The following is a 143,163-nucleotide window of genomic DNA, read 5'->3' as shown; positions in this document are numbered from 1 at the left end:
GAAATCTGAATCGTTTGATCAAGATTGGTCGGCTCAAACTTAAAATTTATAATTACTGTTTGATCCTGATGAAATATATAATAAACTGAGCAAAGCTTAATCATATAACTAAGATTGCCTAATTGCATCAATGCAGAGTATCCCTAACAGCATGAAACCGGGATAGAGTAAGAAAATGATGGGTAAGATGAAGAATTTGTGAGGAGGGGTGGGGTGGGGGGAGACTAGACTAGTGCTATTGTAGCAAAGTCAAACACCCACAAAGAAACCATTTCTAGTGTCCACCCAAATGTCAATATGGCCCTCATATTCCGGACACTGTTGAGAGAGCAATGTAATTAACATTCAAGTTAGTGGAAGCAAGGTGGCTGAATGCTGGGCACAAAGCATGTGACACTCCCTTATTATGTTCTGAATCATTATTTTTAGTAGTGAAAATGAGCATATATAATAATCTAATTAATGCTTAGTTGATGTTGTATATTTTGTCACTTGCAGAGTTCAATCAATAATTGAGTGGTATATACTGTCCTAATCGCTGAAGATGTGTGAGCATCATCAATTCAAGATTTGAATCTAAATTATTGGTTTATCATGTACCATGCTCTAAGCAACTCCAGCCCACATTTCCTTATTTGGTTTTTTAAAACACTATTTGACATTATTCTGCACTATTCATGTGAGCCCGTACTGGCACATCAGACTTAAGGAACTCTTAAGGAACTGAAGTAGATTTTCCTCCAACCCATGATTTCTTAAATTACTATTTGAAGGGTCTCACCGTGTCCCACCATACAACATAAATTAATAATATTTATTTTCACCCAATTTAGATTTAAAATCTAATACTAAATCAATACTTCAACTTCAAAATAATTTAATTATTATTTATACGAATTTAATTTAAATTAAATTTTACTAAATATTTAAAATAATTAAATTTAAAACAAAAACCGGTCTAACCGGTTAAACCACCCCCAAACGGACAGAAACCGGCTATAACCGGTCAATAACGGTGGGCTGACCTGCTAAGCAGGTCACCCACTATATAAACCTTCTTTTCCTCCTCACTCTCCATAACCCTAGCCACACCCTCTTATTCTTCCTCTCTTCTTTTTCCTCTTTTCTCCCTTTCTCAATCTGGAATCCTCAACCTTTCTCCCTTCACGCTTCCTCTTCTCTCCCTTTCTTCCTCCTTTCTACTCCCCTTTTCTTCTTCTTCCTCTCCTCGATCTTCTCTTCTTCTGTCTTCCTCCAGCTCCTCCTTTTGTCTGCAACCTCACCGCCACCAAACCCACCTCACCGCCACCGAAACCCAACTCACCGCAACCAAAGCCCACCTCACCGCCATCGAAACCCACCTCACCGCAACCAAAGCCTACCCCAGCCGCCACCAAAGCTTCAATATGGACCCAGATCGCCCCTCAAGCACTTGGATCGGAGACATGCAAGCTTTCCTCAAGCGCCACGCTCCGCCACCGCCACCAGATCGCCCCCCAAGCTTGATCGGTGGTCTCATCTCTCTTTGCAGATCAGAGCTTCTCAGTCAAGATCAACATTATGTTTTTATTTTATTTTTTTTCATGTAAAAAAACCTCTGGTGTTCTATTCTGTAAATTTCATGTTCTGTAATATTCAAAAAAATTATGTTCATCTTGATTCTGTTCATGTTGTTCTGTTGTTCATCTTCCATCATCTTCCATTTTTTTTCATTCTGTTAAGCTTCCCTCTGAAATCCGTTGAAGCATGTGAGAGAAAATATCATTTTTTTAATCTAAGAAACTAAAAAGCAGAGTTCCTTGTGGAAGGAACTCTGCACTGTTGCTAAGGAACCAAAACTGCCAAGTAGGCAAACTCCAATGCAGCCCCAAAATAAGAAATGTTCCTTAGCAACTCCAGCTAGGTTAAGAAATTAGCGTTGGAGTTGCTCTAAGTTGCTGGATTTGCGTTTTTTACACAACACAGCTTTTCAAACCTAAGAGTCAAGTGCACCACACTTCCATTCATAGCCAATAAAAACAAACAACTTGGCACATTTTGGGAGAGAAATATTGCGAGTAATGATATATACACACCTCATTTTTCAAACACTCAATTTCCACCTTTTTTTTATTTCTATCTCTCTCATCTCATTATATATCACATCTCATATTTTCTCTCTCTTACGTTTTCTTTTCTTCCTATCTCTCTCACAATTCCACCTCTCCACCTCAAAAGAGAGGTGTGTATATATCATTACTCAAATATTTCCCTTCACAATAATGAGTTAATGACGGTGAAATACACAAATTTGGATTTACTGTATTTAAATTTTCTTAAATTTAGTGCAGTTCGAACATTCGAATGCGGGCATTGATGAACACAATTATTAATGAATGCAAACCAAGATAGTTGACAGAGTGATTCAGCACTTCATCCCTTAAATAAGTGGTTAGCAGTTTGAATTGAACTTTTGTAAACGGAAAAACTCATTGACAAGTCATCACTTCTTAGTGCACTGACCGTGAGACAGTAGATAGATTAGTCTTAAGACAAAAATATATCACTACGACTTAAATTTAGAGACTAGTTATATATTTTAAATATACTCTTAATTTTAAATCGTCTGATCTTGATCATATAGTTGTGAATTTAAGAAAATGTGACGGCCACAAAGTCAGATCTAAAGTATCCACCTAGTAACTCTTCTAAACAACCATTTCATTTATCACATTAACTATGAGTTATGTATATTCTCAAAGGATTGAGTTTAAATTATCATTAATCATATTTGAATCATCATACCACTAATAATGTATTCTCACTTTTGATGAAAACTTTACCGTTACCCTACATCATTCTCATGGAATTTCAGTGCATAAAGTCAACACTCTTATGGGTGTGTGCTCATTTATCTCCAACTAATAATCAAATATGATTAGCTCCTCACTGACAGATATATCATCAATTATCATCATTATGATCTATATTTCCTACATATCTGAAAACACAATAATTAGGTTCATCAGGGAAAAGATAGAAAAATTACCATAATCATGATATTATCTATAGGTACACCAACGTTCCACTATAGTCATGTAACTACGGAGTCTTAAATCACATCATTGCAGATGTTATATATCTTCCCAAAGCTCAAGTTTTTATCTATATAAAATCTTAGCCACTAAGAAAATTACTTTGTTTCCCAGAGCCAGAGGTTAGAAGCTTTTTAAGTTTACAATTTGTTTTTTTAATGGAAATAAGGATTATTCACAGGGGTGAAAATCGTAACCCTTTTCGTTTTTTTGGTCAGGCATATGATTCATTTCTTGAGCCTGATATTTCTTCTCATTAGTAAATTTGAGCTTGAGATTTGAACAACTATTACTGTCAATGCTAATTAAATGAGACCATGTATATAATTATGCATATAAAAGTACAAAATTGTTCAATGCATTATTTTTTATTCTAATCTGACCATTAACAGTGGTAAAGAATCCATTATTTTCTTTCTTAGGATATTATGCAACATCAATTTCTAGTGGAAGACAACTATCCAGTATTTACAGTTTTTGCCAATTCGATTTTTCTGAAAACTATTGTCATGGTTACTATATTGAGCCCCTAATTATTATGAGCAAGATGACGTGTTATGATTCTCCAATCATGTGATATATTCTGTTGGGGTGTCTAGGGTGCAATATCAATTGAGTCTTGTACCAGTGCAATAGCATTTAGAGCCGTTGGATCTAAGTAAGACAGTGAGATAGGCAATTAAAAACCCTTACATTCTGTTAATTAGTTTTTGAAATTTATTTCAATTTTATTTTGTTTTTGACAACAAAACCCCTCTAATCCTCTATTGTGTTACTAGGAGGTAGTCTCCCTCACCTTTCTTGGTGCCTCCGCCACCCGACATCTCTCTTCAAGCTCTGACCACCGATCAGACACCATAGATGGGTAAAATACACAAACCTCTTTCCCCACTAAGCAACTGTTCGATATAGTTGGCAAGATTGAGTTCCTCGAGCCGTTGATCACAGAGGATCTTCTTTCTCACCTTCTCCTCTTGTGCCTCCCTTCGAGCTTCGACCACTAATCAGAAACCACCACCTGAGTTTAAAATAGGCTCAAGAGCATTGACGCCAACTCCTTCAACCTCTAAAAGCTCAGTTCGATTTTCTTAAACCTTCTACCTTTCTTAAATCATATCCAAAACATTAGGGAAGAAAAGAAGACGACCGGTAGAAAGATCCATCTCTAATGGGCTTCTATTATTGATTCATTACCAGCTGAAAATATTGGGCCAAATATTTCTATTACCCTTTATTTTAGTCTTATATTCTAGTTATTATTTCCTGCATGTTGTTAGCTCAAGTTCTAGAACCTAAGGTTTTACTATATCTTGTACAATTTCATGATGCATAGAAGAAGCAGAAAATTGGCGATGACCACATTTTATTTCTTTATTTTGTTTCGATTGCTTTCTTTACATTAGTCCATAGCTGCTCTTCCATGGTAGAAATTTCTTCCTATCAATGACTTTGCGTCATTTAGATCCAGGTTCAGATTTTACGATTAAAGAAGAATTAGATCCCGTGAAGAAGAACTAAATTTCGTGATTTCACTTCAGCACAAGGATATCGTTCTCATGGAACTCACTCAAACACAAAACAATCACTACCCTCCACCAACCCACCGCCTATTTGGTACTTGCAAATGGTGATGGATTTGATGAGAGTCTCATCTAACCCACATGATAAAAAAAAGATGAGCCACATCATCGTCATTCTTGTGTTTTGTTTGTGAAAATGCATCATTGGGGTTCCTGTGTTCCTTGAGATAATGGAATAATATGTGACCAAGATGAAAGTGCTTGCAAGGTTTTAACTGGTGATAACTACATAAGGAGAGAATTCAATAAGTGACAAGATGAGAGTGCATGCAAGATTTTAAGTGACGAAAACTACAAAAGAGAGAATTCGAATCCTGATGATGAATCTCCATTTAGATCCCCATCTCCAAGTGCGGAAGGGCTTTTTGGGTTGCCATCGTCTCCAAAGTTCCTGACCATTTACCTCAAGTATTACTAATTCTCTACCCGGTAACGTTCATTCCAACCTCACCCGAAGCAAGTTTCAATTTTTAGCTCAAGTTTTATATTGTTTTGCAAGTGGGAGTCCTAAACTTTCTTCCTTACTCCGCACAACTAAGCATGGCAAAACCCAGATCTTTAGCAACCCAAAGAGAGAGGGAGGAGAGAGCATATGAGGGTTTTTTTTGTAATATATTTTTTCTTAGCAGGTCATTGCTACCCGTTATTGAAATTCTAGTTCTCGTATAACAAATGTCCTACGCGATGCTTAGGCAATTGCTTTAACAATCGAATAAAGTGAACAATAAATGCATAAAATAAACAAAGCACAACACCAAAGTTGTTAATCCAGTTCGGTGAAACTTCACCTACGTCTGGAGGGTTTGCACCCAAAGAAAGGAAATCCACTATCTCAAGATTCAGGAACTGCAGACGCTCATGAACCCACAACTCATAGTTCTCTTCCTAATCAACCCAGTGTATTTCTACTTAGTATATCGACCTAAGTATGAGAGCCCCTCTCATTTTCTCTCAACCACTGCCACAGTGATTGGTAAGAACAACAACAATTATAGTTTTAACACTCAAGGACACAGAACTCAACCTTGCCTTACAGAATCAATGAGCAAGATTAGTTCACAACGAACACAAGGACTAGCACAAATAACAACCCTAAAACACTTGATCTATTTCTCTTAATAGCTTTAGTCGTATTCACGTATTAGGTCTTCACATATATAAGTTTCAACAACCACACTAGGATTTTCCAAGGCTGAAGCAGTAGTCCAACAACAACAAATAAAAAAGAAATCTTCCATAAATGTTGATTGCGTTCACATGCATGTCAATCACCATTAACACAATAGAAACAAATCTTCAATCGGAGATTGTTCCAACAAATAAACCAACCCTCATTAAACAACCATAATACACCTACTTAAACCGTAAGTAACCACAATAAAATCTTCACCAGATTTCCAGGGCACACATAAGCACTCCAAGTCATGGACTGATGTCCTATGCTACGCATAGGCAGATGTCACAACATCTGCTTCGACATCAGGTTGTTTTGGAAAAAATGCAAGACAACCAAAAGTAACAACAGTTATAACAGGTCAAATTTGGTCTTGCATGCTGGAAGCCCCAAGGTGCACTTGCGCTCTAGAAGCCACCATATCTCTTTCTTCGCTGAAGTTGATCAAGAGTAGAACAAGAAGGAGGGGGGGGGGGTTGAATTGTGCCATCCTAAAACTTGAATTTCCAAACGATTGAAAGATTTATCATCTTCGTTGGGATTGTTTGGTGCAACGGAAATGTAAGAGCAGGGAAGGATTCAATGAACACCAACATTTTTATCCTGGTTCATCCCCTGAGCGATAGAGCTACATCCAGTCCTTGGCTATACCAAGATTTCACTAAGCACAAGTATGAATGACTTCTCCTTACCAGTATTCTTGTACATTCCACTTCAGACATAGCGAGTATTATTTCACCCATGCCTCTCCACAAAAAATAAGTATTATTTTGCCATTGCCTCTTCAGGCACAACAAGTATTCATAGGACTTCTCCTTACTAAGTATTATCAGGGATCCTCCTTACAAAGTGTTATCTAAGACTTCTCCTTAAGAAATCTTTCTCAAGATTGTTTACTTCTCTTCTTCTAAGAGTAATTGTAGAGTCTATTAAGCTTAGGAACTATAAAGTATTTTGTGAGGTTTGACTCTAGACATAAACTTTATGTTCTATTACATGAGAGATTTAGTGAGGGATTTGACTCTTAAGAAAATATTCTCTTCATGTTGAAGCAAACGATGATGAATGTCTATTCTGTAGAGTGTGTCATCGACTTCCGAAGTTTTGAGCTAAAAGCTTCTTTTCTGTTTGAGAACATAACTTATTTTCTTGTTGAGCGCTAAGATTCTTCTTAATGAGCACCAAGGCTTCTTCTCTTTGTGAGCCCGAACAACTCCTTTTTCTGTTGAGTGCAAAGATTGCTTCTTGGTGAGCATTAAAGGTAATTCTTCCAATCTTCAGATTTTCCCTTTATACTTCTGAATCTTTTGTGAGGAAAAGATATCCATTGGAGCATGTTCTTCATAGATAGCTTCTAGCCGTTGGATCAAACGGTACATTGTGTCCTTGAGTCAGATGCATAGTACACTTTGATTGAGACCTTTTGCCGAAAAAATGTATTCTATCAGCTAGTAGGTAGCATAGGTCAGAGCTTCTATCTGTTGGTGTATAATTGTGGTAATTTGGTAGTGACACCAATGTACTTTTCATTTTTCATTATACTTTGTCAGAACATGTGATCTTGACTTGCAAGACTTCTTCAAGAAGTTTTTCTAAGCTCTTTTCGAATTTCATTTAAACGGTCATTCTTCAGACTCTGTAGCTTTCATCATATGATAGACTTTGTTTCAATCAGACGATCTGCTTTCATTGCTTTTCTCCTTCTGTCGTCTTCCTTTCTTTAGACGATCATTATGCTTCATTCATTCTTCCTATTGGTCATTTAAAACTTGGACGATAGCCTTTGACCAATCACTTGCAGCTTATTCTTAGGGGATGAATTGTCTTGATAGTGTGTTTCCTGAATAAGATAGATGCAAGTAGGCATAGACAATAAGCTTTGTTCCATTTCTTCATTCCTTGTAAGAGAGGGAAAGAGGAAACCTTGCTAGTAACATCGTTGTACTTGCTTCCTTGATCAACGTGCTTTGTGAAGTATCACATGATTCCATGCACTTAACTTTATCCTCTAGCTTGTCAGAGATAAATTTTAAATGAAGTTTGCGCTCATTCTCTGGACGTTGCTTCCACTTGTTCAGTCTTTGAGATAGACGTTGAATGTGAACGTTGAGTGCAGTCTTCTCAGACTATCTGATTGCTTTGGTTGTTCTTGAATGCGTTGACTTGAAGCTTTGAATTTTATTCTAAAGACGGTCTTGATGCTTTGACTTTACTTGTGTAGACTGTCTTGTATCTTGATCATTCTTATCTTCTCTTGCTCAGACGATGTAGCATATTTGACTTTTTCTTGCTTGTACCATTTGCCTTGTAGCTTTGACCCTTCTTCATTGAGATGAAACGTCTTCTTGTATAATCTTGTACTTTGAATATCAGACGATGAGAGATGTGAGTCAAGAGTGTTGTTTTCCTGAAAAGTAACTCATGTGAAACTTTAAGCCTTACATTTATGCTCTAGAAAATTGTTATCATTCAAAAGATGATAAACGATGTGTTCAGCTTTGGAACTTAACATTCACTATAGTGTAATATATACTCATAAGAAAATTTTAAATAATATACTTGTATTGAGTTTATAATATCAATTAAATACCATAAGAATTAGTAATAATATAAACATTTATAATGTTGGCGAATAGTAAAATAATTTATATCTTATGATTAATTAATGAATTGATCTCAAGTTTTACAGATCATTTACTGAATATAATCTTGTTCGAGTTAAAAATATTCATATTTTAATGTAGTTTAGCTTTTTCAACAAAACCTTTTTCATACAAAAGTTTTGGAGTCTCAAATGATGATGTCTAATAAGAGTCACTCAAAAAAAGTGTGCCACAATATACTAGTGAATATTTGAGAGTAGAATTGAGATTTCACTAATATTTAATTTTTTTTTAAATTGCAAACAAGTCCATTTTCTTAAGATGGTATCTAAAAACTCTCCACCACCTCCCCCAACATGTGCACCATCACCACCACCCCTTTGGCTACACCATATTTGAGCCCTGATAGAATCCTACGCTAGTCTTGGTCATCAACCCGCAACCTGATCACCAAACTAAACCTCCCCAAAGAATCTCGGTCATCCTCTTTCTTTGCAAAGAGGTTATGCCACTTCGGCCACCCACAAACCCCTACCGATTTGGACTCGAACAAATTAGACCATAAGTGGATGGTGTTTGTCCCTATCTTTTACCTCCCTCCTTATAATTCTCGAAGGTTCTTGGGAAATATCGGCATTAGTCCAGGTATGGTATGGTGGTCATGACAAAAATAGGGCACGCTCTAAGAGATGGAGGTTGCGGTCCGAAGAGGCTAGGGGCGGTGAGATTTATTGGCGTTGGTTGTGGGAATTATAGACATGTGAGATGGTAGGTGAATATTGTGGTGCATGTAGTTCTGTGTGTCATTAAGGTGGCATTCACAATGGCAACTCGTGGTGGTGTATGGTTGATGGTGGACTGGTGGTTGAGAGAGTGTTCCCCGAAGAAGGAGACCTCGACTTGTGGCTTTATTTGCGGTGGGGAAGTTGTTATCGTGGAGCCCTCTTTGAGGTTGAGGTGTCGCGGGTGCGGACGAACTTGAGGGAGAAACACGATAGAGAGGAGCACTCTAGAGATAATCTATGTGAGATCTAGTTTGGTAGCTAGCTCAAAGGTTGCACAGCTGTACCACGAGATTTTCGAGTTGCGGTATTGAAGGTCCCAACGGAGGTTGGGGCTTCAATGTCGTTGCGGGTGGGGTTTTCTAGTGGTGGTCGGTGGTGTAGTGGTTGTAGATGTGGTTCTAGTGAATTAAAAGGATACGACTTGTTTGAAATTTTTAGAACTTTATGTTACCAAGATAATCCTCCAATTTGCATATTGTTCAATAGTATATTGTGATACTTTTTTTAAGTGACTCATATGAAACTCCACTAAATATGAGCTTATATTTAAAATAAATTAAACATATAGTACTTGAATCAACCTCATAGATCATTGATACTTTAGGTCTCTTTAGGTGCCTACTAGGGTGGTCTATTTATATTTTGGTCTACCGGTGCACCCAGGGGCATTTTTGACCATTTAAGTCAAGGGAATTGTTATTCAGGCCCCCCATAGCTATTAAGACCCCCAAAAATCTGGTAAATGTCAAAAATACCCTTAATGAAAAGAGAAATTTTGAAAAATACCCATCCCTCCATTCTCACCTTCTTCCCAATGCTTTGTTCAAACCCCCCTCCCTTCTCACCCCCCTCTCACCACATTCTCTTTCTTCTTCAACTTCCAAACCCACTCTCAACTTCCATACCCACTCTCAACTTCCACAACCACATTGTTGCCGGCCACCGCCTCCACCACCCACGCCACCGTCGCCGTCGTCCTCACCCAACACCATCACCAACGCCGCCGCCACCGTCGTCGTCCTCACCCGACTTCTCCTTCCTCGTTGTCGTTGTCGTCTGTGAAGGTACTGCACTAATCCCGATCTAGATTTATCGCACTTTTAATAAGCGTTAGCACCGTACTCTTTGTGCGCGTTCAGGCCGTTCTCTGAAAGTGCGACAGAGAGGCACACTAAGAGTGCGTTTTTCTGTTATTATTATCCCGACGCATTGTTAAACCGCGTCTCTGTCGCACTTATAAAGTGCGTTTGTGACGCGCTTTCAAAGTGCGATTTATACAGTTCTGGCCTGTAACAGAAACAGTAAACAATTTGCAATTTTCGTTTTGCATTTCAGAATGAGTCTCCCTAAGTCATATGAAGTGGACATGCCACAAGAAAGGGTGGAAGAAAGGCAATCCCAAAGTCAATTAGCCAATGTGGAAGATCGACATGATGTGCCAATTGCAGCGGACTACACAGAACAATTTACCACAGACAAGGTATTTTCATAACCAATGAGTGAGTTTATGTCAAATAAGTTGAATTTATATGTGATGCGTATATGTGTTAATATTCTGTAGGTTTTTGCTACTCGGGATGAGCTTTTAGATTGGGCTAAGAATGTAGGAAAGCAACTAGCCTTTGTGATCATTATTAGAAGATCTGATTGTGTTAAAGTTTCTGTTTCTGTTGGAGTTTCTGTTTGTTTCTGTCAAGTTTCTGCAAAATCTCACCCTTTAAAACTGCGTGACCAATGCACTTTCAGTGTGCGATGGTAACGCCTTTATAAAGAGCGACGCATATTACGCACTTTGTAACGGCGCGACTAACGCAGTTCACTAAGTGCGTATATTTGTCTTTCCTATGTATAGTCAAACACTGTGACATCAACTCTGTCACTACTTAATCGCACCTTGAACGTGCGCTCGCAACGCATGTTCAAGGTACGTCTACGTCGCTCCATGGGTATGTGCGATAGACACGCACTACAAGGGTGCGTTCGAAAGGAGCATTTTCGAATTTTCGGTTTTTCATTGGGTCTGAATAGCTGTGGGGGGGTCTGAATAACAATTCCCTTAAGTCAATGTGTTCTTCTCTCCCACTACCCTCTCCCTCCCACCCATTCCAACCAACCACTGGTCCACCGGTGTCACCGCCATCTCGTTTCCTCCCTTCCTTCTCCAATTCAACTAGATCTACATAAAAAATCGAGGTTTAAGCTTTGGGTGCAAATTGAGTCAGATCCATTCTTGGTTGAGGCCAAAATTACTGCCGCTAACAGATATGTTAAAGTCTCACATTGGCTAGAGATATGACCATTCAAGTGCTTATAAATGGTAGTGCAAACCTCAACTCTTGAGCTAGATTTTGGGTTGCAGTTAGACTTGCGTTTGGGTTGAGTTAGGTCTCCCTAATTCTAATAAGATCTACATCACCCAACTTTCATCCATCCTTAGTTATTGCAGATTTAATAGGGTTTTTATTCAATTTTTCAGGTCCATTCTTGGTTGAGGTCGAAATTACTAGTTCATTTTCAAGTTTGAAGTTTTTTTGTTTCAATATCTTGTTTTAGATCTGCTCTTGGTTTAGGTCTCAATTTCTTGTTTCAAATTTATTGTTTGGGTCATTCAAATGAAATCTTCGTCAAGATCATATCAGAGATTGTGCATCGCGATTCAAGTTCTCCTTCTCAGTTACCCATGTGTTTGCGATTATGGTTTTCTTCCTAAACCACACCTCGGTACCTTGGGTCGCAACCTTGTTGAGATTTGACGGGTTGATGGAGGAAATGGAAGGACGATTATGGGAGGAGATTAATCGTCTCTCTATGCAGCGTTGACGGTGGGGAGGGAAGTGAGGAGATGGTGTCCCCGCTATGCCAAAACTCTACTACCCACTATTTTCTCCCTTTATGATTTTATAAGCGAAGACGGGTCATAGTGGGAGTTTGAGGGTGTAGGGATGTCATATGTCATGTCCGGAGTAACGCACCAACGTCTATTAAACAAGAGCCTCCTATTGTTGGGACCCACACCACCACCAGATCAAGATCTAAACTAAATCAGGGCCAACAACAACACGGCCACCGCCAAATCTAGACCAAAACAGAGGGAGAGGTCTAGACCAAAACACATAGGAAGAGAGGGATGATGGAGTTGGTGGTCGGTGGAGGCGGTTCAAATAATTATTGCATAAGCAAAAGAAGGTATGGTGGTAGGGTGGAGAGTTGCAGAAGCAAAAGAAGATGTGGTGGTAGGGTGGAGAGAGGAATTAAGTTTATTTACCTTTGTACCATTTTATTACTCTTTCTATCTTATCCTAAATACAAAGAATATTCCTAGAATCTTAAATCAAACGATTTTTAACTATTAGTTCTCCGGTGAACCAAAATATAAATGATCCACTATAATCAGGGAACTCTTATAGGGTGTAATGAATTCTTTCGGTTTGTTAAAAAAAAGGTGTAATGAATGTAAATGGTTGACCATTAAGGAAAGTAATTACCTGCACCGAAACCCTATGATATCCTTCCTTTGTTATCTTAATTAATTGATCATCTTCTTTTTTCTCTAGCTAACATTAATTAATCCTTATCTACTCTTTTCCTTTTCCATATAGTTTCTTTCTTGCATCCCGTCAATCATAGGCATACCCTTTTCGGTTCACTATAATATGCATGTACGCGTTTATGAATTATGATCACAATTCAGAAGATGTAGATCTGTTGAATATGATAACAAGAGATCCACATGTTTAGAAATAATGAAAAATTGACTTATTTTTTAAAATAATGACAGATAGGTGATGCACCACAGAGTGCAGGTGCTCAGTCTTCACACATGCTATATATATATATATGTATACATAATTAAAACTACATGGTATGGAGAGACCCAATTAGTTTTTTCTAGTGCAGATCAGGTTGATATATGTCTCTGATAGTGATAGATGATGCATGATTGTTTCTCATGCGTGTATTATTATCTGTAGGACATTTCACATGATTTTTATTTGGTTGACTTTTTGGTTAATTATGATTAAGTTTTCTATCTTGGCAATTCATTATTTCGATTAATTTAATATGCTGAATAATCTGATTGCCTACAGAGGTTGACCTTTCTTACCTAGATAGGTTAATGAATTTTTTCCTCTAACACCCTTTGATGCTCAACCTCAAAGATTGAGCTCTATTATTAACTTAAATAAATAAAGATAACACAAGACTAAGGGTTAAATTGTGTTTATTATATTCTTTTTCTAAATTAAGAATTTAACCCTGTATATATGAAAATGCTTTGTAGGCGTAAATCGTTAGAATATGTTTTTTTTAAGTAAATCGTTAGAATATGTTAGAAGCACGTTATGTTGATTAGCACTTACTAATAAGGATTAACACCCGAGTGCAACCTTAGATGTTTTTTTTTTAACTTCTTAAACTTAGTGATATTTTTATGTTCTTATTTGAATTTCCTTGGTTAGTTAAAACTAAAATGAAAGAGTTGATGGATAGAAGATCACACAATACAACATATATTTATACTAAAGGCTATTTGGCACGACGTGACAACTCGTGCACTACGCACGAGGTATTTTTTGGCGGTTTAAAACCGTAAAAAACTGTAGGTGTTCTGTTTTTTCGGACATTTGTATTTTTGTGGGGGTTCAAAACCGTTTCTAAATGATTCTCATTCACCTCGTACCTGCCCTATCAGGCCACGTAACAGTGGTGTTATAATGCTACGTAAAACATACAAATATATGATATCGTCTCCCCAAACTTACAAAGTAATTTTTTAGTAGTCTCTCCAAACTATCTGAACTATCAAATAAAAATAAAAATATATAACACATAATTTCATTTTATCCTAATCTATATACTTTAGAAAAGAGGAAGGCTGTGAGCCCCACCTCCATGACTTGGCACTCCAAGACCCACTCTCAACCACCCCCCTCTTTATATAACAAGTGTCACCTCCTAATTATTTTGGACCTCAATTATAAAAGCCCAATAACGTATTTCAGTTTTTAGCCCATTAATCAAAGAATGGGGTTTTTCATTTTATGGTGTAATGACTCTTAATTTGTTTCCGCTTCTGATGCAAAAACAATAAAAACGTAATAATTTTCACCTGTGCGTTTTAAATCAAATTGAATGCAAATTCTGTAAATGCATTGACCAAAACTTAATCAAAATAATAATTAAATGGTGTTGATTTGAACTATTCATTAGGCGGTGTAAAAGTGATATATAGTAGTAGAAATTGAAGGAATATTGAGTAAATCAGTAAATGCATTGACCAATCTAAGAATTTGCAAATGACATTGAAATCATTCCTTATTTACAATTTCGGCTTAATCCTCAAATTAGTCCCTGTCTTTGTCTCGTCGTCTGATTTAAGTCCCTCACCGAAAAAATTTGTGCAAAAGGACCTCATCAATGCAAAACGTATGGAGCGAGTCCTCGCCGGAGCCCGGAGCTCCGGCGAGCTTGCTGAGTGGCAAATGAATGCTGATTTGGCTTTATCCACGTCATTTTTAATTAATTTTAAATGATACATATTTAACTAAATTAAAACTATTAATTAAAGAGTAAAGTACACTCACCCCCCTCAAGTTTTGTTAGAATAACACTCCACCCCATTCTTATCTAAAATCTACACCCCACCCCATTTTATATAGAGGCAAATTTAGTGACGAAAAATATTCTTCATTAATAATTAGTTATTATTTAAATTGTTAATCAATAATTTCAAAAAATATTTTCAATATAATCCAATAAATATAAAAATGAAAACATCACAGTCCTCCTCATTCTCTCAATCGCGTTCTTCCTCCGTAAATTCACAATGCAAATTCTGCAATAGCACACATGACCGGTTGACAAACCAAATCTCGAACATAGTGAAACATGCTTGTGTTTTCATATTTGGTAATAATTCAATTTTAATCAAAATAATCTATTTATACCTCCAATTTTTAAAATTGGATTGTATCCGGATAACGCTTGCATCCTCTGTCTTACTGCGGCTCCTGGCACAGAGTTAGTCGATGCTTATTCCCCGGATACCGTCATTGCTTCTTCTCCTGGAAAAGAAGTTCACGACCCGTAGGCCCTCTACCTCCACGCGACATTGTTCCGTCAGGCTTTCGCCCATTGCGGAAAATTTTCCACTGCTGCCTCCCGTTCCAAAAAGCAACACAAATGGGTGGTGAAGAAAATAAAGAAACAAAATTAAGAAATATGAAGTGGATCGGAGGTTATTAGAACCCAACGATGCGGTGGAGCACCGTTTTTAACAAAATCCAACAACATCTTAAACCAACAAAGTGTTCGCTCACAACTTAAAGGGGTGAAGTTCACAACAAGTAGTTGAACAAGTGGCTTTGGGGATGTGCGATTCATGTTATGGGGTTCAGGTCGCAACAAAACTTTGAGGCATGGTGGTGCCATGGGGTTTCACATTCTGGGATGGTTGTCGTCGTGTTAAAGTGAGCAAAGGTTTGGTGGTGACCGTTTGTGGTGAGAAATATGATTTGGAGATAGATGAGACGTGGACTTAACAGGCAGAGTGGATGATTTTTTTAAATTTAATTCAGTAAAATTATTTTCATAAATTAATGTATGATAGTGTATATGCATTTAATTTATTTAAATTTTAACTAATTAGTAATTATTTTTTATTAGTGACAAATTTGTTTTCGTCACTAAATTTTGCCTTTATAAAAAATGGGGTGGAGTGTAGATTTTAGAAAACAATGGGGTGGAGTGTCATTCTTGCAAACCTTAAGGGGGGTGAGTGTATTTTACTCTTAATTAAAAAATCCTTAATTTCTAATTTCAGAATTATTAATCCTAAATAAACAAAACAAAAAAGATTCATGAGGATCATCAATATTCTTCCCTTCATGATCTCCAACCCAGAAAAAAATCTTCCTCAACCAACACTCTCTTACCCAGTAACCTTTCTGAATCTCACCCCAAACCCAACTTCTTCATGTCTCCAAACCAAACTCCAGAAACAAACCCATAAACCCCATCCGTAGCCAATGAGCCAAAAGCAAGAACCTCAAATCATAATTTCTCTTGATGAAAAGAATCTTGAATTGAACCCTCATTAAAATGAATCAAAATTGAAACTAGATGTGAAACCAAATCTGTAAACCAAAAGAACACATTTACAGAACTGAAATCAAAACCATAATTCATTCCAAAGCCAAATTTCATTTCAAAACCATATCTAAATACAAAAAAAAAACTTTATAGAACTCAATCTGACCCAGAAATGGGAAAATGTGAAATGGAAACACAGTCACATCTAGGAGAAGAAGGTCCCATCTAAAAAAATCAATCTTTGCTTGGATATTTTGTGCTGCCTCTGTTCTTCCTCACCCTCTTCTCCTTCTCCTTCTCCCATGAACTCGAACTCAGATCCGCACCCAGAACGACCTCTTGAACCCATGTCAACAACAAACAAGCCACAACAACCACCCAAGCCCAAACCGAAGCGAACCAAGTCGTACCAGAACCCAAAACCAGCCAGATCGAGCCAGATCGGTTGTAGATGGTGGTGGCGTTGGGGTTTCAGTTGCAGGTTTTCATGGGGTTTTGGTTGGGGGTGGGGGTTGCAGGTGTTGGTGGGGTTTTCATGGGTCCTTTGATGATAATGAAGAAGAAGAGTAAGAAGATGAAGGAGGAGGAGATGAATTTATGGAATTGAGAAATTAGGTTTTGAGAAGAAGAAAGGAGGAGAACGGCTGGAGGAGGAGATGAACTTTCATGTTTTCCATCTACCTAATTATTTGGGAAATTAGGTTAAATAATAATTTTGGGTTTTTAATTAATTTACTTTTCAAATGTGTAATTTTTTATTTTTTTTAAGTCCACGTAGGACTCATTAATACAGTCATCATGCCATTTCATCACTCGCCGGAGCTCCGGGCTCCGGGCTCCGGCGAGGACTGACTCCATACGTTTTGCATTGATGAGGACCTTTTGCACAAATTTTTCCGGTGAGGGACTTAGATCAGACGACGAGACAAAGACAGGGACTAATTTGAGGATTAAGCCTACAATTTCCGTCAATTCAGCGTTTCAAAAATGGTTGAATTAATTCAGGTTGCTATATTTCCTTCAAACTTTTACACCGCCTACTACTATAATAATTAAATGGTTTTCATTTTATGTTATATAATTGAAGGCATTGACCAAATCATATTTATTGTTTTACGGCCATTGATTCCAGATGTGAACCAAAAATTTCATCAAGGTGGAAAATAATGGCTGAATTCATTCTTCTTTTCTGATCTTCAAATGAAAATTCAGATGGAACTGAATCAACCCCATAGGACCAAAATTTTGATTATGTGAATTTGCAAGAATCAGTTAATATCCCAAAATTAGCTTCGATTCAATTTCAAATCAAGGTCCCAAAACCGAATGAAGCTAGATTTGAAATCTCAGAAAGACAGAAACCATTATTGAATAGTTGTATTAGTATATCCACGCGCTTGAATTTCAATTCATTTGATGCAAACTGATCATACATTGATTTGGTGCAGTAATGTACAAAATAAAGGATTTGATGATCATCTATCTATATACTTTAGAAAAGAGGAAGGTTGTGAGCCCCACCTCCATGACTTGGCACTCCAAAAATTATTCTAAACCACCCCCCTCTTTGCCGGACAAGTGTCACCTTCTGATTTATTTGGACCAAAATAGTATAAGCCCATATTAATTTCAGTTTTTTTTTATGGAGGCCCATTAATCAAAGTCATTTGAATGATAATTTAGTTTTAATTGTTTTATAACCCCTAATTAATTTCATTCAAAAAAATTCAAATTATTGGTTGTCATGGATAAGGAAATTTAGTTTTTGAAAATATAATAATTAGTTTTGGAAAATATTAATCAACAGTGTTAATAAATGACTCCATTCTGCAAATTTCTTTTTGCATTCAAACCATTATACTCATCGATCAATTTTCAAAAAAGTCAAGCAATTTTATGTGTGAAAATTCTCATGAGCAATTCACGGACAGGGTCAGCAATACTAGAGGGGAAGTAATGTAAATAATGTGATTAATACTTGAAAGAAATTAATATGATAACACAATTAATGGTTTGAATCAGATTTTCCTTTAATAGCTCATCAGAATGAGCGTGTTTCTTATTAACATTGATTACGCGCTGTATAGTCAACAACTGGACTATTACAAAAAGAATCAGAATTCGCTGCTAGACAAATACCATCCGTGCGTTGCCTTTTTTTTTTTTTCCTTTTTTAAGATGAATATACCAGTAACCCTAATTCTCCAATTCCTATATAAATCACCTCATTATATTCTTAAACTTCATCCTTTTCTCCCACCAACTATTAGCTTTGAAATATACTTTGTTCGAATGGCAATCAACGATCTTGCCACCATTGATGCCTCTAAAGAAAATTGGTCTATCGTAGCTAAGGTAAACCATTTGTGGCTTAGCCCTAGCTTATATTGATCCAAGCTTCCATTTTCCATGGACATAATCCTTATGGATGAAAAGGTAAATCACTTTTCACATAAACATCATGTTTTACGTCCTTTTTTGCTTAAACTATAAATCGCTTATGTTCTCATTTTAATGAATTTCAAGGTTGTAAGATTCATGCGATCGTTAGGAAGACTCTGATATACCGATTCCAATCTTTGCTAAGTGAGGGTCGTGTATATCAGATTTCGTTCTTTGGCGTTGGTGAAAGCGGACGTGATTTCCGACCAACCGGGCATCCATTCAAGATCAACTTTGATATTCATACATCTGTGCGCTTGGTTCCCAACAAGGCCATCGATTTAAGCCCGTACAATTTTGTGCCGATATCTGATATAATGTTCAAGAATCTTGATACGTCTTTTCTTATAGGTATATACTCTTTTTCGGCCTTTTGATTTTTAAATTACTATTCAGAGATTTGGATTAATGATGCTATGATTTTGCAGATGTCATTGGAATTCTCACTGGTGCAAGTGCTGAACAAGAATTCGAAAGAGATGGTGGGAAGCAGAAAAGAATTACTATTGAACTTGACCAAGACGGGTACACCCAAATTTCATACCTTATTTCAAATTTTGTACATCTTTAATTTTTAAGTTTTTATGGTTTTATAATTTCTCATTCGTCTTAATAGGGCTCGGGTTGAATGCGCCTTTTTTGGAAAGTATGTTGATAAGGTCGTTGGTTACCTTGGATCTGCTGATGCAACCAATGTCGTTGTTGTTTTGAGTTGTGTCAAAGTAAAGCCCTTCAAAGGTATTTTAAAGTTGCATCTGGTGTCAAATAATTAAAGTGCAGTGACAAATTTTTTGAAAACATTCATAATTTTTATTTTACAGGTAAGACAAGTCTCCAAAATGTTTATGAAGCTACAAAGGTTCTTTTTAATCCTCTCATAGAAGAAGCTGCTCCCCTCCGAACTCGGTGAGTTCAGTTCTGTTGTTTAAATTACTCTCATTTTTTTATTGATATCAAATTATTTAATCGTCTATCTTCTAGGTTTTTGGAATCACATGATAATACGGTGCATGTCATTAGTCCTCTGCAAGATTCTGCAAAGAAATCTACCCCGAAGATGATTTTCTAAAGCAGAATGATGGAAAAACCATTGAGCAACTAAAAGATCTTGCAGAGGTATGTATATGGGTTCATATGTTTTTATTTTTAGACTTAATTTTTCCATGGAATCAATTCCTGCAATAACCACCCACTGTATTTTCAGAGGGTTCATGAAATTTTAGAATTTCAAAATCTTTACCGATTAAAAAATTATTAAGTCTTAAGGTATATCACTTTAAATTTATAACCTGTATTTGACTTCAGAAAATAAATCATGAACTGCATTAAAAACGAATCACTGATGCCAACTGCAGAAAATAAACCACGTTAAAGTTTATGAGATTTAGGGTCTAATAAAACCAATCATTGATACTTTCTTTGCTATGAACCAAAAAACTAATCTATATATGACTTTTACGTCATTAAAAATGTTTGTAAAGTGGTAGTCATTTTATTGAGTAAGCCCCTTTAGAATTCATGATTGATTGAATTATTTCAGGCATTTTAAATGGTGTTAATGTGATTCAGAGTTCAAATTTGAATACATATACCATGTGTATGAATTGAAATTCATACAATCAATTTCTTTAGCCTGCCTACACTATTTAAATGCAACATATATCACACATTCTAAAATTATTGATTTTAATTTTTCAGAAGTCCTATTGTGTTGTTCTTGGTACTGTTAAGTATATTGCAGAGGGTATGGATTGGTACTACCCTGCGTGCAAGTGTAGCAAGAAGGTATATCCTGCCGACGGTATGTATTTCTGTGAGCCATGTAATCGTCACGTTGTTTCTCCGGCTCACAAATTCAGACTACAACTTCGGGTGATGGATTCAAAAGACACTGCTACCTTTGTCATTTTTTATCAGGAGGCTACTGCGCTGCTAAACAAATCATGCTCAGATCTGCTTGAAACTACTGTATGAATTAACCCAATATCGTATCATCAATTTTATCATTTATATATAACTTATTAACCATATTTATATGTTTTTTTCCCACAATTGCAGGGTTCTGATCCTTTAACAATCCTGACCAAAATTTTGAATTTGATCAACAAAACCTTTTTATTCAAGATTGAAGTTGGAAATAGTTTACCATCAAAGTTTGAGAAATCGTACCGTGTCAAGAAACTATGTGTTGATCAAAAAATTATTAATCAATTTAGAGCGGCAATGACCTTCCTGCCTGTAAAAGAGTTTGCAGATTGGTTGCTTCAAGTGGGAGATGGTACAGTTAAAACGATTGATGAGGAAGAAACACTTATTGAGATTCCTCCAGATCTTCTTATTGAACAGTGTAAGGAACCGTTGCTTGAATTAGTTAATTTTGCATATCCAAAACTTGCACATAATTTGCAAAAAAATTCATTCTTTCAAGAAAGAGCGATCCTTGCACCAACCCTTGAATGTGTAGAGAAAATCAACAACTTTATGTTAGCAATGATTCCTGGTGATGAAATAGAATATTTGAGTTGTGATACTCCGTGCAAGTCAGACGAAGATTCGGGTGTCAATGCATAATGGTTTACATCTGAATTCTTAAATGATTTCAAATGCTCTGGAATTCCAAACCATGCAATTAAACTAAAAGCTGGTGTCCCTATCATGCTCATTCAAAACATAGACCAAGCTGCAGGGTTGTGTAATGGCACTCGAATGATAGTCAATGCTTTGACTAAATATATAATTGTTGCTACTGTTTTGAATGGAAACAATATGGGTGAAACAACATTTATTCCAAGGATGAGCTTAACTCCATCTAATTCTGACATTCCATTCAAATTCCAGCGCAGACAATTCCCTGTTGCTCTATGTTTTGCAATGACTATAAACAAAAGTTAGGGACAATCTTTATCTCATGTTGGACTGTATTTGCCAAGGTCTGTCTTTACTCACGGGCAGTTATATGTTGCACTTTCTAGAGTTAAATCTAGAAAAGGGTTGAAGATGCTCATCATAGATGACGAAGGAGTTGTAACTAACACTACACGCAACGTAGTGTATCAAGAAGTCTTTGATAATATTTGACATGTAAGTGTTTATTTATCAAGGTTTTTTTCAATTTAAATGGTAGAAATAGAAAAACTGATATAGTTATTCTCTTTATTGTTTTACAGCATAAAAAGATATCAAGCAAATTATTGGTCATCTAATTTGAAGGTGTAATGACGTTTCTATAAGGTTAGCTTACAATTTCAAATTATACATATTTTATATTTGTATTAGTTACTGATTATTACACTAATAATTTTTCCTTCCTTTCTAGGTTCAATAGGACAAATATGTTTGATTGACAACAAGCTCGGTTATGAAGTTTTTCATGTTGCTGTCATTGTTATTTTTATCTTATTTCAATTTCCATGTAATGTATTACTTAAAAACGTGGTTGTTATTACTATTCAAGTATAGTCCATGTGAGGTATCTACAACCTCATCAAATAAATATATTTACTGTGGTCAATTCATCTACATGTTTGTAAAATATGTTCTGTTCCATATCTTTTATATATACTTACTGAAAAGAGTCTAAACTAAGATAAAAACACGTTACTACTGATTTATCTTTATAATAAAATTAATCGCCGTGCAACGCACGGGTAAAGAACACTAATTAATATGTATAAAATTTCATTCACACTTAAGTGGAAATAGCGTGGCCGTGGTACAAGAAGAAGAGAAAGATATGATGGTGATATGATTAAATGAGACAGGAGAGATATAGAAAATGGATGTGAAAATAGAGTGAAAAAAAAATATGATGGTGATATGCTTTGAATGACACAACACTAGCTAAACCAAAATGGTATTGAAGCTGTATCAGGCCCAATACCAACCGCTCTCAAGTAGTTTTTGTACACTAAAAAAGGTTGAGCTTGCTCCGGCTTAATGGGCCTCTCAGCCCAATATTCTTGGGTGCGAAAACAATTTAGGAAAAGAAATAAATGAAGCAAGAAACTTGTCATAGCAATTATTGGTGAATATTTGACATCCAACAATACAGTTTGAAGTGGTAAAAAACCGCCACAAAATTCCAAATTGAAGGTATTGGGTGTTTGATACTATTTATATGTTCACCGATCATTTTCAAACTCGTTAATTGAGTGTGATTGAGTGAGAAGGCAAATGAAAATGGAGAGAAATAGAAAGAAAAAACTATTTTTAAATGAAAAATGGTTTTATTCATAAGTGGTTTTCATACATATTTGTCAGTTACGTATTCAAACATATACATGTACTCAAGTCTTATGAATGACTTTCAAAAAACAAGTTTTATGAATGTAATTTTTTTTTTCTATTGAGAGCCCAACCAAGATATCGATATTGCCGGCTCAAACAAAGTTGTCTCTTATGGATGACATCTATCTAAAAAAAATAAAAAAATAGCGTATGTACCTCATACCTCAAAAATATCCGGCTCAGAAAAACGAAGTAGCCATGCTTTAGAAGATACAGCTAAGAATAATCATAATATAGTCACGGAGTCACCCATTCTTCTTCCATACTTTGGAATGTATGTGAACACAGTAAGGAAATCAAGAGTAGCTTTCACACTATATAACTATTTGCACTATTTAATATAATGATCTTGCAAGATCTCTGACACGTACTTAAAGTCAACCCATACACAGTCATTCCACAGCCACTCCTTGTGAAAATCTTTGAATTAATGCATGTGAATGCTGACAAAATAAAGGGTATGGGAAGGTTACAGCTACAATTCACTCCATATGCCTTTAAAATCCAACAAAATATTCGCCAAATGGTGAACTTTAGGCACTGCTACATACATGCCGTTTGATGTTCTCTTCCTCTTTTGTCCTCCTATAGTGAATGTTTTCACATTCTGCATTTCTTATAACCATTTTTTTTCTGATTGCAATCAGTTGCATCATTTGCATGTGTACATATAATTTGTTTGATTAGTAATTAGAAATGATGAACACAAATGCAAGAGAAGAGCTTAATCCACCCTTGTCGATTCTTCAGAGATTGGATCGCCTCGAACGTGTGGTAAATTAAGATTTTCTTCAGATTTTCACTTTTGTCTATGTTTCCAATTGATACATTGATCATTCCTGATAATACAGCTTCTGTTTCTGGAAGAGAAAAACTGTTCCATAGCAGGGCATTCTGCTGTACATGTTGCTGTTGACAAATGTTCAGAACCCGATGAACAATGCAAGAGCTTGTCCTATTCACTTGAAGAGGCTCAACACAAAGGCACTTGCTGGATCGTATAGCACTGCTAGAAAATAGAGTAATTAAGGTAAAAGTAAAATAGTATGGTGTTTTAAATTATGATCAATTCAGTTACATTTACATTATGATCCTTAAGAATGTGAAAAATTAGGAAACAAAATGTAGTTGTAGTTGAATTTTTCTCAAGCACCAAAAATTGCAGCCACATTTGTGATTGTTGATTATAATTTAACATTACCCCCCCCCCCCCCAATATACTTTTTGGTTACATAGGTCTTAGTTTTATAAGCAGAAACTGCACTAAAACTATAAAAAGTTTTTGCTTTTAATGGTTCAGCTGAACATACACATGGACTTGGGAAACACCTCGAGGTCTAGTTCTTCCACTTCTTTAGTAGCTGAAAAGCTAGGATCTTGCCCTTCAAGAGAGAATCAGGATCCTCTTATGACACAGGTAATTTTAGTGGTCCACAAAAATTAAGTGCATGTTTAGATACACGGTGAAAAACTGAGTCAAAATTACGGTGGAATGGATCGACTTTCCATGTGCTTAATTTCCACGGTGGTTTTACTCAATGTATCCAGACATGGATGCACTATCACACATTGGTTTTTCTTTCTGTATGTGTATGTAGACACATTTCCACTCCACCTTATTGCATTTTAATGTTCAGCTTTGTGGTGTTGCAGGATAGCAGTGTTAATGTGGAGGCTTGTTCATTAAACTCACCATTAAACTCACCATCTTGCAGAAGACGAGTCAAAGCCATGTCAAGAACGGGTTATAATAGGAAGTGGCTCAAATGGTTAAAATTGGGATGTTGATGATGGTACATGTTTAGGATTTTGTATCCTCAATAAGTGGAAAGGAGTGGAGAAGAAACTATATTTACTTCACTTCAATGATCAACAAATAGCTAGAAATAGATACTGCAAGCCTGTGTCTATTAATTTTCCTTTGTACCTGTTTTGATTTCCATGGCATGAAACAGGTTATAAATTTCAAAACTAGAAAAAAAGTACACCCTTTAGAAGAAGACAATGGAATCGAATCGTCCCCTGTAAAATTGGCCCTATTCCTCTGAAAAATCTTTGCAATTGGTTTTTTTTATTAAAGGTATGTTTGGCTGTCAAAATAAGGAGGATTAGATATGAGAAGTTGTTAATCATTAGTTTATTGAGCCAATAGGGTGGCTTATCAGTTATCACTTCCAATAAAACATGGGGTGGGAGGAGTATCTCACTTGGTTGAGCTAAGTGTAGAAACATATATTAGAGATGGAGGTCTAGGGTTCGAATCTTGAGGATGAGCATTTGTAGTTACTAACATCTAACCACTAACATTTGCATATCATAAAAATAAAAATAAAAATCCAATAAATCATCAAAGAGAGAAGAGCATTGATGTCTTGGGCCATTCTTAACTGTCATAACCACTCTACTCTACATTTTCTTTTCGAACAACCAAAAGGTTTTATTTAATAAATTATCTCATTTTTTTGGTAATAAAAGTTTAAGGTAATAAGTCGTTGGTGTGTCAGTTTAAAATAGAAAACAATATGCTTAATTCCAGTTTGGGTCCCTGATGTTTTATAAATGTGCGGTCTGCACCCCTTGTGGTTAAAATGTGCGGTCAACATCCCTCCTTATTCCAGAATGATCTATTGAGGCCCTTCCATTAAGTTCCATCAGTTGACTAAACGAAACTCGTTAACAGTGCATTTTTTTAAAACACAATTATTAAATTCATTAATTCTGAAAAAGAAAATTTAGTGACGGAAATAATTCGTCACAAACACATGCCTCTTCCAACCAGATCCAGAAATACAACCTCCTTCAACACAATACAGAAACCAATAATTATTTGTTCACACCTCAAAATGAGATGGAAAGAGATGGAGGATTATAGAGATAGGAAAAAAAGAAAAAGTAAGAGAGAGAGAAAATATAAGATGTGATAGATGATAAGAGAAGAGAGATAAAAATAAAAATATGTGGAAATGAAGTGTATAAATAAGGAGGTGTGTATATATCATTACTGATAAAGAAACACAAACGTGGAATCAAAAATAAAATCCAGAAACACAAACTTCTTCAACAAAATTCCAGAAACACAACTTCTTTCAACACAAAATCTAGAACCAACAACCCCCGCACCACAACACCATCACCGCAACCCATTTTTCCACACTCATTTTCACCTTTAGAAAACTCTTCATCCTTCAGTCTGAAAATCCTGAAGGAGGTTGAGAAATCTTACATTTTTCCTCATAGAAAACCAATCTTCACACTGATTGAACCATTTTTTTGTACTCCTAAAAAAAAAACCCATAGAATCAATAAGAAAACTCACTTTTACAGTCCAAATCCTATACAACCAAGGATTAGAATGAATAAGATGAAGATATAATTTTCCATGATAAACAGAGAAAAGTGCTCAAAGAGAAAGTGTCGTGACCTCCTCCAAATTAGTCAAAGTCATCCCCTTTCCCCCGGTCTCCAAATCACCACCACATGTACCTTCCTTCAACAGCCCCAAGAACTCACCTCCATCCCAGCCAAACTCAACAACCTGAAAACCCCGATGCCGAGACACCATGAAATCCTCTTTTCTGTTTTGCCTTCCACTGCCGTTGAACCACACCCGTTTCATTCCTCTCGCCTCGTCGTTGAGCTCGCCGGAGAGACTTCCACCACGACGACACCACCGAATCGCGCCTCCAAAGTGTGACACTAAGTTCTGTGCTTCAATTCTTCGATCCTTGGGGTGTCGGTTTGTGCCCTCTTCCATTCCACCACCACCACCACTGACCCCATCACTACGAAACTGATAACCAGCAAGCTAAGCCACCACCCAAACAACCTCACCCTCACCCTCACCCCATCCCCAGATAACTTCTTCCTCTCTTTTTTTCCCAACAACCCCACCCCAGCAAACTGAGCTGCAACCACCCATAACCTGCCCTTGATTTTCAGAATGATGCTCGCCGGTAGGGATGGCAATGGGTCGGGTAGGGTGCGGGTTTTGCCAAACCCAAACCCAAACCCGAAATCAAAAACCCACACCCGCACCCGCACCCGAACCCGAAATGGGTGGTGAACTTAAACCCACACCCGAACCCATTGGGTTTCGGGTTCACCCGACCCGTGCCCACACCCGCACACAACCACAAACAAACAGCTGAACCCGGAAACCCGACCCGAAAAAGAACCTGAATTATAAAACCTGACAAAAGAAATAATGGGGAAACTACTTGAAGAACATCCAGCAGCAGCCAGTCAGCTACTTGTAATGAGTTTGTAGCTGAAGCAAACCCTAAACTAAATAGAGCAGGACTGGAAGAGGAGAACGGTAGCAGTGAAGAAGAAAGCTGTGAACTGAAACTCTGAAAGTGGAACCTCAAACCCTAATTTTATTCTAATAACATATATATACCTAAGGATATATCTGGAATTTCACTTATACAGAGTCGGGTTCGGGTTCGGGTAGGGTTCGGGTGCGGGTTTGGCCAAACCCAAACCCGAACCCGAAAACAGTTACAGTAATCGGGTAAAACCCGAACCCGAACCCGAACCCATTTAACTCGGGTTTTCACCCTAAAAAATCGGGTCGGGTCGGGTGCCCACGGGTTCGGGCTGCTCTGCCATCCCTACTCGCCGGAGACGGCGCCGACGGCGGTCGTAGGAGTGACGACGACCGATCATCAAATTGGTTAAGGGGTTTTGAAGCTAGCTTCAATGGGAGTCTAACCGTGGTGTTGATTTTGCCATTGGAGGTTAGACGACGTCAAAATCGGGACGAGAAGGTGGCAGTGGCTAGGGTTTCATCTCCTCTGTTTTGTGTCGATTTTCTTCGAATCGGGAGGTGCTGTTGGAGCGCCGGTGTTCGCTGGGACATGGGGAGGAGCACGCGATTGACAGGTGGTGGTTGCGGCTCGGTGGTGGTCGTTGGACCATTTGCAGGGGCAGAGCTTCATGGTTGTGGCCAACTGTGGTTGTTGTGTGCGTGGAGGTGGTGGTTCAGCCAAGGAAGGAAGGAGAAGTAGTATGATGAGGGTGATGAATAAAGGAGAAGGATGCTGCCATGGTGTGTTGGGTTGAAGAGGAAAGGGTAGAGAAAAATGAAGAAGATGATGTAGTGAGGGAGAGGAGAAAAACACGAGAGTGAGAGATGTGAGTGAACGGGTGAGAAAGTGAGAGTGAGAGCGTGAGGTGTTGGCTGAAGGGTTTTGTGACGGATTATTTCCGTCACCAATTAGTAGCCTATATTTTATGAATTAAATAAGTGACACGTCAGCATTTCCGTTTGGTCAACAGACGGAACCTAGCGGAAGTTAACGGAAGGGTATCTTTATCACGTTTTAGATAGATGAGGGACCTTTACCGCATGTTTTAAACACAGGGGGTGCAGATCGCACATTTGTGAAACATCAGGGACCAAAATTGAAATTAAGCCAAAAAACTATCATGTTAAAAAAATACTTATAAAAAACTTACATTTATCTCACATTAAATAAATCAGCGGTTTAACATTTCAAATTAAATCGAAATCATCTTGAGAAGATTTCCTAAAAATAAAAGTACAAAGATAGGCATCCAAGATGTACTAGAAAATTATTTAAACACCCGCCCAAGATAACAGCCCACCCAGCCGCAACTTGAGGAGATGCAAAAAGAGTCGGACACACGTGCTAGAGTGATAGGTGCCAAGGAGGAGTCTATTGCTGGTAAGGATAAGGAACTGGCGTCCCTACGCAGTGACTTGGCGTCAATGGACGAGGCTGTCGCGGCGACTATGGCTCAGGTTGAGGTTAGAAACCAGGTTGTGGCGGACCTGAAAGCCCAAGCATCCTCCGATGCCAAGGCACTCAAGGAAAAGTTGAAGGATGAAGCTGTTGCTGCCACTGCTGAAGAACATGGTCGTGGCTTCTTTCTCGCCAAGGCCCAAGCTCGACACCTTCATGACCACCTGGACCTTCGTCCAATGGGGGCTTTCAAGAAAGTTACTCCAGCTGGTTTGGTCGGTCCAGATGATCCACCGGGCTTTGACAAGGAGCGTTTCCTGGCTGTTGAAGATGAAGAAGGGGAGAATGTTAATGAGACTTTTTGAAAAATGATTGCAACTGGGCTTTGATAAGGAGCGTTTCGACTTCATTTTTTTTGACGTTCTTCCTGCTTTCTCGTCGTGTTCGATGTTGCCATTTTGTGTGTTTTTAACTTAAATCAGAATTATATTTTTAACGACATTGAAAGTGTGTAAGGTTTAACTAGTACTTTTGCTTGGTTTGTTTGAACCAAGGTTTTGCTCACACGCTTTTTCCGTAAGATCAGGTGTGACATCTCCAACTCTACTCGGCGAGGGCTTACAGTGGCTCGGGTCCCAATGGCCATTTGGGTTGCCCAAGGCTTTGTAAGACCCGAAATTTAATAGAACGTTTATTTATTTAATCTCCTTAATCATGACAACGCGTATTATTTATTAATTAATTTCAATATTTTTATTTTATAGAGTTTTATTTAAATACAAGAATAAAATTATAATTATTTTTGTGTGTGTTATTTCATTTTAATCTTAATAATTTCTATTGGTTAATTATCCCTTTCTTTATAAAGATGACCTGCTCTATCAGGTTACCTTCTCATAATTATCTATGTTAGCCTATCACCAAAGAATATTCTTTATTCTTTTCCCTCAACCACTCAATTAATTCATTCTCATCTTCCCACACCATCCAATCTCTTCCCAACCACTTATTCAAAAATTCAAATTCCCAATAACTTTTTATCTCTCCTTCACGTGGTCCCCACTTCCCTAATAAGCATTGATCTTTCTCTCTCCCTCCACTCACTCTCTCAACCGTCCCCACTCTTTCTCCCTCTTTAGTCATTAAATTAATTTTCTTCCTCCTCACCTTTCCTTGCACGTGAGCCACCCCCATCAGATGAAACCATTTTCTTTTTTTTTTTTTTTTTGATAATAAAGGGGGCGAAAGCCCAAAGAAACAAGATTACACCAGAAGTCTGGGTAAAGCTACCCCAATTACATCATCCCTTAAAAGGGGATATAAAGAGCTAGGAACATGGGCAGAGTCAAAGTCCTCTCCAGGGGGGGAGTGGCCCAGTCGCGCCAGATGATCCGCGCAACGATTTGCTTCTCGATAAATATGATGAAAGGAGACAGTCCAATTCAAGGAAGCTAAGTATTGGATGTCCTTAACCAGGTCTATGCAAGGGTGAGAGTGGGAGCAACGGATAGTGATGAGATCATGAGCAGTTTTTGAATCCATTTCAACCACTACCTCATTCAATCGATAAGAAGATGCTAACCGGAGACCTTTGAGGATACCCCAGAGTTCAGCTCTAACAGAGGAGCATATGCCAAGAGAGGAGAAGAAACCTGCAAGCGGTTTACCGGAGTGGTCGCGAATTAGCCCACCACAAGCAGCTCTAGAATCAGATTGGAAAACAGAGCCGTCAGTGTTAAGCTTCCAAGAATCACATTTAGGGGGCCACCAGCGAATTAAGTGTTCAGCCTTTGGAGGCTTGAGAGGTTTGTCCAATTGGACTAGAGAATTTGCTACTTGAGAGGCAGCACTAATAGCCATGACTGCAAAAGAATCTGGGATATTGGAGCGGTTGTTAAAGACCAGATTGCACCTATCTTTCCACAGAAGCCAGACAATGACACCAAATAAAAGGGGCCAGCTAATACCTCGATTATGGATGTAATTCTTGCTGAGGTTGGTGAGCATCCAACTCGATAAGCCTTGACTAAAGAAACAGCTCCAGTTTGCCTTCTCCACGAAGACATCCCAGACCTGTTTGATGCACTCACAGTCCCTGATGGCGTGCATAATGGATTCCTCTTGCTCATTGCATCTTGGGCAAAGTCCCTCATTTGTCATTTGCCTTTTAACACGCTCTTCGTTGGTGAGAAGCTTGTTGTGGGCAATTTTCCAAAGCAAAGCCTGGGCTTTAGGGGGACCACGAAAATTCCAGACTGATTCAAAAAGAGCATCAGGTTCCAATCTGAGGGATGGAAAGAGATGAAGGTATGAAAAACGGTAGAAAGGGGGGGTTTGAATAACGTTTTCAGTATAAAGCTTCCACCTTAAAGATTCAGACAAATCTTTCGAGAACTTAAGTGCTAAAGATAAGAGATAGAAAAGCACACAAGGATTTTATCCTGGTTCACTTGATAAATCACTCAAGCTACTCTAGTCCACCCGTTAAGGTGATTTCTTCCTTCTTAGAATGAAGGCAATCCACTAATCAGGTAAGAGTTACAACTGCACTTGAAACCTACAAGTGACTAACAATTACACTGACTTAGCTCACACTAAGATTCACTCTCTTAGTCTTCTCTAGGATCCGATCAACCTTGATCTCCTAAAGGAACTAAACAAACTGTTTATCAGAGAATTGTTTACAAGAGATTTGCTTCTAAAAAGCTAATAGTAAACTCAATGAGTTTCAGATGAAAGAAAGCTTAGAAGAATTTCAAATTGTCTTGTGCGTATGTGAATGCTTCTAGCCGCTTCTTTCAGTCTTCAGCCTCTTTATATACTCCAAGGATTAGGGTTGAGCGTTGCATGGAAAATGCTACCGTTGGAGGGCAGTTCTGGAAAATCCAGCTTCTGCTATGTCTGAGACTGTTAGGTAGGTCGTCAGGAAGGTACAGTTGCTTTTGTACTTGGATAGCGACTTGACCTTTAAACCTAGGAGACTTCTGATCAGGGGAATGCTTCATATTGGAACTTGTGAAGCCGGTTGATCAGAGTCAGAGGGAAAGCCCAGATCCTCTGACCATTGTTTCTTCTGATTCTGAACTCAGAGGGAAGTACATGGTCTTCAGAGTATCTTGCTTCTGGACATCAGAACTTCACTAATCAGCTTCTGGATCTTCAGAGTCTTCTACACCATCAGAATATCTGAGCCTTCAGTGTTTCTTGGTTATCAGACTTTCTGGATCTTCAGAACTTCTAGTGACTGAGTCCACATCAGAGTTTGTATAACTTCAGAACTTCTGAAGCTTTTCCACTGTTCATACTGAACATGGTGAATGCGAAAACGTTGCTTGGGTCGCTCTTTAACACAGTGCTTCTGATTTGTGTGAGATTGAGTTGAGGTCAGAGCCTGTAAATAGCACACTCAGAAAAACACGTTAGAGTACCACAATTGTTCATATCAAAAGGTTAACTTGTAATCATCAAAACATAGAGTTGTACTACTAGATCAAAACTTGATCTTACAATCTCCCCCTTTTTGATGATGACAAAACTAAGATTTTTGATGAACAATTCTTAAACATTAAACTGAATTCACTCAGAGTTTAGAGATATAGAATAGTTTATCTTGCTCATTCTGAATTCAAGTCACTGCTTGATTCTGAGCTTAGCTCCCCCTGAATCTAATACTTGATGAAAACGTTAGTAAAGTCTAGATTATGAGCTAAATGATATAAGAATTCAGAGTGAAAAACTTATGACATAGATGAAAATAGAGTAATCAGAGCGCATAAGTAATCAGAGTCACGGACAAGGTATCAGAGTCTTGGGTATCAGAGTCAAATTAGAATCACTTCAGAAGAAGTGAAATGTATTCCTTGTATTAGCCCAGTGACACATCTATGGTCATAAAGGTGGAACTCTTAAATTCTCCAAAAGAAAAATAAATCACACTAACACATCTTACACATCAAAAACTGGGTTTACTCCCCCTTTTTGTCATAAGCAAAAAGCCTGGGGTGTGAAAAACTTAGCTTGAAGTACAAGGTACTCCCCCTTAGAGAAGGTCTAAGTTTAAAGAAAATGAAAACGATGCAAGAATCAGAGTTAGGCGAAATAAATAGAAGAGTTAATGCAAGATAAAAACGTTTACCACCGGCCAAGGGAGTAAAGAGGAGGGTCAGTTACCAAGAACTTAACCTCGAGAACTGTAGGAGCATTAACTTTCAGAGAGAAAGTGAAGCCTATATAAAGCGTTGGAGAGAAAAGTAAGCTTCACAACTCGAACAATTTTCAGTAAAGAAAAAAAATGGCATCATACATCGTAGCACTAGAGGAGCTGAGAAGGAAGGCCTTTGAGGAGGACTTGTTCCTGAACATCAGGCATCCAGAGGGTACTAGGACCATCTCAGAGCTAACACGGACACTGCTGGAAGAGGACCTGCGTCCAGAGTTGAAGAGAGACCTGAGAGAATTTCTTGCCTTCGTGGAGGAGTGCAAGAACTCAGCCGGCTTGAACTCAAGCTGCTGGAAGAAAAAGAGAGGATTGAAGAGAAGCTCAAGACTGCAGAAGAGATTCTGGAGAGGGATGAGCTAAAAGACAGGCTCAACAACATCCAGTATGCACTGGATCGTCTGGAGAAGGATAGGTCAGAGCAGCGCCAGGAGTGCAGAAGAATGAGGAGGGATCCTCCATTCTAGACTTTAGGAAAAGAATGTATGATGTAAACATAAAGAAATTATGAATAAAAAGATTTTTGCAAGCATATGTGACAGAAATATATATAGATATGCATAGATAATCACAAACGAACAAAGTAGAATAAATATATAAAAAGAAACAGAAGTTAACAAAATAAAACAAAGTTAAAAAAAGAAAAGAGAAGAGATCCTAAAACTAGGGTTTATCAGATCGACGCATAAGTTCCATCATCATGTGCTTCATTTCAATTAGCATGGATTCATGAGTGTCAAGACGCTGTTCCATGATGTCGAGTCTGGACGAGCTTGACTGAGTAGAACTGGAAGGAACATTCTGAGCAGCTTGAGGAGCTGGAATGGAAGCAGAAGCAGCAGGAGTAAACACTACTGGTGCAAGTGCTTGGCATCTAAGGGCTTCAGCCTCAGCTTCAAGTCGTTCTGCCTCTAATCTGGCTTGTTCAGCTTGAGCTGCTGCTTGACGTGCAGCTTCTTCTGCTTGTTCTTTCTTTCTTTTGGCTTCTTCAATAGCTTCAAGTAGCTTATGTCTCTGTTCTTGTTCATGAAGAGCCACCCTTCTAGCAAACCTTTGCTTTGCAGCCTCAATCCTCTGACTTCCTTCTGCATGCAGGAGCTGCATCATAACTGGAACTTGAGCCACTAGCCAAGTGCCCAGATTGTTCCACTCTTCAGCCACATGTTCAGCATTCTCGCTTAGGTCAGTCTGACCTTGCACATTGCGTAGCATCAAAGAGGCTTCATGATAGAAAATATTGATGCACTCAGAGAGAGATGTGGGTCGAAGGTGAGTGTAAGGAATTATGGAGAGGTTGGTTTCAGGAGAGGCTGGGTGATTGCTGCTGTGAGCTTCAGAGGCACCTTGTGGAGAGCCAATGTTAAACATTTGAGCATTTGGTTCAGAGGTTCCAAGGTGAGGTTCTGAAGTTTCAACCAGAGGATGAGGTGATCTAACTGATGATTGGTTAGACACAGATTGTTCTGGTTCAGGTTCTGGTTGAATAGGCTCTTGTTGGTCAGGGGCAGGGTGAGCTTGTGGAGCCAAAGGGTCTGCCTCATGTAAAGGATTGGCCAAGATAGGTTCATCTGGGTCAACTAAACGTTCAGGTCTAGGGCCAGGATATCTCCTAGGGCTTGGACAAGTGAGATAGTATTCTTCTAAGGTAGACACCTTTTCTTTTCTGACCTCCATGAATTTTCTAATGGATTCAGAGTTATTGGAGGGAGAAGAGTCAGCAACATTGGTTGGGAAGGATACAGGTGTAAGTGCTGTGGAAGAGTCTGTATCCGTGGTTCTGAGAGCCAGACGTTCTGATGCTCTTGGGACAGAGTGATCAGAGGTTCTGGGTCCAGGTTCTGTTCGGGTAGGCTCTGGTTGCTCATGAATGATGGGTTCAGAAGTTAATGGGTTGTACGGGATGGTAATGGGAGAGGTTGGTTCTTCTGGCCTAGAGGGTTGGTTCTGGAGCAAATTCCAGAGAGGTGCTTCAGTAGGGGAAGGTTGAAAGAATGAAGACCTTGGGGAATGTGGTGGAGAGGTGGTTTGTGCAGCTGGTTGGGACTCAGGAATAGGAGTGAGGGGATTTGAAGAGTGTTTGAGCATGGCAGATATGGGGAGTGCATCAAATAAATTCAAATCATCATCAGAAGCAACTGCAGACTTACTTGAATGTGCTGATGATCTTGTCACTCTGGCAGGAGGTTCAATCCTTCTGATCACTTCAGCAGCTGGTTCCACCCGAGTAGGCTTCACCACAATTCTGACCTGCTTCTTCTTCTTCTTAGGAGGACCATCCTCATTATCACCATCATCACCATCATCACCATCATCAGGCTTGCTGGTTTCATCATGCTTTCTCTTGGATTGACCGGCCATCTTCTTTTTGATCAGAGGGACATCTGATTCCTCAGAAGATTCTTCTAGGATCATCTTCCTCTGAGCTTTCTTCTTGATAGGAGAAGGAAACTCTGGAGCTGGCGGCAATCGGCTGAAAAATTCATCGAGATCAATTTCAAAGCCTTGAGCCCTTAGGTCTTCAACATAGCACCTAATGGCTTCAAGATTGTCAGCCTGTGTCCACAGAGGATAGTCATTCAGAGGCACCCTTCTACTTCTGATCTCAGAAGATGTGTCTTCATGGGCAGGAGCAATCTTCTTCTTAACTAGGCCCATTTTCTTCAGAGAATTTGCAGTGAAGACGTCACTGACAATGGTGGTCAGATCCTCTGTGCATCCAGCATTTATCAGATCTTGAATGAGGCCACTCTCAATGAAGAGATCAGACAACAGTCTCCCGAAGGGAATATACTTGATTGCTGACTTGATGGAGGCAGTGGTACGAGACTTCCGGATACACTCCTTCAAGTAGGAGAACAGGAAGTAGGGAAGACAAATCTTCTTCTTGTCTTGGATGAAGAACAACATCGCCTTCTGGTTGAAGTTGATGTAGTCTGGGGAACTGCCCTTTGGTCTCTGGTTTATGCAGTGGAGCAAAATCTTGTGCCAGATCTTGAGCTTGGGATGAAGGTCCATCACATTGTAATTCGTCTTGCCCGGTTTGTAATTGGTGTATAGGGCCTTGTTGGTCTCATCCTTCGTCTTGGGTTTCAGCTTTGATTCAGTGAACTGGAAACGATACCCAAAAGCAGTTTCTGCACCCAGCAGATTCACGAAAGACTTCTCTGTGATGATGATCTTTCTTCCAAGGATGTGAGATACCACCTGAGTATCATCGCAGTCGGCGTGCTTCCAGAATTCCTTGATCAGTTTATCATACACCGGTCCTCGAAGCCTGTTGAAGTAATTTCCCCAACCTTGAACTTGGACTTCAGGACGAAGATCATACCCATTTGTAGCAAGGTTGTCGAGGTCGAATCTCCATTCTGCCAGGACTTGAAGTTCCTCAGGAGCATAAACGCAGTGAACGGCACAGCCCCGTTCTGCAATTGGAATAATTTGCTCTTGAGCTTGACCTTGATCTTGAGTTGGATTCTCAGGGCCCCTTTGACCCGTTGCTAGACCAACTACCATATGAGGGAACTGGGTTGCATCTGCAGTAGCTCTTCTGGTTTGACTCACCATTTTTGAAGCGGTTGAAGGTTTAGGTAGAAGATGAAGGTTGAAAGATGAAGAGAGATCGAGAGAGAAATCGAGGATAAGCGGTTTTGAAATAGCAAGAGAGAGAGTAAAAACCGAAAGTGAAGGAGATCGTGTGTGTATAGTGGGTTTTGACAAATAACCGTTGTTGATTCAAAAAGCAATTTAAGATCAACGGTTGAAAATTAAAGATAGATATTAACAGTAAATACACCTATCACACACAGGAGAGAAGCACATCTACACGCAATCATGACAAACTGTCACACGGGCACAAGGAACTATGCATCAGAAATACTGATACACGTGTTGCTGTCTCAGCTTCAGAGTCAGTACCAATGGGTACACACACTCTGATTGAGTTACCTTCTGGACTAGACATCTTCTGATCAAGAAGTATCATAGTCAGAGGTTCTGATTCATCTTCACTCTGGACAAAAATCCATGTTCAGATTTTTCAGAATAAAATTAAATCTATCTTCTGCTAAGGGCTTTGTAAAGATATCTGCCCATTGATGGTCAGTATCAACAAACTTCAGAAGAAGTACGCCCTTCTGTACATAATCTCTAATAAAATGATACTTTACCTCAATGTGCTTTGCCCTTGAATGCAAGATAGGATTCTTACTCAATGAGATTGCAGCAGTGTTATCACAATAGATTGGGATATTGCTCTCAAGGATCTGATAATCCTCCAGCTGATGTTTCATCCAGAGCATCTGAGTGCTGCATATTGCTGCTGAGATATATTCTGCCTCTGCAGTTGATAGTGCAATGGTTGATTGCCTCTTGCTTGCCCATGAGACTAGATTGCTTCCCAGAAATTGACAATTTCCAGAAGTACTTTTTCTCTCTGTTCTATCTCCAGCATAATCAGCATCACAATAACCTGAAAGCTTATACTCTGATGTTTTCTTATACATCAAGCCAAGGTTAGTGGTGCCTTTCAGATACCTTAGGATCCTCTTAACAGCAGTTAAGTGGGTTTCCCTTGGATCTGATTGGAAACGAGCACATAAATGAACACTAAATAGTATGTCTGGCCTAGATGCAGTTAAGTATAGAAGTGAACCTATCATTTCACGATAGAGCTTCTGACATACTTTACCACTTTTATCTTCTTTCTCCAGAATGCATGTAGGATGCATTGGAGTCTTGGCCACTGTAGATTCCAGCATATTGAACTTCTTCAGAAGTTCTTTAGTGTACTTGCTCTGATGGATATATGTTCCTTCTAGTGTTTGATCAACTTGTATTCCCAGAAAGTACTTTAATTCTCCCATCATACTCATCTCAAATTCAGCCTGCATCATCTCAGAAAATTCTTTGCAAAGAGATTGATTAGCAGAACCAAATATAATATCATCAACATAAATTTGCACAATTAAGATATCATCTTTATAAGTCTTGCAAAAAAGAGTTGTATCTACTTTACCCCTTACAAACTCATTCTCCAGAAGGAATGAGCTGAGTCTCTCATACCATGCTCTGGGAGCTTGCTTCAGACCATAGAGTGATTTCTTCAATTTGAACACATGGTCTGGCTTCTTCTCATCTTCAAAACCTGGGGGTTGATGAACATAGACTTCCTCTGAAATATAACCATTTAGGAAGGCACTCTTCACGTCCATCTGATGTTGAACTATGTTGTGATTCACTGAAAAGGAGATCAACAGTCTGATTGCCTCCAGTCTTGCTACTGGAGCAAATGTTTCAGTGTAGTCTATTCCTTCCTGCTGGCTGTAGCCTTGAGCAACTAGCCTTGCCTTGTTTCTGACTACATCTCCTTTCTCATTCAGCTTGTTTCTGAATACCCATCTTGTTCCAATTACATGGACACTCTCAGGCTTCTTCACTAAGCTCTAAACATCGTTCTTGGAGAATTGATTCAATTCTTCTTCCATAGCCAGAATCCAATCCTTGTCCTGAAGAGCTTCATCTATGGACTTGGGTTCAATTAAGGACACCAATCCTTTCAGACTGAGCAAGGTCTCTTCAGAGGGTCTGAAGGCTGATCTGGTTCTGACTGGTTCGTCTTTATTGCCCAGAATCAATTCCTTAGGGTGAGCTGCAGTGATTCTGCTCTTCTTCAGAGTTTGTGAGTTAGAGGGACCAGCTTCTTCCTCTGGTTCATCTTCCTCTGGCTCAGCTTCCTCTGGAGCTTTGCCTTTGTCAGAAACATTAATGCTTAAATCTGCAAACTTCTCAACTAGCTTTGACTGGTCAGAGTCAAGCTTATCGTCAAATCTAACATGAATAGATTCTTCAATAGTCTTAGCATCAGTATTATAAAATCTAAAACCTTTAGATCTCTCAGAATAACCAAGTAATAGACACTTAGAAGAGTTAGCATCAAATTTATGCAATCTATCCTTAGTATTGAGAACATAACAAACACAGCCAAAAGGATGAAAATAAGAAATGTTTGGTTTTATGTTCTTCCACAATTCATAAGGAGTCTTATTCAGAATTGGTCTCACAGAGATTCTGTTCTGAATGTAACATGCTGTATTTACTGCCTCTGCCCAAAAGTGCTTAGCCATGCCAGTTTCTTGGAGCATGGTTCTAGCCATCTCCTGAAGAGTTCTGTTCTTCCTCTCAACAACACCATTTTGTTGAGGAGTTCTGGGACAAGAGAAATCATGTGCAATTCCATAGGAATCAAACAGACTCTCAAACTTGTCATTCTCAAACTCTCCACCATGGTCACTTCTGACACGCACAATCCTACAAGCCTTCTCGTTTTGCACTTGAGCAATGAAGGTAGAGAACATAGCATGAGACTCATCCTTGCGGGTTAGAAACTTTACCCATGTCCAGCGGCTATAGTCATCAACGATAACCATCCCATATCTCTTGCCACCTATAGACTCAGTTTTCACTGGTCCAAAAAGGTCGATATGCAGAAGTTCCAACGGCATTGAGGTTGAGACAACATTCTTTGCCTTGAAAGGGACTTTTGTGAATTTGCCTTTCTGACATGCTTCACAAAGAGCGTCTGAAGCGAACTTCAGATTGGGTAAGCCCCTGACAAGGTTTAGCTTGCTCAGCTGAGAAATCTTTCTCATACTGGCATGCCCTAACCGTCTATGCCATACCCACTGCTCTTCATTAACAGACAGAAGGCACTTCACATTCTGAGCCTCCAACTCAGATAATCTGATCTTATAAATGTTGTTCTTCCTCTTGCTGTTAAACAGAACAGAGCCATCGATTTGACTTACAGCCCGGCAGGACTTTTGATTGAATATAACATCATAACCCTTGTCAGCTAATTGACTTATAGACAATAAGTTATGTGTTAAGCCGTCTACCAATAACACATTATCAATGCATGGACTACTATCTACACAAATAGTACCAGTACCAACAATTTTACCCTTTTCATTTCCTCCAAAGCCAACTTCGCCTCCAGGCTTAAGTTTCAGCTCTCGGAACATACGCCTTTCTCCCGTCATGTGACGCGAGCATCCACTGTCCAGATACCATGATTGGTGTTTCAGTGGAGCTATCAAGGATATCTGCAACATAGATAATCTTGTCCTTAGGTACCCACTTTCTGGGTCCTCTCTTGTTAGTTACCCTAGAGGTTCTGATCACCTTGGGTGTCTCAACATGATATTTTAACGGAATATTTGCATGATATTTAGTCATATAGAAGGATCCCTTTTTAAGAGGGTTTTTAGCAACTTTAGCAGGTAAAGGATCAGGCAATATGGTACCAGAGGGAACAAAGCATTCATACAAGGATTTAGCTTTAGACACAGAGGGCTCATTTCTAATTGGTTTAGAATAGCCAATGCCATGCATACCATTTCTGCTTACGCCATAGATCATTGAAGCCATTAAGCTTCTATCCACGCTTTTAGCTAGGAATCTTTGAAAAGACTTTTCATACTTAGACTCATTTCTACAATCAGAGGCATCACAGGCAACAATTTCTTCTAACTTAGCAATCTGGTTCTTAAGCACAGAGTTAGAATTGAACAAAGCATGATTATCATTTTTCAAATCAGAAATAATTTTCTCATGTTCATAAGGAGTCTTGGAAACAGCAGATAAGTCCTTTTTCAGCTTCTTATGCTTAGACAATAAGGAGTTATATTTATCCATGATATCAGACAAAGCATGTTTCAGTTCAGAGGTAGAGAAAGAAGCGAATACCTCATTTTCATCGTCTGAGTTAGGATCTCCTTCTGATTCTGAGTCAGAGTCAACAGCTCCCTTTGACTCTGCTTCCTTGTCTTTGACAATAGCCATGAGTCCTTGGACTTCACCATCAGAGTCAACATCCTCTGACTCTGATTCATCAAATGTCACCATCAGACTCTTCTTTGTCTTGAAGTGCTTCTTTGGCTTCTTGTCCTTCTTCAACTTTGGACAGTCACTTTTGTAGTGCCCTGATTCTTTGCACTCAAAGCATGTGACTTCCTTAAGTGAGGACTTCTTCTGACCTGAGGATTCAGACTTTCCTTTTGCCTTTCTAGAGCCTTTGTATTTTCTCTCCCTGTGCTTCCAGATGCGATTGAGTCTCTTGGAGATCAGAGTCAGCTCATCTTCATCAGAATCTTCTGATGCTTCTTCAGATTCCTCTTCTTCAGCTTGAAGAGCTTTTGACTTCTCAGCCTTAGCCTTTTCAGATTTAGATTTCAAGGCTATGGACTTTTTCCTCAGATCTTGCATCTCTGAGCGCTTCAGCTCATGGCATTTCAAAATGCTGATGAGTTCTTCTAAACTCATATTCTCAACATCTCTCGTGAGCTCTATTGAAGTCACTAAAGGCATCCAACTTTCAGGAAGACACCTGATGACCCTTATGACATGATCTTTTGTTGTGTAGCTCTTGTTGAGAGGTCGTATGCCAGCTACAAGCAACTGAAATCTGGAGAACATTTCTTCAATGGACTCATTTGGCTCCATGATGAAGGATTCATACTTTTGGATCAAAGACAATGCCTTTGATTCTTTGACTTTCTTGTTTCCTTCATGAGACATCTTCAGAGATTCGAAAATGCCTTTCGCAAACTCACGATCTGTAATCTTCTGGTACTCTTCATAGGAAATAGCACTTAGAAGAATTGCTCTTGCTTTGTGATGTTGTGAGTACAGCTTCTTTTGATCTGCAGTCATCTCTGACCTTGGGATCTTCTTGCCATCTGCATCAACTGGACGCTCGTAGCCATCCACAATAATATCCCAGAGATCTGCATCGAAACCCAGAAAGAAACTTTCCAGTCTATCTTTCCAATATTCGAACCTTTGACCGTCGAACATAGGAGGCTTTGCATTGTAACCATCTCTTTGAGTTTCACTGGTGGTGGCAGCCATTGTTTTTCACACCGGCCCGGATCACTGAACACTGTTAGGTGTGGTAATCAGAACTTGCGCTCTGATACCAATTGAAGGTATGAAAAACGGTAGAAAGGGGGGGTTTGAATAACGTTTTCAGTATAAAGCTTCCACCTTAAAGATTCAGACAAATCTTTCGAGAACTTAAGTGCTAAAGATAAGACATAGAAAAGCACACAAGGATTTTATCCTGGTTCACTTGATAAATCACTCAAGCTACTCCAGTCCACCCGTTAAGGTGATTTCTTCCTTCTTAGAATGAAGGCAATCCACTAATCAGGTAAGAGTTACAACTGCACTTGAAACCTACAAGTGACTAACAATTACACTGACTTAGCTCACACTAAGATTCACTCTCTTAGTCTTCACTAGGATCCGATCAACCTTGATCTCCTAAAGGAACTAAACAAACTGTTTATCAGTGAATTGTTTACAAGAGATTTGCTTCTAAAAAGCTAATAGTAAACTCAATGAGTTTCAGATGAAAGAAAGCTTAGAAGAATTTCAAATTGTCTTGTGCGTATGTGAATGCTTCTAGCCGCTTCTTTCAGTCTTCAGCCTCTTTATATACTCCAAGGATTAGGGTTGAGCGTTGCATGGAAAATGCTACCGTTGGAGGGCAGTTCTGGAAAATCCAGCTTCTGCTATGTCTGAGACTGTTAGGTAGGTCGTCAGGAAGGTACAGTTGCTTTTGTACTTGGATAGCGACTTGACCTTTAAACCTAGGAGACTTCTGATCAGGGGAATGCTTCATATTGGAACTTGTGAAGCCGGTTGATCAGAGTCAGAGGGAAAGCCCAGATCCTCTGACCATTGTTTCTTCTGATTCTGAACTCAGAGGGAAGTACATGGTCTTCAGAGTATCTTGCTTCTGCACATCAGAACTTCACTAATCAGCTTCTGGATCTTCAGAGTCTTCTACACCATCAGAATATCTGAGCCTTCAGTGTTTCTTGGTTATCAGACTTTCTGGATCTTCAGAACTTCTAGTGACTGAGTCCACATCAGAGTTTGTATAACTTCAGAACTTCTGAAGCTTTTCCACTGTTCATACTGAACATGGTGAATGCGAAAGCGTTGCTTGGGTCGCTCTTTAACACAGTGCTTCTGATTTGTGTGAGATTGAGTTGAGGTCAGAGCCTGTAAATAGCACACTCAGAAAAACACGTTAGAGTACCACAATTGTTCATATCAAAAGGTTAACTTGTAATCATCAAAACATAGAGTTGTACTACTAGATCAAAACTTGATCTTACAAGAGAATGGAGGAAACAGAGCTAATAGAAAAAAGGCCATCTTGGCTAAGACCCCAATAAGGATTATCATCTCCTCTAGCCAGCGAGGGAGGGTTGACAGCTCTAATTTTATTGCAGATTACCTCGGGAAGTAAAGGACTAAGAAGAGCCCAGTTCCAATCTCCATTTACCACAAAACCAGCAACAGGCATATTAGCCTCCCAATCAGTAGAAAGGCCATCAGGGATGAAATCAGAAAGTGGTCCTGAGTTGGGGATCCAAGAGTCTTTCCAAAAGCGAACTTTCATTCCATTCCCAATAACCCATTTAGTGCCCTCGTCAAGGATGGGCCACACTTTGCAAATACCCTTCCAAGTCGGGGAGTCAGGACTCTTGGGCTTTGGAGGAGTTCTCAAGGAGCAGTTAAGTTTGTATTTTGCTCTAAAGACTTGGGCCCATAAGGAATCATCTGAGGAAAAAACACCCCAAGCAAGCTTTGTCATATAAGCTTGGTTAAGGGTATAGAGGTTTCGGAAGCCAAGGCCCCCTTGGTTCTTGGGCATGCAAACAGTTTCCCAGTTGACTAAATGACATCTCCTCTTGTCCGCAGTGGAGCCCCAGATGAAATTCCGGCAAAGTCTTTCAATTTCCTCACAAATCCCCTTAGGAATGGGAGTGGTTTGCATAACATAAGCGGGGAGACTGAGGATGCAACTCTGAGCTAAGGACACTCTACCAGCGAAGGACAAGGTTTTGACCTTCCAGCCGGAGAGTTTCTTTTTAACTTTGTCAATAAGGAATCCAAAATTCTCCTTTGTCATCCTTGAGTGGAGAAGTGGAACTCCTAAATACAACCCCAGATTGGAAGTTCTTTGAATATTCAGGGCCTCCACCACTTGGTCAACCACTCCATTAGCCACATTCTTAGAGAAAAAAACTCTTGATTTGGGAGAGCTGATTTTTTGACCTGAAGCTATACAGAATCTGTTGAGAGTATCTTCAATCAACATGGCTTGATCAACTGTTGCTTCCGCAAACAGAACCACATCATCAGCAAACAGAAGGTGGGAAAGAGAGGGTTCTGATCTACCTATTTTGAGAGGTTTCCACTTCCCTTCAGAGCAAGCATCTTGAATAGCTAGGGCAAGTCTTTCTATACACAGCACAAATAGGTAAGGCGATATCGGATCACCTTGCCTAATGCCTCTAGCAGGTTTGAAAGATTCAGAATAATCCCCTCTCCAAGCTATAGCCATAGTGGAGGAAGAAATACACCATTCTATCATGTTGATAAAGCTGGCTTCAAACCCAAAGAATTTGAGGGTATTAACAATAAAAGGCCACCTTAACCTGTCATAAGCTTTTTCCAAGTCAAGTTTGATAGCCATAAATCCTTGCTTCCCTTTCATTGATTTCATAGAATGAATTACCTCTTGGAAGACAAGGATGTTGTCAGTCGTACTCCTGCCTTTAATGAAACTTGATTGATTATATGAGATCAAGGAGGGAAGGGATAAAGACATTCTGCTGGCCAGAATTTTAGTAACCACTTTGTACATTGTGTTACAAAGGGAAATGGGTCTGAATTGGGTCACCCGTTCCGGAGAGGGAACCTTGGGAATTAGAGCTATCACAGTCTGATTCAGGTCCTCTATGGTTCTATGCTGATTGAAAGCAGTCATTACAAGCCTTTCCACACTGTCCTTAAGAGTATCCCAGTGTTTTTTAAAAAAGATAGCATGGTAGCCATCAGGACCCGGAGATTTGAGGTTACCAATACTAAAGAGAGCACCTTTGATTTCTGATGAGGAGGGAGGTTTCCCCATAAGGTTGCTGATTTCAGTACTCAAGGAAGGATGATTGCCCGAGGAAAGAAAAAACTGATCAGCAGAGGAATCATCAGCATACAGCTCTTTATAATAGGAGACAAACATCTCACGGAGGTTGCTTTCATCATAGACCCAGTTGCTCTCATTATCGAGAAGAGCTACAACTTGATTTTTCTGTTGCTTGCATATGGCGCTTTGGTGGTAAAATTTGGTGTTTCGATCACCCAGTTTCAGCCACTTAGACTTGGCTTGTTGGGCCCAGAACACCTCCTCTCTATTAAGAATTATCACATATTCATCCCACAACATCTTCCTCCTATGGACAAGAGAGGGATTGAAAACTTGAGCTAGCTTGCGCTGTATACCATCAATTCTGGTCAAGAGTCTTCTTTTTGTTTTAAAAATGTCCCCAAAAACTGATTTGTTCCACAACTGAAGTTGCTGAGTACTACGAGTAAGATTTGCTTTCCAAGAATCTGAGGAGCGCCAAGAGTTTTTGATCTGATTTGGGAAAGAGGGATGATCCAACCACGCAGCTTGGAATTTAAACGGTTTGGGGAGGGACCTACCATTTAAATTTAGCCGCAGCCAAAGACCAGCATGATCAGACATGGGGAGAGTCACATTAGTGACAGAGGCAGCAGGGAAAAGAGCTCTCCAAGTGGGGTTGGCCACCACTCGGTCAAGTCTTTCCAATAGCTCACCTCGTTGCCAAGTGAAGGGGCAACCATTAGCTCCTAAGTCTGCAAGTTCACAAAAATCCAAGCATTCCTTGAATCTATTTGCAGCTGCTCTATTTACTGGTCCTCCACCTTGCTTTTCAGCTTCACAAAGTACTGTGTTGAAGTCACCTGCTGCACACCAGGGACCTGAGAGTTGGGCTTTGTAGCTCAAAAGGTGTTCCCAGAGATCAAGTCGAGGCCTCTCTTGAGGATGAGCATAGATAACAGATAAAAACCAACCCCCTTGATTGAGAGGATCAACCTGCAAGTGAATACAGTGAAGGTTAGTCTCAATTACTCTAATCGAGATAATGGAAGACTTCCAACATCACCAGATGCCACCAGAGTAGCCTACTGGGTCAGCTTTAACAAAACAGTCAAAACCCAACTGCTTAATTATTTTTTCAGCCCTGGCTCCTCCAATTCTAGGTTCTAAAATAGCAATAAAACCTAAATTATAAAGCTTACTACAATCTTTAACAAAAGAAGGGAAATTCTTCTTCCCGGCACCTCTACAATTCCATATTAACCAATTCATCATAACAATTGGGGGTTTGGAAAGAGGGGCAGAAAAACAGATCATCATGAAGAGGTGATAATAGGATCGTCTCCCATGGAGACATCCTGCAAAGGCATAGTGCCATCATCAGTGTTCTGTGGAAGAGAATCCATCCCTGCACAATTTACATCAGTTTGTCCCATGGGGAAAGAATTAGCCACCCCTTTCTTACGAAGAAGAGACTGGATAAATTGTAATTCCTCATCAGTAGGAACTACAGCACTGGCCTCCAGCCAATCACTAGTACCTTTGCCTTCCTTGAATTGTTCCCATAACTTGTTCTGTTGTTTCCTCATTTCTCCAAAAATTGCATTTTCTCTGGGGTCCAGCTTAGGAGTGTCCTTAGATGACAAAGGTACAGAGTTCTGGGGAGCAGGAGCTCTAGCTTTGTTGTGATTCACTTGACTAGAAGCCTTGAGGTTGCTCTGCTTACTGGGGTTGTTCCCATTCTTCTTATTGACACCAGTAGCAAATCTGCCTGCCTTAGTGGATGCTTGTCCAGAATTGGGGAGAGCATGGGAACCGATAGGCTCCTGATCAGATTCAGTGACACCTTCCAGAGCATTAAATCGAGAGCCATTCCCTTGGTGCTGCAAACCAGAGGTAGAATTTTTCCCAGCTTTCTTTCTAGTTGTCTTCTTGACTAGCATCTAAGGTCCAAAACAATTAGTGGGTTCAATTTCTGTATGCTCCTGTTGTTCTTGGCCATTTGAATTTGGTAGCACTTTGGTGGTGTCTTTAGCTTCTTCCATAGCCAATGGGGACGAACCATGGTTCACCTCCTCAGGGATAGGCACTTTGGAGGAATTAATGGAAGGCATTTGAACGCTTGCAGTGGGTTCCGTGCAATAGTCTGTTTTATGCCCATAGCGTCCACATCTGAAGCAGATTGAGTGGAGTCCTTCATATTCAAGACGGTGCTCATCACCCATAGCAGTGAAGGTGGGGGTCAGCTGCTGGCTCAAGTCCAATTCCACACAGATTCTAGCGAATCTACCTCTGGTGTGAATAGAGGTATAAGTATCAATTTTCAGCATAGTGCCAAGATTAGAACCCAGCCTCCACAAGAAAGTTTCAGTAAATAATTCTACAGGGAGTTTTGGTATACGAATCCACACTGCAATTTTTTGAACCTGGCTATCATCAGCTTTGAACATTGGCCTCCAGCGTTGGATCATCAAATAATGGTCAGCAACCATCCAAGGTCCTTCAAACAGGGCAAGTTTATAGTCATTCTCAGACGAGAATCGAACCAGAAAATAATCTTCACTCAGGTCCATGACTTTAATTTCACCTTCTCTAGCCCATAGACGTTGCAGCCGTTGATTCATCCACCGAAAGCCCAGTTTCTTACCCAGAAGTTTCACAATCAGAGAGTTCTTCCATGGCCGGCACCATTCGCTGTACTCTTCAATCGATATCGGGATGATTGGGTTTGGATTGAAGGGCCCTCTAGCCTTCGTCAACCCTCTGTCACCAGCATCATTCAAGCACAGGTCTTCATGGACAGACTCCAAGATTTCTTGAGGAGAAAAGAGGTTGTTGAAGCATTCACCCTCCACAACCTTGTCTCTGTAAGAAATCTTACCTGCAACCTCCGCTTGCGAGTCCACCACAGGGCCTTTGTGATTCTCGCCCTCCTCCATATCAGTTGGGGATTGGGGCATAGGAACATCATCAGGGTCTGAAATTCCCACAGTCTTGACCTTTTTGGTGCTCCATATCAGATGAAACCATTTTCCTTTCACCACATGCATGTACCATACATGATGTATGAACACACAATTGGTCCCACATACTCACACAAAGGATGCACATGCCACTCATTAAAAATCTGAACCATATCCCCTCACACACACTCGACCGTTTCTCTCTTTCTCCCACATAAGAAAAATATCTTTTCTTCTTCCTCATTCTATTTCTTCTGCAACTTATTTTCTTTCTCCTCACCACCATAGTGCCTTCCTGCAACAACACCACCACCACGTGCCAAAACCGCGAGCACCACCACCTCCATGCCTCCTTCACGCAGCAATCACCACTGTCCCTGTTCTATTTTTCCTCTCCATGAGAGCCACCACCAAAACCCTAGCCGCCACCTTTTTCCTCCGATCTCCGGCGAGCTCCGTTATGAGAAAGAAGGCCAATTTCTTGAAGCTTTCGACCTCCTCTTTCCAAATCCAAAGTCAGATCATTGTTTAGAGGTGATACTTTGTCAATTTCAATTTCCCCTTTTCAAAACCCTAACTTCTGTCTTGTTCATATCCTAAGTTCCGTTCTCTGAGTTATGTGCCTTATTATTCAGAAACTATAGCTACTGGAGTTAGGGGAGAGCACGACCAGACCAGAGGAAGAGAAGCTCAGTCCCATGACCATGAGACTTGAGGTAGAAGGAGAAAGACATAAACTTTGTGCTTAAAAGCTTTGTATCAATAGGGTCCCTTATGCGTCTGATGTGTGTGGTGTGAGTTAGTGTTTTGGTTGTTCAATAGCAAAGGGTATGAGAATTTCAATTGTATTAGCTCCTTAGTCCTTACTGTATTATACATGATAGATTTATGAGAAGAGGAAAATAGGATTTTAGCTTATCTAGCTGTTAACTAATTAAGTTGGAAAATGGAAAATTTGACTTTCAACTTTTGAAAGAGAACTTATAATTCGTTTTGTTTTGCTTAGAAAGTTTTGGTATAGCACTTGAAAATACATGTCTTCATGTACCATTGATGGTTGTAGCAAAAATACTTTAAAATAAGAATAATTCTTCGCAACTTTTACTTGTTCTAGGACTCCTTGTTACTGCCACATTTTTAGGGGCATAATGAGGTTTCAATTCTAATTAATTTGAGGCTGATTTCTATCATGAAAAGGGACTACTATATATATATTGAGTTCTTTAAACCACAATCCCTATTTTAATATTAACTGTACTTTAGAGTGTGTATTTTGGAATTGTAATTTTGGAAACCGTATGTTGAGATGGAAGTATGTTAATTGTCCATTCTTTTTAATCTTTTGAATTTCAACCCAGAAATGAAATTAAAGAAACCCCTTTTAGGCTATTGAACTATTATGTGGGTTAGTAGCTTTCCAATCAATTATATTTGCCCTGTCCTTAGAATCTTAATAACTGAAAATGATTTTGAAATTTACTTAGGAGAAGTCTCATGTTGATTCAAGGTTCTAATTTTGCTTTCACGTGAATATAGTAGGCAGGTGACCAATTGATAAATCATTTTTGCAAAATTGGCATTGGATTAGAAAAGGAAAAATTCTTATGTTTTGTATTCTAAATCATTTGTATTACCACTTCAAATTCTTTGATCCTAGGTGTAAACTTTTAGCAAATGCAATTGGTGAATCAGTAGATGATGACATACATGATTAGAATATTAAAGATAGTACTTAGTAGTACAATGCTTAATTTAAAATGGCAGTTTTATTTCTTCATTAGTCTTAGTTCTTAAGGTTCTCTTAAATATGCTATAAGTATATTAAATTTTGGACTCTAAAACATACATCACGATCTTTTGGGAAAATTAATTCTGAAACTTGTTACCTTGTGTGTTAGGGCACGGCCGAGAGCTCTTTAAGCTCTAGGAAGCCTTGGTTTACTTTGAAAACTCGTATTTCAATGGGTTAAATGTTTAAGGAATTATGTATGAGTAGTTGGTTTTAAAGTTGATTTACTAAGTCAAAAGCTTTTTGAAGTATGGAATACTGTTACTGTTTGGTTGTCATTATGACGACTTGTCTTGGTTTCTGTGATTGATCCTAATGGGTTATAACCATTATGGGGATTAAGTTTAGCATACGTTCGCTTCGAGTTAATTGCCTGAAGTTGTAGCTTTAGACTTGGAAAGTAAGTAGCTCAATTAGTAATTACGTTATGTGTACTTATGAAGGGTACGAATAACGGAAGCGCTTGGCGACGAAGCCAAAGGACAAAAGGAAGCGAGCTAACACGTGAAAACAATGATATGATTGGATTGGATTTGAGTCGCAGCTTAGTAAGGAAAGCGCCTAAGGTGAGGGCAACTTACTTACTAGCTATTGCTTTATAGGCGTCGATGAATTCGACTTGAATATTGCTTGAATGTTGGATATTGTATTGATATTGTTTATTGCTTGGAACTGGGAAATGTTTTCTAGAGACTTCGGCCGAGTGAACTTATATGAGACGTGTGTCTCCGTTTTCTGAGAGGCTTCGGCCGTTTACTGGTTTCTGCCTTATGATTTCCGCACTGGATTATTGTTATATTGATATCGTTATTGAACAATATTTATGCTGAGTTTATGATGTTTTGCATATGCTCTATGGAATTGTACTGATTTGAGATAGTACTTGATTATATGATTTCGGAGTGTGGGGAAAACGTGATGTTATGCCATGCTAATGACGAGGTTTGGAAAATGTTAGACAGTGTAAGACCCAAGATTTTAAGCTTAGGATCAGTGGAAGAGATTTCCATTTACGATTAGGCTTGATGTATCGTGAAAGGAAACCTGAACAAGAGTTTACCAAATGAAATAAATTTATGAAGGAGAAAGTTCAGGAAAAGCCAAAGGATCGTATCGAAGTCGATAAAAGTTATAGCACGATCGTTATACGCTTAAACCTAGGTCAGAAACCCTAGTATATAGCTAATTTTCATTTATAAGCACGATGGAAGTTAATTCCAAAAATCTTCAGAGAAATGTTAGAACTTCTCTTTTTCCATATATCACAATCGTTTCGAGGCGAAACTCTAGGATCTACGAACGTCCGATTCCAATCATCGGAAGTTTGCCGAAACCGAATCCCTGGTATTTCAAAACCCTAGAATTTCTCGACAATGAAGACTTTATCTATTCAGAGCTTCAAATGGATATTCTACACGCGTACACCCATTTCTCTTGATGATTTCAATCTTTCTTCAGAAGGAAGTTTTCCATTCCGACATTCGATGCAAAAAGCAACTTATCGGGTAAAATAGTTTTACACCGACTTTGCACCGACTTTGCATTAGTTGCCAAAAATACAAGGAGACATCTTCTTAGCTTAGGAATTCCTTTGCCAAAACCTATCTTAGAATTCATGGAGAATGATGCCGGAAAAATCATATTCGCGAAACTTTCATTTTCCCGCGAATTACCATTTTCTATATATAGCAAGCAAGTGAGAAAAAAACACAAAACTCCTCCATTTTCCCTCTCAAGGCCGCGAGTTCATCAAGGAAGAAGGAGAAGAAGATTTTGTTCAATCCTTGCTTGATCGTTGATTAATCAGTTGCTGCTTCAAGGTTTCGAGGTATAGTCGCTAATCCTTACCTCCGATCGCTTTTTCCATAGCTTTTCTGTAGAGTTTTCTGAGCTGATAGTTTATGGGTTTTTGCAAAACTATCCCGAATCTTTCATTTCTGATTCTAAACCTCTTCCTTATGCGCCCAAGATCACTTCTGCCGGGTTAGATTTTCCGTTATGTCGCCGGAATTCCGCCGGAATCAATTTGAGCCTAAAATACCCATTTTTGGAGTTTTTGAGGTAAAGCTTCAACCTTTAGGCTAAAAACTATCGCCTTAGCTTAGTGTTAGTAGGATTAGTTGTCATAAACGTCGTTGGTGACGTCCCTGCAAAATTTTATTTTTGGGATTTCAGTTTTGAAAATCCTAAGTTAAAAATCATGACTAAAATACCCCTGCGACAGTTTTTGATCCGATAATTTTTCCGAGTTCAGAATACCCTTAGTTACGGCTTATGAAAGCATAGGAACCAAGTTTGATCGAAGAAAAATCGAACCCCACAATTAACCAAAGTGGCCGAGCCCTATTAGGGGGAAGGAGGAAAATTTCCTTTTCCGAAAACTTGTCTTTTCGCGCTAGATTATCGTACCTCGGAGTATGTATTGCTTCGTGTAACCTTAGTAAGTATCGATAGCTTAGTTTTCGATAGATTCTGATAGTATTTCTGTGACTTTGCTTTAAAGGAACTTTTGAGGAATTTCCTGAGGAGCAACGCTTTGCTTGTGAGGAAGAGTTAGAAGATAATCCTGGAGAATCTGCAGGTGAGGGCTTCTCACTGAATCTCTAGTTAATGCTTAGGGTCGATGTTTCGACATTGTTTACTGTTTATGCACTGGAATTGTGTGTGATTGGAAAATGTTTTCTGAGGCTTCGGCTGACAATGTAGATGATTCATCTACTGAATGTTTTTGAGATTGTCTTACATGCTATGTGCTATGTGGGTAATCTAGGATGTGTGGTGCATGCTTTATATGCTAAGTGCTAAGTGTTTATGATGCGATTTATTGATATATGACATGTTGTTGATTGTGATAATTTAAATATGCTCTGTACTGGAATCTGAGTTTCTGAATAGTGAGAATAACGGGCAAGTCATGCCGATTTTTATTTTGAGAGTTTGGAGAAAGTTTGATAGGACGAACGAGGTTCGGGCCTTAATTTTGTTTAGTGGATCGAGACCTCCTCTGGAAGTGACTTGGGATTGAGAGATCCTGCAAATGTATAAGACTTGCGATAAGACAAAAGGGAATCTATTTTATAAAGAAAATTCATAAGACCTTAAATAACCTCAAAATCTTTAAGTAATGATAACAACCTCGAAGGAAGGCATTGGAAGTCAAATCATAGTTTTGGAAAAGCGAGGAGTGTCGTCGGATCCAAGTGTTGAGGAGTTTGGTAAGTTCTGAGTATGTTGGTACTCCTTCGCTCGTTGAGCAGTTTGATAGCCATCCAAGGGATGAGCCGAGAAGCTTCACTGAGGCGTGAGACCTTGTGAATGCGGGATACTCCACTGAGGCGTGAGACCTTGTGGAAAGCATGGAACTCCACTGAGGCGTGAGACCTTGTGAGAGCATGAAACTTCACTGAAGCGTGAGACTTCGTGAGAGCATTGGTGACCCGAAGAGTCATCGTGAGTGGTTGCACCCATGCATATACGCGATGAAGTGCCAAGCAGAGTACTTCGGTATAGCAGGAAGTAACGATCAGCCATGCAGAGTTGGATCGGTCCTGACTATACCTGGCACAACAGGAGGTAACGATCATCCATGTAGAGTTGTATCGTGCCTGTTGATGTTCGGCATAGCAAGCAGAAATGGTCAAACCATGTAGAGTTTGTACCGTCTTGACTATAGCCAAAGGTGATAAGCGACGCCCGAGCAGAAATGGTTAAACACGAGGCTAGTGTTACGACCGTCTCGAGGTGCCCAGCCTATAAGTGGCAATACCTGTAGTTTGTCCCGTCGCCAAGCAGAGTGACGTTGTTGTTTTGTTCCGTCGCCAAGCAGAGTGACGTTGTTGTTTTGTTCCGTCGCCAAGTAGAGTGACGTTGTTGTTTTGTTCCGTCGCCAAGCTGAGTGACGTTGTTGTTTTGTTCCGTCGCCAAGCAGAGTGACGTTGTCGGTTTGTTCCGTCGCCAAGCAGAGTGACGTTATTCGGGTTTTATGCTGATCTGACTACATGATGATGTTGGAGTAAGAGGCATCACGGGCCGAAATGGTCCCACCGTGGCTGGTGTTAGGACTGATCCGATGATGTCCATCCGTTCCGGATTGCATATTGGTTGACTGGGTTAACCTGCATATCATTTCATGCAACATGCATACTGACATAGTTGATGAGTGTGTTTGATACTTGTTAGTTCTACTTGATGCATGTTAACTGTGATTTACAGTCGTTATATTCTTTGTGGAAATATGCAACCCTAGGATGTTATCCCTAGTTATAAGCCTAAGTGGCTATTATCTTATTTATATTTATTGGTGCTATTATTTACATATTTCTTTGGAGTTGACCCTCGCGTCTTCTGTGTGTGCTTTGGCGAACAAACGCCCTTTGTCAGATGTCTTTGGCGGGCTGATTCATGATGGTTCATCCTTCGGGAGGAACTAGGGTTGAGATGCGGGAACTGGAGCGTATCGCGGTAGCGAGAGGAGGACGGATGGTGTACATAGACTAGGTCGTTCTGGATTCAGATTCGGGCGACGATCATGCTAGCATGTAGGTTTTAGTGCTGGTGTGAGCTCCTCGAGATGGGATTAGTGTAGGAGTAGAGTCTTAGCTCTGAACATCATTTGTTTTCTTTGGGGACAGGGTAGTTTCCCACCTATAGCTTTTTGTGTGGTTCTTTACGAGAATCACAGAGAGTTGGTTGGACTTAGGAGGTCTTGTTTCAGGCCGATGGGCCAGCTTATTCTCAGTTTTGAGGGATGGTGTTGCGGACACTTGACCTTTCTTGTGGATTGTACCTTTTGCCTTCGGGCGTTACACTTTTCTTTCCGTCACTGGAGGTTTACTCGTGACGAGGTTACTACTACAGCGGGGGCTGTTTATATATTGTATATTAGTTCTGATTATTGTTATTGTTGGATTTTATTTAATTCAGTCTTGTCTTAGTTATTATAAAAAAAAAAAAATATCTACGTTTTTCCGCATTAAGTTTATTTTGGTTACTAAAGTGACGCCACCGAAATCGGGGTGTTACATTGTGGTATCAGAGCACGGTCGAGTCTTTCGGGAGTTGTTGGGGAATAGGTCTTCTGTGCTAGGTTGTGTGACTCTGCAAAGAGTGAAAATTGATTGTCTGCAAGCGATTTTTCGCTTAAAAATTGATTGAAGTTGTTGCTTAATCATATTGTATAGTTATACTAGATGCTATCTTATGATGAGTACTAACTGTTTGTTTAACTTAACAGAACATGGTGAATACTAATCAGCTAGCTGAGATGATGGCCACTATGGCCCAAGCGGTAACAGCGCATGCAAATGATAATGCGATGAGGCGTGCTGCTGAGGAGGCACGTGATCAGCATCAGCGCCAGAGGGAAGTAACTCTGGACCAAAACAAAGGCCTCAATGACTTCAGGAGGCAAAACCCACCAAAGTTCTCTGGTGGTACTGACCCAGACAAAGCGGATCTCTGGATTCAGGAAATCAAGAAGATATTCGGCGTACTACAAACTGCTGAGGGTGCCAAAGTGGGCATGGCGACTTATCTGCTACTCGGGGATGCTGAGTACTGGTGGAAGGACACCAGAGGAATTATGGAAGACAATCACGAGGAGATTAGCTGGAACTCATTCCGGACCGCATTCTTGGAAAAGTATTTTCCAACAAGTGCTCGGGATGAGCGGGAGTCACAATTTCTGACACTCCGTCAGCGGGGTATGTCGGTACCGGAATTTGCTTCAAAGCTGGAATCTTTGGCGAAGCATTTTCAATTCTTTCATGATCATGTGAATGAGCGCTACATGTGCAAGCGCTTTGTAAATGGACTGAGGCCTGATATTGAGGACTCAGTGAGGCCGCTGGGAATCATGCGATTCCAGTCGTTGGTTGAGAAAGCCACGGAGGTGGAGCTGATGAAAAATAGAAGGATGAATAGAGCAGGAATTGGGGGACCGATGAGGTCGAGCTCCCAAGACAACAAGGGAAAAGGAAAGTTACAGATGAAGAAGCCTTATCAGCGTCCTACGGGGGAAGGGTTTACCCCAGGACCGTTCAGGCCTACGATTGCTGCTGCGGGAAGAGCAGGAAGCCAAGCTGGGAGCCGTGAGATGACATGTTTTAAATGCGGGGAGGTTGGGCACTACTCCACGAAATGCCCGAAGGGGAAGCCGAGGTGTTTCAAGTGTGATCTACCAGGACATCTGGCCAACAACTGCAAGACACCCAAGGTTGAGCCATTTGGCAACACCATAAGGGGAAAGCGCCCTGCTGCTAGAGGAAGAGTTTATATGATGGATGGTGAAGGAGCTGAGGAGTTAACCAGAGGAGAGCGCAAGAACGATGGTAACCTTCTAACCATTCTTCCTCATTTCAGTATAATATAATCCATTACTCTTGTAGCGTGTGCAAGCACACCTATCTTACTTATACTGTCTAAGCTTTGACCTTATAGTTATTACGCCTATTAACACCTTATTTGACCGTAGCTCGTATTTTAGCTATAGAAATTACACGAGGTTTAGAATAACACGGTAAACCTAGAAAGTAGTTTTGCACCAATGCGTTTAAAAGGAAGCTAGAAGCTGAAGATTGAATCTTAGAGAGATTTCGTATGGATAGTATACGTCTGAAGTCGAGGGTGTGTAGTTCCGTAGCGACATCATTGAAGATTTAATATCAAGATATTTGTGACTATTGGATGATAGGAACTCATTGACTGATCCAGTAGGTTTTTCTAGATTTCCACCTTCGATGTATTAGGCCTGATCAACTTAATATTGAGGGGGTGATATTCGGAATCACAGCTGGCTATGGACTTTGATAGAAGGATTGGTAAGATTAACTTGAGTTGATCGAAGATTAGCTGAGTTTGGGAGAAAAAAAGTTCTCATTAGGTATTTGTTTTACTTGCGAAGGAGTTGTAGTTTTAAGAGATGAATATTCTATCAGGAAATGTTGAAGAGTTACAGAGCATCAGAGATCCAAACTTGGAAAGGTTTAGGTTTTAAGTCTATTAATTCTTGTCATAAGTGTGTAGGACATGAAGTTTGTCATAATTTGATTGGGAGATTAAGAAGTTTATCGACGAGATGGTAAACAAGTTACAAGAAGGAAAGTGTTAGTATTAAGATGAATACTTGAAGTTGTCATATTTGGACAAGCTACTCAGAGTCTAATAGTGAATGGAACTTTGTTATGGATTTCGGTGATGCATGCTAGAGTTAGCAAGTGAATTTTGTTCAGTTGAATAAGAATCCTATGATTAAGATTGACTTGGGGAGTTGAAAATCATGTATGAGTAAGGGATGTAGTGGTGATAGCAGTTACGATAGTAGTTAAACCTCAGAAGGTTGGAGGATCGGATGACGAAATGACTAGTTAAGTCCCTTGAGGTATAGTTATGATTTGATCTTCTAGAGGATAAATCTCGATTTATGCGAAGTGTTAGGGATTTCAGTAAGTCTGAGTTAGTTTGAGTGAGGAGGGTTTTGAGGACGAAGACGATAATAATGAATTGTTAGATATTAAGATGAAGGTTAGCTTATAAGTTGTTGATAAGTTAATGTTAAAGGGGATGAGTCTTGTGATGCACAAGGTATTAAGACTCAAGTTGAGCATTCACTCCGGAGCATAGAGATGTACCGAGTTTCTAAACAACATTTTGGACGAACAAAAGCAAAGAAATAAGTGGTAAAGGCTGTGCGATTGCACGAATGCCAAAAAATATTATTTCCAACAGAGACCCGATGCAAGTGGTCGAACCGGACAACATAGAATTGAAAGATGATATGTCTGTTGAGACGCCGTTGGTCAACATTGGGACTAGAAGAGTGAAACAATCGAAGGGAAAGCAGAGTGCTTTAGTAAGAGTTATTTGGAACAAAGACACAGACGATGCCATATGGGAGTTAGAGGAAAAGATCAAGAACAATAGTCAGAGCTTTTACTGAACCCTAAGTTTCGAGGACGAAACTTTCTTTTTGGAGGGTAGTAATGTAAGACCCAAGATTTTAAGCTTAGGATCAGTGGAAGAGATTTCCATTTACGATTAGGCTTGATGTATCGTGAAAGGAAACCTGAACAAGAGTTTACCAAATGAAATAAATTTATGAAGGAGAAAGTTCAGGAAAAGCCAAAGGATCGTATCGAAGTCGATAAAAGTTATAGCACGATCGTTATACGCTTAAACCTAGGTCAGAAACCCTAGTATATAGCTAATTTTCATTTATAGGCACGATGGAAGTTAATTCCAAAAATCTTCAGAGAAATGTTAGAACTTCTCTTTTTCCATATATCACAATCGTTTCGAGGCGAAACTCTAGGATCTACGAACGTCCGATTCCAATCATAGGAAGTTTGCCGAAACCGAATCCCTGGTATTTCAAAACCCTAGAATTTCTCGACAATGAAGACTTTATCTATTCAGAGCTTCAAATGGATATTCTACACGCGTACACCCATTTCTCTTGATGATTTCAATCTTTCTTCAGAAGGAAGTTTTCCATTCCGACATTCGATGCAAAAAGCAACTTATCGGGTAAAATAGTTTTACACCGACTTTGCACCGACTTTGCATTAGTTGCCAAAAATACAAGGAGACATCTTCTTAGCTTAGGAATTCCTTTGCCAAAACCTATCTTAGAATTCATGGAGAATGATGCCGGAAAAATCATATTCGCGAAACTTTCATTTTCCCGCGAATTACCATTTTCTATATATAGCAAACAAGTGAGAAAAAAACACAAAACTCCTCCATTTTCCCTCTCAAGGCCGCGAGTTCATCAAGGAAGAAGGAGAAGAAGATTTTGTTCAATCCTTGCTTGATCGTTGATTAATCAGTTGCTGCTTCAAGGTTTCGAGGTATAGTCGCTAATCCTTACCTCCGATCGCTTTTTCCATAGCTTTTCTGTAGAGTTTTCTGAGCTGATAGTTTATGGGTTTTTGCAAAACTATCCCGAATCTTTCATTTCTGATTCTAAACCTCTTCCTTATGCGCCCAAGATCACTTCTGCCGGGTTAGATTTTTCGTTATGTCGCCGGAATTCCGCCGGAATCAATTTGAGCCTAAAATACCCATTTTTGGAGTTTTTGAGGTAAAGCTTCAACCTTTAGGCTAAAAACTATCGCCTTAGCTTAGTGTTAGTAGGATTAGTTGTCATAAACGTCGTTGGTGACGTCCCTGCAAAATTTTATTTTTGGGATTTCAGTTTTGAAAATTCGAAGTTAAAAATCATGACCAAAATACCCCTGCGACAGTTTTTGATCCGATAATTTTTCCGAGTTCAGAATACCCTTAGTTACGGCTTATGAAAGCATAGGAACCAAGTTTGATCGAAGAAAAATCGAACCCCACAATTAACCAAAGTGGCCGAGCCCTATTAGGGGGAAGGAGGAAAATTTCCTTTTCCGAAAACTTGTCTTTTCGCGCTAGATTATCGTACCTCGGAGTATGTATTGCTTCGTGTAACCTTAGTAAGTATCGATAGCTTAGTTTTCGATAGATTCTGATAGTATTTCTGTGACTTTGCTTTAAAGGAACTTTTGAGGAATTTCCTGAGGAGCAACGCTTTGCTTGTGAGGAAGAGTTAGAAGATAATCCTGGAGAATCTGCAGGTGAGGGCTTCTCACTGAATCTCTAGTTAATGCTTAGGGTCGATGTTTCGACATTGTTTACTGTTTATGCACTGGAATTGTGTGTGATTGGAAAATGTTTTCTGAGGCTTCGGCTGACAATGTAGATGATTCATCTACTGAATGTTTTTGAGATTGTCTTACATGCTATGTGCTATGTGGGTAATCTAGGATGTGTGGTGCATGCTTTATATGCTAAGTGCTAAGTGTTTATGATGCGATTTATTGATATATGACATGTTGTTGATTGTGATAATTTAAATATGCTCTGTACTGGAATCTGAGTTTCTGAATAGTGAGAATAACGGGCAAGTCATGCCGATTTTTATTTTGAGAGTTTGGAGAAAGTTTGATAGGACGAACGAGGTTCGGGCCTTAATTTTGTTTAGTGGATCGAGACCTCCTCTGGAAGTGACATGGGATTGGGAGATCCTGCAAATGTATAAGACTTGCGATAAGACAAAAGGGAATCTATTTTATAAAGAAAATTCATAAGACCTTAAATAACCTCAAAATCTTTAAGTAATGATAACAACCTCGAAGGAAGGCATTGGAAGTCAAATCATAGTTTTGGAAAAGCGAGGAGTGTCGTCGGATCCAAGTGTTGAGGAGTTTGGTAAGTTCTGAGTATGTTGGTACTCCTTCGCTCGTTGAGCAGTTTGATAGCCATCCAAGGGATGAGCCGAGAAGCTTCACTGAGGCGTGAGACCTTGTGAATGCGGGATACTCCACTGAGGCGTGAGACCTTGTGGAAAGCATGGAACTCCACTGAGGCGTGAGACCTTGTGAGAGCATGAAACTTCACTGAAGCGTGAGACTTCGTGAGAGCATTGGTGACCCGAAGAGTCATCGTGAGTGGTTGCACCCATGCATATACGCGATGAAGTGCCAAGCAGAGTACTTCGGTATAGCAGGAAGTAACGATCAGCCATGCAGAGTTGGATCGGTCCTGACTATACCTGGCACAACAGGAGGTAACGATCATCCATGTAGAGTTGTATCGTGCCTGTTGATGTTCGGCATAGCAAGCAGAAATGGTCAAACCATGTAGAGTTTGTACCGTCTTGACTATAGCCAAAGGTGATAAGCGACGCCCGAGCAGAAATGGTTAAACACGAGGCTAGTGTTACGACCGTCTCGAGGTGCCCAGCCTATAAGTGGCAATACCTGTAGTTTGTCCCGTCGCCAAGCAGAGTGACGTTGTTGTTTTGTTCCGTCGCCAAGCAGAGTGACGTTGTTGTTTTGTTCCGTCGCCAAGCAGAGTGACGTTGTTGTTTTGTTCCGTCGCCAAGCTGAGTGACGTTGTTGTTTTGTTCCGTCGCCAAGCAGAGTGACGTTGTCGGTTTGTTCCGTCGCCAAGCAGAGTGACGTTATTCGGGTTTTATGCTGATCTGACTACATGATGATGTTGGAGTAAGAGGCATCACGGGCCGAAATGGTCCCACCGTGGCTGGTGTTAGGACTGATCCGATGATGTCCATCCGTTCCGGATTGCATATTGGTTGACTGGGTTAACCTGCATATCATTTCATGCAACATGCATACTGACATAGTTGATGAGTGTGTTTGATACTTGTTAGTTCTACTTGATGCATGTTAACTGTGATTTACAGTCGTTATATTCTTTGTGGAAATATGCAACCCTAGGATGTTATCCCTAGTTATAAGCCTAAGTGGCTATTATCTTATTTATATTTATTGGTGCTATTATTTACATATTTCTTTGGAGTTGAGCCTCGCGTCTTCTGTGTGTGCTTTGGCGAACAAACGCCCTTTGTCAGATGTCTTTGGCGGGCTGATTCATGATGGTTCATCCTTCGGGAGGAACTAGGGTTGAGATGCGGGAACTGGAGCGTATCGCGGTAGCTAGAGGAGGACGGATGGTGTACATAGACTAGGTCGTTCTGGATTCAGATTCGGGCGACGATCATGCTAGCATGTAGGTTTTAGTGCTGGTGTGAGCTCCTCGAGATGGGATTAGTGTAGGAGTAGAGTCTTAGCTCTGAACATCATTTGTTTTCTTTGGGGACAGGGTAGTTTCCCACCTATAGCTTTTTGTGTGGTTCTTTACGAGAATCACAGAGAGTTGGTTGGACTTAGGAGGTCTTGCTTCAGGCCGATGGGCCAGCTTATTCTCAGTTTTGAGGGATGGTGTTGCGGACACTTGACCTTTCTTGTGGATTGTACCTTTTGCCTTCGGGCGTTACACTTTTCTTTCCGTCACTGGAGGTTTACTCGTGACGAGGTTACTACTACAGCGGGGGCTGTTTATATATTGTATATTAGTTCTGATTATTGTTATTGTTGGATTTTATTTAATTCAGTCTTGTCTTAGTTATTATAAAAAAAAAAAATATCTACGTTTTTCCGCATTAAGTTTATTTTGGTGACTAAAGTGACGCCACTGAAATCGGGGTGTTACAGACAGGCTTTGACCGGAGGTCTAAGCCATAGTCATTTTAGGATCGAGACCTTCCCGGTGAATTACTTGGGTTTATTGGGATCTTTTTACTTCTAGAGTTTTGGAACAAAAGAGAAACGAAACTTGACTTCATAAATGAAATTCATAATGCATTAACCAAAGATAGAACATATTCAAATAGTAATAACAATTTCTTGGAAAAGACTTAGGATCTGAAATAAGTTTGAAAACGGGAAGTGTCGGCGATCCTAGCGTTGTGACTGGGACAGTCACTGAGTGCGGATGACACTCCTTGCTCCTTGAGCATTTGGTTCAGTCTTCAAGAGGATGAGCTGTTGTGACGAGAAGTCACAGAATGCGAGCAACATTCTCTCTAATCGTTGATGAGTTGTTTGGCCATCGAGATGGTGAGCCAGGGTAACTTGAAAGGTCACTGAGTGCGAGATGCATTCTTTTGCTCGTGGAGTAGTTTAGTTGGCCATCGAGACGATGAGCCAAAGTGACTAGGAAAGTTACCAAGTGTGACTAGCACTTCCTTGTTTACCTTAGGGTATTGTAGAGACAATGTACTCTAGCTAGACACGCGTACCTTGGTGAGGACGTTTCGTTGTTTGGCTAACCATATTGCATTCATGCATACATTTCTTGGAAAGTGTGCTGCTTTCCGAAGGACGATCTCAGATCGGACTTCATCGGAGCGAGATGCTTCATAAAAGCGAGATGCTTTAGCGGAGCGAGATGCTTCATAAAAGCGAGATGCTTTAGCGGAGCGAGATGCTTGGCTCGTCCCATCCATCGAGATGGTGACATTTTATCCGGATCATATTTTAAGCATGACATTGCATTGACACGCCATGCACCTAACTATATTTGTTGATGTGTTGAAGATCCAATTGTCATTTGTGATTTGATGTTGATAAATATGCTATGTATATACCTTAGGGTAGGCAATACATAAGTTATACGGATATATACAACATATATATATATATATACCCCATTTTGTCGCATGTTGATTGTATATCTATTGTATACTGTGAGTTGACCCTCGCGCCTTGGCTTTGTTTGTATGTTTGTGTTTGGGCGGTCGGCCTGCTGCCAGACAACGAAAGTTGGTGATATGAGCAGATGCTACTCCATGTGGAAGGACTATAGAAGACTCGAAGAATAGAGTCGGGTGTAAGGCTAGAGCCTTTGGGTAGAATAGCTTACCGTTATTGGTTTAAGCTTGTAGGATAATTTTATGATTCGCATTTGAGGTTTTGGGTAGGTTCCGGTGCATTGCTTTCCTATGGTTACCCAGTGTGGAAATCATAGGGAGTATATCGGATCTATGAAGTTATTGCATAGTGGGTCCGTTGTTAGATCTTATTCTATTTGTCCTGTCCTTTATGTTGTGCCTTGGTCAAGGCCAGATGTAAATTATTTACGGTTGGGAGTATGCATTACATGTTTTAGAAATGCTTCGAAAAGGAAAAAAAAATACTCACATTTATAAATTCCTTTTTGGAAAAGATTGCATATTTACTTTAACATGTTACTACCGTGGCACCCGAAAATCGGGGTGTTACAGGCTTGGCCTAGTTAAGTACGCTCACCCTTATACGAGGAGGCTTTTTGGATAAGAAGCTTATCCCACACGTCGCCCCGGGTAGCAATGATTGCGCCGGACTTTCCGGAGCGATCCCCAGACATCAAGCTCATGTTGGGACCGCCACTTAGGAATTCTCCTTAAAAGTATTTGCAGGACTTCTCCTTGCAAAGTATTAAGCAGGACTTCTCCTTGAACAATCGCTTACAAGATTGTATACTTCTTCTACAAGGTTCTCTTCTTCTAAGAGTGATGGTAGAAACATTTCAGTCCATGAATCATAAAGTATTGAGGATAGGATATGACCATAAGAGTATACTTTATGTTCCATTACATCAGAGATTACGTAATTGAAAGTATTTAGAATTCTCTCATTCTGAAGTAGACGATGTAGATGATCTTCTCTAATTTTTTAGCAAAAAGCTGGCTTGCGATGTCTATAGATCTTTCCATTTATACTTCTGAATCATTTGTGATATGAAAGATAGTCGTTGGAGCGTGTGCTTCACAGAGCTTCTATCCATTGGATCAAACGGTACTTTGTGTACTCGTGTTGGATACATTAAATGCATATTACTGTTTTATGAGTACCTTTTGCCGAAAAGATGTAGTATGTCATCTAGTAGGTAGCTAGCTTAGGTCTGAACTTCTATCCGTTGGTGTGAAGATATGGTAAATTGATAGTGACATCAATGTTCTTTCACTTCGTGTAATGGACCATGTCAGATCATATAATCTTATCTTTTAAGATTTCTTCCAGAATTTACTCTAAGATCCTTTCCAATATCCAATATGAGCGTAAAGTTCATTCTTTAGACACTATAACTTTATTTACATAATAGACGTCTTTCTTTCAGACAATCATTCTGCTTCAATTGTTCGTCTTTCCTTCTTTCTACTGGTCATTTGGAACTAGACGATAACCTTTGACCAATCACTTGTAACTTCTTCTTTGAAAATGGATTTGTCCAGATGAAGCGTTGCTTGTCTAAGGTAGATCACAGTAGGCGTAGATGACAAGCTTTATTCCATTCCTTGTATGAGATAAAGAGGAAACTTGATTTTGACAACATTGTACTTGTTTCCTTGATCAACGTGTTTTCTAGAGTATCACGTGATTCTTGATACTTGACTTTCTCCTCAAGAGTGTCAGAGAGATTTCTAAACTGAAAATGACGCTCTTTCTTTAGACATTGCTTCCATTGGTCAGCTTTGAGATAGACGATGAATTTCTTCATTGAGTGTAGTCTTCTCTTCTGGCAAAAAATCTAGCAAATTTGACTTTTTGATGATGACAATTTTAAAGAGAAAACAGGGATATAATCAATTTGTGAAAAGATTTAGAATACCCCCTCCCCTGAGTTTTCTACTTATATGCTCCCCCTATCGTTTGCACATTAAGAACGCCTTTTTTCAAAAGAGAGGTTAATAAACTATAAACTAATTTTTATAAACTTTCCACTTGAATTTTTTATATGAAAATGAAAACTTTCCACTTGAATTTTTCAAAGCACTTTTCATATAAACTATAAACTAATTTTATAAAAACACTTTTATTTTTTATTTTCCAGGACTTTTCAAAATCCATTAACTTTTTCTCTTACTCTCCCCCTTTGTCATTATTAAAAAACATCGCACATTCCAAACAGTAAAAAGCAGTAACGATGACATGACAAACAATAATCTTAAACGATAAGGATGCGTATCAGCCAAAAACATGGCAGCCAAGTCAATTTTTTAGATAATGAAATTAAACTAGGGTGTGGATAGAATTTAAGGAGTTAATGGATTGAGAGAGATGAGTTCAGCCAAGCTTCATCAGAATTAGCTCCGGAGTCGCTGAGATGGTGGACAGCCTCTGATCCACATAATCCTTATGTTCTATAAGAGCTTGAATGAGGTGAGGTGCAGGATGGGCAGCAACGTTGTTGTTTGGCTCCACATGTGTAACTCCCAAATTTCTCAACCGGGGTCACATTAGTAACCCAACAAGTCTAGGGACTAACTCGGGATTTTATTTTCAAAACGTGATATAGATTTTGAAAAATAGGCCCATCATCACCCAACCGAGATGTTCCCAGATAAGCTGGCCCGACACAGTGCCTGATTAAAAGCCTTTTTTTTCTTAGACGGAACAGCCCAAGTTCTTACTTGAATTCAAATGAACTTATCCTTTAGCCATCGCTTGATAAAACAATTCAATTTTAATATTTTCAAATACATTGTAATAAATATAATACCCAATAAATAGCGCGTAATATTAACCAAGATTAAATTAATAGATAACGTCAAATTTCAAAATAATATTTAAGCCAACTTTGAAAATCACAAGTCAACTTCATAAAGTTCTAAGAAATTCAAGGTCTCCATCTTCACCGTCTCAAGCTTCTCGTCGCCCAACCGTATAACCAGGTCGCAATCCATAGACTCTGAGCAAGTCAAACTTTGCCACTCGAGTGCCCATGTCCTAATAGCGTAAAGCGCTCAAATAGCAATTACCAAACAGAAAGGGTTAACTTCGAAAACAATGACAACAACAAGAAGATAACCGAATTTTATATCATGCATAAGTTCAAAATTCAAATAGATAACCACAATAAAAACAAACTAAAAACCAACAACCCTATCTCCAAATTTTGAAATAAAACAAGATAGCAACATAACACTTAAAATTAAATAGATGACAGCATACAACAATACCCAAGATAAGGTCTATCCCCTTAATTAAAATACCAATAAGATTAAGGTATATCCCCTTAATCAAACAACCAACAACAAGATTAAGGTCTATCCCCTTAATCAAACAAATAACCCGCAAGTTAATTCCATGAATTTTTCAATAAGTTAATTCCATAGAATTTTCAATAAACAAGATATTCCTTCCAATAGACAATTCAACAAAAGTAAGCATGTTATTAACACAAGAAGCAACAATATATCAAGACAAGTAATCAAATCAACAATACAACGCCTTGAACACCTTCACTTCACGAATCATGCAAGAAAAGGAAAAACACACAGACGCACGCACTAGACAGAAGTTACCCTTACCTCCTTAAGTAATAGTTCATACGATGGAACCTAGACAAAATAGAACAACATCCATCATCAATAAGTGTTCAAAAACAAGAAAACTATCCCCTCTTAACCCTTCTAAAACTCGCGGCCCGAAGAAGAAGAAGATGAGAACATGTTGTTTTTGAAATCGTTTTGTTTTCCTCAAAAAGAGAAGAACCTTAATCCCAACATGACAAAAAGGGGTTTTCAAAGCTTGGATTCTCTTTTAAAAATTATGAATTAAAAGAAAAGAAAGATTATAATCCCCAAAGGTTTTCCAAAAAAAGTTTAAGAGAAGAGACATATCTCGTAGTATAATGAAAAGAAGAAGTTTTGACGATAAACGAACCTCGACGAACGAATGAAGAAAAATCACAGTTGATCAACCAAGGGAGGAGAAGAGCTTCGGCCAAAAGAGAGTAAGGGCACTTGATTTTGATGCTCTAAAGTGTGTTTTTCAGGTGAGGGAGGCAGTTTCTTGGGGTTTTGGGTTTTCTGCTTACCGTAGAGTCCTATTTATAAGAAAGACTATTTCTCTAGCCCTAGGCCACCAAAATTTCGGCCATAACCACCAAATAAGGGAGGAAATATTTTGAATTCAACCCCTTTTGCTTCTTCCCCAAGTCATGTGATGACCCTGTTTTGTCCTAGATTTTAGGGTCATTTTCGTATTAGTTTTGAGTCTTTTTCTTTGTCTCATGTAGTGTTTCATGCATTTATACTTTTATTTGTGTTTTTTCATTAGTTTAGTAATTTGATGGTTTTGTAGGGACTTTTATTACATTTTAAGTAAGTTGAAGGATCTTGTAAAGTTTCCACTTATGTTGAGGGCCTTTGAGCTAATAACCTTTTGAGTTCCTTGATATTTTTCCAAGCTTTATTTCCAAGTAATAAGGTCTAGAACTGCTGAAGATGGAAGATCAAGGAGCTTGAAGACTTGAAAGAGGCATTAAAGTGGAGTTAAGATGGAGTTCAAGGGTTTTCCAAGCGCACAAGTGGCGCTCGAGTGCCCCTGTCTGGCGCCTGAGCGCCAATTCAGCAGTAACTTTGAGCTTCCAGATCTGTTACTGGCGCTCGAGCGTCCCTGTCTGGCGCCTGAGCGCCAATAGGGCGCTAAAGCTTCTGTTTGGACTGAAGTAATTGGCGCTCAGGCATGCTTTTCTAGCGCATGAGTGCCCAGATTCGATAGATTTGCCTATAAATAGGTTTTTCTGTTTTCTTTGAAGTCTCTTTCATCACTTTTACATTTTTCATAAGTTTAGAAATAAGGTTTAGCCTCTGGAGCTTGGGGAGCCACTCTTAGTCCTTTTGTTCCAGGATTTACTTTACTTTGTTGTATGGATCTCTTAGCCATCAGTGGCTAAATCCCTTTTTTCTTTGGGTTCTTTGTAAGACTTCAGATGTTTTAGTTGTAATTCCTATTTCTATTCATGTTGATTCTGAGTAAACCCTTAAATCTCATATCTATGCTTTCTCTTTTAAGCTTGAACGCATCCTAACTTTATGCTTTTCTATAATTGGAATGGAAGTTTGTTATAGATTAGAGAATTGTTGTGGGATTACCCCTTCTATGCTTGCTACCAGGAATAGAGGAAGGGTTGAGGTTTGTTGGCCTGAAATTGCATGCTTATAGCCTCAAGAAAATGTTTAGGTTGGCAAGGGTTTGTGCTTATCTTTTGGATTGAGAGAATTATCTATACGAGACATCGATAGGTGATTGAATAGGCTTTAGCATCAAGGAGAGACCCAGAGACTTATGAGTACAATAAGTTTGCTAAAACATAATTAGTTGAGCAAGAACCCAAGGCATTCTCACCAATTGTTTTCACACACTTAACTTTGTTAGCTTGTTAACTGTGTACCTCAACACAAAATCAAACTTAAAACTGAATTTTATTTGCTTTCCAACCGTGAACTTGAAGCTTAAACTGAGTGTCGCATTCTAATTCACTGTGGTTCGATATTTAAAACCGGGTAGATTCTGTGTATTTGCAGATTGACCAATATCATGGTTCAACAATTTCCCTAATTTTAATTTTTAGATAAAATCTCAACAAATTTTCTTTCTGAAAATTCCTAAATTAAATTTTTTAAATTTTCATCATATAAAAACTTATCAACAATCAATTTTATGATATTTCTCGTAGTTTAGAAGCTCCTCTAAAAATTTGAATTTTCTTGTTTAACAAGCAATTCCAAGTTTAATTAATTAATTAAGATAAAAATTATCAAAATTTCGAATTAAAATATTTATTACTCCAAAAATATTTAAAATTCTTCTCAGATGATTTTTCATTATTTTCATAACTCATCTTTTAAATTTTAAAAAAAATTCTCCAAGATACAGCTTCCAAACTACATTTTTAAACATTTAATCAAAATAATTTCAAATCAATCTAGAATTTATTTATTATTAATTGGAGTTGTCTAAATGACCCATGATAAAGTTTTGTGTTAAATAATCCATCATCGAATCACATTGGAGATAAGTGAGTTGGAATTTCTATATTTTATTTATTAATTTATTTCCAACTCATTTATCTCCAATGTGATTGGATGACGGGTTATTTAACCCAAACTTTATCATGTGTCATTTAGACACCCCCTTATTAATTATATTCTGATATAACACCAATTTTATTTCAAGTTATCATCTTTTCATTAATTTCCAAAGATTTGGTTTAGTTTTGTACAAAAACTCCTTTATAAATCCAAACTACACTTTTTCTATCTCCTAGTCACTGTTCACGAAAATTCCAATATTAATAGGATTATTTTTAATTTCTCTTTATTTTTGTGACTTCTTTATTCAATTTAATAAATTTCCTAATTCCACTTCTATTTAATACCCATTTCTGTTGTTTTAATGATAACTGTCTAACTACAAAATAATTTCCTATGCTATACAACAATAATTTAGCCTAAAATACAAACAATAACAATAATAGCTCATGAGGATATTCTCACATTCTCATGCACCATCCAATACGACCATTCTCTCATTTCCCACAAACAGTCAATCATTCGACAACAACCAATTTATGACAAAACAGTCAAACAGACAACAGTCAAACAAGTTATATATTATTATAATAATAATAGTATAATTATATAATAAATTGAGGGCCTTATAACATGTTCTTCTTCTGAGACTTCTTCTATTCTTACTCTAAATGGCGTAGCTTCAGTAGTTGGCACCAATTTCCCTTCAGACTGATTTCCATACAACACTATTTAAAATTCTTCCAGCATTGCCTCCAAGTGTACTTGAATAGGTATAGAGAAACAATGTGTAGGAAATATATCAAACAACCAATGTGTCCAGGGATGGTTCTTTCAATATGTGAAGATTCTTGCAAAGGCACCAGCAAAGTTTGAGGACAAAGTGCTATCATTTGATGGTGAGTATCAGCCTCATTAGACGGTAAGTTTTATATGCTTATAATTCTTGGTGTTTGCTGATGATGATGATTTGAGATGATCTGTGATATTGATGATATACGCGCTGTTTGAATATGCATGTGATGTTGTGATGATTGACAGCGATTGATGAGCTATATGGTTGTATTATTAATCTTATGTTGATAATGAAACTGTGATTTGCTGATATGCTCTTTTCTTGATGAGGCGTTGATGAGGAATACCCAGTATGAAAATGGATGAGAACCTCATTTGAAGAAAAAGAGTTGTTTTGAAGATACTATACAGAGTTTATGAAAAGCTTTCTTAAATATGCGTTTAAAATGATTCTTGGTTTATCTTTGAAAAATGATTATGAAACGTGCTTTAGGAAACAATTATGATTTTTTTTTTCGATAATGGTTCCCGAACACGTAATAAAAAATAATTTATAAAATGATTCGAAGAATGAATACTTTAAATGCGGTATCTGACTACTTGAAGACTTGGGTGGAGTCACAGAGGATGAGAAATTAAAGGATGGGTATTCCTAAGTTGTGAACATGCATCATTTGCATTGACCTGACCTCGATCATATGAATGGGGTGTTGGTCGGAAAGCAAGTGGATCCTAAAATGGACTGTCACGGCCAGACTGCTCGATTGGGTGAAGTTGAGAGATCTAAGGGTACCAGGGCATGGTATGTGGGTGTGGCTAGGTGGGATTGTCCAACAGTTTTTTGATAATTAACCCATCGCAAGCCTAGTTATTCCACAGACCCCTCGATGATCATCATGGTTAGTCAACAAAAAGTTCAATGAGGAGTTCCGAGCTCTATTCCCGACGACTTTATGAGGTGACGAGATGAGTTGTTCCACATATGGGCCCACATGCATAATAGTTTGAGCATTTCATATGGTGATTTCTTGGTGTGAAGCTCATTTATATTTTGCTATTCTCTGATATGATTGTGTTGAATTACTTATCACCCCTCTGTTGTATGTGTTTCTCTTCATTATCTTTACCTTAGTGGCTGACCAAGAAGACGTGAAGAAAGAATGCTGAGGATCGCGTTCATGAAGATGGACGTGCTGAGTAGCTATTAGCAAGAGCGGCTATAGTTTCTTGTGCATATGTGTGACGGTTAGCATGTAGTTGGTCGTTAAATAAGGATGTTAGTTCCTTGATTAGCTCGTCATAACAGCTGACTTGTGGGGCCAACTTTATTCTCTTTCTTACGTATGATATTTATGACTATGTTATGGTTGTACTTGTATAAGATGACTCTATGTTTAAATTAACACGTGTATGTTTATCTATTGATCTTTGTTTTCTTGACTTATTAGATATTACTGTAGAAATATAATACTAATATGTATGATGAGGGAGGGGAGTGAGTCGGGTTGTTAATGAGCAATATTTTACCCACTACTCATAACCTTAATTTGACATTATTGATGATTCTTATTGCTTAATTGACTTTGTTTGGTATGATTTTTGATTATTTTGTCTAATTAAGTTTATTCATATTTGGCATCAAGGACATTTTGGGCATTCCGGAATGAAGATTTTATTTGGCCTGAAGTGAAAATTGTATTTTAGATCATATTTTAGGATTTTATTTTCCTGATTATATTCTCAGGATTTATTTTCTTTTGTTATTTATGATTTTAATTTAGGATTCTATCTTTAGGATTTATTTTTATTTAGGATATGATTTCAACCCTATGTAAGGATTTGTGCTGAAACAACTTCAGAAGCCTTTTTTGCTTTGCAATATATTTCAAATTTCAGTTTTATTAGGGTTCTACTAGGGCTTGCTCTTCTCATCTATTTTCTTCTCTATAACTTTCACTACTTTTGTTCTTCCGTCCATGGAAGGCTAACTTCCTGAACTGAATCCTTTTGGAAGTACATCACACTTTTGAGGTATTATTCTTAATGAAGAATTCTTTCTTCATTAATTTTCTTCATCTTCGTTCCTGAATCTATGGTTTGCCTAATTATGTTGTTTTAGAAACAAGGGTTGATGCATAATCGCTTAGTTTATGTAAATTTGTAACTGTTTCACAATCACCTAGTTTTTGGAACTGTGAATTGATTTTCACTTAGTTAATTTTCTCACGAATTAGGGAATCAATAAGAAGGAATTAATATGTTAAACCAATGATTGAATCGCGATATACTGAACAAAGATGATTTGTTTGTCTGAATCTACTTTACTATTCTGCATTTAATTTTATACATACTGCAACCAAATCACAAACCCCCTTTTTGTGTGTGTGCGTGTTAAGTTGAACCCTTGCTCGAGTGGTAATCCTTAAGAAACGACTTAGGAGTCACTATCTAGTACTACAATTTTGTTTTCTTCAATAATTATTTGCCTCTGATACAGTCTCGATCAGTCACCACACAATATTATCCATATTGTTTACCTAATAAAAAATATTTCAAAATATTATTTTATGTCATGAATATTTAAATTTTTTAAAAATGATGATTTCCTAAAATGATGATAGCAAATTGATATGATTACAAAAATATGTATTTCAATCTTTATTATTATAGAAACTTAATAAAATTGGTCTCAAAATTTGGTCATCACAATTATTATGTTTTTCTAACGTCATTCAATCTCATTTATAAATTAAGACAAATTTAAATTTATTGAAAATGATGATTTCCTAAAATGATGACTATAAATTGATATAAATTAATACAATTTCAAAATCACTTATCTCAATCTTTATTATTATAGAAACTTAAAATAAATTTGGTCATTACAATTATTAAGTTTCTTAACATCATTCAATCTCATTTATAAATTAAGACAAATTCAAATTTTATTTCTATTGATGAGTCAAATACACATGTCAAACGATAATGAATGATTGTGATAAGCTAAATAATTAAAACTGAATAATCTGACATCAGTACGAATATTATTTTCTTGCTCATAATTTTTATAAGAAATTAATTTGTCAAATTACATAATTATATATGACAAGATTATTTCAAAATTGCAGAAAAATCTTGGATTTTTATTTTATTTTTAAAAAGGCTCCAAAATTATATATGCATGTTACTAAGCTATACATGTTCAACATCGAATATTGTTTACAATAATGTTTTTATTAAAATTCAATTTGATTAAAACTTAATAATATTTATGACATACATGTATTTCAATTTTTCTTTTTACTATAAACTCATAAGCTTAATTGTACTTTTGATCCTGATGTATTGTCCATATGTGATTTAACTCTCTTATGTTCAAAACGAGCGAATTTAATCCCTCATTTTCCAATTTGTGATAATTGGGCCCCTCCGTCAAGTTGACCTAAAAAATTAAACGGAAATTCCTGAGGTAGCATTACTATTTACACTATCTTAAAATATCTTTGCTAACTACACCACTTTAATAACACATCAGTAAATAAAAATGAAAATAAATAAAACAATTTAATTAGAAAACCAAATTAAAATCAGAATAGAGCAAAATATAACTTAAAAAAATCCAAATCAATTCATCTTCTTCCTTGGTTAAAAAAGGAAAAACTTCTTCCCCAACGTTTTGCATTCTGCATCTCTTCACCATAGCCATAGCCACAACCACCAAGCTCTACCATACACATTCAACGCCAAACCACCACCTCTTTCTTCTCAACCCACTATCTTCTTCTCCCTCAAATCTGAACTTGCTCCTCTCCATTACAAAACCCACATCCACAAAATTCACACCAACTTTTTGTGATGAGGAAAAGGAAAATAGAACTCAAGAGAGAGAGAACTGAATATCATGGAAGGGAAGGGAAGATTGGAGATGATGACGAAGAGGATTGGCAAGGCGGCTCCTCCTGGTGCTCGCGGCGACATATTCCGCGACGTGATTGTGAAGGCAAGGAGCGGCAACGCAGTGGAGATGGAGCAGCGGTTTTCCTGGCGCAACGACATCAGTGTAGGAAGCTTCACAACAGCTGGGCTTGACAGAGACGTGAAAAAGCTATGAATTTGGCTTAATTGTACTTTTGATCACTGATCTATTCCTGGCACAGCGGCATCAGCGTAAGCCAAATTCATATAGCACCGTGCATGATACATATTTAGTACGGATAATGTTACTTTCACACTTATAAGAGATGTGGAAAGAGGTGGAATGATGAGAAAGATAATAAAAAAAGAAAAAGTAAGTGAAAGAAAGTATGAGATGTGATAGATGATAATAGAAGAAATATAGAAATAAAAATAAGTGTAAATAAAGTGTTTAGAAAATAAAGTATGTACATATTATTGTTGGTTTTAGTACTAGTATAACAAATTTGGTCCCTTTTCTCTTATCAAATCACTTAATTATATCTCTTTTACCAAGTGCACCCTTTGTGTGGGTATCAATCATAACTGTTTTCATGAGTCATGACCTACTATATTTTGTATCTTGCGTATAAGGAGACGAGATTGTAGGATGCAGCATGTTAGCAGTATCTAGATGCCAGACCGGCCCAACAATATATGAGGCCTAAAACAAACTTTTAAAGTGAGGTCTTTTTTTTTGACTTAGTGGTAATGTTTGGTTTTTTTTTAGCCTTTTTTACTTAGTAAAAAAATAATTTTAAGGCCTTTTTTACTTAGTAAAATTTATTATTTTTTGAAGGCCTAAAGCCCTTGTTTGGGTGGCCTTACCCTTGGGACGGCATGGTAGATGCATGTCATACACGTGTGGGGTCTCCTCTGTCCTAAAGTACTAATAATTTTACCCACCTTTCTTTTGCAGTTAATAATTAACTTTCCAAATACAACAATATATAGTTCGTGCTTAATTTTCTCAAGTTTATCATGTCACTTGAACTTCTTTGAACTTATTTTAGTTTTTTCTTTTTGAAATGTCTTTGAATTTATTTTAGTAGTTTTCTGTATATGTTTTGACTTATTTTAATAAGGCTAGCTTCTTTTTTTCTAATGATATCTTACAAATGTCTCATCTCAAAATAAATCGTTTATCGTACACATCATCTAAAGAATGAAGTCAGAATAAATCATGAGCTAAATATTGAAAAATTCAGTTATGAACGAGTTGTACTAGATTTTTAATATAAGTAAATACTTGTGTAATTTAATCAAGCTGTTAATTGTTGTAAAAAATATGGTGTTATTAATCTGACATATGGAAGTGAAGCATCATCGACGCTTACTTGTGAGTTGTGTCTATGTTTCCCATGTAGTGTCCTTTTTAAGAATCCTTCCGGGATTTCTTATTTATTAAAAAACGTACTCGTTAGATGTCGGCATTACACACGTATATTTCAAGTGCGCCGTAAGTGGTTGTACTAACTGAAAAAGAAGTCTCAAGAAAACCAACTAAACCCAGACTTACCCGTAAACCCCCAAATGGTTTATGAATGAATCTCAAAGGCATTCTTCTCATTTGGAGTTAAAAATAGAGTTGGAGAGACTTGTTAAGCTTTAGAATGGCTATTTTCAAAATAGACCTGATGGTGAAATAGTTAAAAAAACCTAAGGAAAATTAAAAAATCAATCCTCATTCATAAATCACTAAATAGTACTAACATCTTCTGTAGTTGTCATTTTTTCATTTTTCTCTGACATCCTATTAATTATTCCCTCCGTTCATTTTTAACTGTCGTTTTAGAAGAATTTTTTGTTCCTATTTAACTGTCATGTTTTGATGTTTTAAAGTTACAATTTGTCAATTATACCATTACTTTCTCAATAACTCCACTTCACATTCTCCATAAAATTCTCCTTTCCCAACAACTATGAAGAGCTTTATGACTTTATGACTTTATGACTGGGAGAGAGTGGTAAATGGTTTAAGGATATGAGAGCATCTCCGATGGAGTCCTTATTTTGAGATCTTAAAATAAGATCCGAATCTTACTAGATCCCACCATTTGAGCTATCCTACAAGGCATAAGATCATAGCAAAAGCTAAGATCCGTGCCTTAGCTCAGGTACTCTCAAATCTAGGATCTTAAATAAAATAATATTTTTTTCTCTCTCCTTCAATACCAAAACCAAAGTGAAAAATAAGGAGGGAAATAAATAAACTAAATATATTGGGTACCGTGAGTCCAGTCAAAAGTAAAATAAAATCACAACCACTAGAGTAAAATGTGCATAAAGACCTTAAGAGTGTCTTAAATCCTATGTGGCCATCTGGGCCCACAAAAAATGAGTTAAGTCTCAAAATAAGTTCTTACCATTGGAGATGCTCTGAGAGATTGAAAAAAAACTAACAATCAACTATCTTGGTTGAAGAGTTTTATGACTTTATGATTGAGATGTGAGAGGGGTAGAATGAGAAAAAAACTCACACGATGCACTATCTTGGTTGGAGAGTTTTATGCTAAAACGACATTTAAAAAAGAACGGAGGGAGTATTATTTTTCTCTCATATATCTTCTCATCTCTTTCTAAGTATTTATACATTTTAGATTATTTCAGTGGTAATCATGGTATTTCACAATAAATAATTATGAGATTAATTTTTCACCTCTGTTCTATCCTGAGAACATTGAATGGGGTAGAGTACCCAAAGTGTGAGGAAAACGGTATGAATGTTTTCGAGAGAGAAACTCTAACTGCTAGAGAGAGAGAGAATAACTGAATTTCAATCTGAATATTTCTTAAATGAGCTAAGAGTCCTTTACAATTGGTGTTCCCTTCCTATTTATAGAGGCAGAGTTGGACTTTCGTGCCTTTAATCTACCTAAATGGGCCAGTTGGGCCTCGGGGAAAGAGGCCCAAGTCCCTGGCGCGTTCCCTGTATGAGGTTAGTGCTCCTGGGCGAGGGACCCTGGGGTCTCGCCCAGTCCACAAGACACTGAGCTCGAAACATGAGAGATAAGTGTGTCTTCAAGCAGAAAAGCTAAGGCGAGCGCCGTAAGAAACTAACCAATGCTAGAACCTAAAGTTTTTAATAAAATGAAGAACAGTAGCCAACATGGCTTAAAGAATAAAGTATTAAAAATCTATACATTCCAGACTTTTTGCTGCGTCACCCCCTTCCGGGCGAACAGAGTCCACAAGTAGTCTTGTGGCAATAGCTTTTGGCGCGCTCGCCCCATCGTAGCTATGCACGTGTTTTGATCCGCAGCACTTAGACACGTGTTGAGCGCTTAGGTAGTGTTAAGGTCAGCAAATCCCTAGAATCCCAACTGCTATCTCTGAAACGTCCCCTCGAATCTTTGTGAAGCATGTCGTCCCGAATTTGGGCCAATAAGCTTTAACTGTGGTAACTTTTCATTTAATGCATCCTTCCCATTTCCCAAAATCCCGCAACTGCCATCATACCATTTTTCTGACGTCATGGGGAACGACTCCCCACTTTTTCTCCATGTCTTTCAACAACGTCCCTTAGCCTCTCTTCACACGTTTCCTTTCAAACATCATTTCCCGTTTAAAAAGGTGTTGATTTCTTGCTTCCCGCTCCTTACGCGAACTTTCTTCACGGTTCATTACTTTGGATTTTTGCGACTTTCTGCTCATCACCTCCTTTTCCGGTAAACCCTCGCACACCAGAGTAACCTTCACCCCTCATACCCCTTTCACAATGACACCAAAACATCAGACCAAAAACCCTAAGCGCAAAGTTACTATCGCCACCCCTCTGCGGTGCGTTCCTCGCGTCGTCTCGCCCCCTCCGGGGGGGGGGGGTTCTCCTCAAAGAAGAAGAAATCATTGGCTTTCGAACGAAGACCTGGGAATCGCTGAAAACCCCCGCCATAAGGGCTTTGCCCGCTGGGACGATGCCTAACCAACGGACCAGCATAGAGAAGGAGTCATCCATTTGGGAAATTTCTTCATAATCGGGCGGGTTTTGCCACGAAAAACCCCTTGACAATCTTATGCATTACGGTGTCTGCACAGCCTCCGAACGCCCTTGGATCCGTCCTCAAGACAGTTACGTGGGTGCTGACCATTTCTTCTATGTGTACGGGTATATGTTCACGAACTTGGGCATCAAATTTCCTTTTTCCCCTTTCATTTGCTCCGTGCTCCGTAGCATCAATGTTGCACCTAGCCAACTTCATCCCAACAGTTGGGCTTTTCTGCAATGCTTCGAGATCCTTTGCGACGCGATTCAGCAAGATCCTGAACCTTCCCACTTCTTTTATTTCTATCGCGTGTCTGCTCCACCTTCGCCACCGCGTAGCTGGGTTTCCCTGGAAGCCAGAGAGGGTCGCCAGCGTTTTAACCCTTTCTGGCCCACCATTACTATTGACTTGGCTCGAAAATTCTTCAGGGTCGTGGTGTCCCACGAGTATCCCGAGGTTTTCACCCACAGGGATGGCACTGCCCTTGGATCCGTCCTCAAGACAGTTACGTGGGTGCTGACCATTTCTTCTATGTGTACGGGTATATGTTCACGAACTTGGGCATCAAATTTCCTTTTTCCCCTTTCATTTGCTCCGTGCTCCGTAGCATCAATGTTGCACCTAGCCAACTTCATCCCAACAGTTGGGCTTTTCTGCAATGCTTCGAGATCCTTTGCGACGCGATTCAGCAAGATCCTGAACCTTCCCACTTCTTTTATTTCTATCGCGTGTCTGCTCCACCGTCGCCATCGCGTAGCTGGGTTTCCCTGGAAGCCAGAGAGGGTCGCCAGCGTTTTAACACTTTCTGGCCCACCATTACTATTGACTTGGCTCGAAATTCTTCAGGGTCGTGGTGTCCCACGAGTATCCCGAGGTTTTCACCCACAGGGATGGCACTGCCCGCTTTCCCCTCTATTGGACCCAGGAAATGTGCCAAGTAATCGACCCGCCCGGGGACTCCCTGACCTCAGAAGACAAAGCTGTCATCGATTTCCTGGCCAGACTTCTGGTTTTAGTTGCGCCCGCGTGATTGGTAAATCCTTCTTCCCTATTTATTTTGTGTTTTTCGTTTCTTGCCAGCTTATCCTTGCCCTCCTTGCCTTAGGACAATTACATCACGCAAACGGGAAGCTTCTAGCCTCCTTTAAGAAGAGGAGAAATGTCTCGTTTCCTTCACGGGTGAATTTGAAGGGCGACAAGACATCCCTGCTGAAGATCCAGGCGAGTGGGAAACAGCCTATTGGCGAGGAAGACCCTTGCCCTTCCCCAAAGAGACTGCACTCCGAACCTGTTGCATCGTTCTCTAGTAAGGAAGATTCCAGTCCTAAGTTGAACCAACCTGGTGAACCTTCGAAGGTGATCCCGGCTCCTTCGCCGAACATCCAGAGTAATTTAGTTGACAGACCCTTCTCCACTTCAACGGTTGCCCCGCCGTCACTTGGTCAAAGCTTAGCGCCTCCTGTCAGTGCTCCACCGTTCCCACCAGGTCGCGCCGCCATCCTGTCCCTAACTATGACACCAGCTCAAGTGGCGAGGATGGATAAGGTAGCGAGGCGGTATGGCCTAGATAAAGTTTCACAAAATGCATTGGCGACAATTCTCCACGCCTTTCATTGCTACAACCGGTCTGCCCAGGATGCCGATGGATTGCGATCAGAAGTGGCCCGCCTCCGCGCTCTTAATGCTAAACTATCCGAAGAACGCGAGGCGCTTCATGCTCAACTGATTGCCAAAGAAATCTCCTTCTCCCAAGAGCGGACCGAGTAGGCCAGCCGCGCGGTAGTGAGCCTAGAGTTCCGAGATAAGAGAATTTCTGATTTGGAAAAAGCCCTGGCGGAGCTACGACAATAGGTGCAACTGGAAGCTAACGTGAAGGCAGACATGGTAACTTCCAAAGATCAAGCCCTTTCTTTGTTGGAGGTTGACCTTGAAAACCTTCGCCTTGAACTGGCGAAGAGAGACGAGGCCTTATCCTCGGCGAAGACTCAAGCCCAACTTGACGCGAAGGCCTTGGAGGAGAAGATGACATCAGATGCTGCTGCGAATGCCGTTTTCGAGCGAGGCCGTGGCTTTTTCCTCGCTAAATCCCAAGTTGAACACCTCCACCCACTGATCGACCTTCGCCAGATGGGGGCATACAAAAAGGTTACCCCCTCAAGATTGGTTGGGACCGAGGATCCCCCAGGCTTCGTCGCCGAGCGTTTCCTGACTGAAGAAGATGTAGAGCAATAGGTCAATTCTGTACCGATAATTTGTTCCCATGCTGTCTTAAATGAGAATTCCAAATTCTTTTTGCATCTTATATCTATTTCTCCTTTCCTCCCCCCTCCTTTTTTTTGAACAATTTTATGTCCTTCTTCTCCGTCGATGTCGTTCTCGTTACAAACTCTGGGCATGGATACCCCGCCAAGGATGCTCCATGCTGCAAATTATGCGAGTTGTTTTCCCAGAAAACCCTGACGTTTGCTTAAGTGCTTCTTTCCAGATTCCAACGGTTATTGTTGACCACCGACCATGAATACTTAAGCCTTTATTGCGAGTCGCTCCTTTTCTAAGAAAAACTCCCCGAGAAACTGCTCCAGCAATAACTTCCAGAGACTGAACCGGGCTTATAAATAAGAACCAAAACGCAACAAACTTCACATCTCATCTGCTTTCTAAAACTTCAAGGAAATGGCATCCTTCATTGCCTGTTTGGAAGAGCTCAGAAAGAAAGCTTTTGATGAAGATCTCTTCATCAACGTTAGGCATCCGGAGGATCCGAACGTTTACGACCTGACCAACAAGCTGCTGGGAATGCATTTGAGTCCACAGGTGGACGCTATCCTCAGAAATTTCCTCTGCTTCGTGGAGGAGATTCAAGAGCTCTGCCGGTGGGAGCTGGATCTGCTGGAGGAGATATGAGCAGTGAAAACAGCTCTGGAGACGGCGGAAGAAGGTCCTGAGAAGATGGAGCTGAGCCGAAGACTGTGTAACCTAGAGTACAGGCAATACCGTTTGGAGCATGAGAGGACAGAGCAATGCAAAGAATGTAGGAAAATGAGGAGAGATCCTCCCTTTTGAATGTATAAAGTCAAATATTTGAATAAAAGTTTTGTTTCCCGAATTGTTTTGACGTGCATCATTATGAATCATATGAACAAACAAATAACCGAGTTAATAAATCGTCACGACACAAACAGATAAATGAAGGAATAAATGAATAATTAAATGAGCGAAGGATAGTTAAGCGGGCGAGGCGGGCGGCCCGCTACTTATCTTCGCCTTTCGTTGATCGCCGCTTAGCACGTGTTTTCAGTGCTAGTCTCCCAGTTTTGCGTGAGTAGTTTTCGAGATTGTGCTACGTATAACTAGGACTTTCGCTCGGTATTTTACCGAGGCTTTTGTTCGCACCAATATTTCCCGTAAGAGCAGGTGCGGCCCCTCCAGCTTTATTAGGTGGGGACTTACAGTTGCTCGGGGCCCAAAGGCCATATGAGTTTACCCGAGACTTTTGGCCTAGTTAAAAAATGCTTCCTGCGTTTCAGGAAGACTCGACTCGCCCAAATTTCGGGGAGGTTCTTTGGATAAGGAGCTTTATTCGCGCACGCCGCCAACGGTCAGCGCCGAACTTTCCGGAGCGATCCCCAGACATCAAGGTCGTGTTGGGATCGCCACCTTCAGGGAATTTTTCCCACCAGGCTGTCGTCTCAGTTCGATAGTTAGGAGTATTGCTAAGAATATCCTTTTTTGTATTTGATTTTTTTAAATTTTTATATCGAGGGATGCCTCGTTAAAAAACTCTCGTGTCGGAGAAAAAGAGTGCATCTTTATTTTTAGTCCTAGCTTCCTGGTTGCTTCCTTGGTCAGAGTATTACACCCAGTATTCCATCCTCGTCGCCCTGCTTGACTTTCTTGTCGTAAGAAGGAATCCATCGTTGCTCATCCTCCCACTCGGTGTGCCGAGCTGACTTCATTTGCCTCTTACTCCCATCCACTAGCTGTTCGCATTTCCTCTTATCCCGGCGACTTTGCCACTATTTATCCTTTTCTCCAACCTTCCCAGAGAGCTGGTCTAATATGGGTAGCCCCCTGGAAGTGGTTCCTCCTTGCTCCCCACTAAAGAGGTCGGCGTTGTCCCTTACCAGCTTACTTTGGCGTCGTTCCTGTTCAATGGTGAGCCTGGGCTCGATCGCCAATATACCTCTACTGGTAGCGTTCATGTCCCAGCTCTCGCTGTACCGCTCACTGTCTACTTGAGTAGAGGATACACTCTTCCCCACCCTTCGGGGTTCCTCGCCCCGTTCTTTCTCTTTCTTCGCCCCATTCACCTTCTCGCCGTCCTGCTTTCTTTGTTCGCCTGAGATGCTCTGGCTTTGTGCCGCTGGATGCTCTTTCTCGCCTTCAGCCACCCGAATCTCATGACACATGTGTCCGCTTCCAGCTCCCCTTCTACCATACAAGTTAAGGCAATGGTCGCGGTATTTCCTCACCCCTTTTTGGTCTATTGCTATCCTCCCTATCCTTCCGCAGGGCAGCGGGTACTTTACCGCAAGGTGGGCTGTGGATATAACTGCATGGAGGCGATTTAAAGTGTTTCGCCCTATGATGACGTTATAAACTGCCACGACTTGGAGGACCAAATATCTTATCTTCAAGAGCTCGGCGTCCTCGCTCACTCCAAAAACTGTGTCCAATTCCACATAGCTGCGTACCTGAACTTGCTTCCCCGAGAATCCTACCAAATTTTCTGTGCATGGCCTTAAATCCTCGTCCCTCAGTCCCAATTGCTCGAATGTGTTCCCGTAGATTATATCGGCCGAGCTACCTTGGTCCAATAGCACCCTCTACACATTGAAACCTCTGATTCTCACCATTACCACCAAGGGGTCATCTGTATGGGTCTTGATTCCCTCAAAATCTGCAGACGATCTACTATGTCTGGATGTTTGCTCCCAAACCGAGCTGGACAACCTTGCATCGGTGCTGTTACCCCTGCTTGTCTTCGCCCTACTGTTGATACGCCATCACCACCCTCGCAACCCCCAACAATGATCACGTTAATTGTTTCCACCATTCCTTCGCCTTCGCCGCTCTCGGCTTCCTCAGCCTCTTTCCTCTTCGCCGCCCATGGCTGTCTTGCCTTGATTAGCTACCTGATTTGACCCTTAAGCGTAAAACAGTCGGCGGTGTCATGACCTTCCAAGTTGTGGTACTCACACCATTTGGGCTGATTCTTCGCCTCACACCATGGGTCCATTCTGCACTCGCCTTCCCTGTTCATGTCCTCAATTCCTGCTTTCAAGAGTAATTTTGTCAATTCGTTACCTGAGCGCCCCTTTGGCCTCGTTTGCTGGTTCGCCTCAGCTGTTCGCCGAGAGCGCCGACTGAGTTGCCCTCCCTTGCTTTTCTTAACAGATCCATCAGCTTTATTAACCTTTTGCTCGCGACTTGCTTCCTCATCCTGTCTCCGTTTCCTCGCCAGCGCCAGGTTTTCCGCCCTCTCTTGTTTCCTTTTGTGTGCTTCAATTTCATCTTCTAGGATGTAGTCTTGCGCTCGGGCACGGACTTCCGTCATTGAGCTTGCCAGCTCCCTACTCAGTTCCGGCTAAACTTTCCCCGGGATAAACCGCCTTTGAAAGCGCACACGCACATGCATGGCTCCAGTTCCTCAAACCTCGCGGATGTAGCACTGTATCGTTTCATATATTGTTCTAAGGTTTCACGCTCCCGCTGCCGCATATCAAACAGATCCTCGATCGTTCTTGCAAAGAAATGGCCAAGGAATTTCGATGAGAAGTCGCGGAACTTGGCTAGGGATCCTTGAGGCAAAGCCATAAATCAATCCATAGCTGCTCCTCGGAATGTGGATGGAAACACTCTACACTTTACCGCGTCAGAAACCGCGCTCATCGCCATCTTTGCATTGAAACGAAGCAAATGATCCTACGGATCGGTTTTCCCGTCATACGCCTCCAACGCGAGGTGTGTCATACCGTTTGGCACAATCACATCTCGTACTGCTGCCGGGAAAGGCTTGACCTCACCAGCGGCCTCAGCTTCCTCTTCTTCTTGATTCCACTATCGAAGGTGATATTACCTCAATTGCTCCTGCAGACATTCATTTTGCAACCGTAAGTCACCACTTAGAGCACGACGTGCTTCTACACGGCGATGTCTATCCAACCTCGCGGTGCGCGAGGAAGAAATGTAACTTCGCTCCGGTTCCTTGCCACGTCGTCGGCGAGATGGCTCCATCAGGCTCTGTTGACGAACCGGGAATTCAACCACAAGCCTCTGAATCGCACAAATTTTCACAGAAACTTGAACTTCCCGAAATCAAATTGCGAATAGCGCGGGAACCAAATCACGATCCACCAAGAAAAACTGGAGAGAATTCGCACAGAGAAACGAGCTTCACTCAACCGAATCACGATCCACGTAGTCCGGGAATCGAAATCTACCGATGCTCACAGACGACGCCAAATGTTCTATCCTGAGAACATTGAATGGGGTAGAGTACCCAAAGTGTGAGGAAAACGGCATGAATGTTTTAGAGAGAGAAACTCTAACTGCTAGAGAGAGAGAGAATAACTGAATTTCAATCTGAATATTTCTTAAATGAGCTAAGAGTCCTTTACAATTGGTGTTCCCCTCCTATTTATAGAGGCAAAGTTGGGCTTTCGTGTCTTTAATCTATCTAAATGAGTCAGTTGGGCCTCGGGGAAAGAAGCCCAAGTCCCTGGCGCGCTCCCAGTATGAGGTTAGTGCTCCTGGGCGAGGGAGTCCAACCTCCGTTGTTCACACATTAAACGGTAGTAGACTATTTAATGAATTTTTTCCATTTATAAAAGTTGAGAATTGAGAATGAAACTCTCAACCAATTAACCATAACCGATCAAGGGCTGAAATAATATGTGGAGCCATTTGTTCCCCAAGTTTTAGATTTATACCAAACATTTCCCTCGAAAAACACGGTATTAAAGTATCATAGTACTCCATGTATTTAATGAAAATGATTCCAAGACCACACTAGTTTTCACATTTCATACACCAGTGAGCCAAACATGGAGAAAGTGTTCCATGGAATAGAAGAATTCACCAAATCAAGCAGCGTATTCAAGACGATTCTAGCTCTAGCTTTGTATTTTGGAGCAATTCATTTCAACGTTGCGTTGATTCTCTTCGCTGCACTCTTCCTTCCTCTGTCTGAAGCACTCTCGTAATCAATTTTGCATCTCTATTTGCCTTTTTTTCTTTCTTTCTCTTGTTAATTCCACTTTCAAATTACGAGAGTGCTTCACGCTGGAACGTAAGCAAATTCAGGCTGAAGCATTCTCATAACTCGCTTTGCATCTCAATTTGCCTTTTTCTTGATAATTTCAGTTTCTAATTTGTTCTATGATGTTGCAATTTGATTTGCATTTCAGGGTTCTCTGTTTTCTCTTGGTGTTTGTGCTGCTTCCTGTGGATGAGAACAGTATTTTTGGCAGAAAATTGTCCAGGTTAATTAACTTTGCGATTTTCATTTTTAAATCTCATTATAAAGCGCAAAAACTGAGATTTTTTTTTTTCAACATTTCAGATACATAAGCAAACACATATGCAATTATTTTCCTATCACGCTTCACATTGAGGATACTGAGGCCTTCGATCCTAATCGTGCTTATGGTTTGTATCAATCTATAACTTTGTCAAGCATTTATTTACTATTGATTTAATACAAATATTTAAAAATAGGCTTAATTGCAACTTTGGTCCCTGACGTTTACAAAAGCGACGATTTTGGTCCCTCACCTAATTTAATTACATAAATCGTCCCTCACCTAACAGTCAGTGAACAACGTTAGTCCTTCCGTCAAATTTTTAACAGAACGAGGCTGAGGTGGATTATTAGAGTGACGTGGACGACACTAGGAGAGAGAGAGACGCACATGGGTAGCACATGACCTTCCAATCGACCCAACACAACATAACCCAATTTCCCCCAATTCGAAAGCCCTAGCAGAGAAATTGAAATAGTAACTGAGAGGAAGAAGAGATAAGACGAGTGAGAAGCGGAGAAGACTGGAGCGATGACAAACTCGAGGAAGAAGATTACGCCAAGGAAGAAGGAGAAGCAAATGGAGAGGGGCCCTATGTTGGAGACGAACGCGAGGAACACGAGGAGCAACCTTGTCGATTCAGAGCAACACATGGAGAGGGACCCTATGTCGGAGACGATGACAAACTCGAGGAGTAACCTTATTGAGTCAGAGCAGCACATGGAGAGGGACCATATGATGGAGATATCGAAAGCAAAAGAAGCTGTGGTCCCTAAGACAAACAGTCAATTATTTGGCTCTTTATGGGGTTTAGATTCGTTGCCTCCCAATCATGTATCAAGGTATGTTTATTCCACTTCTTTATTCCCCTTCTTTGTGCATGTGTGGCTGAATATGGGTGCTTTTATTTATATATAGTGTATATGTAACACACAAAATCCTGGTCTACAACAGTGCACGTTTATTTTCCCCTCTATATATGTACCTATGTGAAATATTGTACTGAAACAGGAGTATTCAATGGTAATTTTGTCTACTAGTGTTGTTGGTTGAATACATTGAACATTGAATATTAGCCTTGATGATCTTGAATTTAATATTGCAATGTGTGTGTTGTCAGTCCTTTTGATGACATTGAATTGAATATTGCAATGTGTTGTCAGTCCTATTGTATTGAATGAATATTGGGTCGGTTTGTCAGTCTTTTTCATGAATTGAATATTGAGTCCTTTGAGTCCTTTTCTGTCTTTTTCATCCTTGAATTTTTGCTTTTCAGACCTACTGTGTTTGACAAGGTGGATATGCATATATATCATGGGGGTAAAATGACAACAGTACCAAATTTTCAATATATTGGTGGTGCATGTGACGTTTTAAAGGGATGGGGCATAGATGAGATAAGTTCAATTGAGGTGGGCAACGCTGTCAAGAGCTTTGGAAATGCCAGTTTTAAAAGTGTGTGGTATAAGAACCCAAAAAGTGAAGGTGTCACTTGTCTTAAGCCACTAAACTGTGATGCAGATACTATTTGTTTCTTGGAAGATGTCAAAGGGGTTGGTGTGGTTCATGTTTATGCTGAACATGACTCTGAGGTAGAGGTACAACATGGTGTGGAGACTGCTGATGTTGAGATACTAGACAGGGATGAGAGTGTTGGTGTTGCACAGGCTGTTGGTGGTGGTGAGGGTGAGGGTGTTGGTGTTACTCCGGCTGTTGGTGTTGAGGGTGTTGGTGGTGGTGAGGGTGTTGGTGTTGGTGAGGGTGAACAAGTGGTTGTTGCTGAGGGTCATGTTGTTGACAGTGTTGATGTTGAGGGAAATCATGATTCTGGGGATGATGAATACAATCCTGAGGTTGATAATGAAAGTGATTCTGATTCTGACTTCTCATTTGATGATAGTGATTATGAGGAGAATTATGACTGGATGAGTGTGCTGCCTCCTGAATCTCTTATAAATTTTCCACCAGAGCCAGGTTTTGCTCCATCTGTTTTTGAAGGTGATGCATCTAGACTATCAAATCCCTCAAGACTTTCAGACTTTGATGATGAAGATGGGGATTCAGATCACTTTGAAAGCCCAGCTGGCAGTGATGCTGAAGAAAACAGTAAGAATAAATTTCCCATGTTTAGGCAGCCTCAGGAAGGTGAACTTGTTTCATTTGAGAAGGGTCAAATATTCAACTCTAGAGCTCAGTTCAAGGGTGCTGTTAGAGACTTTGCCCTAGAACAAAGGAAGAATCTTTGGTTCAAAAAAAATGATAAGACTAGGGTGCTTGTGGAGTGTGCTGAAGAATGTCCATTCTACATGAGGATTACTAGAACCAAGTCCAGGCCTTACTTTCAGCTAGTTGGATTTAACCCTACACATACATGCAGTAGGACTGCAAGGAATAGGCAAGCCACCATATCCTGGCTTGCAAGAAAGCTGATGCCTATTTTAAGGCATACTCCTAACATGAAGCGTGCTGGAATTATTGAGGAGGTGAGAATAAGGTGGGGCATCTTGATTGACAAAGCTAAAGCATACAGGGTAAGAGTTGCAGCTGCAGAATTGCTACAAGGAGCAAGTAGTGATCAATATTTGCATGTGAGAAAGTATGCAGCAGAGTTGATTAGAAGCAATCCGGGAACGACTGCAATACTGAAGACCATAGATGAAGGTGACCATGCTGTCTTTGAGAGGATCTATATATGTTTTGCAGCCTCAAAAAATGCATTTGCAAGGCACTGCAGGCCCTTAATTGGCCTAGATGGTTGCTTCCTCAAAGGTTTATATGGGGGGCAACTGCTTACTGCTGTTGGGAAAGATGGAAACAATCAAATGTTTCCAATAGCATATGCAGTAGTGGAGGCTGAAACCAGTGACTCATGGGCTTGGTTTGTGAATCTTCTTATTGATGATCTTAACAGTGTGGAAAGAAAAAATTGGGCTTTCATTTCTGACCAACAAAAGGTAGATTGTTTACATTATTTGCAATGTACAATTTGTGTTGTTTAAACCATACATTTAATTGTGATTCTGTTGGTTTACTTTCCGTAGGGTCTAGTACCTACACTTCGTCAGTTGGGTGAGAATGTAGAACACAGGCTCTGCGTGAAGCATTTGTATGGGAATTTCAGGAAGAGATATCCAGGCAATGAGCTAAAGCTTGCAATGTGGTCTGCAGCCAGAGCAAACACTGTTCCAGAGTTTAATGTTGCAATGGATGAGTTGAAAGCCCTTAATGAAGAGGCTTGGCAAGAGTTGAGGCAGATTCCTCCTGCTCAATGGTCCAGATCTGGTTATAGCAATGACACATGTTGTGATCTTCAGGTAAACAACATGTGTGAAGCGTTTAACAGAGCCATACTTGAGCACAGGGACAAACCCATCATTACTTTACTGGAGGGTCTCAAGTTCTATATGACAAATAGGATTGTTAAACAAAGAAGTCTCATGCAAAGGTGGACAACTGGATTGTGCCCTTCTGTTCAGAAAAAAGTGGAAATCTCAAAGGATTATTCTGATAGATGGACTGCTGTTTGGGATGGGGATATTCCAATGAATGAGTTCTCAGTATTTAAGGGTAATGACAAGTTTGTTGTTGATCTGGGGCTTGGAACATGTGCCTGTAGGAGATGGCAGCTATCTGGTATTCCATGTTCCCATGCAGTAGCATGCATGTGGTTTTGTAACCGTGCACCTGAGGATTATGTGAACATAGCTCTTAGGTACTTATGAATACATATGATTTAGTTGTCATTGTTTTTCTTGAAGAATTACTAACTGTTTTGCAATCTTATTGTATTGTAGGAGATCCACATTTATGGATACTTACTCTTTTCTCATCCGAGGTAATAATGGACCCAAGTTATGGAATGATGTCCCAGGTCTTCCAATTACCCCACCTTACATGAGAAGAGCTGTAGGAAGGCCTAGAACAGCTAGGAGGAAGAACAATGATGAGCCAAAGAACCCAAATTCCCTTAGGAGGTACAACAAAACTGTACAATGCAGGCGGTGTGGAGAATATGGACATAATAAAAGGACCTGCAAGGGAAAGGCTGCAGCTGACAGAGAAATTCCTACTGGAGGAAACAGGGTAAACAATTTGTCTAATGGTCTTTCTTAATGTATATCAGAACAATATAATTGTCTTTCTAATGCTCTTTCTTAATGTATATCAGAACAATAAAAAAAGACTTCATCCTGAGATGAGGAAACATAGAGGGGGTGGAGGCATCAGTATTAATGAACCTGGTTCAAGTTCTCAACAACCAGGTTATCAAGCACCAGATTCTCAACCTCTAACTCAAGGCATGCCTCGGCCAAGTCAGAGTCAGCCATCACAACCAGGAGTTGCCATAGTAGATGAAGCTACAGCAGGAGCTGCTACAAGAAGAGGTAGAGCAAAGGGAAAAGGAGCTGCAACAGGGGATGGAGCTGCAACTGGGAATGAAGCTGCAACAGGGAGAGGAAAAGCAAAAGTAAAAGAACCTGCAGCAAAGGGGAAAGCAAAAGAACCTGCAGCAAATGCAAAAGATGCAACAGGGAATGGAACCAAAAAGAGGAGTTATGGACAGTTTAAGGGAACTAAGAAGTGATTGTGTACCTCTAAAGAAGTTGAACCATTAGACTTGTGCTGTTATGTTTGAAGTATTACTTTTTGAATTAGACTTGGGATGTACTTGAGCTGTAATGTTTTGTCCTTACTTTTTGAACCATTAGACTTGGGATGTATTAATGATTGGTGTACTTGAGCTGTTATATTTTGTCCTTACTTTTTGGACCATTAGAATTGGGATCCATATTTTGTAATAGCCATGTTGCTGACTCTATTATGAGCCAATGAATGTGATTTTAAATTGTAGATTTTAAATGTCCAGTTCTCTAGTAATAGTGTGCAGTTGCTATTTTGAATGTCCAATTCTGAAAATTGCCAATTGTCAGTTGCTATTTTGTCTAGTTTTGTATTATGAGGCAATTATGAGGCAATGAGTTTGTTATGGCTGTGTGAATGCAATGAGGCAATGAGTTTGTGAATCAGTCGAGCATTAATTTATATCCAACACGCCAGAAGATAACAATATATCAACCCTGTAAAGGGACTTGCAACTTCCCAGTTTAATAGCAAACTCACTACCAAATTTCCACAGAATGAGACTCCAACTTATATTTCACAATTTTCGTGCTACAATTATTTCACAAGGCACAACACATAATTTTTACATTGATTAAGCTACAATTATTTCCCATAACCCATTTCCCCCTACTTGGTTACATACAAGAACAGTACAAACAACAATGCAAATATGGCAATTGCTAAAAACATTTGCAATTGCCCTTGTGTCTTCCTCATTTCCACAGTTTTTCTTGTCAATGCCCGAACAACCTTGTCTTCCCTATCTTCCACTGCATGACCATCGACTTCGTCAACCCATTTAAAGAATCTGCACTGCTTCTTGCCATATACCTGCGAAAATGATACCAAAATTAAAACAGGGGTTATAGCAGATCCAGAACAGGTAGAGGAACCTTCGCTAAATCCCCCCATAACCTTCGAACCCAAGGAGTTATAGCAGTTGGAGAAGCTTCTTTGTCTTTCCCTTAGCCTTTCACGCAAGCTGCAACTGTTGGAGAAGCTCCCATACCCTTCATCTTTCCCCTCATGTCCATGCTCTGTTTTATAGAAGAAAAGGGGGAAGAAGATGACCGTTGGAAGGTCATGTGCTACCCATGTGCGTCTCTCTCTCTCCTAGTGTCGTCCACGTCACTCTAATAATCCACCTCAGCCTCGTTCTGTTAAAAATTTGACGGAAGGACTAACGTTGTTCACTGACTGTTAGGTGAGGGACGATTTATGTAATTAAATTAGGTGAGGGACCAAAATCGTCGCTTTTGTAAACGTCAGGGACCAAAGTTGCAATTAAGCCTTAAAAATAAAGTTTTATCAAATATAATAGAGAAAAAATTAATATATGAAAATATTATATTCCGACCAAACCTAAGTGGAACCAAAAGAGGAGGGGAATAATTCTCCTTTAATTTCGATATGGTCACGTACGATGTTGTTTTTGGTGAACTTGCTCTATATGGGAAGAGGGGCCATGGAATAACAAGGCTTCTGAGAAAGTTTTTTTTGTTTGGTTTATGGACGAAGGTTCAAGTTTTGTCGGTTGATATTTTATTTTATTCTCTCCTGATCTATATTAAATAAATTGGACTTTTAGAATATAAAAATAAAGATTGACACATGTGATATAAGAGGAGGTTTTGGCTGCTACTAGAGACCGCAACATGGTTGCCAAATTTGCTTTATTTCAATATATATATATATATATATATATATATATATATATATATATATGCTTAGATGGACGAGCTGCCTGAGATAGCTCTCCTTTTCTTCTTGGAAAGTTAATTTTCTTCTTTTAATGTCATTCTTTAATGTCATTTTTTCTTTGTAATGATTTAATTGTTTAGTTTGTCTATAGTTTTTCAAATGTAAAAAAAAAAAAGGATTTGACTTATTTATAATGAACCTCTTGAGAAGATAAAATAAATTTAATTAACCTGATTAATCAACAATCAATGGTTGATATTGTAAATGACAATTATGATATTACTTAAATTTCTACAATTATTTTCTGAATATTGAGTAGGGTATAGTTTACTTTAACTCTTAAAAGAGTCTCTAGGATCCTAATTCCTTGAGATCATCATTTCCCTCCCCAAGCCCATAGTGGCGGGTCCTTTGTAGTTAGTGGGTGACTGCCGATAACGTACACAAATAAATGTCGTACGCATTACTCTGCAGAGGTGAGTGATGTGTCATACAACACTATTTTTTTTGGTCTTGACCAAGATGTCCCCACAGCCGACAACCGTGAAACTACTTTTGAAGAGAGAAAAGAAAAAAGGAATGAAAAAAATATGAAAGTAAAATGTTTTTTTATAAAAGCTGGTAATACCCAAATTGGTAAATGCATATATTTGTTTTTTATTTCAAAACAATATTTGGTATCTCATAGATTAGGATAATAAATTTCTACGTACATTCAGCACATCTTGGATTATTGAGTAAATGTTTTTTTACATTCATCCAACAAAAATTCTAATCAGAGCCTAAATTGAACATAACTCCCTTCAGTTTTATCATTTATGTACTTCTTCTCTCTATTTCAAGTAATGCACTTACCTTCATTCTTTGACAGGCTTAGATATGTTCTTAGTCCTTGCCAAATGTTATGTCTTGTTGTTTTGTGTGGTGGGTTGATCTTTGCTCTTTTCTGGGTTTTCGATGGCGGGTTCTTTTTGAGTTGTCTTGCTCACTTGATCAGAGAGCTTTGTTCACGAGGTTGCTGATATCTTTCAGTAAATCTTTTATTTTCAAAAAAAAGTTTCCAAAAATGTTAGTGTCTAATCAAATAATAAAGTAAAAATTGATAACATAATACTATTTTTGTTTCTTATTAACTCTTCACTTAGAAGAAATATTTATTCTTATATATCTGTCAATTTAGTATTTTAAATAAATAGTAATCAAGATCATAGGAGGTATCTTTAAAAAAAAAATATCATAGGAGGTGGGGTAGTTTACCGACCAAATTTTTATTAAGGGAGGGGACCAGTTGAGAAAATGACCGTTCTACTCAAACCTCGGTTTCAAAATTTCAATTCTTCACCAACTATTTTTTAATGTTGTCATGAAAAAAAAAGATTTTATTTTGAAATTTCCCGTTTATAATAAAAAAATTGGTATATTGGAAAGATAAACTATAGCCTTCCAAGAGTGATCTCTAGACTCCACTTCCCTACTCATATGTCCATCAGCTCTTACCACTTGAGTTATCATTCAGAGACAATTTATATCCTTTAATGAAACGTAATAACAATAATTATACATATATTACCATAAAATTTGATAAATAAGAATATACTTTATTAGCGATAGATTTTTTTTTTAAAAGAATCTACTCTATCATGGTTATATCAACAATTCAACTTGCTCTTTGTGCAGTTTTTGGCTATGAACCACATTCAGTTTTCCCAATTGGCATTGCTGCACTTTCTGACAATGTGGGTTTGATGCCTCTTCCAAAAATAAAAGCTCTTGCAAGCAGCGCAGTATGGGTTTTAGTTGAGACTTTTCAATGAAAGTTATTAAAGATCTTTTTCAGTTTTTGTGTTCTCATCACATCACATTTTATATATGGACAGGCTTTCTACATACCATTTTTGAGACACATATGGACATGGTTGGGTTTTTCACCGGTGACAAAGAAAAATTTCATTTCCTTGTTGGAAGCTGGTTATAGCTGCATTTTAGTCCCTGGTGGATTGCGAGAAACACATTTCATGGAGCATGATTGTGAGGTAGGTAGTGTTAGCTATCCATCTGAAAATACTAATTGGTAATGAGTAGTGATACACAGACCCCAGCATTTCGCGACAAATCTCCGGCTTATGTGAATGGAGATGAAAAAATAAGGCGTTTAAAACATCTGCAAAGTAAACACACCAAATTTTGTGGCCGTCTGTGCAGCATTCTCAAACTGTCCAAAAATATTATTTTTTTAAATACTTTGTAGATTGTTGCGGTTCCTATGTCGATCGATGGTCGGGACTCGCCGTATATATGTTCAACAAACATTGTTGTTTTAAAATTCACTTAGCCTAGTAGAGTAATAACTAATAAGAGATTCACTCTTAATTTGTAGATTGCTTTTCTTAAGGAAAGAAGAGGATTTGTCCGCATAGCAATGGAAATGGGCCAACCCCTTGTTCCTGTTTTCTGCTTCGGCCAGGTATAATTTCTCGTGCAGACTTCTTACATGTTATCTTATTTTATTTTATACTATATCTATTTTCAAAACAAAAAACCTGATAACTTTTCAAGTGGCACTTTGACAGTTATTTGTCTAGTTTAATTTTACTCTTTTCTCATGATTAGTAATCTCATGATGTCATATATAATTTTATGCATATTTTGTTACTTGATAACAAATTTCTCAGAATATTATTTTTTTAATAAATATCTCAAATTTTTAAAAATGATGATTTCCTAAAATTATGAGATCAAATTGATACAATTCAAAAATCATTGATCTCAATCTTTATTATTATAATAGAAACTTAATAAATTTGGTGCCAAAATTTAGTCATTATAATTAGTTAGCTTCCTAACATCATTCAATCTCATTTATAAATTAAGACAAATTCAAAACTTTTGAAAATGATGATAACAAAGTATATAAATTGATACAATTACAAAATCAATGTTCTCAATCTTTATAATATTATTATAGAAAACTTAATGAATTTTGGTGCTAAAATTTGGTCATTACATTTAGTCAGTTTCTTAACATTATTCAATCTCATTTATAAATTATGAGAAATTCGAAACTTTTGAAAATTGCGTGATAACCTAAATTGATGATACCAAATTGATATAAGTTGGTAGACTTACAAAATCAATGATCTCAATCTTTTTTTAGTACATTGGAAAGATAAGTTGCAGCACCCGCTAGGGATTTATCTCTAGACCTCCCCTACCCAATCTACATGTCACCTATTAAATCTAATTCCTCGTAATTTTTGTAAGTAATTACGTAATTTATTGCTTTAGAGTATTGCAAAATTTCAGAAAAAACTTCGGTTATGATTTTGAATTTTTAAAATAGTATTTGATTTCAATTATAAATACAGGTTAGTAAGTTATACATGTTCAACAACAATAAATATAGCTTATACATGGTACGAGTTCGGTACTAGTCCCACATATTGGTTAAGTATGAGTGATGAGAAAACTTTATAAGAGATGTGACTCATAAATCTAATGTTTTAAGGTTTTGGGTTAAGATGTGGCGTCGATATCTCTTGGTGTCTTGCTCCTCGGCTCATGGGCTCCCATTTCTCCCCCAATAAGTGGTATCATAGCCGATGGTTCGTGGGACCATGATAACGACTCCTTGTTTGAAAGTCTTCCTAGCAGTGTGCCTAGGCGTCGGGTTCCATTAACCAACAAACGACGGTACAAGGATGAATAGCTTTCGCGGAGGGGACCGTGATAATGTGGTGGTGACTCGCACTTGAGGGAGAAATTGTTGAGAATTCAAGTGTGAGTTGGAATCCCACATTGGTTAAGTATGAGTAAGGAGAAAACTTTATAAGAGATATGACTCATAACCTAATGCTTTAAGGTTTTGGGTTAAGATGAGACGTCGATATCTCGGCTCATGAGCTCCTCTATCTCTCCAACAAAAAATTATACTATAAATATAAATACATAGTGAAAAATTATGATAAAACTAAAATTATAATGCACAATCTTAAAACTTAAGAGAAATTGTTTCAATCCACCATGATTTTGCCCTGACATGTATTTTTCCCTATGTATCTAAACATGTAGGGCTCGTTTGGCACGCCGTATTAGGCATGATAGTATAAGCTTATACAATACATTATGAGTTTATCCATTGTTTAGTGATGACATTGTATTGTATAAGCTGATCCATCAAAGTCCCCTTATACGTTAAAATGACGTATTATTTAATCCATCATGTGAGTGATGGATAAGGCATGATAAGGTTGTGGCGTATAAGTCACCATCACCACCACCCTCCATTACTGCCAACTTACACCACCATTGGCCCCACCACCGCCACCACCCGATCACCGCCGCCGCCACCATCGCCCTACTGTCACCACTGGTGTTGTCGCCACCACCACCGCCGCCGCCCTACCGCCACCACAACCACCACCCTATCGCCACCACCACCATAATCGCTGCCACCACCGACACCACAACCACCACCTTATCGCCACCACCATCACCATTGCCTCCACCCTCCACCGTCGCCGCCACCAACACCAACCTACCAGCATTGCCACCACCACCACCAACCTACCACCACTTCCATCACCACCGCCACCACCATTATAATCACCTCCATATTTGATTTTTATTATATAATTATTCAATACTTTACTAAACATAAAATTGCATTAATTTAAACAATATGGTAAATTATATAAAGTATGGCCACACGCTGGATAATATAAGAAAGTTATCAGGGCTTATACTATCAGACCTAATACTATCAGGTCTTATACTATCAGGTCTTATACTATACGTCGCATCAAATGGGCTCGTATATAATCTCATAGGGTTGTAAAACTTTCCCTTATAATTATTGTTTTAGGAAAGGAACTTTCCCTTATCTTTAAATCTTGTTGATTAGATGTTTTTCATTTTTATAACAATTGACCATCTCTTTCTGTTGGTTTTGGATGGGTGCAAGACAAATGCGTATAAGTGGCGGAAAGCTCCTTGGAAGTTAATTAGGAATCTTGCAACGTCTCTCAAGATCTTCCCATTGTTTTTCTGGGGAATTTATGGGTGCGTCTTTCTTCATTGAGCATTGCTATATCCTCCTACTCCATTCTCCTATAAATTACATTTTCAAGATACTAAAGGTAATAACTTCTTACTTCATTTAGTGCGTAGGAGGATTTGTAGGAGGATAAATCATTTTCTTTCTTCATTAGTTAATGAAGAAGTGCTGTAAATTATATGTCAAGAAAATGTTTTTTTTTTTTTTTTTTGAAAGTATGTCAAGAAAATGTTAATAACACTGACCAGTCAATTTTTCTCTTCAGATCTCCTATACCGTTCAAAAAACCATTGTATGTCGTGGTGGGCAGACCAATTGAGCTGGAGAAAAATCCACAACCAACAAAGGAGCAGGTATATCGATATCTATAGGTGTTTAAAAAAAAATCTATATCTATAGAGAGAGAGAAAAATTGTTCATCTTCAACACCTAAAGAGAAAAAAACTGCAAAAGGGAGAGTTGAAAGATATTGATGTTGTGATAAAATAAATACAAAGAGAAAATTAGTAGAAATTGAAGAAAAGAGAAAGTTTTTTTTTTTGGTTACAAAGACGAAAAGAGAAAGTAAACATTAATGTATCAATATTCAATACCCATTTCTGTTTTTTTTATACACATTTCTATATACTACCACCTACATTTTATAAAAATTAGAACAAAATACACTCACCCCTCAAAATTTGTTAAAATGACACTTTACTTTATTTTTGTCTAAAATATACACTTCACCTAAACTCTTTAAATTCGCAACAGAATATCACGATCGTCACAAAATTCTTAGATGATAAATACTAGAAACAAAATTAGTGTCATATTTTATAAAGAGATGTTTTTTGTCGTAAAAGTCATCACTAATTTGAATCCATCTATTTTAGAGACAATTCTTTTTCATCTCCAAAATTTATCACTAAGACTTGGAAAGTTTAACAAGTATTTTAAATTATCTATCAATTTTAGAATGAAAATATAATTTTTCCTTAAATTAGACGAATTTAAATTAGTAATGACTTTTGCGGCGGAAGACATCAATTTATAAAATATGTCATTAACTATGTTTCTATTACTTAGATTTTGTGACGAATTCTATTATTCTATCGCAAAAGTTAAAAGGAATGGGACGAAGTATATATTTTAGAAAAAAAAATGAAATGAAAATGTAATTTTTTTTTATAATTTTGAGGGTACATATATTTTACTAAAAAATTAACATTTTTAAGGAGCCATACATGATAGAGCAAGGATGCCAATAAATTTATATGATTGGGTAGGACATTATAAGTTTCAAACCCAAGCTATTCATTTTTTTTTTCTGCCTTTACTTTTAGATTGCCAAAGTACATAGTCAGTTTATTGAAGCACTTCAAGATCTATTTGAACGATACAAAGCTCTAGCTGGATATACGAACCTCAAATTTAAAATTATTTGACAATATCACGATTTCGTACTATATTTTCCCTATAGTTCAAGTATTTATAGTTTCTACACTTTTTCTTCCAATATGTATTTGTAATGGAAAAAGATAATAAGTACGAAACGAATTGTAAGAAAATAAAAGGATAATCACCTACCCAAAGTGATTTCCGTCAAATACATATAATATTACCCTATAGATACGGAAGCGTTCTTACATTAATTTCTTACTGACTGTCTTCGTACTGTATAGCAGAGCTCTTCAAATTGGCTATCTATGTTGCACGAAATTCATTTGGTGTGTCACAATATTTTTCTTTTTCTTTTCAATATGACGATTGACAGCAAGGTGACGATTGACAGCAATAAGATGGAGTAGGGCAGAGATAAAGTGTGGGAAGAAGACGCAAAAACGCAGCAGATGAAGAACGATAGTGAAAACCGCGCACGATCTAAGTGTGGAGAGAGCTAGGGCGCGCGCACTTCAATTGTGGAGAAACCCCTATTTTTTTTTTTTTAAATTACTCTAAGGTTGCATTTTTTATGGGAGCAGTTTGTTTTTACCCGATGCCAAAGCCCACTTTCCTTGATCTATCACGTAGCCCGCTACCTATTGCCTGTTTAAAGGTTGCGGTTGAATTTTAACCACTACCTTTGCCCCCTTTTTTGCTGATTTAAAAAAAAAAACGTGATAAAGTAGCGGTTACTTCAAAACTGCTACCTTTAGGCCGCTACCTAATCCTTTTTGTGGTGTAGTGAATTACAAGTATTTGGATTACAATTAAACTCATAATTATTAGTTAATTAGTTTTTTCAAAAGGGAAAAAAGTGAAAAAGAAAATTGTAGGAGAAGCGAAATTTTGTTAACAACATAACGACAAGTAAGCAACGTTAAGGAAGATTAAGGATGAAGAAAGAAAGGAAATACACACCAACACAACAACAAGTAAGCGACGTTGAGGAAGATTGAGGATGAAGAAAAGAAAGGAAATACACACCGCTAAAAGAGGATGTAGGCTGATGCAGGCTAAAGTGAATCATAGTATATTGTCGGACTAGAAGCGCACATCTTGTCGGACTGAAGCACCTCATCTTCTTCGAGAATCAACTCGAGAACGATCACGCCCACTCAAACTTTAACATGTGAAGACGCTGACTGAAAATTGGCTCACTATTGTTTGTTTTAGTACCTTTTTCACCATTTTCATTCCTTTCTTTGGGGGAATGAAGCAATTCAGAAAGAAGAAAGATGGCTCCCCAAGTAGGATTCAAACCTACGACCAGTCAGTTAGCATTGACCGCTCTGCATGGTGTTTATTAGATTAAGACTGATGCACTTTAAGGTTCACTATGAAATAAGTCATGGAACGCCTACATTGCGGCAATTCCAACAAAAGGTAGTGCGTTACTCCTACAGCCCGACTCTGTACAATTTAACTCATTTCTTTGATTATCGGGGCATGCCGATTGCGTGTTGCACCACCTGATGAATATTCTATTTTTTCTTCAACTTTGAATTTGATTTTTCTTAACATCGACCCTCGTCCTCAATCTAGCGATCCTTCTCCTTGATCTATGTGATTGGTCAAAAAAGCTTTCTTAACAATCAAGAACTTAATATTCTTAACTCTTGGGTTCGAGAATTCATGGCTGCTCCACAGAGCTGGTGGAAGCCGACCCATTTTGGATACATCGGAGGGTCGGCGGCTCGATCCAATCCTCAAGCTATTGGGATAGCACCCTTTCTTCCTATTATTAGATCATGGATTGGATTTCAGTTGAATGTCTGCTTGAGTGCGTGTGTTCAAGTAGAAATTAAAATAATTAAAAATATTCTCATTAATCAGTTTAGGCAAGTGGAAGCTTGAGTGCCCCTTCAAAAGTAAGGTTTCGAAAATGAATGAAAGCATAAATATGGGCATTCGTGTCTTTGTCGTCATGAGGCCCTCTTGATAATATTTATCTTTCGTTCTCACTTTAGGCATAGAGGGCCCTAGCGAGAGGTCCATACGGTGAGCTATTAGCTCACTGAAGAAGCCCCGGGAAAAAGTCATGGATTACCCACGTTTTCACGGTTTAGGATGCTCCCATTTCGCTCACCGCTCTGAGAATAACTTCCGAATTCATAGGAATCTCCATCGTGTAGTCCAATCGAGACCTTTTACTATTGGCTGATATATTCAAAGGAGCTGGCCATGTCCGAAGTCGCTACCTTAACTGCAAGGCGAATATTGATTAATACGTAATCAATCGAACACTACCTGAAAACGGCCATTCTGCTGAGTCGAACAATCGATTGGAGAACCAGGTGAAGGTATGAAAAACGATAGAAAGAGGGGTTTGAATAGCATTTTCAAATAAAACTTTTCCCACTTGAGATTTTAACAAATCTCTCAAACAAAGAATGCAAAGTGCTGAGATAAGAGTTGAGGAAAACACACAAGGATTTTATCCTGGTTCACTTAATAAATCCCTCAAGCTAATCCAGTCCACCCGTTAAGGTGATTTCTTCCTTCTTAGAATGAAGGCAATCCACTATTCAGAGTTTGGTACAACTGCACTAGCAACCTGCTCAGTGACTAACAATACAATGAACTAGTAAACACTAAGATTCACTCTCTTAGTCTTCTCAAGGATCTGACCAACCTTGGTCCCTTAAGGAAAAACAAACTAACTGTTTGAATGTTTGGGTTTACAATGAAGTGCTTCTCAGAAAGCTAAGGTAAACACAATAAGATCGGTTTGAAGAAAGATTGCTAAGAGAATAAAAATATTGCTTGAGCTTGAACAAAGTTTCTTATGCGGCATCTTTCATCTTCAGCCTCTTTATATACTCCAAGGATTAATGTTGTATCCGTTGCATGGATTGCTACCGTTGGAGGGCAAATCTATAACTTCCAGATTCTGTTGTGGCTGAATGTCTTAGGTAAGGTCGTCAGGATGGTACAATTGCTTTTGTACTTGGACAACGACATGACCTTTATCCTTGTTGACTTCTGATAAGAACGATGCTTCATGTTGGAACTTGTGAAGCTTGGTGATCAGAGTCAGAGGGAAGCTTGGATCCTCTGACCTTCGTAACTTCTGCTTCTGGACCTCAGAGTAGAAAGTACTTGGTCTTCAGAGCCAGCTTACTCTTGGACTTCTGAGTCTTCACTTCTCAGCTTCTGGACCTTCAGAACTTCTGATCCTTCAGAGCCTCTAGACCTTTAGAGCTTCTGGATCTTCAGAACTTCTGGTCTTCAGAACTTCAAGTGATCTGAATCCATTTCAGAGCTTGTAAAACTTCAGATCTTCTGAAGTATATACTACTGTTCAAAAGAACATAGTGAGTGCGAAAGCGTTGCATAGGTAACTCTTTGGGCATAGTGCTTCTGATAAGTGTGAGTATTGACCAGAGTCAGAGCCTGTCACATAAACACTCAGAAAACAACGTTAGAGTACCATCATTGTTCATACACAATAGTTAACTTGTAATCATCAAAATATAGAGTTGTACTACATGATCAAATCTTGATCTTACACCAGGTACTCAATTAACCTTCCTTTTTTTGCATAGAAAAAAAATCGCTAAAAAACTCCATGCAGAAAAATAGAATTTATTGAGATAGATAGTCCTCATGTTATTAGTAGCTGAATCAAGAAAATTATGAAACCCACAGTACGAAAACAATTTTATCGAATGTCTCCGAAGAGGACACTACGAAAACAATTTGATATGATATCATTTAATCCATTACATCAAATTGACGAATCAAAATTGAACATATCCCAGAGGTTTATTCATGTGCAAATTAAAGTCAAATTAAATGTAATGACAAACTAAGAATGAATGAGTAGGTTTATAAAAGAGAGAGTAAATGAGTTAATAAGAACCATACAATTAGAATGTGATATTGCTATAATTAAACTTAATAAAATTAACGTACAAGCTTATTCCTTATTTGTGGCCTAATGTGTAAAACAAGATTAGCACTAGAAAATCCAATAAGAGGAGGAAATTAATTAACAACCTATATTGATAGGTAGTGAATATTTAAAAAATTACTAATATTTCCGCACCTCCAACATCAAGTTGATGTTAGGGGGTTGGTGAATTTTTCAAAGTCCCAGCTAAGAGCATGTAGCACGTACTCCTGATTTGAAATAAAAGTATGTGAGAGAAATTGTAAAAAGGTTGAAAGTTGCCTGTAATATCGAGGGTAAATGGTCACATTGGTCCCTAGATGTTCGCACCGACTTCAGAATCGTCCCTGGATGAATTTTATTAGGCTCGCGGTCCCCAGATGTGGCAAAAAATAGTCATATTAGTCCCTGACGTTAAAATCCCCTAACGTCCGTTAACCCAATTAATAAAAGTCAACATTATCTTTCTAATTTTCTTTCACTTTGGTCCCTTTCTTCTTTCTTCCACCCTCTCCATCCCCTCCTTCCATCATTTTCACCAAAACCCACCCCCCATCATGCTTCAGAAACCCACAGAAACCCAGAACGTAAACCCACAATCTTCACCTCCTTCATCTTCATCTTGTTCATCTTCACTTTATTCATCTTCATCCCCTTCTTCCATCATCTTCACCAAAAACTCCTCTCCTTCTTCATCAACTCATTCCCCTTTTTTTTTCTTTTTTTTCATATCATCATCATCAACACTCTTCTTCTCCTTCTTCAACCAACCATGCCCAAACCTTCTCTCCCAGATTTAACACAAACCCAACTCAGATTTAACACCAAATCAACCCCCTTCACCACCAATCTGAAGCTTTTCTCACCAAACACTGAAAACCATGGTTAGTTTCCTTAACCCAACCCCACCCATCTGGTTAAAGCAAGAACAAGAACGTTCTCAGAAGTCAGAACACAACACAATCCAGAAACTCAAGAAAAAAAACCAGAGCAAGATAAAACGAGTTGCAACCCATCCGAATCGACTCGGACGCGTTGCTGAATCGCTCTCTGACTCGTTCTTCTCCTCACACGATTTTCTCTTATTTCATCGATTTAGGGGTTTTTTTGTTTTCTCTCTCAATTGAATCGGTGTTCGTGGATGTTGTTGTTTCCTCAATCACGTTCAACAGATCTAGCTTCCATTGCAACGAGTTCGAATTTCGAAGGTTGAGCTAGGTCGACGCTGTTCAATCTTGATGGGGGTGGGTTTTGGTGAAAATGATGGAAGGAGGGGGTGAAGAGGGTGAAAGAAAGAAGAAAGGGACCAAAGTGAAAGAAAATTAGAAAGATAATGTTGACTTTTATTAATTGGGTTAACGGACGTTAGAGGATTTTAACGTCAGGGACTAATATGACTATTTTTTGCCACATCTGGGGACCGCGAGCCTAATAAAATTCATCCAGGGACGATTCTGAAGTCGGTGCGAACATCTAGGGACCAATGTGACCATTTACCCGTAATATCGATAAACATAAAATTGGTTGAAAGACATTCTCCCTTTTCCTCAAGCGCGTTAGCTCACCCTCCTTGATCTATCCAATCAACTGAGTGTTGTGGGGTAAAATCTCCATTATGTGCGTATGACAGATTTTTTCTAGCAAAACCACTGAAGCGGACCAAACCAATTCATCATCGATGTTGGCCGATTTCACCAATTTGGACAAGTACAATTGGTTTTCTTCCAGTTTCATGCTTTTCTGGTTATTGCTACACACCAGACGGGTCAAAGAAATAATTCCTATGCTAACCGGTTGAACTGTCAAGTCTGGTTCGGTTTGAATACTATGGGAATTAGTAAACTTTTACCTTTTAACAGAGTTTAATTTTTACAGTTGAGCCCTTTGATATTTCTACTTAGTCAATTTTACCTCAATCAACTTTTTTTTTTCTTTTGTTCAGGCTAGAGTCGATTTTATGTTGTGCATAAGTTTGGTTTTCCTCAACATTATATTAAAAGAAAATGTTATGGGAAAAGCATATCAATTTCTCGGTGGTGTCTACATCCAGTTGGTAAATGGACGTCATGAAACCATCTGGCCAGGTGTTCATACCCAGATAGGACACTCGATAATTCTCACCGAGTAAAGCTGGAGTCCAAAGACATATATTATGACCAACACCATCTTTCATTGTGAAACTTGAGACAACGACACTCAGAAAATCCACTGCCATCATAAACTACTACCCCCCTACAAATCTACGGAAGTTCAACTTGGAACCAAATGGGAGCACGAGCTCATATAAGCGCAAGCAAATACCGAGCCTATCTTCGTCACTGCATATAACTTAAATTATGGCAACAAATAAGCATTCTCAAAATATTCTAAACATATAAGACAACTTGTTTGATCAAATTGGGAGTAAATTATTTGAGTTTTAAGATAACTCAGCTAACTCAATCTCACGTTGTAGTGAAGCACAAGCTTCAGTAATTGTTAAAGTAGGTGAACCAGACACTTGCTTCACCAGATGCACCTAAACCTACTTAATTACAGGTAGGGAATGAATGGGTTGATAAGAAACATACAATTAGGACGTGATATTGCTATGATTAAACCTAATAAGATTAATACACAAACTTATTCCTTATCAGTGACCTAATGTGCAAAACATGGATTAACACTAGAACTGTTAGAAGTCCCACATTGGCTAGAGATAAGGCCAATCAAGTGTTTATAAGGGTTGTGCAAACCTCAACTCTTGAGCTAGCTTTTGTGGTTGAGTATAGGCATCCCAATTTCTAATATGGTATCAGAGCCTATTCTAGATCCATTTGTTGTGTGGAGACCTCCCATATTTGGGCCACCCGTTGTTGTTCCCACGTTCCAGTCTGTTCAATCCTGGACGTGAGGGGGTGTGTTAGAAGTCCCACATTGGCTAGAGATAAGGCCAATCAAGTGTTTATAAGGGTTGTGCAAACCTCAACTCTTGAGCTAGCTTTTGTGGTTGAGTATAGGCATCCCAATTTCTAATAAGAACACCCAATAAGATGGTGAAATTAATTAGCCACCTATATTGATAGGGAGAAATTCTTAGGTGAGCATACACCCAACACATCATATTTGAGCACAACCAATTAAAAAATGACATCTAATTAAAATAAGAGTAAAATTGTTTCTCTCATCTCTCTCCTGTTAAATGTATTTCGCTAACTCTCGCATCTTAAATGTTTGCATTTCTTCTCTCTCACCTTGTTTCTCACATGCACTAACTTTGTATATGACCTATTGTATATTGATTTACTATCATATTTTAAAATTTAATTTAATCTTAATTTATTATGTTTTTAAATCAAATATTAAAATTTTATTGAAGGTCGGTGCACTAAAAGATAAAATCTTGTAAAATTCAATAATATATTAATATAAATAAATATTTTCTCTTATTAGTAAATTTCTTGTTTTTATAAATTAAATTTAATCTATATAACAATTGAAAAGGAAAATAGAGATTAATTTACCTATTCACAATGTTCATTTGTAAGGTACATAAGAGAGAATTGTATTTGACGCTAGAAAAAAAATAGAATTACGACTATAATTAGAGTAACAAGAGTACTAGGTTATAAGAACCAGGTCTTTGATGCGCTTGCAAAGCTCGTCGTGAATGAGAATTGGGGCCGGAAAGTCTGGTCTTAATCACCTACATCAATAATACATTTGCTTTGTCAGGATGTAGTTTGTTAGTTTCTTTTTGTTTTTTTCTTTCCTTTTGTAACAAAAAAAAAAAAGAGTAACAAGAGTACTAGGTTATGTGGGCTCAACATCAAAAACACCATCAAAGCTTGTCATATTTCAAAAAAAAGATAGTAACTAAAAAAAGCAATGGGATAAAAGTTTAATTAGAAATTTAATAAATGAGAAGGAAACTAAATTAAAGCACAAAATCACAAGTTAAATCAGAAAAGTAGTGAAATCACAAAATGTACAAAGTGAAAGGATTTTAACCCATTCACACATAACTTTATCCTTCATCCTATTTCCTCTTCCTATCTCTTTTTTGCTTAACACACTATCTATTATATCTCTCATTTTTCTATCTTTTATTTCCATGACTCATAAGTGGAAGTTGAAATAAAGTGTAAGGGAAACTTTTTCCAAGCAAAAACCGGTTGCAACTCTATCTAACAAGAAGCCCAGTGAATCTTGGTACATGGTCTTGTGCCAATTGTTTGTTAAACCAAGGTACCCAACTCTCAGTTCCAATTTTCACAATCCTATAATCGTTCTCATTCCTCCATCACCGATGAACATGAAGAAAATCAATTTCGTCTTCTTTTTCTTCTTCCCCTCTAGTCATCTTTGCAATGGTCACTAAGGTAGACACACTCACATTCAAATAAGCAAAAGCCACACCCAAATTCAACTTTGAAACCTACATGCTTGAAAAGGCCCACACAATCAACAAAGCCTTAGACGTGGCAATTCCCCTAAAGGAACAAGAGAATACCCGTGAAGCCTTGTGGTACTCCCTCCTTGCTGACCAAAATAGCGCCCGACCGATGAACTGCATCGTTGCCTGCAAACTTGTCGGCAGAGACGAGCAATCGTCATGATAGAACCTGATTCTATTTATGTAAACGAAAACTAATTTCCAAATTGGGAATCAGATGAGATACACGAGAGAGATGCCAGACACCCTCTCTAACCCTAGAAAGGGAACCACTTCTCTCTCTAAACCCAATTCCTAACTGAATACAAAGATACCCCTAACACTCTAATGTCTCTTATTTATAGGCTACATGCCTCAATAACATTCTAACTAACTCACTAAGTATAACTAACTAACTTACCCCTAACCTTGAGTTCCTATCAATACATTGATAGGTACTCACATATTAGGTAGTTAGTTAGAGGGTATTAATAAGGCATGTTGCCTATAAATAAGGGAAGTTAGTGAACATTAGGGGTATCTTTGTATTCAGTTAGGAATTGAGTTTAGAGAGAAGTGGTTCTCTTTCTAGGGTTAGAGAGGGTAATTGGCATCTCTCTCATGTATCTCCTCTGATTCCCAATTTGGGAATTAGGGTTCGTTTACAGAAATAGAATCAGGTTCTAACATTGGTATCAGAGCACCGATCTGGTACCTGAACCACAATTTCTTTGTTGTGTTATGGAAGAGACAAGGAGCATGGCAAGAATTTCAGGGGAATTGGTGAGGGAAATTCCAATTTTGGGGGGTGATGATGCGTATGAGTGGACACACAGTTTGGAGTGCTTCTTTCTGTTGAAAAAGGTGAGAGAGGAAGACAAGATGCAAGCAACCATGTAGGCATTAGAAGGAAGGGCTATTTCCTGGTTTCAATGGTGGACCAGTTATAATCCCAGTTCATAATGGGATGGGTTCAAGATTGCAGTGGTGAGCATATTTCAGCCTTCAATGATTCATAACCTATTTGAGTTGCTTCTTTCTCTGAAACAGATTGGGTCGGTGAAGGATTATGTAGAAGAATTTGAAAAATTTGTTGGGGCTCTCAGAGAAATTGATCCAGAATTTGTCAAAGGCATCTTCTTGAAAGGATTGAGGGCGAAAATCCGAATGGAGGTACGATTGAATGAACTTTACTCTCTTTCTGGGGTTATTCAAGAAACCATCTTTATTGAAAAAGGAAGAAGAGAATCAGAAACTTCATCAGAAGAAGAGAGAGACAATACGGTGGGTGTGCAAACACCTGAAGCAGAGGAAGACTTGACTTATGAGGAGAGGTAGGAATCCAATCTTGAAGCGACGGAGGCATCGCCGGCGAATTTGGAGGTCGCGCCGATGACAGATTCAGTGTTGGCGGAGGCGATTCAAAACCTCAATCTTGAAACAGAGGTTAAAGTAAAGAAAGGGGCAAGAACGTGAATTCATGGGAGAACCATCAAATCTTGGATTTCCGTTGATGGTGATGGGCTCGTTTCAACGGCTGCCACCGACACCACCTGATGACGCAGTGCGATTGTTGCATAAGGAAGGGTCATCCGAGTGGAGCAAAAGACTTGCATCAGGGTTGTTGGGTCCATACCCTTGTAGGTTGTCGGAGGAGAAACAACCACCGCCGGATTTATCGGTTGGCTGCAGTGAGGTCTTTTCGTTGCTATTTGTTCAAGCCGTGAGGGAAGAGAAATGGAACAGAAGTTTGGGAAGGAGATGCACAGAGAGGGCAGAGGTCAAGGGTTGGATATAAAATCCAATTGGGCCAAGCCCAAATCTCATATTGGAGAAATTGGGCCATACAAATGATTGGGTCCAAAGTAGTGGAGGAATACATGGTTATAATCATGAAGCTGGATACTAGATGACTTGGGTCAAGGATTGTGTCACCAATCAGCCAAGGCCATGTATGCTGGAAATTTTCATCAAAATTGTTTTTGAGAAGGGAAAGAGAGACATCAACCCTTCATACATGGTTGAGACTATTTGCTTCATGCTATGGGATCCAGGTGGAAGTTGTGCTTGCTATATTTGGATTGCTTGGACAGTTGTTCCATGTTGTAGCTTGTATTTTGTCCTTCACCTTGAGCATAAGGTGAATTTTCAGGGGGGGAGTATTGATAGGTACTCACATATTAGGTAATTAGTTAGAGGGTATTAATAAGACATTTTGCCTATAAATAAGGTAAGTTAGTGAACATTAGGGGTATCTTTGTATTCACTTAGAAATTGGGTTTAGAGAGAGAAGTAGTTCTCTTTCTAGGGTTAGAGAGGGTGTTTGGCATCTCTCTCATCTATCTCCTCTGATTCCCAATTTGGAAATTAGGGTTCGTTTACAGAAATAGAATCAGGTTCTAACACGTCATCCCTGCCACGTACGCCGACGAGATGATCCACACCATGTCACGTATCCACAGCGACCTCCCCCTGCACGGACAACGTTGATCTCTGCCAAAGGAAGCCCACTAACCACAAGGCCTTCATCTAGGACCTCGCATTCGCCTTCGAGAAAGTAACATACTTGAAGGTTGCATCGGGAAGGGTGGTTAAACCAGGGGCCAAATGGGAGCACAAGTTCATACAAGATTGACCGCGTATATGGCTTCAATTTACCAGTCACAATAACCCTATTAAACAACAAATGCAAGAAAATACCATGTGTAATGGATATAAGTTAGGAGTTCCTGCCCAAACTGGCTAGCCGTTTATGACCATGAAGGAATAATGTTAATTGCAAGAGTGCACACTGGTGATCCAAATCTTTATTTCACATGTGACTATGCTTCTCCTCATGTATATGAATTCATGTATTTTTTATAATTCTATGTGTGTGCAACGTGCGTGTGGGTGGTGTGCGTGTCAAGCTCAAAATGAATAAATTTTAGTTAATGTATTGAAAAATTATTTTGTCTCCTCAAAATTTGTTGTCCAAGCTCCGCTGCTTTGAACTAAACATATAAGACGACTTGGTGGATTGAATTGGGAGTAAGTTATTTTAGTTGTAAGATATCACAGTCAACTCAATTCCACCTTGTAGTGAAGGACCAGCTTCAGTTATTATTTGAGCATGTGAACTAGATGCACTTGCGTTAGCAGATGCACCTAAACCTACTTAATGACAAGTATGAAATGAATGAGTTAATAAGAACCATACAATTATGATGTTTTTTTTATAAGCCAAACCTTGTATTAAAATTTAGCACAAGGGGTGCTAAACCCAAATACAAAGAGAGAGTTCAAGGAAAGAAAAAAGAATAAATACTAGATAGCAGCTGAATTAGACAAGCCAACTGCTGAACATAGAAGAAGAAAAATTACAAACAAGTGTCTATTGCAGATTACATCAGACAAAATTCCAATGCTATATCAACTTGTTAGTCGAGACCATAATTAAACTCCCCCCCTGTAATTTCATATTCAACACCAGCGCATCCACATCATACACTCGAGGCTCCACCAAATCAGAAGCACCCACCAAAGATCCATGCCCACGAGCTACACAAATTAGACCTCGAAATTATGTATAAGTTCTGTATAAACTAGTTACAGAGAATGAATGCACGCCACTGAATTGAACTTCCATTTGAAGAAAGAATTGTAGGATGTGATATTACTATAATTAAACTTAATAAAATTTACACAAAAGCAAATTCCTTATGAGTGACCTATTGTGTAAAACACAGAGGAAAATGTTGTGTGGCACGACGTGGGTTCTCGTTCACCATGCACGAATGAGTCTCGTGAAACCGCCACTAAATGAGTCTCGTGCACCTCTCGTGCCTCTTTTATCGTGCCACGTAGCATTGCTCAAACACAGATTAGAACTAGAAAATCCAATAAAAAGGTGAAACAATTAACAACCTATATTAATAGGTAGTGAATGTTAAGAAAATTATTAATATTTCCGCACCTCCAAGATCAAGTTGACATTGGGGTTGGTGGATTTCCAAAGTCCCCGCTAAAATCATGTTGCATGTACTTTTGATCTTAGATAAAAATGTGCGAGAGAAATTGTAAAAAGTTGAAAGTTTGCACGTACTCGTGAAAAACATAAAATTGGTTGAAAGACATTTTCCCTCTTCTCAGGCGGATAAGATTACCTTCCTCGATCTGTCCAATCAATCAGTTGTCGTGTGGTCAAATCTCTACTATGTGCATATATTATATATTTTCCAGTAAAAACACTGAACCGACTCAAACTAGCTCATATAGGCTTTGTCTAGTTTCACCGATTTTGACTTGTTTCATCAGTTTTCTTCCGATTTTATGCTTGTCCAGTAATTGCTACATACTGGACTAGACAAGGGATCGGTTCTCATATGATTGGTCGAACCATCTAGTCCAGTCTGGTTTGACAACTTTAGGTTTTAGTAAAATTTTACCCTTTAATAGAGTTTTTTTACAGTTGAGCAATTTGATATTTCCACTCAGTCAATTTTAAGTCAATAAACTTTTTTTTTCTTTTGTCCATGCTAGAGTCCATTTTATGTTGTGCGAGCTTGGTTTTTCTCAACATTTTATGTTTGGTAAATGGATGTTACAAAACTATCTGGCCAGGTGAAGGTTCATACCCAGACAAGACACTCGATAGACACACACACATATATATATATATATATATATATATATATGAATGTCCCTTATTCATTGTCATGCATAATATGGGCAAGAATGAGATGCAGTGAAAACCTAACCAATTCCATATTTCATTGTGATACTGGAGACTGCAACACTTAGAAAATTCGCTTCCATCATAAACTTCCACACCCTTGAAACTCTGTTGAGTTCAACCGAGGGCCAAATGGAAGCACAAACTCATACAAGATTGACCTCATATACGACTACAATTTTCCAGTCATTGTAACCCCATTAAATAGCAAGTGCAATCAAATACCATGTTTAATGAATATGATAAGTTCCTGACAAGTTGTTTATGACATGAAGGGATAAAAGTTTGTTGCAAGAGTGAGCACTAGTGATTCACAACTTGTTGCACTTGTGACTATGTTTCTCTTCATGTATATGACTTAATGTATTTTTTTATAATTCTGTGTGTGTGTACTTAAAAAAAATCATATTTTAGTTTATGTATTGAAATATTAATTTGGCACTCCGAAATTTGTTGTCGATGCTGCGCTACTGTATAAAGCTAAAAGTTTAGTAGCAAATAAACATTACACTCACCATTTTCAAAATTATCGAAACATAAGACAACTTGTTTGATCGAATGAGGAGTAAGTTATTTAAATTGTAAGATAGCGTAGACAACCCAGTCCCACTTGGTAGTGAAGCACCCGCTTCAGGTAAAGTAGATACACTTGCTTTAGTAGATGTACCTAAACCTACTTCAGTATGTGTTGAAGAATGTGCATTTATTCTTATTAACTAGAGTGTGCGCATGGTCCTCTTGTGGTTGATGTGGTTCACCATGTTGCTGGAGTTTGTCTTATTGTCATTCCTATTGCGGTTAAAACTTAGGTTAGTTTTGCATTTTTTGTTTTATGTTCAATTTCTTTGGAACGATCGTTGATATCCTAGCGTAGGTGGGCTCAACATCAATAGTACCAATGGAGCTTGTCATATTATGAAAAAATAGTAAATAAAAATAGAACCTGAATGTAGTAAACAAGCAGCATGATAAAATAATAATTATTGGAAATGAAATAAATTAGAAAGAAATTAAACATAAAGCAGAAAATAAAAAGCTAAATCAGAAAAGTAGTGAAATCACAAGATGGTGATATCAAGAGTTAATATATATATATATTTGTAAATCATTTTTTATAATCTTTTATACAAGAGTTAATATATATATATATATTTGTAAATCATTTTGTGTTGTAATTTGATTCTATAGAGATTATACTCACATTTCTGAATCTAATCCTTTCTAAAACCTTATATGTTTGGTGGTGATATCAAAATCTTGTTGGTAAATGACTGTTTTGAAACCATCTTTCCAAGTGTTCATACCCGTACATGACACTCAATAATTTCCAAGGGGTTTAAAATTGAGTTTTAAGACATATAACATGTCAAATTAAAGTACATGGGTCACATTAGTAACTGTTCAAAAACAAATGACCAATTTGTAGAAACTGAATTATTTAAAAACTTCATGTGTCACAAATGACGGTTTATCCCTGAAGTTTCAGGAAAGTGAAAAGTAAGATTCGCAAAAAACCGAGCTTATATATGAAGCTAACAGCTTTTACCTATTTTCATTTTTTTTTCGGAAACAAAATATATATATTAATATGAAAAAAGGTAGCTTAGGAATAGCCCTCCCAAAGAGCAACAGAAACAACAAAAGAAGCAGCAAAATAGAAACAAAGGAAAAAGCAACAAAACAGAAACAAGGGAAAACAAAACAAGCAAAAACAAAGCTAGCTAAAAAGAGCAGCGCAAAAACAGCTAAAAAACAGCAAAGGACTAAACTAGCAGGCAGCAGCAGCAAGAGCACATCGCGAAGAGCCACAGCACGACTCAGACCCACGAGCCAAGGGAGCCAAAAAGCAAGGGTCAGGCCGTACACTGGGGAAGAAGGGTCCAAAGAGCCAAGTCTCGATCACAGCCAGATTTGGCAAGAGCGTCTGCCTCCACGTTAGCTTCTCTAAAGATATGAAAAACCCCTAGGCAATTAACTTCAACCATGTACCTATCGATAAGATTAAGCTCTCTCAACAATTTCCATGGTCTATTGGATTTCTTGCTGATCCAACCTACTGCAAGGAAGCAATCACTTTCGATTATCACGTTGCTGAACTTGAATTCTCTGCAGAAGCAAAGAGCAGTAAAGATTGCTTGCACTTCAGCCTGGAACGCCAATAAGATGCCAATTGCTTTGGAAAAATGACCCAAGGTAGAACCGAGTGAGTCTCGGAGGAGCTTTTACCTATTTTCATAAAATAACTTGTATGGAATCATTAATCGTCGGATCGAGCTGGAATTTTGATATGTTGTTCACAACTCATTGATCTTCAATCTTATTGGCCGGATCGTCGATCAAATATCTGTGCTAAGAGAAACAATCAATGTAATATGCAGTCATATCCTACACTTGATTCTCTTGAACAAGGAATAAAACTTGAAGGATTCTCTAGTGAAAATGAAGGAAATTAGGCGAAAAATGAGGAAGAAGAAGATGATCTTCATTTTATCACTTACTATTACTTAAGTTGACTTTCTTATCTGAACTTAAAATTTCTAATATTAACAATAAATACTTCATTTATCAAGGGAGAAAAGAATAAATCCTACCCTCCTAAGTCTAGGTGGAACACACCCCTTACCACATAATTAAGAGATAATTTTGACTTTTCCATAACAGTGAAATTAAGGTAGTGTTTGGTAGACAAGTGGGAAATGAACATAACATGACATATGAGTTTCGTTCTGTGTTTGTTGTGTTGGAACAAAACAGGACAAAAAGCTCCTGAACGGGACAATTTGGTTTTGTGGAAAATGGTGGAGCGGAAGGGAACATAACGGAACACCATCTTAAAAATTTAACATGGTAAAAAATGCCCTTAATTTATTTTTGAAATATTTTATATTCAAACAGTTTAAATACTTCTTAAAGTGAAAAGAACATATTATATTAGTTCGCAAACTTAAATAAATTTCTTTTTTTCACTTAAAATCACTTACGACTGGCATGAACACTGGTTCTCTACAGGCTATTAGACAACAAGTCGATGATAGTAACCATGAGATGGTACACATGCTAACTCGACAAATGGGTGAAGTGTTTAACCCAGTGCACCAACAACTTAATAACACCATGGGTCGAATTTCCGACGCGCTGGACCCTCCTGTCGAAAATGTTCCCCATCAAGGGGGCAATTTAGGCCCTCAGCCTTATCCAGTCGAGGTTCCACCTCCATATGTTGCACCACCGCCACAAAATGAGGCACCTGAGCCAAATGACTTTGACTAAGGGCTTGGTCAAATTTTGGGCAACGTTCAGTTGGTTAATAGGAATGAAAATGCTGATAGGATGGTGGAAAGAATCCGACAAAACAATTACGGGGCGCAACAAAACATAGCAGCCATTGTAGAGCAACTGTTGAACCAACATGGTTTCAATGTAGGTTTTGCTAACATACCTCATTTTGTTTCCGCCTTCCCAAGTCTAGTCTTAGAAGTGGAATTACCCAGAGGCTGGAAAGTGCCCAAATTTACTAAGTTCTCAGGTAACTCCGGCGAGTCTACTGTTGAGCATGTGGCTAGATACCAGATTGAGGTCGGAGACTTGTCTAACAATGAGGACTTGAAAATGAAATATATTTCAAGTTCACTGACGAAAAATGCTTTCACGTGGTTTACGACCTTACAACCTAATTCAGTCCACACTTGGGCTCAATTAGAAAGGGTGTTCCATGAACAATTCTTCAGGGGCGAATGTAAGGTCAGCCTGAAGGAACTAGCCAGTGTGAAACGAGAAGTGGCTGAGTCTATAGACGACTATCTGAATAGATTCAGACAGTTGACGTCGAGATGTTTCACTCAAGTTCCCGAACATGAGTTAGTAATGATGCCCGCTGGAGGGCTAGAGTATCCAACTAGGAAGAAAATTTATACTCAACATGTCAGAGACATGGCTCAATTGGCTGATAGAGTAAGGGAGGTCGAAAGGCTCAAGACGGAAAAAGCTCAGTACAACAAGCTGCCTAAGAAAGGGAAAGTAGCTTACGTCGAAAATGAGCCTTGTAGTCGAAAGCTGAGGGTCACTTATGAGAGTGATGATAATGAGGGTAACGAAATACACTTGGCTGAATTAGAGCCAGGGCCTCCGTATGTGTGCAAGGCTTTAAAGCCTTACGAAGGCAAGGCCAGCGAGGAACCTCCTAAAACTTCGACTATAGCCACTAAAACTTATACTTTTGATATAACCAAATGCGATGGAATTTATGATATTTTAGTGTCTGATGGTCTTTGTATTTGTGGGAAAACATTTATGAGCTTCCATCTCATAATTAACTAATGGGTAAAGACTAAAGACAAATGATGAATTTAATTCATAATACCGTAACAAAATTTATATATGCATTCAATGAATTTAAAATGAATGGCATTCATTTTTCATTTTATATATATTTTTAAATTTAAATTTAATTATGAGTTAACAAATTGATAAAATCTAAATGAAATCATGCAAAAAAAATTTACACTCTCTGTGCATAAGACTCGGCTCGGAGCGGCCGGTTCAACCGGTTGGACCGGAACTCGGTGACCTGACCGGTCCGAGCCTCACTTCAGATCGATTGTGCATGCCACTCGGCTAGAACCATTTCGAACCGGCCAGTTTAATGATCAAACTGGTGACTCGGCCGGTTTTTTGATTGAACCGGCGAGTCACCCTTTTCATGTTTTTAATTTTTTTTTAATTTGTTGATGATGGGCCATATGTGGAAGCCCGTTTACCTAATTATTTAACACATTGGGCTTTCAAATTGTTTCTTTAATTCAGCCGGAAACATTTTGTATGTAGTAGAAAAAAACGTGATATTATGTTTAAAAATGGTGTCTGGAGGGTTCGAACACAAGCCATAGAGGAAATACGGAGGAAACCTAACCACTGCACCACCACTATGTTATTAATTATATATTAATTTATATTGCATTTGATATATTTTTATGATTTTTTTGATATACACCGAGTCAAGCAATCGAATATGTGGCCCACTGGTTCGACCAGTGACTCAGTACTCCGACCGAGTCGATGACCGAGCCGAGTTTTAAAACATTGGTGAAGGGTCCAGAGTTCGAACCTTGAGGAGAGCTAATTTAATAACATTTCTAACAATTAACATTTGTCCATAAAAAAAACTGAGGCTTTGACATAGTATCCTTATTCTTCCTTAACGCTTTGTTTGTTAGGTGAGAAATAGGCAAGAGAGAGATGTTGCAGATGGAGTTAGCAAAGATTAAGTGATTCTACCCGCGTTTGGTATCAACAAGAGAGAGTAGAGAGAGATATAAATTGTGGGTCCCACCTACTTTTTTTCATCTCTCCAAATTGAGAAGATTTGGGTTGCAGACCATTAATTGTCAAATATACCATTGCATTAAACAATTACACCACTCTAGTCATTCAGTTTTTAATATTTTTAAATTCAGGATAAAAAAGACATTTCTTACATTCCACCTTACTCTCTCTTCTCCATCTCTCATCTATTTATATCATACCAAACAACCTATAAATCCAATCTATTTCTTACATATTTCTCTCTACTTATCTTCTCTCTTCTCTACTCTTTCTTCTCTATTTCTCTCTTCTCTACCAAACAGAGCGTAAGGGCTTGAGGTTTCCGAGTGCTATGATCCACCAAGTTTTTTAAATACTTGATAGACTGGTGATAAGTTAAAGCTATGATAGTCTGATGCTAATGTAACCAATTCTTCCTAATAAAAAAGTAGTATGAATTCGGAGCTTCATATAAAATGTGTTTTTCCTTGTGAACTTTCTGGAGAGTTTTACCTTTATTTTTTAATTAATGATCAAATCAAACTCGCTACAAATTCATGGATTAATTTGAATATTAATTTTTTTTATAAGTAAATGTGAGTAATGTTAATAAATTAGTCAATTCTCAGGGTTAAAATCCTGGACCCTTCACCCTTTATCCCACCTAACCCTTATATCCTCTAACTCTTATCACTTGAACTAGCCCTCGGGGTCTTATATTCTCAATCTTAAGTGGGAAGAAGAATCATTAAAACATTGCTAAATAATCTAAATAAACTATTCTCATTGTGAATGAGTAAAGTTATGTTCACACCTCTTAAATGAGGTGGAAATAGGTGGAAGATGAGAGAGATAGGAAGAAAAAAAAAAGTAAGAGAGAGAAAGTATAAGATATGATAGAGGATAAGAGGAGAGAGATAGAAATAAAAATAGGTGGAAATGAAGTGTATAAAAAAAGGAGGTGTGTATATATCATTGTTACATTGTGAATGAATGCTCTAGGGAAAACAAACGGCCAAATAGGACACATGTCAGGTAAGCGTACCCATGGGCGGATCTACTTGTAAGTGAGGGGGTTCAATTGAACCCCCTGAACAAATTTTTTTTGCACTTATACCCCTATATAATATATTTTTTGAACCCCCTGAAATTTTTAAATTACACTAGTAGACTAAGTTTTGCACCTATTTGCACTAAAGACTTACTCCTCTCACTCTCTCACACACACGCGCACTCAGCCACTCATCCTCTTTCTCTCGCTACCCTAAGTCTCACCCAACTGAGATGTGGGAACTGCAATCAGAATCATCGTATGCAAAATAGTTCAATCTCAAATTATGCTTCCTTTGTTCAATTTTTCTGTTTCGAGTTAGTTATTTAATTCTTGAAGACAATCAAATTATTCATTTATCTAATCTTTACTGAATTGGAAACGTTCAATGAGAATAATATATTTTTCTGGTGTTTTCAGTTTAGATTTCTCACCTCAGTTGGTCAATTTAAACTAAGATATTTTGCATGTGCATATATACATAAATATTAATGAATCATACATACATATACATGTGCATATATACATAAATATTTGCAGATACAAAATTTCAAGTGACAGGTACTTTTTCCTCTATTTTTACTTATTTGGGCTGCTATTTTCGTTAGTAAGTAAAATAATAAGAGAAATTCGCTTTTATATATTTCTGCAAGTTTTATGTAAGATTTAACTTTATTTAGTTTTCCTTCGATTGAGGGGAGAAAAGAATTGCTACTGTTAGTGTAAATTGTTCAACGATTTCATAATATGAAATCAAGTAGAGGACAACTATGACTTGTATAATTTCTGATGTATAAAAATATTAAAGTTGTTTTTAATTATATTTTTACCGATGTGTTCATGTGAAAAATTTGAACCCCCTGGCCGGGGGGTCCTGGATCCGCCACTGAGCGTACCCATATGTCATTATGAAACGTGGTTGCTCACCATCACGATTTCAGGGCTAATCCAACATTAAATAAGGTCTAAATAAATTTTATAGTGATGCCTTTTTTTTGGGCTTTTTTACTTAGAATTAACGTATGTTTTTTTTGGGCCTTTATGACTTAGTAAAATAAATTTAGGACATTTTTTACAAAGTAAATTTATTTTTAGAAACCTAAAGTCCTTACTTAATGGTTTTGGCCTTGGACGGCCTGCACGGTTCAATCAAATATAAATGACGACGAAAAAGTTTTGCCTTACATATATTATTTTATATGCATATCAAATAAAATAGTAATAACGTTGAACACGATACAATATTTTATTAACGCACGTATCTTGCATAGCACTAAATAAATAGTTTTTTGGTTACAGCACTAAATTAAATAGTTGTGTTTATCTAATTTTTCCTATTATGTAAAATATATTATTCTAAAAAATTAATGTGCATAAGTGAAATATATGGAAAATGTACTAAAATATATATTTTAATATTGTTCAAGTGACATAATAATAATCGATTAAAAACGTTTATTGTCTTTTAGAACCATTTTTTTGTCTTTAGAACCATTTTTTAGGTAATTAAATATAATTAGATATTACCAATACATTTTAATAAACTTTATATTTTTTAAAACGTTTAATTACATCAAAACGATCGAACAAATATTAATTAGGTGTTGATTTAATGATAAGTAAGCTAAACAACATAAAAATAAGAGCACAAATTGAATCCAAAAAATACAATTTGACAAGAGACATGATATGGTTTGCAGAATTGGTGATGATATCGTTAAAAACGATTAAATGTTTATAAATGAAGTTTTGTAAAGGTTTTAAAGGGAAGTTATACTGTTATAGCTAGAGGGAAGTTATAGCTACATGTAACATGATGAAATCAATTTTGAAACAACTGAATTTTTTTCTTACATATATATCTTTTATTACAGCAGTTTTGTTTGATTCGGTAACATTAACATCACAATAAATTCAACTCTCTTTACAAAAGTCTTTTCATCTATAAGACTCAAACTCACTATCATATAAAAGAAAATCAAACATGTACTACTTAAACAAACCACTCATTTCGTAAAATAACTTATTATTAATAGTTGTTATTTTTTCTTTAACATTAATAGTAGATGAACCACTTAAAATTGAAGTCATCTATAACTTCCCTCATTAATCATTATCCAACTCTCATGCCTCTTCAGTTTTCTTAAACTCTTTTCATTTTGGTTTGATTTTTCCAGAAAAAGCCAAACCCATAAATCATAAATGACATTTAAAGTAGGTAGTAGCTGGAAACTCCGAGACAAACCCACTTGACGATTTCACCCCTATCATCTTCCTCGATTTACACGACACTCCTCGGTTCCTTCATAATAACAACAACACCGCGCTTCAAAACGCACCGTATCGTTCCCTCGCTTTCTCCATCAGAAAATGGAGCGCGGGAAGATCGCGGCGGAGACGGCGGAGGATCACCGGCGGAATTCCGGCGAACCGGAGGAGAAGGTGTTCGTCGGAAACAAAGAATTCGCCGACTCGTCGTCGTCGACATCGTCATTTCTGGCGCTGGCGTTGTGGCTGGGAGCTATTCATCTCGTCGGCGTTTTGATCTTGTTCTCCCTCCTCTTCCTTCCTCTCTCCAAAGCACTATTGTTCGTTCTTCTTCACTTTCCCTCACACTGTAAACATGTTCACATAGCTCTGTTTCTCTTTGTGAAGTGTTGAATTGATTTTTGCTTTGTGCATGTGTCAGGGTTTTTGGTTTGCTTTTCGTGCTAATGGTGATTCCTGTTGATGAAAAGAGCACCTTTGGTAGAAAATTGTCCAGGTACTTTATACCTAATACAAAAAATTGCGCTTATTAAGGAATCTATGTTGCGTTTGGGTGTTTCCTTTTTCTGGGTCTGAATCAATTTGGGTGTGTTTCTTTCAGGTACATATGTAAGCATGCTTGTAGCTACTTTCCGATCACGCTTCATGTAGAGGATATAAAGGCCTTCAATCCTGATCGTGCTTATGGTATGTACTGAACTCTTGATCCAATTTTGACTTGAGTTTTCTTTTTAGATAAATGCATCTATGTTGCATTTTTTGCACTTTTTTTACCCTTTGAAGAGATGATTTTTCCTCTTGAAACCGCAAGGTATTATTTATTCTATGAATTAAAGGATTGTGCACTGCTCTCAGTGTAATTTTTACACAGACATCTAATTGAATTCTGTCAACTCAGAAAATATATTTTTATTTTAATTAAAATTAAAAGCAAATATAACAATTCATCCTATGTGACAAAGTGTGATTGGATGCCGGTGTATGACAGTGTATATCCATTAAACGCTTATTCTATTTATTTTTGTAAGTTTGGTCTTAATTTGGCTTAAATTTAGGAAGAAAGGGTCATGGCAAAGGTGGAGGTTGAGACTTGAGATCATCATTCTCATAATAGGTGTTTGGTGACATATGTGAAAAAGGATCTCTTTGTCCTAAATCTTGAAGGGGACCATAGTATATAATTGAGTGCCATGTTGGTATTCTTAATTGCTGACTAACTATTTAATTTACTTTATTAGATTACATCGATTAAATGTGTTTAGACAAATGTGAATATGGTAATTAAGGTTTGGCATTAATTAGAGCATTGTGATTACTGGTAATTTAAGAAATTATTATTAAACTTAAAAAGTAGCTGACTAGCTGGTTTGAAATGTGGGTAGGTGATAATAGTGCCAAATAATCCGCCCAAACAAAACTAATTGTGTTGTAAACAAATATTATGACTCATTTGTAAATGAAGTTGATTCTTTCATACTAAACTCTAAAGATTCAACACAATTGATCGTCGAAATGATTTCTTGCCTATCCTTGAGCAGAGGTAGATCAAAACTATGTTCATAAATTTTTAAGCAAGCTTATCATTCGGTCCAACTCAATTTCTAGATTTTCATTTGGAATCAACTTCATTTACAAATAAGTCATAATATTTGGTTACAACACCAATAGTTTAACAATTTACAATAGTTTTGAAATTTTTTTATGAATGTGATCATCCCTGTTTTATTTGCATTTTCTTGTTACTAGCTCATTGATATTAGCAGTTGTTTGCTCTTCATGCAGTTTTTGGTTATGAACCACATTCGGTTTTGCCAATTGGAGTTGTTGCACTAGCAAACAACACAGGTTTTATGCCTCTTCCAAAAATAAAAGTTCTTGCTAGCAGTGCAGTAAGGCTTTTACCCGAGACCCTGTTGTTATGTTAATGTTATGAAGGTTATTGAGGATGAAATTTAAATGATTTTTCTTTCACAATTGACTAATAGGTCTTTTACACGCCATTTCTGAGACACATATGGACATGGTTGGGTCTAACACCAGCAACAAGGAAAAACTTTAGCTCCTGGTTGGATGCAGGCTACAGTTGCATCTTAATACCTGGTGGAGTGCAAGAAACATTTTTCATGGAGCGTGGTTCTGAGGTACATTGTTTTTCACTTCTTTAGTCAATGTTTTATGTGTATATATTTTCTTCTACTGAGTACTGAAAATGTTGATTGTCCTTTGCATAAAGGATTACGATTGATGACAAGTTCAGTAACATGTTGACAAGCCTCCCTTGTTAAGCAAGTACTTGGGTTCAATTACCCTATGAGTTGCATATGTTTAAATAAATTCTGAACTGCATTATGTCTGATAAGTAAATAAACACCTTGCGGTCACTGAAAGCCTAAAAAAACAGCGAACTATACTCAGGTTTAGAGCACTGCATAGGTTAATATATTGGTGGCTCTACCTTACTGGTTATTGTAAAGTTGGTTTTTCTTGCGGTTTGGTTTTGGCTGCCTTTAACCTGCAGAAGCTGGTTTAAACGGGTTAAATATGAACCTCGCTATTTCCATTACATGATTTATATTAACATATAGGTTAACAGTATTATGAACTATCTGCTTTTTAGATTGCCTTTCTCAAGGCTAGAAGAGGATTTATCCGCATGGCAATGGCGAAGGGGCAACCCTTGGTTCCAGTTTTCTGCTTTGGACAGGTATTTATTTCTGGTTCAGAGATCTCTTCTATTCTCATTTCCATCTTGCAGCATTTTCTGACTCCTTGCACTAGATTCACAATGATGTTAAATTAAAATGTACCGGTGTATCACTCTGCCTATCTGTTAAGTTTCTAATTTACGTTTTTCATAATCGTTGATCATTCAAATTAACTACCATGACCCTTTTGTTTCAACTTTGCTATAGTCAGATGTCTATAAGTGGTGGAAACCCGGTGGGAAGTTAATTCTGAAGTTTGCAAGGGCTATCAAGTTCACCCCAATATACTTCTGGGGAATGTTTGGGTGCGTATTTCTTTTATATGCCAAGTTGCGTCCTTCTTTTGATCTCCTTTAGCTCCTTGATCTCTTTTAACTCCTAATTTTACTAGCCAGTGGGTTTTCCATGACGAAAGAAGTTTACTAGTGCGTTCGGAAGAGCTCATTTAACCTTATTTTATAGTATAACCACTTAGCAAGTTTTTGTTTAAGCTTATGAAAAGAACTATGCTCCTCATATTAGTTTATAAATAAGCACTGATACCTTATATATAAGTTTTTTCGAACGTATTTCAATAAACTTCTCTGGACCTTATTCTTAACACGGGTCATCTCTTCTGTTTAGATCTCCAATACCATTTAAACATCCTATGCATGTGGTGGTGGGTAGGCCAATTGAGCTCAACAAAAATCCAGAACCAACGACTGAGGAGGTATACACTAATACTATGATGCAGCTTTTATGTTAAATAACACTCTTTATGATTCAGTAATTTCTAACTTTATAATCTCTCCTAAGTTAAAATGTTTGCTCTCTCCTTTGTTACTTTTGTCCCCCCTTCTTGTTTTTTCTGTTTATTTTACAAGTTGCCAAGGTATTGACATATTCGAGCTACATATCACTAAACTTTTCAACTTTTATCGCTTTGCTTTCGTTTCAGGTTGCCAAAGTCCAAATTCAGTTTATGGAAGCACTTCAAGTTCTTTTTGAAAGGCACAAAGCTCAAGCTGGATATCCGAACCTTGAGCTCAGAATTGTTTGACAAGGCCAAAAGTTAAACCATCAACCCATGTTTTCATGGGATAATTACACACTCTTCTCTTAGGTTGGGTTATGTTTGGGAGCTCTGAAGATGAAATGGATTATTATTGGTACATTATGAAGTAGTTTGGGAATGGTGAGTGGAAAGGTGGAAAATGTTATACAAGTTAGACTCGGTTCATTGATATTGTAAAAATTATTACACGGAATTATATTTATACATAACATTGTATAACAGTTGGTATGATGGAGTATCTGTTCCAAATTTGTAAAGGAAACATTGGGGTTGATCACGGTTTAAATACTTTGGTGGAATCAAACAAAATGTTATGCACAAAAACCAAATCACACGAGTTTGGTCAATGGAATTTGATTTTGTAAACCTAATTTGATCCATCAGGTGGTGCAACCAATTTATAAATCGGTTCAAGAATTTGTTCAACCAACACTAGTTCTGAACAATTAAAAAACCCACACTCGGTCCAGGATTGGTTCAACCAATTTTAAGTATTTTTTTTGGTAGATCAGTAAACATTTAAATTTCTCTGCTAAGGATTGATCGCTGAACCTTTCTCTCCTCAACTCATATGTCATCAGCTCTTACTACTTGAGTTATCCTTCGAGGACAATCAATTTAATTATCTATTTCTGTTCAACCAATTTAAGTAAATGTATGGCCCAACCAAACCCATTTTTAGTAACCTGAAAGTCAGTTTCATAGGTAAATATTTGACCCAAAAAAAAAGCAGCTTAATGTGTAAAATAAACTTTGCCATTTGTATGTGTTTCGGATTCAGGGTGTAAATTGAGGGAATGAAAAATGGTAAAAAAAAAACTGCTTAATGTGTAAAATATAGTCTTTTCAGGCATCAAGTATCATTCTCATAAAAAAAAAGTAAGTCAAGAAAATTAGAGAACCATGAACAATAATAATGTCTACATAATTAGATAAAAGAAGTTGAAGGTATCTTATAAAAGTAAACAAGTACAGTCACTTAAAAATTAAAATAAAGCTATTACACACATACACTTAGAATGATGTGAGTATTGTGAATAAGGAGGATAATTTTCAGCTGGAGATGAGTTTCTTCGGGAGTTACCCCATTTGGGGTCCCAACCTTGTAAGTTTTCCTTTGGAGATATGAACTAACCGAATGCCGCACTGAAATATAATTTAAAAATGGGAATTGTTATTCTCATCCCCTACATTTAGTTATTCCACTTTTAAAATTTGAAAAAACTAAAATACTCTTTAAAAACATTACTTCTCAAAACTATCCACCACGCTACTTTTATTTCTATGGGTATATGCATTTAAATTGTTACTCACGCCGATATAAGAATGGTGCTGATAAATTTTTAAAACACGAGTATGGGAATGAGTACTTTAAGGACATGTTTGGTATGTTGTATAGTATAAAGCCTGATAGTATAAGACCTGATAAAATTTTAAACTATACAGCGTTTAGTAACACACTGTATAACTTATCATTTTGTTTAAATTAATATAAATATGTTTTGTGAAATATTGAATAATAGTATATATTATAAAAATGAAGGTGGTGTAGTTATGCCATGAACATGATGACATGGAATAGTTCATGGAGATGAATGAGAGGGGCGATGGCGCAAATTGGATGTGCAGAAGCTGGAAGCCGCCGCCGGAAGAAAAGGTGGACCTGTGTGTGGACGGTAGCTTTAGTAGCGAGGCCAGGTGCATGGGATGGGGCGGAATTATTCGAGACCCACAAGGGAACTAGCTGTTTGGGTTCCATGGATTCCAGGTAGGAGGAACCGCTTTGATAACCGAAGCAACAACGTTGAAACATGACCTGCGAGTTGTGCGGGAGAGAGGCTATAGAGAGGTAAACTTTAATGTGGATTGCAAGGAGCTTCTTCAAGCTTTGGAGGACGACAAAAGCATACTTTTCCTCCCCATTATGGATGAGATTCAAGAGTTGTTGGGACGACGATGGTCGGTGATGTTGAGCAATATTGGTAAAGAGTGTAAAGAACCAGAGGATTGGTTGGCTAGAAGAGGGGCTTCTTCCCCAACGGTTGCCTGGTGTCTGATGGAGGCCGCCCTGAGACTTGGAGATCCTCATTCTGAGGGATCATTTGCACATTTCGTAGTTATTTTTTTCTCTTGTCGTTAATTTTCTGATGGATCAAAAAAAATGGAGATGGTGTTAATGGGTGGTAAATATGGCGGTGCCGGCCAAAATTGCCACGATAATGGTGGTGGCGGTGATTGAGGGTGGTGGTCGTGGTGGAGGCTGTAGAGGTGGCATTGGTGATGTTGAGTGGTGGTTAGGGTGGCAGCTGCTGCAGTATTGGATGTGGCGGTGGTGGTGGTGGTGGCAGCGGCGACGGAGGGAGGTGGTTGTGGAAGTAGTGGTGGTGCTGGGTCATGGCGGTATGTAGTGGTAGCAGCGATGACAATGACGGTTGAGGTGGTGGAGGCGGTGGTGGTGGTGTAAGGTGATGATGGTAGTGGCAGTGGTGGGTGGTGGTGGCAGTGCGATAACAATGACGACAATGACAGTGGTGCCAGTGGTGGGGGCGACAGCGGTTGCGGTGGTGGCGACGGAGGAGGTGGAGGTGGCGGTGGTGGAGAGTGCTAGTAGCAATCGTGGAGGGTGGTGTGGTGGCGATGGTGGAGAGTTGTGGTTGTGGCTTATACATCACACTCTTATCATGCCTTATCTATCATCTATATGGTGGATTAAATAATGTATCATTTTGATGTACAAGAGAAGATTGATTTATAAGCTTATACAATAGAATGTTAGCACCAAACAATGGATAAGTTCATAATGTATTGGATAAGCTTATACTATCATGCCTAATACAATGTGTCAAACGAGCTCTAATATACTACTCAGATCTATCCATTAGGCTGTTCAAACAAAATAGGCTCGGCCCAGACCGACCGAACCGAAGGGTTTTTTGGTCCATTAGGTCGGTTCGGGTCGTTGACAGGTTGAGCGGTTGAGATTTTCCAGTTCTGGGAGGTTTATTTCGGTCGGTTTCGGTTTGGGCTGCCAACCGACCGAACTAAGTCTATATTAAAAAAAACGCTCTACCCCTCCAGCCCAACTAAACCTTATTCTTTTAAAAAAAACCTAAGCCCCAAAAGACAAAATCTCTCTCTAAACAACCTAAGCCCCAAAACACTGCAGCAGCCTCAGCCTCAAACACAACCCTAAATCTCTGTCTCATCTTCCTCATTCTCTCACTGCCACCACCACTTTATCTTCCTCTCTCACTGCTGATACCACTCCATCTTCCTTTCTCACTGCCGCCACCACTCCATCTTCCTCTCTCATTGCCGCAACCACTCCATCTTCCTCATTCTCTTACTAAGGTTGTTCCCATCACTGTGCAACCAAGAAACATGACGATCTCCTTCATGCTGCCGCTTAGATCTTCGCCATTATCTTCGCCAACTAAACCTTATTCTTTAAAAAAAAAAAACCTAAGCCCCAAAAGACAAAATCTCTCTCTAAACAACCTAAGCCCCAAAACACTACAGCAGCCTCAGCCTCAAACACAACCCTAAATCTCTCTCTCATCTTCCTCATTCTCTCACTGCCACCACCACTTTATCTTCCTCTCTCACTGCTGATACCACTCCATCTTCCTTTCTCACTGCCGCCACCACTCCATCTTCCTCTCTCATTGCCGCAACCACTCCATCTTCCTCATTCTCTTACTAAGGTTGTTCCCATCACTGTGCAACCAAGAAACATGACGATCTCCTTCATGCTGCCGCTTAGATCTTCGCCATTATCTTCGCCAACTAAACCTTATTCTTTAAAAAAAAAAAACCTAAGCCCCAAAAGACAAAATCTCTCTCTAAACAACCTAAGCCCCAAAACACTACAGCAGCCTCAGCCTCAAACACAACCCTAAATCTCTCTCTCATCTTCCTCATTCTCTCACTGCCACCACCACTTTATCTTCCTATCTCACTGTCGATACTGCTCCATCTTCCTTTCTCACTGCCGCCACCACTACATCTCCCTCTCTAATTGCCGCAACCACTCCATCTTCCTCATTCTCCTACTAAGGTTGTTCCCATCTTTGTGCAACCAAGAAACATGACGATCTCCTTCATGCTGCCGCTGAGATCTTCGCCACTATCGTCGTCAAGGGAGATTGAAGGTGGAAGATCGAATGTTCTAAGGTTTCATTTTCCTTATGTTTTGTAATGATTTGGTCTCTGTTGGTCTGGATTTGATCTTGATTTGGTATGGATTTGATTTCTTTTGGTATAAATATGGAATCCTTCATCTTCCTCTCAACTTTTCCCTCAAAATTTTCTTATGGATCTGCAACGTGCAAACCGCCGGGACCGATCCGACGAACCCGTTATCCGACGAACCCGAAACTGACGAACCTAGAAGCTTGTGTCGGACGGTGGCAGATCTGCTGTTTTAGCTATTTTCACCCAATGAAAACCAGTTTTGGGCCCGAATCTGCCTGAAACTAACTGATGGACAACTCGACTATCCAATATCATCCCTAATTTTTATGTGGTAGGAGAGGTATAGAGGAGAGGAGAGGAGAGGAGTAATCAAATTTTCTTCTTCTTCTACCAAAATCGTTTGTCTTTCTCAATCTCACGTGCTTACGAGTCATCATCTGCCATATCCCAACAAACTAATACCTAGACTAGACCACCTTTCAGTCTTCAGCTCAAATCCGACAAATTTTTCATTCTGCAATTTGTTGTTTAGGAAAAAAATAAAGACCAATGTATGTTAATAGACTGAAACACGTGTTAGTAAAAAACTGAAATTCCCCTGCTAGTAGTAGTAGCAAACAAAATGTATGGGTTACAATTTGTATCTTTTTTACTTCTATCTTTTATTTTGTTTAATCCTTATATTTAAGACTTCACTGTTGTTAGAGTAGAAAAAATCATCCTTATAATAATTTGATTAACATAAAAATGACTTAAATATTTCTAATCTCTATTTTTAAAATGAAATTTAAATGGGTTCTTAATAAGTCCTTCAAAAAAGAATTTACTTTAAATCTATCCATTTAATTTATTTCTTGTGTCTACGTGTCATGAATTTTGGGGGTACTACGTAGAAGGAGGAAGAGGACCAAGGAGGGTGACAAATAAAAAAATTATATGTAGGATAAAAAAGTAACATGTAAAATTAGTGAAATGAAATGTGGGGGAAGTGACTTAGAAAAAATCCTGAGACATAGGCAAAGACACATCAATTGGATCAATTTAAAAAAAATAAAAATTTCAAGGGCATATTGCAAAGGAAAATTTTCATAGAAACATTTAAATTTCTTTTTAAAAGTTGGAGACTAAAAACATATTTAAGCCTAATAAAAAAAGATAAAAGTTAAGATTATGAAATCTGATTGTTGGGGAAGATAAGGGATGGAGGAGTATTTGCTCCCCAAACTCTTTCTAATATATATGGGTAGAAATAGGCTGGGTTGAATAAAAGTTGGCAAAAATAGGTTTGATGTGTATAAAATTTCGAGGGCTAAGCCTAGTCTATTACTTGTAATAGACATTTTTATGGGTATGACCTGGCCTTTTGATATTAATATGGCCTAATAGATGCTGGTGCTGGTTCTCTATTTGTTGAAGGAATTTCAGATGCGGTTACTTAATGCACAGATAAAGACGTTGTTTACTCGGTGGGGGTCGGTGAGGAGCGTCTATGTTCAGCGTCGTCGAAAGCCAGTTAGGTGGACTCATTTTGGTTTTGTCCATATGGTTTCTGCGGTTGATGCGTGCAAGGCCAAAGCTATGCTAGCTTGATGGTTGGCGTCTCGGTGGGTCTTCCTTGTCTGTTTCGGCAGCAAAGGTTCCTCATCCTAAGCGTGGGGTGTTTCATTGTGATTCTGATTCGATACTTGATGGTGGTCGTGTGGCGTCGTCGGGGGCTTGTTTGGATCGTAAGTGTGATAATGGGGTGGTTGATGAGGTAACACCGTGACTAAGTTTGGGTGGGGAAGACGTTATCGAGCATGATCAATCTGACGGGGTCGATGTCACGGCGATTGTGGTGGGCTCTAGGTTGGATAGTGCTCTTCAATCGTCGAGTGCTTGTGCTTCTTTGTTAGGACGTAGGATAAAGTGTGTACTTTGGATGAGATGAATTGGTCAGCAGATTGTGCGGAAGTGATTCGCGCCATTGCTCGAAATTTCGAGATGAAGATGCATGCTTAGTGGCTGCCACCAGATTACGCTCCCTCCATTGTGAGTGTGGGGCTTGAGGGTGTTGTTTCTAACTCTGATTTCGTTGTGCGTGATGATGGTACGCCCGAATCAGAGCTTGATGGTGCTATCATGCCTGATGCCGATGGATTTTATGGTGAGTCGGTGGTTCCTATCGTCCCTCCTGGTCAGTGCGTTGTGCCTTCTTCGATTCCTTTTGACGTTGTATTCTCTCGTTTCAATGTGCTGTCACGAGAGGAGCAACCAGCGGGGACGATGGTCGGTGATGCTGATGTTGGTTTGGTGGAGCTTGTACCTTCTGCAGGTGTGGGTCGGAGAGGCAGGGACGCCTAGGAAAATGCATAACGGGAGAGGGCGACCAAAGAAGAAGAAGGGTCTTCAGGTCTTGATAGCTGAGGATAGTGACATGCCGGATGTGTTAAAGTCACCTGTAGCTGTTGAGGATCGTGTGCTTCCGGTCACAGAACAGAATCCTGATTGCGTTTTTGAGAGGGCACGACGCATGTTGGAGACGAGGAGGTTTTGTGGACTTGTGTTTTCTAGTACTGATGAGGAGGCTCTCCAAGCTTGTGTGGAGCATCTCAAGACTACTTATCCGAAGAAGTATGGAGCGTCTAGGAGTTTGCGTTGATTGGTTTGTGTGGTTTCAGTTTGCGTTATTTTGGCGGTCTTTTGTGTATATATCGTGTAGGTTGGCGTTTGTTGCTTTTGTTGTGTTGCTTTCGTTTTTGCTTTGCTTTGTATCTAATCCATTGTCGAGAGGATCCATATCTCTACTTCTTTCGCATTCAATAAATTTTTGTTTTCTAACTATATATATATATATATGCCTAACAGCTTATTTAAAAGTTTGTTTCCCATAATAAGATATTTTTACACGTAGGGTAAAAATATGGAGAGTTGTGTTGAGTTTAATATAAGACCTGAAAATTTATTTACAATTTTAAAGGTATTTAAATAGATCATCAGTCCTTTTTAAATAGACTTATTATTGTGTCAATATGTGAGTCAATAAGTATATAAATTTAATATAATAATCTAAAATAACAACAACAATAATGATTAAGTTTTTACTAATATTTTCTGTTTAAGTAGGTCGACCTGTTTGCAAGTGCAGAAGTGCTTGGCTTTGGCATAAAACCTGTTCGGGCTCACTTTGGGGAGTTGGATGATTTTGTTGGCTTTTCGGATGTTACGGCTGTGAAGAAATTGGAGGAGAAATTGAAGGAATCTGAAGCTCCACATGAGATACACATGTTTCATGGCAAGAGACACGCATTTATGAACAGTGCCATGGGAATGCCTGATGAAGATGATGCTGCCGTTCAGCTCGCCTGGTCTCGCTTCGAGAAATGGATGACATATTACTTGTATAGTTAGACAATTTATCAGTAGCTCAAATATGGTAAAATGCTACTATATTCTATATTAGGTAGAATAGAAAAGTAACATGACAGTTGTTAAGCCATAATTGAACATGGTGCTGCTTATATTTGGGTTGTTACTTTTGACAAATTTGACTCGAAGGATAATTTTGAAACAATTGAGGTTGTTGTTGATGTTTCCTTCAAATTACAGTGGAATGATCCTGGTGATCCATTTGGTATTGGATAGGTATTGGTCCAAGAATTTTTTTTCTAAATTTTATTGCTTATCACTTTTCACCCATGGTATCATCATTATCATATATCACATATCACTTATCATATAATATCTATTACTTATCGCACGTATCATTTATCTCACTTATCATATATCACACCTATTATCAATTTTCTTATTGCATCACTTATTGGACTTCATAAGTCATATCTCTTCATAATGTGAGGGACCTTAGTCTATATCACACCTAAACCTCACACCATTGGTTGAGGAATCTGGTTGAATGCTAACTATGTAGGCAAGCAACATTTGTTTTAAAAGAAAATTTGAAGACTTTAAAATTAGAAATCAGGAGGTGGTGGAGTCATGAAGTATTTGGTTACCTGGACAGACAACTATATTGTTTATGATATTAATGTGCTGGATGTTAAGGCCGAACCAGATGGATTCTCTGAAATGGAGACCTCAACTGAATGTCCTTTTCTTCTAGCCTTTGGCAGACTTTGAGATAAAGAATATTACTTTTGTATTATGAGTATTGCATGATTTTTCTACTCCAATATCAAATAACAATCAATTAATCAAATTATAACCATGTCAATGAGTAGAAGTAATCAAGCAACTAGCCACATGAAATAGGTGGACCAAAGGGTTACTGCAATTGACGCCAGAGCATATGACCATAGCATGATAACCGAGAATTCACTTTGGCCAGTTCCAAACAATTGAGCCATAGTTCCTGCCAAAATAAGTGGAAACAAGAGGTTTGTTATGTACCAATAGCTAATGTAAAAACAGTTGAACCAACAAGGAAGTTAAAATCATATTATATACATAGTAATAGCATCAGCATGTTAATCTACCTTTGTTACCAGTATTATAAACATAACTATTGTCATGTGGTGGCAAATTTGTATTGTGCTATAACAAGTTGCAAGCTTATGAAACATTTCCATTCAATGAGTTTATTAAGTAGAGTTACCTATATTCATAGCTGGAGGCAATGCATATTGAAGTAGAAGCACAAACTGATATAAGGGATCTGATGGCACCAAGCCAAATTTTACTGCCCCTTTTACAATTACAACACCCAATAGTGGCAGGAAAATATATCTGACTAATATAATTCCAACAATGGTCCAAAGTGGAGTACTTGTTCCCTTCAAACCTGGTCCATTCACCCATAATTCTATTTAATAAAGAAAACAGAAGAAAAAAAAGAACTAGTGCTTATGCGAAGCCAAACAATTAGCATTAGTAAAGTTCACCTCCAAGGAGATTTGCACCCAATATAAGTGTGACTGTTGGAATGGCTGCATCACTACAAAGTTTTAAGATTTCAAATTTGTTAGATAATACTAAGCGGCTAACTATGATATCAAACAATAACAAGCAATGTTGAAGTGAAAATAAGTGATGGGGATCTTCTGTACCCAAATGATGTCTCATTCCCTGTCTCACCAATGAAATTGTTGTCGCGTCAATTAGAAATGACCCATGTAAGGCTTTAAATGTCATATCCATCAATTTTAATTAACTTGATATAATTTCATTAGTTGCAATAGGAAATAAGACACTATTAGGGAACAAAAAATCTTGATATGAAAATAAGTGTTCCATCACACATTTTTTGACTTTCAATGCTTTGTAACTTGTTGAAGACTGAGATTTAGGATGCATACCCTAACATGGATGCAGAGTCTTCAACCACACGAAGTGGAGCATTGTTGCCAACCAGGAAATTACGTATTGGGGGGATTACACCAATGCTAAAGCCAGTAATCTATGAAAAAACACAAATAAAATACATTATGAGAAAACAGAAAACAAATAGTGAGTTATTTTCAAGGAAATGAACAATCTATCACCGCTCCGATGGTTGATGGCGCGAAAACGTGTCCAAAATTGATATTGCTTGAAATCTTCCACAGCTGGCTCTTAATTTTGTATGAGATTGAAACCTTGAAAATCGAAAAACCAAGATGTTATTGTAATTACATTTCTTGTCACAGGACAAATGAAAATATAGAAACATGATTATATGAGTTACTAGTTAAAGTGCAGAATGGATAGACCATAAGTTAAGTAAATCCTCTTGCATACAGCAAATAAATTGAGATAGTACATAAGGATGCTTGATGTTAATATATGAAGTATTCTACATTCTTTAGAAAACTAACCTAGTATTGGGAATTCGAATTGCATTAGTTTGATTAAGTCAGGATTTTATATAAGTTGGACATTTGTTATTGAATTGTTAAAATGCAACTGCTAGTTATAAAATGGCTATAAAGAAATCTGTTCTGAAATTATCATCAGTACATAATATAGATTTTAGAAGAAAAGTTTGTAGTAACCTTCACTTTTTCCTGTGATTCTGTGGTAGGAAGCAGTTGAGTATATGCATCATCCAGTGTGTCTTTTGCAGGAGTAGGTGTTTCTGAAATATTGTCTGGCTGTGATTGTGATATTGTACCACTTTCTTTGTGAAGTGTCTTTGAGGAAACCCTCATTATGTAGTAAACATATGTCCATATTAGAACCGCACCAACCTAAAGTGAATCATTTAGAGTCAAATAACTTTTTTCCTTTCTTGGATAAGTGCACACTATTTGCATGTTCCGATAAACAGTGAAACAAAATCACGGTGGACAGAAGCAACTTCTCTCAGCTTTTGTGTTAGTGCAAAGTGATTTTGACTTTACCGTGATCTATTTTCCACCGTCTATCCAAACATGACTGTATCAATACTTGCAACTTCAAAATTATAACATCGGACGAATAACAAAGTTGCATACCGCCATGGAAAGTGAGACGTAAGCCATCCCATATTGATAGCAGATATCAGGTTCTCCAAAAGGACTGTCTTTGTCTTTACATATAGCTGGAATGATGATTATAGGCAAGTTCCCTAAATTTCCTGTTTATCACATAAATCCAAAAGTTGAGCTCAACCAACAAGATGCATTAGGCAGGGAGTCATGATGCAAAAACTTGAATTGAAACACACAGTTAGATTTCGCAAACACACTATAAAAGAATGAATTTATTGTCAATGTTTCACTTATCAGCATGTATCTCAGACCCTAGTGAAATCATCAAACACATTATGTCTCTGGCTTCACACATTAATTGCTTTTTTGTGCAGAGGAAGAGTGTACCTGCAGAACAGCAACCCAAAATTAAACCTTCCAAGTGCTTGGGAGGCCTTGTGATTTTAATCAAAATCCATGCTAAGGCTGAGCCTAATATGAATGTGACAATAACATTGACAGGCATGAACCACCTAAATCACAACAAAAAATGTATCAAAATCTGTGAATTAAAACAAACAAACCAATTGGATGCTACCAAGATTTTAAATTGCGATTACAATCGCAGTTAAATGGCAATCCTGGATATGCAGAAAATTATGGATAAATGCAGCCCCAATTGCAGTCGCCATGAGATTGTAGTGAACTTATAAGCCATGGCATTACGGCTGCAATATCGGCTGTGGATCGCAATTTAAAACCTTGGATGGGCCTAAGATAAATGATTACAAAATACAAATTAATACTCACAATGAAAGAACATTCTCAGAGGTTAAGGTTTTGGCCAAATTGCTACCCACCAGGGATGGATTAAACACATAAAACACAAGCTGTCACAGAAACAGCACTGTTGTCAGCAAACAACAAACAGAAATCAGGGGAGAAAAAATTAAAAGGTGAACTTTTTTCAAACATTTCAGGACTTACATTGTTCACTTTCTTCCTTGCATCTGCTCCCAGAACATCTATGTTATCCAATGCAAGAAACACACCAATCGCGGTAATGAGTAACACTTTCATCACCGGGTAAGAGGCAACAGACAAGAGTTCTAGAAACCCCATTTCCAGTAATCTTTAAAACAATGTATATATGCTAGCTAATCCTACACTCCAACAAAATTGGAGCTGTAAGCAAACATATAAATCTGAAACAAAATAAAACTCCAAAGAAATTGAAAAAACGGAACAATTATATTTTCCTACTACTCTATAACTCTAAGAAGACCTTAATTAACAGATGCTGTGTGACTTCACAACAAAGAACAGGGTCCCTTTCATTGAAAGTGAAGAAGGGCAAAAGTGAAGTAGAGACTGGTAGTTGTGCAAAGAATGCATTCATCATGAAATAGCACATGCTTACCCAAAAATCATATAAATTAAACAAAAGAATTGGGACACCATGACATTAATTAATAACTATATCCACAACATGCAGCCATGAAAGCTACCACTTCTAAGAAAACACTTTAGCCAACATTGGTATGCAGTAAATCAACATATTATTATTAGGACCAGTCTATAACCAATTGAAACCGGTACCAGGCTTTCATGGTTAATTAAAGCTAAACAGAAAACCAAAATGCAAAGCGCCCGTCTTGATACCGGTCAGAAACTATGAACAAAAACTGCATCAAGACGACGTGTTATTTTTCCGTTTTCATATTTCTTTCTGACTAGTATTCGTGTTAGACTTTTGTTCAAGGAGACAAGTCAGTGACGTGAGAAGGAGTAAAAGCTAACCAGAAGAGTATGACGATTGTTACATAGGTTGAATTGAAGACATGTTTTTATGCATCAAAACAAGACAAGGTTAGAATTATGACGTACCCCGCACCGCGCGTGGTTTGTTGCAGAGTGTAGCTTGAATTGTACGCGCTAGATATGATTCAGAGATTCTTTGTATATCTCAGATTTCTTGTCGTTATAGAAGGTAAGAGTAAATCAATGTGAAGAAAGGGAAATGGCAATGGATGAACATTAAGATGCAGCAGCATAACTGCATAAGGGAAGAAGCATCATAAGGAAAGAGATTCACGTAGAAAAGAAAAAACCAGGAAGGATACAGAGAATTTGGTTTAATTAAGGATTTCTTTAATGTGTCTAACAAAAGAAAGACGGTATTTGTGGGAAAACATTTATGAGCTCCCATCTCATTATTAACTAATGGGTAAAGACGACCGTCAAAAAAAAAAAAAAAACTAATGGGTAAAGAGTAAAGACAAATGATGAATTTAATTCATATGAATTAAATACTGTAACAAAATTTATATCTGCATCTAATTTTGGATTTCATTTTATATATTTTTTAATTTAAATTTAATTATGACTTAACAAATTGATAAAATCTAATTGAATGATTGTGTAAGAAAAACTTACACTCTTTGTGCATACTGCATAGTAGTTAGAGTGTAAATAGTAATTTTTTCCATTATGGTAATTTTTTTTGTTAATGATCAAATTAGTCCCTGAATTTATAAATAAGTTTAATTTTAGTCATTCTAAGAAAAATAACGTTTAGTGATTATCATTTTTTACACTCTCTCCGTACATAATTAAACTATCATTTGAAAAAATATAAAATAAAATTCAAAAATTATTGCGAGATTGTCTAAATCACCACAAATTTACCTTAGGTAGAATCGTCATTTTTTAGGTGACTCAATAATATTTTGATATGTATTTAAGAAATTTATAACCTAAAACTAATATACATATCAAAATATTATTTTCCTCCGGTAATGTAGTGTGGTATAAGTCTATAAGATAAGGATGAATTAAAAAACTGTCTAAGTGTAATCAAGGTCAATTGTAATAAATGATATGTCAATGGTAATGTAGTAGTGTGGTATAAAATAAGGATGAGTTAAAAAACTGTCTTAGTGTGAGGTAAAGTGTTATATATGTCGGGCCTGATTCTTGTGTCGTGTTGGATATTATGGATTGGACTGGGGATTTGGCTACCTATGCTGTTCTGAAGGATTTTGAGGTGAAAACTAATGCTTTACAACGAGGGGACTATGCGTCTTTTGAGAGGCGTGATATTTTTGAAGGTATCATAAACGCTACAAAGAGGGGTTTGAATGAGGTTTTGCAAATAAACGTTTCCCTTTAAGATTTCAAGAAAATATTTCGGTCTCTTTAGGATAGAAGAGGCATAGGTTAAAAGAAGAATGATACAATGATTTTATCCTGGTTCACTCGAAAAACGTCAAGCTACCTACAGTCCACCCGTTAAGGTGATTTCTTCCAACTTCGAATGAAGGTAATCAACTAATCAAAGGTTATTACAATCTGCACTAGCTAGTACAACTTGCTAAGTGACTAACACACCTATGAACTAGCAATCACTAAGACACACAAGTCTTAGTCTTCTCAAGGCTACTGATCGAATCTGGTCCCTTAAGGAATTACAACCAAATTTGAAAACAGTTTGGGTTTACAATGAAGTGCTTCTAAACTAGCAAGTGTTAACAAATTTAGAACAATGAAGAAATAGATTGCTAAGGAAATTGCTTGAATGTATTTGATTGTTGTGCTTTCAATTTCTGAGCTATTTCTTCCTTTCTTCAGCCCTTATATACTCCAAGATTTTATGTGATGTTTACGTTGAAGGATTTTATCTGTTGGAGGGCAATTCTGAAAATTCCAGAACCTGTTATGGCTGATCCTCGTTGAATAGGTAGGCGGTCAAAATAGTACACTACGCTTGTACTTTTGATAGCGACCCTTGCCTTTTGCTTTTGACTTATGATCTTCAGAGGCGTTTCTCATTGGAACTTGTGAAGCTTCTGATCAGAGTCACGAGGTAGCTTGGATCTTCAGAACTTCAAGTCTTCAGCATCTGGACTGTTCACTTCAGAACTTATGGTCTTCAGAGTAGAAGCACTTGGTCTTCAGAACCAGCTTTCTTTGGGTCTTCAGAATCTTCAAGTCTTCAGAGTCTTTGACCGTTCACTCAGAACTTTTGGTCTTCAGAGTCTTCATCACTTGATCTTCAGAACTCATTATCAGAGCTTCATCTTCAAAACTTCTGAAGGAAAATTCTACCGTTCATCAGAACGTAGTGAGTGCAGAAGCGGATTGTTGGTCAATGTTTGGTTTTTGACTTCTGATGAATTCATCTTTGAATCAGAATCAGAACATGTTTGTCAAACATTTAAAAGACAAACGTTAGAGCCCAAAATTGTTCATCCATAAATAAATACTTGTTATCATCAAAACCTAGAGATGTACAACATAACTAAATCTTAGTCTTACAATTTTGTCTCTTCCAGATGTAGTTCTTCGTGGTGGGTCTACTAATGTGCTTTTGTGTCCTGCAGATTCAGGCTTGAGCGGTGGACTAGCTGATGGTTCAGACCTGGAGTTGGTTCATGATCATGGCAGGTCTGATGCGGCGTTTTTGGAGGTTCCAGAGGTTTCACTTGATCAGCATCATGTGTTGGACCACTATGTTCCCTCGATGATTCCCTTGATGTAGTTTTTTCAAGGTTTGAGCCTATTTCTCGTATTCCTTATGTGGAGAAGGAGCCCTCTAAGGGCCCAGGTTTTTCTGTTGGTAGAAAAAGAGGTAGACCTAGAAAAACCACTAAGAGGGGAAGGAAAAGACAAATGGTTCAGCTTGTTGGCTCTGAGGTTGTAGAGGCATCGGGTGTGTCTGACACTGCGTCTGATAGGGTGGATCCGATGGGTCTGTCTCCTTCTCAGTCCCAAGATTGCGTTTATGACGCGCTCAGAAGATGTGGACGGTTGGCAAAGAGTTGGGCCTTGTTTGGGATGGTTATGATGAGGAGGCCATTGAGGGATGTGTGCAACATCTCAGACGTACCCACCCTAATAAGTATGGCTCTCCGTGAGGCTTTAATTATTTATGGTTTTGGTTGTTTTCCTTTCGCCTTGTTTGTTTCAGTGGTGTTGTTAGGGTTGTTATTTTTTTTTTTGTTTTTTTTTTTGGATTATTTTGGTTAGATTTGGGTTTTTATGTCTTATTGGATTGGTTTTTCCTTAGGGAGTTTCACAGAAACATCTAGGAGATGTTGTACTCTTTTTCCTTCCCTAGAGCTTTTCCCAATCAGTTTTTCCTAGGAAAGTTTTAACGAGGCACGTGTCCTAGGTGTGGTCTTTAAGGTGGTTTTGTTTTGTTGGATTTGTTGGTTTGTCATATTCGTGAGAGGGTTATTCTCACGAAATTTTATTCAATAATATATATCTTTTGCTGTAAAAAAAAAATTGTCTTAGCGTAATAAATGATATGTCAATAGAGTAGGTCTAGCACATGTGCTTTATAGATCGGATTCTTAGAGCATCTTCATGATAGTGCTTAAGTTAAGAGAACTAGGTTTTTAAGCATTTGAGATGGGTGACGTAGAGTTCTTAGTTCTGAAAAATAAGAACTAGTTTTTATGTAAGTAACTTTAATTTGATTTATGTGTTCTTAGTATAAAAAACATTTTTTCTCTCATCCAATTGCTTTACTACTATATGAATTTTATTCTATTGCTTTATGAAAATAAAAAGTATAGATATTGTGGTGTGGTGAATCAAATAAATCGTGCTAAGAACTCAAAGTTTAGAATTTGTTGTTGGAGCGAAATACGCAAAAGTTGTTTGAGAGTTGCTTAGGGCACGTGTGGCCGTATGGACCCACGCGAATAGTGTGCTAAGAACTAAAAATTACAAATTAGGATGATCTTAATATCTAGTTTATAGCTAGACATTACATATGAAAAATGGCTTGTTACTGTACTCACTTAATATGATTTTAAAGCATTAGAAAATTAGTTTTACCACGCCGATTGATTGTGAAGACATGTTGGTTAAAATAAAAAAAATGTATAAAGATTCCCAGATTTCTTTACACTATCTTCCAATTAAATTTCAAGAGCTTGCCACATCAATCGATTAAACTAACAGATTATGATTTCTTTTAGTCTTCAATCATTAAAATATAATTATATACTCACATGACATTATCATTATCATGTGAGCCTTATCACATGATCCAAATCCTCGATGAATATATTTAGTCCATTAATTAACCAAAGGATTTAGCTGGAAAATGTTGAGTCCATTATTAACAACCTTTAATTAGACCATTACCTGCGCCTAACCTTGTACGTGGAAAATTTTCTGCAGTAGAAACTGTTCAACATTCAACAAACCTTTACTTTGCATCTGCTAAATTTGTTAGGGAGAAGCAGCTTACATTATTTAAAAAATGAAAATTATATATTTATCACCCGTTATAACTTAATTAATTTAAACTTGAATGATTAAATAAATTTTCTTAGAATCCAATAAATTAGCTAAATTATAATTTAAAATTAAATTTTAAAACATTTAAATTGAAAAAAGACACATTAATAATGACATTTTTCTATCTTTTAAGGGTTAAAAAATCATTTATATTTTCTTGAAACTAAAATGATATTTTTCAAGGAGAAAAAGTATTAGACTTATTAGCATCTAAAAACTTTGATATTGAGAAGACAGGAACCAATAAAAACAAAGAACACGATTCATTATAAGATGGAATATTGTGTACAGAATATAATGTATGTAACGCCATAAAATTTGGGACGAGGATGATATGAAGTTGAAGGTCGAGGATGAAGCTGCACAATTAATTAGTAGATTTTTCTTTGGTAACCTACAAAACTCTCCTTTCTCTTCCTTATCTCTGGAAATGCTTGACATGAAAGGTTTGTCTTCGTTGCCAATACTGTTGATGATGTTCTGTTTTGTAAGCACGTTGATGACAATGACATATATATGAGTACCCAAGTAATAAAATATCAACCCACGAGAACGAGAACTGACTGTAACTACTAAATCTTTCAAACGATTAATTAGTAGTTAAAAACTACAAATTGATTAATTGGTTCGTTGCTTGAAACATTAAATTGCGAATAAAGTAAATAAAAACGAGGTAAATAATGGCCTACTAAAATATAAATAGATATAACAAATGAACTATCGATAGGGGCAAAATGTTGGATTATCCTTAGTACTCCCTGGCCTAAATTATATTATGGCTCCAAAATCGTCTTTCCTTATTAGCGGAGGAATGACTAGGCCATGTTACTGCTTTGACCATATTATAAAAAAGAAAAATTGAATTGTATGAAAAAAAATAAAATCCTATTTCGTAATATTGTAGCCCATCTTTAAAAAATATATTGTAGCCCAAGGAAAACAATAGAGTGCACAATCTATTCATAATCCTAAAGTCCGAATCCTAAAATAAATCTAAATCCTAAAATAAATCTAAATCCTAATCAGGTGGAGACGAATTTACTTTTGATAGCCTAATTAAAGAGATAAAGCATAAAAGATAAAGGTGCATAAAAGATAAAGGTACTTGATGTGGTACCTTGAGTCAACTCAAGGTGTGGTACCCAAAATGAGTTAAATTAGTCGTAAAAACTTATATATTTGTTAAAAGTTTGACTTTATTATATCATAGTAATGTAGTATTCCATTGTTAGAGACGTGAAATTTGTTTGTTGTGTTTTTTTAACCTTTGTTCTTTCGTCAAATATGGTAATTTGACGCGCATCGTCACAACCATCGTTCGTCTTCACTACTCCTCCATTTTTCATTAAAAAATGAATTTTTTTGAATGAAGTCGTTGGCTTGATTTTTCACATGGGGCGAAAAGTCAGAGCAAGAGCCAACGTCGAGAAAATGGGGGTGTTCAATAGCCACAAAACAACCAAGTATGGAATAGCGACATTCTCGATGAGCATGTATCGACAAGAGCTGGAATTAGCCATCAACCAACAACACCAGTTTTTCACAACAAAGACTCTCGAGGGAGGCAAACCGACTAGCAGTTACCCTTGCCACACGACTGCAGAATGTGGGTGTAGCATCAGAACGTGGTTTAGATGTAAGCGTGAGCAGCGACAAATGAGCGGGAAACAAAATTTAGATCGTGGGGTACTTCTGGAAAGCCGGTGGTTTAAGCAGGAAGCCTATAAATAGAAGAATCGGATAAGGAAAAAGGGTTCGCAATTTTCACAACTCAGAAACACTCAAAAAGCTCCAATGTCCGAATCAATGAGACTCCATGAGCCACAAGAGTTTGCCACTGAGTATGTAGTTGTTTGCAATTTCGACGCAATGTTGTCTTTTACAATCAAAGTCTAGTATTTTTATTCAGAATCAATGAAGTTTATTTCTCAATTTATCGCCTTCGTTTTCCAGCATTTTTGCTTATAGCGCTTTGTTTAAACCAATTTTGTCCTTAAATCTTGTTTTTCGTTTTAACTTTTACTTCTGATAGCGTTTTCACCAAAGAACTTCACAATCGCTCGTTTATTTGTTTACCAAATTCACCAGTAAACAAATTGGCACGCCCAGTGGGACAGTTTTGTAAAAACTAAGTTTTTGCAGAAGTGCTTTTTAGTTTTATTCGTATTTGTGTTTGTTGTTGGTTTATGCAACTAAGGAGTGGCAAGACTCTGAGTATGGCGAACAATAGACATAGAAATTCTCCTCCTGGTTCAAATGTAGTGAACCAAGGCACTTCAATTGGAAGTGAATCAAGCGGTGGGGTCAACAATGACCCAGTTGCAAATCCTGGCCCCAGCGCGCCGGGACCGAGTGGGGTAGCGTCTGCGATGGCAGAGATGCCATCTTCTCTTCCCATTACAGCGCCAAGCATTCCAGTGGTTCCAGGACCAAATGCTCATGGGACAACCGTTCCAATGCCTGCAACAGCGGTGGCCGGGGTTATTCGACCCCATCATGTGTCAAACGTGGTGGCAAGTTTTTCTCAGCCAATCAGGGATATGCCATTTGGCATGCCCACTTCGCTAATACAGAGCCTCCAAACCAATTTCTCGACATTTTTCGAGAATGTTCCGCAATTTGGCTCTCCTAGCCATGTGAGCCAATTTAGCCCACCAGGTTTCCCAGCGCCAAGCCAAGCGTATATTACGACTGGCATGAACACTGGTTCTCTACAAGCTATTAGGCAACAAGTCGATGATAGTAACCATGAGATGGTACACATGCTAACTCGACAAATGGGTGAAGTGTTTAACCCAGTGCACCAACAACTTAATAACACCATGGGTCGAATTGCCGAAAATGTTTCCCATCAAGGGGGCAATTTAGGCCCTCAGCCTTATCCAGTCGAGGTTCCACCTCCATATGTTGCACCACCACCGCAAAATGAGGCACCTGAGCCAAATAAC

At 38.3% G+C, this 143,163-nt stretch overlaps 8 protein-coding genes, 1 long non-coding RNA gene and 1 pseudogene across 16 annotated transcripts; 8 read left to right on the top strand and 2 right to left on the bottom strand.

Annotated features, from left to right (window-relative positions):
- Positions 1-21,324: 21,324 nt before the first annotated feature.
- On the top strand, positions 21,325-21,828 carry LOC130712481 (uncharacterized; annotated as a pseudogene).
- A 1,672-nt stretch (positions 21,829-23,500) lies between these two features.
- On the top strand, positions 23,501-25,389 carry LOC130713802 (uncharacterized). 2 transcript variants are annotated; one of them, XR_009011037.1, is made up of 4 exons: positions 23,501-23,811; positions 23,889-24,067; positions 24,338-24,454; positions 24,691-25,389. It is a non-coding gene; the product is annotated as an uncharacterized LOC130713802 (long non-coding RNA). The 2 variants fall into 2 exon arrangements; XR_009011038.1 differs by having other exon boundaries at positions 23,502-23,811; positions 23,905-24,067.
- Positions 25,390-46,884: 21,495 nt separating this feature from the next.
- LOC130712480 (uncharacterized) lies at positions 46,885-47,991 on the bottom strand. Its single transcript, XM_057562310.1, has one exon. It carries the CDS (start codon positions 47,989-47,991, stop codon positions 46,885-46,887), a length of 1,107 nt encoding a protein of 368 aa, XP_057418293.1.
- Positions 47,992-48,543: 552 nt separating this feature from the next.
- LOC130711179 (uncharacterized) lies at positions 48,544-68,006 on the top strand. 3 transcript variants are annotated; one of them, XM_057560683.1, is made up of 4 exons: positions 48,544-50,259; positions 54,927-56,022; positions 59,215-59,292; positions 62,835-68,006. In XM_057560683.1, exons 1-4 carry the CDS (start codon positions 50,131-50,133, stop codon positions 62,849-62,851), a joined length of 1,320 nt encoding a protein of 439 aa, XP_057416666.1. In that variant the 5' UTR covers positions 48,544-50,130; the 3' UTR covers positions 62,852-68,006. The 3 variants fall into 3 exon arrangements, 2 of the variants coding, with proteins under 2 accessions (XP_057416666.1, XP_057416665.1); XM_057560682.1 differs by having other exon boundaries at positions 61,092-68,006; XR_009010598.1 differs by lacking the exon at positions 62,835-68,006 and having other exon boundaries at positions 54,927-58,539; positions 59,215-59,295.
- A 16,498-nt stretch (positions 68,007-84,504) lies between these two features.
- Positions 84,505-97,941, top strand: LOC130710010 (diacylglycerol O-acyltransferase 2D-like). Its single transcript, XM_057559163.1, has 9 exons — positions 84,505-84,815; positions 85,024-85,098; positions 85,179-85,264; positions 93,139-93,245; positions 93,339-93,494; positions 93,839-93,925; positions 96,422-96,519; positions 96,780-96,867; positions 97,840-97,941. The coding sequence occupies exons 1-9, from the start codon at positions 84,661-84,663 to the stop codon at positions 97,939-97,941; spliced, it is 954 nt and encodes a 317-aa protein (XP_057415146.1). The 5' UTR covers positions 84,505-84,660.
- LOC130710009 (uncharacterized) lies at positions 86,282-89,950 on the top strand. Its single transcript, XM_057559162.1, has 4 exons — positions 86,282-88,091; positions 88,179-88,849; positions 88,932-89,220; positions 89,306-89,950. Exons 1-4 carry the CDS (start codon positions 86,439-86,441, stop codon positions 89,720-89,722), a joined length of 3,030 nt encoding a protein of 1,009 aa, XP_057415145.1. The 5' UTR covers positions 86,282-86,438; the 3' UTR covers positions 89,723-89,950.
- A 16,348-nt stretch (positions 97,942-114,289) lies between the features above and the next one.
- On the top strand, positions 114,290-115,276 carry LOC130712479 (uncharacterized). The gene has a single exon (XM_057562309.1). The coding sequence runs from the start codon at positions 114,290-114,292 to the stop codon at positions 115,274-115,276; it is 987 nt and encodes a 328-aa protein (XP_057418292.1).
- A 4,233-nt stretch (positions 115,277-119,509) lies between these two features.
- Positions 119,510-123,572, top strand: LOC130714578 (diacylglycerol O-acyltransferase 2D-like). The gene is made up of 9 exons (XM_057564485.1): positions 119,510-119,899; positions 120,001-120,075; positions 120,181-120,266; positions 121,362-121,468; positions 121,565-121,720; positions 122,197-122,283; positions 122,492-122,589; positions 122,909-122,996; positions 123,225-123,572. The coding sequence occupies exons 1-9, from the start codon at positions 119,682-119,684 to the stop codon at positions 123,324-123,326; spliced, it is 1,017 nt and encodes a 338-aa protein (XP_057420468.1). The 5' UTR covers positions 119,510-119,681; the 3' UTR covers positions 123,327-123,572.
- Positions 123,573-130,437: 6,865 nt separating this feature from the next.
- LOC130712477 (uncharacterized) lies at positions 130,438-130,925 on the top strand. The gene is made up of 2 exons (XM_057562308.1): positions 130,438-130,494; positions 130,641-130,925. The coding sequence occupies exons 1-2, from the start codon at positions 130,438-130,440 to the stop codon at positions 130,923-130,925; spliced, it is 342 nt and encodes a 113-aa protein (XP_057418291.1).
- A 729-nt stretch (positions 130,926-131,654) lies between these two features.
- On the bottom strand, positions 131,655-136,067 carry LOC130715751 (protein PIN-LIKES 3-like). 5 transcript variants are annotated; one of them, XM_057565868.1, is made up of 11 exons: positions 135,788-136,067; positions 134,888-135,063; positions 134,711-134,790; positions 134,309-134,433; positions 133,946-134,067; positions 133,505-133,699; positions 133,016-133,108; positions 132,830-132,930; positions 132,416-132,468; positions 132,130-132,315; positions 131,655-131,886 (listed from the first exon to the last, which is right to left on the bottom strand). In XM_057565868.1, the coding sequence occupies exons 2-11, from the start codon at positions 135,020-135,022 to the stop codon at positions 131,762-131,764; spliced, it is 1,215 nt and encodes a 404-aa protein (XP_057421851.1). In that variant the 5' UTR covers positions 135,023-135,063; positions 135,788-136,067; the 3' UTR covers positions 131,655-131,761. The 5 variants fall into 5 exon arrangements, with proteins under 5 accessions (XP_057421851.1, XP_057421855.1, XP_057421852.1 ...); XM_057565872.1 differs by having other exon boundaries at positions 134,888-134,925; positions 135,788-136,066; XM_057565869.1 differs by lacking the exon at positions 135,788-136,067 and adding an exon at positions 135,500-135,708.
- Between the last annotated feature and the right edge of the window lie 7,096 nt (positions 136,068-143,163).

This window comes from Lotus japonicus, chromosome 4 (genome assembly GCF_012489685.1).
Source record: "Lotus japonicus ecotype B-129 chromosome 4, LjGifu_v1.2".
Classification (NCBI taxonomy): Eukaryota; Viridiplantae; Streptophyta; class Magnoliopsida; order Fabales; family Fabaceae; genus Lotus; species Lotus japonicus.
Note: the sequence above shows the minus strand (reverse complement) of the source record. Positions and strands in the feature narration are given on the sequence as shown.

Excerpts from the sequence above, each read along its gene's own strand:
- LOC130712480 (XM_057562310.1), bottom strand. The coding sequence starts at position 47,991 with ATGCATGTGGTGAAAGGAAAATGGTTTCATCTGATATGGAGCACCAAA.
- LOC130711179 (XM_057560682.1), top strand. The coding sequence starts at position 50,131 with ATGAAGGGTACGAATAACGGAAGCGCTTGGCGACGAAGCCAAAGGACA. Across the intron at positions 50,260-54,926 it reads TAGTAAGGAAAGCGCCTAAG|AACATGGTGAATACTAATCA; the intron begins GTGAGGGCAACT and ends TTAACTTAACAG. Across the intron at positions 56,023-59,214 it reads AGGAGAGCGCAAGAACGATG|GAACTTTTGAGGAATTTCCT; the intron begins GTAACCTTCTAA and ends TTTGCTTTAAAG.
- LOC130710010 (XM_057559163.1), top strand. The coding sequence starts at position 84,661 with ATGGAGAAAGTGTTCCATGGAATAGAAGAATTCACCAAATCAAGCAGC. Across the intron at positions 93,926-96,421 it reads CTGTTTTCTGCTTCGGCCAG|ACAAATGCGTATAAGTGGCG; the intron begins GTATAATTTCTC and ends GATGGGTGCAAG. Across the intron at positions 96,520-96,779 it reads TTTTTCTGGGGAATTTATGG|ATCTCCTATACCGTTCAAAA; the intron begins GTGCGTCTTTCT and ends TTTTCTCTTCAG.
- LOC130710009 (XM_057559162.1), top strand. The coding sequence starts at position 86,439 with ATGCATATATATCATGGGGGTAAAATGACAACAGTACCAAATTTTCAA. Across the intron at positions 88,092-88,178 it reads TCATTTCTGACCAACAAAAG|GGTCTAGTACCTACACTTCG; the intron begins GTAGATTGTTTA and ends TACTTTCCGTAG. Across the intron at positions 88,850-88,931 it reads TATGTGAACATAGCTCTTAG|GAGATCCACATTTATGGATA; the intron begins GTACTTATGAAT and ends ATTGTATTGTAG.
- LOC130712479 (XM_057562309.1), top strand. The coding sequence starts at position 114,290 with ATGGTGGAAAGAATCCGACAAAACAATTACGGGGCGCAACAAAACATA.
- LOC130714578 (XM_057564485.1), top strand. The coding sequence starts at position 119,682 with ATGGAGCGCGGGAAGATCGCGGCGGAGACGGCGGAGGATCACCGGCGG. Across the intron at positions 120,267-121,361 it reads CAATCCTGATCGTGCTTATG|TTTTTGGTTATGAACCACAT; the intron begins GTATGTACTGAA and ends CTCTTCATGCAG. Across the intron at positions 121,721-122,196 it reads TCATGGAGCGTGGTTCTGAG|ATTGCCTTTCTCAAGGCTAG; the intron begins GTACATTGTTTT and ends TCTGCTTTTTAG.
- LOC130712477 (XM_057562308.1), top strand. The coding sequence starts at position 130,438 with ATGGAGAGTTGTGTTGAGTTTAATATAAGACCTGAAAATTTATTTACA. Across the intron at positions 130,495-130,640 it reads ATTTATTTACAATTTTAAAG|GTCGACCTGTTTGCAAGTGC; the intron begins GTATTTAAATAG and ends CTGTTTAAGTAG.
- LOC130715751 (XM_057565868.1), bottom strand. The coding sequence starts at position 135,022 with ATGGGGTTTCTAGAACTCTTGTCTGTTGCCTCTTACCCGGTGATGAAA. Across the intron at positions 134,791-134,887 it reads CAAGGAAGAAAGTGAACAAT|CTTGTGTTTTATGTGTTTAA; the intron begins GTAAGTCCTGAA and ends TTTCTGTGACAG. Across the intron at positions 132,931-133,015 it reads CGCCATCAACCATCGGAGCG|ATTACTGGCTTTAGCATTGG; the intron begins GTGATAGATTGT and ends GTTTTTTCATAG.